This window comes from Rhinolophus sinicus, linkage group LG09 (genome assembly GCF_036562045.2).
Source record: "Rhinolophus sinicus isolate RSC01 linkage group LG09, ASM3656204v1, whole genome shotgun sequence".
NCBI lineage: Eukaryota > Metazoa > Chordata > Mammalia > Chiroptera > Rhinolophidae > Rhinolophus > Rhinolophus sinicus.
This window is the reverse complement of record NC_133758.1, coordinates 84,906,888-85,051,066: the sequence shown is the minus strand read 5'-3', so window position 1 is coordinate 85,051,066 and position 144,179 is coordinate 84,906,888. Positions and strand designations below refer to the sequence as shown.

At 36.6% G+C, this 144,179-nt stretch overlaps 4 protein-coding genes across 6 annotated transcripts; 2 read left to right on the top strand and 2 right to left on the bottom strand.

Moving 5' to 3' along the window:
• Positions 1-22,718: 22,718 nt before the first annotated feature.
• BET1 (Bet1 golgi vesicular membrane trafficking protein) lies at positions 22,719-32,393 on the top strand. The gene is made up of 4 exons (XM_019729716.2): positions 22,719-22,895; positions 27,173-27,288; positions 29,614-29,670; positions 31,208-32,393. The coding sequence occupies exons 1-4, from the start codon at positions 22,877-22,879 to the stop codon at positions 31,361-31,363; spliced, it is 348 nt and encodes a 115-aa protein (XP_019585275.1). The 5' UTR covers positions 22,719-22,876; the 3' UTR covers positions 31,364-32,393.
• A 56,979-nt stretch (positions 32,394-89,372) lies between these two features.
• GNG11 (G protein subunit gamma 11) lies at positions 89,373-94,163 on the bottom strand. Its single transcript, XM_019729715.2, has 2 exons — positions 93,620-94,163; positions 89,373-89,803 (listed from the first exon to the last, which is right to left on the bottom strand). Exons 1-2 carry the CDS (start codon positions 93,713-93,715, stop codon positions 89,678-89,680), a joined length of 222 nt encoding a protein of 73 aa, XP_019585274.1. The 5' UTR covers positions 93,716-94,163; the 3' UTR covers positions 89,373-89,677.
• A 5,426-nt stretch (positions 94,164-99,589) lies between these two features.
• Positions 99,590-121,569, bottom strand: GNGT1 (G protein subunit gamma transducin 1). Of its 3 annotated transcripts, none has more exons than XM_074340735.1 (3): positions 120,218-121,569; positions 103,804-103,909; positions 99,590-99,870 (listed from the first exon to the last, which is right to left on the bottom strand). In XM_074340735.1, exons 1-3 carry the CDS (start codon positions 120,286-120,288, stop codon positions 99,742-99,744), a joined length of 306 nt encoding a protein of 101 aa, XP_074196836.1. In that variant the 5' UTR covers positions 120,289-121,569; the 3' UTR covers positions 99,590-99,741. The 3 variants fall into 3 exon arrangements, with proteins under 3 accessions (XP_074196836.1, XP_074196837.1, XP_074196838.1); XM_074340736.1 differs by lacking the exon at positions 120,218-121,569 and adding an exon at positions 107,262-107,347; XM_074340737.1 differs by lacking the exon at positions 120,218-121,569 and adding an exon at positions 104,013-104,111.
• Positions 116,252-120,495, top strand: TFPI2 (tissue factor pathway inhibitor 2). Its single transcript, XM_074340734.1, has 5 exons — positions 116,252-116,589; positions 116,879-117,061; positions 117,922-118,101; positions 119,335-119,505; positions 119,861-120,495. The coding sequence occupies exons 1-5, from the start codon at positions 116,502-116,504 to the stop codon at positions 119,941-119,943; spliced, it is 705 nt and encodes a 234-aa protein (XP_074196835.1). The 5' UTR covers positions 116,252-116,501; the 3' UTR covers positions 119,944-120,495.
• Positions 121,570-144,179: the final 22,610 nt, after the last annotated feature.

Below are 144,179 nucleotides of genomic sequence, written 5' to 3'. Positions count from 1 at the left end.
TTGAAAGAATGCTCCTTTAGGGATTTACTACAAATGATTTTAAAAGAGGTTTTTTCTGAAAACAGGAAGGTTTAGTTCCAAAAGACTGTCTTCCTTTTTGTAAATATTCTCAGAATTTTTGTATGGAAATAATCCATACCAGTTTAATGTTCTCAGCATTTATTTATGTTTGTGGATTTCCTCCCCACTCCCACACACATTTCCCATACCTTGCTTCTCCTAAAAAGTAGAATATGCTAGGTTTGCTCAGTGTAGAGCATAATGGAATAATTGTTTCACAGTTCCTGTAAACTTGGCTTTCAAGTGGGTCCTCCAGACTCTGCCCTTAAACCATGGTCTTTGTGGTCTCTTGCAGTCCAACCAGACTCAGATTCTTCTCTCACACGGCCAGTTGCCCAGCCCCTGACCCCCACCATGTATGGCTTCTCTTTCTCTTTCCTTGCACTTTCCAATAGTTTCTTATGCTGTGTGTTCTGATCATGTGCCAGCTCACCATGCTCAGTTGAATTCTAATCCTTCCCAGAATGAAACTAATGAGCATGTTCACATCAAATGTCTTAAATCAAGAGCTACTCCAGAACCCAAAAGGATAGAGGTAAAAAACTAAGGCAGAAAAAACTCACAGAAACAGTTAGAAATAGCAGTGCAAAGGCCAAAAGAGTGACCCTCTCTTATTTGAAAAACATCTTGTCTTTCTCTCTGTTTCCCCCATATATTTAAATCTAATTTATTTTCCCTCAAAAGGTGGTGAAGCTTTTAACACTTAGCAGAATTTGCTTCTAAGGCATTAAAGTCAATATTGGCAAACATTGGAAATCCAGCTTTACAGTTTATATACATTATTTTATTTGATATTCATAACTACTTAAGTAGGACCCAGACAAATATTTATTCAACAAAAGATGCAATGAAAATTCCCGATGTGCCAGAGGAAGGGACAGTGATAAAAGGCCAACAATTTGGGACGCTCTATGGAAAGTGGATTATAGGGTGCAAGAGGGGCTGTGGGCAGAAGAAGCAGAAGAAGCTGTTCTGGTGTAAGTGCAACACGATTGTGGTGTGGGCCAGAGTGGTATTTGTAGCGGTGGTGGAGAAAGAAAGGAGAGGCAGCTTTGAAAGATATTTTGGATGTAAAATCAATAGTCTATGTTGAAGAACTGGATTTTGGGTTTGGGTAGGATACCATTTCCAAGTGTAGGCTGTCAAGGTTTCTGGATGCGTTAACTGGGTGGATGAAAGTACTGACCATGAAACTAGGAAACAGAGGAAGAGAGCATTTAGGTGAAGCAGATCATTACTTTGGTTTTACGTAGACAGATTGAGTTTGAGGTATGCCTAAATTATCCCAAAGGAGGTATCGGATAGGCAGTTAGATATACAGGTCTGGAGTTGAGAGGAGTAGTCTGTTCTGGAAATACAAACATGGGAGTTGCCACGTATGGCTGTTATTACTATGAAAATAATTGTGGTCATTGGATTAGAAATTATAGAATGATAAGAGTTCCTAGGAAAGTGCTTCCAGGAGGAGAAACAATCAAAAAAGACTGAGAATATGACCGCAGAGCTAGAAGGCATCCGGGGAGACTGCAATAAAACAGATAATAAAACAGATGCTATAAATATCAAAGAAGCAATGAAAATGTGGCTAATGATACTGAGAATTCACATAAGAGTTTTTTGTATTTATGGGCATGAACTTAAAAACTGCTGCTTTTTGTTTGTTTGTTTTGTTTTTTTGTTTTTTTGTGACGTATAAGTTTCAGGAAACTAGAATGGACAGATGAAGAGTGGAGTGGCTGAAGTAATGATGTTCCAGGCAACTTCCAAGTTCTTTCCAGACATAATCTTATCTAATCGTTAACAATAACTCTTTCAGGTGAGGAAACTAAAGTTCAGAGAAGTTAAGATGACCTGCCCAAGCTCGCTCAACTCTGTGAGGCAGGAGAACTAGAACTCAGCTCCCAATGTTAAAGATCCATATGAGTATCTGATTCGAGTTTTGTTGTTGGTAATTGTTTTTAAATTAGGAAGAAATGCTTCTTTCTAAGAGTGAAAGTAGAATAAATTTGCAAGTTAATTTTGAAATATTTAAAACAAAGAAATAAAGTACTATAGTCTTTATTTTAAGCCGTTGTTTCACCTTATCGGTACATGGACATAGCTTAAAGGCGTTACTATAAAAGCACCTGTACCTTGACCCATCCAACCCTATTTTCACTCACAGAGCAATCATTTTGGATCCTTGCAGCTGTGTGTTTGCTCTTGGTTATGTTGTTGCATTTATTTTCATATTCCTAAATAATATGCTTATGTTATAGTTTCTGAATTAATAATTTTTGGATGCTAACTGTGCACTTCCTGTTAGGGTAGCTGTAGCCCAATTACACATGCCCAATCCCCCGTCTCTTCCTAGCCAATATAATTATATTGTGATCTTAGTTATAGAAAATCATATTACATGTACATTAGTGTAACTTTGTAAAAAGTGTTCATTAGAGACATGTTGTATTATGTTTATTTTTCTCTTGAGTTAATAATTGCATCATTTTAACTTGCATACTTTTTTATAAACCTATTCCTAATTTTCCACCTTACTTCCCTCCATAAGTCAATCCCTACGTAGTTGTTTCAAAATGCTCAAATTTGTCAGCTAAGCCCTCCTGTTTCCCAGCCTTTTCACACCTAGTTATGTTTTTATTCTCCCTCCACTTTACTATCTGTCTTCTGGCTTCCCCTGGAGGTGTACTCTTCTCTTAGGCTCTTAGCCCATCCTCTTTCAAATGGAATCTATTATCAGAGGACAAAACAATCTGATATTTGTCCCAGGTCCTTGACACTTGGAGGGTTGGATCCCTCAACAGTGAAAGGTAAGGATATGTTTCCTGCAGAAGTTAGGTGACTAAAGGACAGAGTGATCCTTTTTCCACCCACCCCGGAAATCAGCCTAAAAGGCCACCATGTGTCACTGTGTGAAGTTGCCTCATTACTCACAAGCACTGGCATGTTGATTTAAGACAATGACCTAACTTTTCATGAAGACCCTCCCTCCACAAGACTGGTGCCATGATCACTCTTAATTACAGAAAAATTCCAGTGAAAGCTGACTTCAAAACAGTCTATAAACTCTACAATCTTAATCTTGCATTAAACAAAATAATTCCTTAAAATGTAATTTATGTTCAGTAAGCTCTTTTTCCTCGTTGTTAAATCACATTATGAAATATTTTATAATCAATTTCTGTCACTATGTCAGAAATATAATAACAACAGGGAATTTTACATTCATCTTAGGAAAATAATTGTGCATTAAGTTGTAGAGCAAAGCAAACCGGTTTACAGTCACTATTCACTTACTTATGCAAGGACTATTGTTGTTTTAGAAAACTTAAACAATCCTAAATATGTACAAATGAAAACTAGATACTCTTTATTTATTTATTTATTTATTTATTTATTTATTTATTTATTTATATTAGTTTCAGGTGCACAAGACAAAGCAATACTTAGACATTTATCATTTATATCCCTCAAACTGTGTGAACTCCCTTCCCCCATCCACTATCCCTCTGATATCGCACAGAGACATTACATTTCCACTGTCTCTATTCCTAATTCTGTACTCTGCTTCTTGTAAGTATATACATACATCTATATACATATATACATATATATAGAGATGTATGTATATATTAATTATATATATATATTTATATAGTTGGCATTCATTATTGTTCAGCTTCAGGTGTATAGTGCAGTGATCAGGTATCTACATCATCCCTGAGGTGGTCTCCCAAATGGGACAAGTGTCCATCAGATACCCTACAAAATCTTTACAACATTATTGATTACATTCCCCAAATTAATTTTCAAAACCCTGTGGCCATCTTGAGGTTACTGACTGTTTTCTAATCCCTTCACCTTCCCCCTTATCCCCATCTCCCGCCCATCTAAGAACCCTCAGGAAAACTAGATACTCTTAAATGTATTAGTTGGGTTGTTCAACCTAATTGCCACTCTTAATACTATAGATCAAAGCTGGATTGTATAAAGGGCCGTATTATCTTGCTCTAAAGACAATGACAGCTCCTGGTTAGGATGACCCTTAGGCCACAAAGCAGTAAGTGATACAGATCGTTTTAGTTGTGAGATTTCTGCTGGTCAAATTTCACTGACAAAAGTTATTAGCCTAGATCTGTTATTCTCAAAGTGAAGTACCAGCAGCAGCAGAATCACTTAAGAATTTGTTAGAAATGCAAATTCTTAGGTCCCACCCTAGATTTACTTAGAAATTCTGTGAATGGGGTCTAAAACAGTAGTTCTCAGACGTTAGTGGACACCCCATATTGAGGTCAACCCGAATTCAGTAGTGTCCAGGTGAGCTGGTGCTGCCACTCAGGGGGTTACACTTGAGAGCTAATGACCTAGGAAAATGAAGCCATGTGAACTAAATGGGTTACTAAATGGAATGTGACAATCTTTGTCCTATGACCTTGTTTGGGGGAGTTTATCTGACTTTCTTTGGATATATATGTATGTAGGGAAGAGAAAGGGAGAGTCATCCCCAAACATACATTTATTGACACCTACTGTGTGGCAGGCATGAGAAAGACAAGGAAACTATCCCTAGAGTTGACACAGCAGGGGACGCAACAATGCACCATAAATAACACGACAATAAATTTTAGTTATGGTTGTTTTACATGCTTTGAAGTGCTAAAAAAATTAATGCTGTGCAAATAAAGTGTCTAAGAGGGGGAGTTGACTGACTACCTGGGGAAATCAGAAAGTAATTTTCAGCTTTAAAATTAAATCTGAAGGGTGATGTAATAGTTTCCTATTGATGCTATAACAAATTACACAAAGGTAGTGGCTTAAACGACCCACGTTTTTACAATTCTGTAGGTCAGAATTCTGGCATGGATCTCACTGGATAAAATCAAGGTATAGTAGGGCTCTATCCTTTCCTGCATGTGCTAAGAGAGAATCTGTTTCTTCACCTTTTCCAGTTTCTAGAGGCTGTTCTCCTCCTTGGCTCACAGTCACCTTCCTCTATAGTCAACACCAGCAACATTGCAGCTCTCTGTTTCATTCTTCAGAGTTACATCCTCCTCTAACTGACTTTCCTCTTTCTCCTCCCTCTTCTACTTTTAAGGACCCTTCAGATTACATGGGCCCACCTGGATGATCCAGGCTAATGAAGGCCACTAATTAGCAACTCTAATTCTATCTGCAAATGAATTACCCCTTAACATGGATGCATTCACAGGTTCTGGATATTAGGACACTGACATTTTTAATAAATAGCATTCTGCTTACTACAGATGATATGAATTTCACAGAATTAAAAGATGGGAAAGAATATTCTCAATACTTGTTGTCCCATAAACAGCATATGTGGCAACCCAGCGAATGACAGAAGCATGACATTTAAAAGGGTTAACATTCATAAGGTATATAAATGCCTAATCACTATGTTGTACACCTGAAACTAATATAATATCGTATGTCAACTATAATTGCAAAATAAATACATTTTTAAAAAAGGTGAACAAATTTCAGTGTGACCTGACGAAGTAAGGGACAATATAGGAAAAGCAGAAGGTAGTGATTAGGACGTAGGGTCTTCACAAGAAATAAATTTGCGAACAAATTAATGAAGATTATAATTTTGGCAGACGAGATGACCAAAAGCAAAAGTAGTCACCAAAAATACGCTGAAATCATATTAAAGCAAATATGCCCCAAAACTTTTATCCAAGCAATCTGCAGACATATTGTCACGCGGGGTGTCAGACAGGGTCTCAGCTCCCACTCCCCACACAAGAACACAGGACATGGTGAGGCCAAAAAAGAACACCCACGGAGCCATAGATATGGGAGTCATGCCACTATATTCTCACAGGCGGCTGGGTTGGAGACACAGGAAGCAAACATCCGCCAGCACCCCAACAAGGGGTCTTCCTGCCTGCGTTCACCAGTTCACCAGTCTCGCTTGAAAGCTGCAATCCGCTCTCTGCAATCCGTAATCCACACTCCACCACGCCATACCACTACACCACCGCTTGCTAGCTCAGCCACCATCTTCTTGCTAGCCCCCATTTTCTGCTAGCTTAGCCACCGCAGTTATATTAGTGGCCAATGGCTCACTGGTTACAGCTGACATCCAACTATCCACAGCTGATGGCCATGCAATCACAGTTGATGGCCATTTACTACCTGAGCCAGCACCTTTCTATGTGAGACCGAGAGCCTGGAAACTGCTCTCTGGGGCTCTGTCTCCATACATATCCAGTCCTCAATTTTAAAGTGAATATTTTGCTGTATAATAATGATTCATGTATTTCTGGGAATGCTTAAAGTTATACTCAGGTTGCCTAGATTTCTGCCAGAAATAGCAAATAAAAGAAAGGTCGCTGTTCTTGAAAGCTACGTAATAGATGGAGAGCTTTTAGCAGGAGAAGAAAATGTTTCCATGTTATCTTTCTTATCCACGCAAACTAACTTTTATCTACTTGACGTGATAATTCTTAAAGGATAATTTATCATTATCAGCCAATGTTACTTGGAAATTGCAATGTAGAAATATTATTTTCCTTCTGGGATATAAAATGTCCTGAGAGATACTTGGAAAGATCATTAGTACATAAGATAATTTTGCCTTTGGAAAGACCCTAGAAGGTAATACTGCTTTGAGTCTAAATTAATTCTCTGTGCTAGAGCAGGTTCTGAAAGTCCTGACATTACCTGCAAAGTTACCCGGTAGGTCCACTTTCTGTGCCCATCTGGGGTGGGAGTGGGGGGAAGATGATTGTGGCTTTAATCAAAGAATTATCTGACTTTAAAAAGTGTAAGATTGTTAAGGCAGTGAAACTCTTCTGTATGATATCATAGTGGTAGATACATGTCATTATACATTTGTCTAAACACAAAGAATGTACAACACCAAGAGTGAACCCTAATGTAAATTATAGACTAAGAGTGATAATATGTCAATGTAGGCTCAAAGAGGTGCAATAAACATGAAAGCAGAAATACCATCATGAGTGATAATCACTGTTCACATTTTGGTAAATATCTTTCCAGAGTCTTTTCTTTCGTTCTCTAAATGTGCACATATGTGCGCGTGCACGCACACACACACACACACACACACACACACAGCATGTATATATGTTAAATGTATGTATTTACACATGAATAAATAACTGTCATAAAAGTAATCATTATGATACTAGCACAATTTATGTATTGGTTAATCTCCCTGTGCTCTTTTTCTTTTGGCATTTTTTAAATAATGATAAAATGAACATTATGGTGCTTACATTTTTTGACACTCATTTTCTCCTGGGAAAAATGTCAGGGTGTTATTTCTGACTCAAAGTATAAAATCACTTAAAATTTTGATACTTATTACTAAAATGTTTGCCATCCAGGTTTTATTGGTTTACATTTCCATCAACAGTATATTTCTCTCTTCAGTCAGCCCCAAACACTTCAATTAAAATTTTTTTTTTTTTACTAATCTCACAGGCTACATATCACACCCTGTTGTTAATACATGATACATCTGTAGCTAGGTTGAATATCAGTAGTTTGAACAGTATACCTTATTTAGAGAATTGCCTTTATCCTACTATTTATTGAAATATTTTTTTTATTTGTTGAGCTTTAAAACTTATTTCAGATTATAATAATTTATTAATGTATTTTGGCAATATACATTCTCAGTTTATAATGTGTATTATCTAGTATAGACTAAATTATTGCAACAACTAGAACCCTAAATTGATAATGGCTTAATTTAATTAAGAGGTTTTTAGGGCGAGATGCCTTTGATCTTATGACTTTCCTGTCTGCTCCTGCCTTATCATCATATACATCTAGCTGGAGATGAGAATACAACATGGAGGAAGCATGCTTACCTTTTCCTTGGTCCAGAAATTACCATGCATTACTTATACTCATATTTCATTGGTTCTACTCCTACTGGCAAATGAGAAGAGGAAATTTAGCCCTTAGCTGGGCTGTTTCCCATATACAACTATATACTGTAGAAAGGATGAACAAAAGTTCGTGGACAGATACAATTTCTGATATAACTTGTTTGAGATGTTTTCGCAAGCAGAGGTTTTTAAGTTTTATAAGGTTAAATCAATCATCTTTTTTTCTTGCAAATTATTTTCTGATCATTGTCTGGGAGCATGGAAACTGAGCAGAAAGTGGTAGCCTAGAACCTGCAACAGTCTTCTTGTTGGGCTGGGAGACAGAAATGGGAGTCCAGAGCTTCCAAGACAACCAGGACTTGTAGGACCAAGGTCCCAGAAAAAAAAGGGACCTGCAGAGAAGTGAGCCCTGTCTTCTGTGTGTGATCTGCCTTCAGTGCATTTGCTGACCCCTTCCCAGTGCAAGTGTGGTGAGGTGCTCTGAGAAACCATGCAGAGAGCAGCTTCTAAAAGGCTAAGCTTTAAGCAGAGAATACAGTGTTTAAATGGTGCCAGGAAGACAGGATTTTGAGTTCACCAAAGAGAAATGGCCCAGGTCCAGGAAGAATGAGGGCCTCAAGGGGCTATGCTCTAGGACTAATGGCAGATCAAAAATAGAATAGTTCAGTTGGATATAACTGCCTACAAGAATAAAATTAAATCTCTTGAAAAAAATCATATCCGGCTATTCCACTGAAAAGCTCTCCATATCTATTTATGACTAGAGTGATAAACTAGTTACAGGAAACCCAGAATGACACAATATTTTTCTCTCTCCTCCCTTTACCTTTCGGGTTTACTTGGAACACTGAAAGAATGCTGGCTAACTGCCGTGGAGTGGTAAGGTTGCTATTAATTAATCATTGTTTTTCTCCCACGTATGCTTGTTCTACCATGAGTTAAGAAGCCTCTGTGGGATATTAGAAAAATGTTTTTCTTTCTTTCTTTTTATCTTTTGTGGGCTTTGGAACTCCTACAATTCTGGAATAGTTGGTGGTTCATGTTTGACTTGGCTTTGGTTACAAATTGGAATTTTTACAAACGAACAAATTATTTGTGCCATTTAAAAACAAATTGTAGAACAAGCAATCGATTTAGGTACTTAACATGAAAATACAGTCCTGTTACTTTATTTTAATGTAGTTGTACAACTGGGGACAAAAATACATTCTGCTTCTCAACTGTACATGCTCTGTACTTGCTCTTTGTCATCAACACTGAGTGTACTAATTTCCTTGTTTTTAAATCACATTTTTTAATTTAAACAAAAACTGACTTTTATTACTTACTGCAAATACCTTCCATTTAATTTTTTTTAGGAAAAATCTAGAGAGGGAAAAGGCCATAGAATCTAAATATTTTTATGCTCCTAACAAATAAAAAGGGAAGAAGCCTGCCTTGTACAAGATGGTTTGTTTGTTTTTGTGTGTGTGTGTGTGTGTGGGGGGGTTAATTTCTAAGTATATTTTAGTAAATATACTTTATTTCTTGAGCAAAATGGGTTTTTAAAAAATATAATTGAGATTCTGGAAATGAAAGGTGCAGCAAAAAGAATATATGCCCCTTTCTATCGTTATGTTGGCATCCTATTTTATTTCAGCTTGTGTGCAGATATTGTAATTAAATTGTGTGTGCATGTGTTATGTGTGTAGAAAGTAAGGATCCAATATAAAATTTAGGCTAATTAGTGGTATCAAAACAAGTTTCCTGGTCTGAAATGGAAACCATTCCCCATACCTTCACACACAGAAATTAGAGTATCCAGGCATGTGAAATACAGCTTAAAATAACTGGGCATTTACATAATCATAAAAATATGTTCTATAAAAGTGGACTAAATCTTCTGGGGCATGAGGGTAGAAAATAACTACTTTTGTTTTATACTTTTGCCTTAAGGATATTCATGAACGTGTTTTTTTTATTGTGAAGGTATTTGAAACATTTCATAATTAGTTTCTAAAAGAACCATTAAAGTCACCATAAAGTAGAGAAAATAAATATATTCTTTAAATTGTGGATTTCTGTTAGATTTAGATTTTAAACGTCTAAGCATAGTTTGACAATTTCACTCCATTCTTTAGGTAACAGAGCCAGTTCAGAAACTTGTGGTGCACCCGTTCCAGAATAGTTTCATTTTATCTGTACTGATTTCAAGTTGATGAGTATTTTACTTTTTAAAATGTATTATAAATATGCTCTGTCTTTATACTAACTTGTTCCATTTTAATTTTAACAGAGATTCTCGTCTGTTTACCTAAATCTTTGGTGCTTCAGGCCCATGATATTTCAAAGTAGAGCTCATTTTGTGTTTTAAAAGCATTCAACAAACCAGAAAATGAAACATAGTATATACTGAGATGGAAAATGCTGAATTTGTGTGCTATTTTTAGATAAAAACATTTCAGATTTTATGGAGTGACATTACATGTACTCTATAATTCAATTAGGAGTTAATAGAGATGTTAAGAAATAAGACCAATGACTGAAAACAAAGAGAAAAAAAAAGACAATATAAATAGACCACAAGTGATTCAGATATTGAATCCATACATAATAACCCACAATGAGTATCTTCAAGAAGATGGATGAAAAATCATCAGAACTTGATGATTTCAACAATAAATGCTTCCAAATATGTAACCTTGATTCTAAAACCTGACAGTTATTACAATAAAGGAAAATTACAGGCAAATTTCTCTCATGAATAAAGATATATAAATCTTTAACAAATATCAAATCAAAGTAAATAGTATATAAAAAAGAATACTATATCATGATCAAGTTGAATTTATTCTGGGACTGCAGAGCTGGTTTAATATTTGAAAATCAATTTAATTCACCACATTAAAAGAAGATTTTAAAAGCTGATCATCTCAATAGATTAAAAAAAGAGAATAAAATGATAAAATCCTACAACCAGTAATGATTTTTAAAAAACCCTCTTGGCAAACTAGAAAACATAAACTTCTTTAATCTGACAAAGTATTTATAAAATGTCATAATACTGAAAGTTTTCACCTTGAATTTGGAAATAAGTTCACCACTGTTCAACATTGTACTGCAGGTTTTAGGCAGTACAATAAAGGAAAGCAAAAAATGGGAAAATAAGTGAGTACTAGGGATTATAAATAAAGAAATAAAACTATCCACTTTTTAGTGAGAACTTACTTGAATTAGTGGATAATCTACAAAAATTTACATTTATTTCATTTTTTATATCAGCAATAATTAGAAAATGAAGTTCTTAAGAAAGACACCATTTATAATAACATCAAAATATCAATACATAGGGATATATCTAGCAAAACTTTTGCAAGATCAGTACACATAAAATTATAGAACATATTGTGAGAAATTGAGGAAACCCAACATAATTAGAAGAATCCATTGTGTTTAGAATTGAAAAACTCCATGTTGTAAACATATCATTGCTTCCTGAATGCAATGCAATCTCAGTCAAAATACCAATAGGAGTTTTTTTCAAGTTAAACTTGACAAATTGCTTTGAAGTTATACGGAAATGCAAAGGGGGCATATTTAAGACATTCCTGAAGAAGATGAACATTGTAGGAGGACTTGTTCTACTGAATATTAAGTCTTATTATAAAGTTAAGATAACATGCTGCTGATGCAAGAATACAAGAATAGAGCAATGGAGTAAGTACAGAGTTTATTAAAAGGCCACAGGTATAGATGTTCTTGGTTTATAAAGAAGAATTGGGGAAAGGATAGTATTTTCAATAGTAATAATAGTAGATAAATTGGATAGTCACACAGAAAAAATGCAACATGATTCCTATCTCATACCATACACAAAACTAATTATAGTTGAAGTATAGATAAACAAATAGCCTTTCTATGCTACCCAGAGAGGGACCCATGTGGCATGGTTCTCAGTTCCCACATAACTTAAATGGAAAATTTCACAATGTCCAGAATGCTTGATGTCCTGCAAATAAAGCAGGAAGATGTTCTTAAATTCCTTGAAGCAGGAACCCACTTGGGTGGCACCAGCCTTGACTTCTAAATGGAACAGTACAAGGACAGCTCCAGCTCCCGAGTTCCTTGCTGCTCAACCTGAGGTCCCAGCCCAGTCTGAAGGGGTGCAGGCGCCCTTGTGTCCATCCAGCAGTTCCCTACTGAAGACTGGCGGGCCCAGCCAGCTCCTGAAGACTGGTCTGCAGCCCCCACTGCTCAGGCCACTGAATGGGGAGGAACAGCCACTGAGTGGCCTTATGCTGTTCTTCCACAAACTCTTAAACAAAATGGAACTAAGATTGATGGAAAATACTTTCTAAAAGTTAAACAAAAAGGATAGCTATAAATGTAAGTAACAAAACACTAACAGTTTAAAGGGCTGCAAGATTCCTATGTCTACTACATTGTTCCTCTAAGTGGGACTAGTGATGGTCCCACACACAGGCCACTTTTGGGGAATCTCCAGATGCCTTCAGGGAAACGAAAACATAATTCTTCACCTCTCCCCACGATAAATCATGGAGAGTTCATTAAATGCCATGAAATCATGATCACATAAGATTCGAGTTCTGGACATTTTAATCTGGTGTGTTTGAGGGGAGTGGACCTAAAAGCAAATTAAGAAGCCCCAGCGATATTTGAGGTGTTTAACACTTATAATAATATTGTTTGTTTGGGGATGGAAAGAAAGGGGCAAATCAAAAAGATATGTCAATGGGGCTTGGCAGCTGGGCTGACGTTGTGGGCAAAGTGGGAAAAAGTCAAAATGACCCCAAGGTTTTCAGCCTTGCTAGTGTCATTATCAAGGATAGAAAAATCAGGAAGACAAGCTGGTTTGGGAGAGAAAATTATTGAGTTTTACATGACCGTGGCATGTTCAAACAGAAATGCCCCCCCCCCCCAAAATGGTAGAAATAACTTATTGGAAGCAAAGAAAGGGGCCAGGACTAGAGTGATGGAATAGAATGTCAGTAGTGTCTGCGGATAAATGACACATGGCTACTCATTGTCTGTCCCAATTCTCTCACATCCGTTTGTTGAATTACAATTGTGGTGTCATCTGGCTGCTTTTGAAATGGAGGGGGAAAGACAAGTGCTGATATTCACAGAGACTAACGACTTCTGCTGAGGGCTGCCTGTGAGTAATTCTTAAGTCACACAGAATATTGAGAAAATTCTGAATTAACTTTGTCTTAAGAATTTCTGGATGAAGAGATGTTTCGATAGACTTGGCAAGCCACTCCATTATTTCACTAGCAGTAGAATTTTTCAGGTACTTCCTTTCATCAGTTAACCCTCATCCTGTAGAATATTAGTGAGGTATGATGTCACACCTTGGAATTAATCTACCTAACTTCTTCAGTTGCGCTAAGGGAGGACCCGGTCATCTCCTGTGGAAGAAAATCCTTTTCATAACTCTTTTTTTGTATTCTTTCTAGTACAGGGATAAGTCACTAGATAAATATTCATGGCCATGTGTGATGGATGTCATTAGCCACCATCCTTCTAATAGATGGCACCTGGATGCCAAAAAAAAAAAAAAAGTTATTCTTTAACGGAATAGATCCAGCATGAATATTTATATAACACATTATCACTTTAAAACATTTTTTTTTCTTTTTCAAAGCTTTCTAATTGAGCTATAGAAGTTCATGCTAGCCTAGAATTTGGCACCCATGCTAAGGGCCCAGGTGCCTCATTAACACTTTAATGAAGTTTAGGGGGTGGGGGGTAGGGGTTGGGACTGTGGTGGCAAATTCTCCTCTGTTCCTATGAAATCAATTTTATAATTCTTTCTATAAGAATTCTTATTCCTACATAACTCCTTGTTAATAGTTACTGATCAAACTACCTTTTTGATCTTGGGACCCTATTTAAGAAAATTTTAGAGGGACCAAAAGGACTTTGACAAAAGAAGAAATCAAATGTGCAATGTCTCCCATTTAGCAATAAACAGTTTTTATAGGTGGGTAAACAATGAAGCAAAGATGACATTTACTTTATAACTGTAGAGTATAAATTATGACTCCATTTTATGCTAGAAATGTGTTCTTATGGAAAACAAAAGCAAAAACTTCCTACAAAAGAATTTAAAATTAATAAAACGCTCTGTTTTCATTAAAATGTGGGGATTTGATTTCAGAGTCCCTGTTGATAACTATTGGGCTACTAAAGAGATATGAGTGAATGTGGACGGTCTCTGTAGACAGTCTGTATGGAAGTCACAACTTGAGAGTCACCCGCCACTACAGGGAGTATCCGAGAACTCAGTGTGCTTTATGCGAGATCAAGTCTTGATCCTTGCCTCCTGAGAGAAGATGGTCTTCTTTCTAACTCCAGTAAAGAAAATTCAAAGAAATGAAATAAACAGGAGTGAAACTCACCTGAGTTAGAAACACAAATCATTGCCCTTACTAACAAACCATAATATCTATGGCCAATTTATCACAGTGATAAAGGCCCCAGTGATGAGAGTGAGCACATAGCTTTTACTTTTCATGAAAGTAAGCTAGTCCATGAAATCTGTTTCTTGCTCAGAACAGAGACCAGAAGCTTTTATGCAAATGCTCAAACTGCACACATGCTTTAAGGTACTAATAAATAATATTTTCCCTACCCCTGCAACACCTTCTTAGAGAATCTGTTCTGCCCAATGTTCTGGAATCCCGGGCACTCAGCATCAACTTCTTGGACCGACCAGGGACAGACACCTTACTCACATTTGACCAATCAGGTTTTCTCTTCTAGGAAACTGGGACTGGGAAACTGCCTGAGATAGATTGTTACAGGGACCAAATTGGAGAGTCAGAGAGACATGGGGCTATGGTTTTCATTGTGGGACAGTTATGGGAACCTAGTCCACACAGAGAAGAGTAAAGTAGACGAGAGATTCAGAAAGGAGACACAACATAGCCCCAGAGAGACAAAATTGGCTGCATTACGGCTTTCCAGAAGTCAGGCTTCATTTTGTGTTGTTGAGTTCCATGATTTCTCACTTGAAAGTCTTTCTTTTTCCTTCCTTTCTTCCTTCCTTCCTTCCTTCCTTCCTTCCTTCCTTCCTTCCTTCCTTCCTTCCTTCCTTCCTTCCTTCCTTCTTTTAACATTTAGTGTTAAAGTAAATTACAAAAACCCTTTAAAACTTTACACATATAAAATATTTATTTAATGCAATTTTTTGCATTTTAATATTGGAATTAATATTGGATTTTTATATTTTTGAGTTGGATGGAGCATCCCAAGATAACAGAGTTTAGGATCCATGATAGTCTCAAAACTTCCCTGAAGGTTTCAAGGACCACTCAGCTGGTATGTGTTACATACAGAGTGCTGTGCCTGAAATGACCTCTGTGTTGCAGTGCCCATTTCTACTATATATTATCCATGGAAGGTGAATAACTCATTTGCCCCTAATCATAGGTTTCCTCATCTTTAACACAAGAGGGTTGGTTGAAGTGACGTGGAAAGTCTCTTCCAGGACTCTGGATACTGGATTCCACATGTTTCCACTAACTCATTCACATATTCAGGAAATTTTGTTGATTTTTTAATTATTTGCCCCAAAACAATAGATTCTAGACTCCACTTACAGACTGATCACTATCTCTGTGAGAACTATCTGCTTCTTCTCAAGAGAAATGATTGAGATAAACAAAATTTAGGCCCGTTTCATTGTATATGACAATGATTAATGAGTTTGACAATTACCATAGATCTCTGTACCCAAATAGGCTCACTTTACTGTCTACACCTCCCAAAATCTACACTTTCATCCTCACACTTAAAAACAAACACATAAAAATCTCCTATTTTACACCTGCTTCCCTTTATAGGTTCTTTTTTATGCTCTTATTTATGTATTTACATCTCTTGAGATCTTATTTTAGTTATGTACTCACATCTCTAGGAGGAAACATTGTAGACCTCCAAATGTGTCCCCATAATAGAACCCTCAGTCTTCCTTTTTCATTAAGACAAACCATTTCTTTGCACAAAGTTTGGAGAACACATCTTTTTAAAAAATATATAAATAAATAATTTTAATGTTTTCGTCAGGGATAATTGTTCCATAGCAGTTCTTCAAGTTGAATTGTACTGTTGGCAGAAACACTCTGTGGCAAAAGCACAGACACTTTAGGGTCGAGAGGCTGGCCTAGCCCACAGAGAAAAGACGGTGATGTCCACCATGCTGCTTCAGGACTGAAGGACTTACTTCCTTCACTGGTGGGAGTGCTGCCCTCTCACATGCTTCTGCTGTCAGCATTCTTGGGGAATTGTCTTCCTCCCTGATCCTACAATAGTTGGTCTTGACAGCACTCTCCAAAGAACTTCCTGCCTGCCAATCTCTATTTTGGAGGGCCCAAATCTTGCTAATTGTTCTCCTCCTCTTTTTCTTAAAACTTTTGCATTGTTTATTATGCATTCCATATGGACATAAGAAGAAGTTTAATTCTGGGGGTTTCTTTTTCGTAAACTTTTTACTGTTGTATAACATATAAACAGAATGCACATAAATTCTAAGTGAACAAATGAATGACTTTTCACAAGGTTAATACTCTATGTAACGTACTAGAAGTAAATATATAGTACATTTCCAGTGTCCTAGTTAGTCTAAAAGTTATTTTGCCTGTTTTGAACTTTATGTCAATGAAATCTTACTTTCCAAATGCACTTGTTTCATCTAATTTCTTTCACTGAATGTTATATTTGTGAGTTCATCTATGTTGTATGTTGTATGAACTTTTCCATTCTCATTCCATAAAATCCTAATGTATACATTTATGACAGTTTTGTTATAAATTTCTTCTGTGGATGAACAACTGCATTGTTTCTGGTTGTAGTGCAACTATGACCTTTTTTTTTGTTTCTATGTATGCATAACTTTCTGTTAGTGTATGCCTAAGAAGTGGTGGTCCATATTTCCCAGGTATATGTGTACATTTCAGCTTTAGTAGATATTGTCAGTGACCAAAATGGCTGTACAGATTTACATATCCATCTGTAGCACTTGAGTGTTCTGGTTGCCCCCCCATCCTCATCTCTATCAGCAGGTGGCAGTATGTATAGTCATTTTGGAAGAGATGTAGTGTTATCTCATTGTGGTTTTTATTTGCATTTTTCTGATGTCTAATGATGTTGAGCAACATTTCAAACAAATAACTATTTGGATGTCCTCTTTTGTGAAGAGTTTTTCAAGTTTTTTGCCCATTTTTGTATTGAATTGACTAACTTTTCCTTTTTAATTTGTAGGGATTCTTTATATATTTTTCATATAAGTCCTTTGTCAGATACATGTATTGCAAATATTATATTCCATTCAGAGGTTTTTTTTTTCCACTTTCTTAATGATGTTGTTTAAGGAACAAGAGTTCTTATTTTTAATGTGGTAAAATTTATCAAGTTTTCCTTTTGGTTACTTCTTTTTGTGTCCTGTTTAGGAAATCATTTCTATCCTAAAGATGTATCTCTTTTTTTCTTAAAATTTCATTTTACCTTTCATTTCAGGTCTATAATACATCTCAAATTAATTTTGTATAAGAAAGAGGTAGGAGTAATTATTCTTTCTATCATGTGAATATATTAATATAATTGAATTAGTGCCATTTATTGAGAAAATTACCTTTGCTCCATTCTACTACCAGTATCATCTTTGCGTAAGTCAAGTGACCATATGTAATGTGCATAACTGAGATCTGTTGATATAGTTGCACCATAAAGTAAATGAAGAAGAGAAAGTCAGTGCAAATCAGTTACAGGAAAAAATTACCGAAAGCACAAATAAATTTTAAAGGAAATACCAATCTTGATACTCCTGAAATGTGGGTGTCAAATAACAATGATTCTTGGTACAAGGATTAAGTCATTTCAGTGCTATCTTATACTTTGGAAACTGTAAAATTCAGTCTATAAGCGTAAAGAAAACCAAAGTACTGAAGATATAAAAATTTGACTATCTCAGGTGACTGTGGGATTATGGTTAATAACAGACAAGGTGACAGACTGGATCTTTTGGGCTCTGGCTACAGAGTACTTCTGAATCAGTAAACTACGGCAAACTGAGATAAGACAATTTGGATACATCTGTGACACAGTCTTGGCCCAATTCTAGAAATCAAGCATTAGTGAGCTCACTGCGTGCAATAAAATAGAAAAATTAGGTGAATGTCTCCTACATAAAAAAAAGGTAGCATATTTCAAACCCTGGATAGCTTAATTGAAATATTTTGTCTCTCATAATTGTATATACATAATTAATCTGCACTGATGGGGAAAAAGAAGTCAGTAAGTGGGGTAATAAAATGTCTGTTGAAGAGTCTAATAGCTATGCAAATAAAACTAAGTTGTGTACTTCATTTTTCCTTTTGTACTTTGTATGTATCAATATGATAATCCAATATATTTCTTGAATAATAAATGCTATTAAAATAAAATGACTATCAACTTGACTAAATTAGTCTTGAAAGATAGGTAATGCAAAACCTTTTAAAACATACAACACCAATATTTCCTAGGCAATGGAAATTAAACCCATCATCTTTAATCTAAAATGGTGTTTTAGAAATGTCAAAGATGTCTCTGAAATTGGAATATTAAAAGGGCAGCCTATGCAAAGTGTTCATTTTGAAATTTAGCTCTACTGTGGGTCCAAATATTCAGGGTGAAAAAAAATCAAAGCTACTGATTAACTGACATTAAGGAGGGAATAGTTTCCCAGAATGAGGTCTTAGTAACACATGAGAATTGCTGAAAGAGAAAACATCTTGGAGAAAAACACAAGAAAAAGTCTCATGCCTGCAATCACACCCTATCACTCAGGTTTGCTGGGATCACAGCTGTCTTGAAGTTTTTTCTACTGGCATGTACATGCCAAGTCAAAAGAATTTCACTCATTTGTGGCTCATTAACCACCTGCTGGTGACAGAAACCAACTTGGTGGGTTGTTTGGGAGAACTGTACAGCTTACAACTGCTTCCCTTCCTTCTTTCCTTTTGCTTGCAGCATAATGCTGCAAGCGAAAGGAAAGAAGGAAGGTATATTCTATTATATATTTGTAATTCTATTCAATATATTCTATTTTCTTGCTTCCCTGTAAATTTCACTGCTCAGTTATTGCACCTCTCTGTGGATATATATGTCCTCTGTATTCACTCACTGTTTTCCTTTTTCTATATCCATGAAGTCCCATTACCTTGGAAAATTTATCTCTGAAGACCAGGGCCAGGTTCATGGGTGTGCAACATTTGCAGTTGCATAGGACGCCTTGCTAGAAGAGCATCATGCTTGCTTTAATGCTCCGTGGTCACTGTCTTGAAATTCTTAATTTTATCTTGAACTTGTGTTTTGTAAATGAAGCCCAATGGAACAATGGAGCATGCATAGGAGCAGAGGAGATATGTGCAATATGCATGTTTATTGTTCCTTGCCTCCTCATTCACGTGTAACATTTGCAATGCCTCATGAGGACAGAATTCCAGTGGACCCATAATGCATAGGAAATCAGCAAAATTCAGAGTAAAACGTAAGTGTGTTAAGCATGTGACTGAGGAAGAGTGGGCACTGACAGCCCCAAAAGGCAACATGTTCCTCTTGAACCCGAACTTCTGCAGAAAGAAGAAAACATCAAAGGAACCCTATCATATCTTCCTTTCTCATCTTACTTCTTTGTATTAGCCAGTTCTATTGAAAATGATGACACAGAAGAAAAAGAAAAAATGGGCAACCCGTAATTCCTTTTCTTTTCAGTTCCTCTTAACTCATCAGTAAGCTGAAGGTAAAGTGTTGGTAGACCAAGATATAGTGCATATGAGTATCAAGATGTGAAATAAAAACAGTCACGTTAGTTTTGTGCATTGTTTCCATAAGATACATATTCATGTATGAGCTATGAAATACAAATTGTGTGATTTGGGTGATTTCACATTAGTTAAATGCTCTTATGTTTGTACTTAAAACTGTGTATGTCATTGCACAGTATAAAGATAAAAGGTAAAATTCATGCTAATAATTTTAAATTTTACTTTACTTAGAAGGGCATTAAATCGCAAGTAAAACACCATGAAAAGTTGGAGAGGTGGAGGTTGTGGCATAAGAAAAAAACTTTATTTTTAGTATCTTTAACTGTACTTTACTCCTGCTTTTGAACGAAAAGTATTGTATTTTCATTTTGCACTGGGTCCCACACATCATGCAGCTGGTTCTGCTGAAGACTTTTCAGTTGGAACTGAGAGCCTTATTTTTACTAATTATGGCTGAGAAGCATTACATCAGTGCTAGTAATATTCTTGAATTTTGAGAAGGGAAGATTAAATTGGTGGCTCTTTGAAAACTCCTTGTAAGTTTTCTTAGCATTTTCAAGAACTTTTAGTAAAACTAATTCTTCCTCAAATAAAAATAACCAAAATATTTTAAATTACATTTCTTCTTTAATGATATTGCTTTACTTTAAGATGAAGGTTACAAAATTATCTTTTTCTACTGGTTTTCACTGAAAATATGAAGTATTTCAGCTGCAATATGGGTTACATAGACTTTGGCCAACATTGGAACCACAAAAACCCTGCCTTTTCTGGGCTGTGTTGGGAGTCTTACTATCATTTCTTTCTTCGCAGAAATGTGTTTTAAGTGCCAAATAACTGACTTACAAACTAATTTTTGTTTCATAGCCTGTTTGTAAGTTAAGAGCTATCTGATTTTATTTTACATTTTCTTACAGTTCAAAGATGATGCTTGATATACTGAATTTGCTTCATGATTGGAAAAGTTGTTAATGTTTATTTAGCCAGTTTTGGGAGCTTTGTGTACTATTTTCCCTTGGATTAGCCCTGAAATTTGGTCAGGAAGATGCAGGACAAATGGGCAGGAAACAAACAAACAGGAAAAAGAAAGTTTTATATCCTGTAGCAAGATTTAGACATTTCCTGCTCATATTCTTGCTGTCGTAATTACTATAAGGGATACTTATTTTAAGTCATATTTAGTTATCCATTTCCTAAAGACCCCCCAAAATTAGATGTTTTCTATGAAATTATCCTATGAGATTAAAGAAAAAGTTATAAATGCTATTAATCTCCAAGAATTTTTTAGGTCTTCAATCAGTAAGGAGAGTTAGGAATTTTAGCTTCAAAAAGCAAAGAAAAATAGAAAATAATAAAAAAAGAATTCCCTCTAGTCTCTATGTTAAATGTAACCACATTTAATAATTATTCTCCTGTGTATTAAATCCATCTTCTCCACCTCATCTTTTGAATGTAAACTCTTCTCAGATGAGGTAATTGGAGACTGGCAACAGCAGCAATATATAATTATTTGAAATTTTAGGTCACAATTTCAACATAAACCAGCTTTGCCATCTTGAGTTATATTCTTGCTACTCTTTATTATTTTTTCCTTTTAACTATGTTTTGTTCTTGTATCTCCCTACCATGTAAAGGAAATCATTTATAAGAGGATGAGTATATATGTAATTTAAATAGTCTGTTTTGGTAAATTTAACATTAGATTTTTAAGCATTGCATTTAAATGAAAAAGACTTTTTAAATAAGATGATTTTTCTGACGTGTTTTGATTATAGAACACGTGTACTTTTTACAAAAGAAGAGACTGTCACCAACTGTAAGGAAAAAATGGAAGCCTTGCTATCATTTCTCTTACTAAACCTTCGGCGTTTATTTGCAATAATTGTCCTTGATGCAATCTTCATTTAATTCTATTTCTTTTTGAGAAGGGTGATTTATTTTATTTTTATGAACACTACTTTTCTCTCAAAAAGCTATTGGATTAAGCTTATTTCCCAGGTTAATAACTTTTATTAAAAATTGTTTTCGTGTGGATTTCACAGAAACAACCTGAAGGCAGAGATTTATCCACCGCGGATATACTCAATATTTGTATTGGAAAGCTATGAGGGAAATGCTCAGAGACTGCATTTTCAGAAATCTCTAGCATGGAGATTATGCCACTGCCCTACAGCAGCAACAAAACCACATACACCCAGTGGTTTTTGAGCATTTACTGTGGATCAGATTTAAAAAAAACAAAAAAACAAAAACCAAAAAACAAAAAAACACACACACGTTGTTTCATTTAATCATGATAATCGTGTGAAATAAAATGAAATTCTTGGAATATCCTTCATTCCAATACCACCCACCTCCACCAACAAGCTTGAACCCTTAAATTGGCACATTACCATGTGTAAATATATTTCAGCATCCTTTGTTTAAGTTAAAAAGGTCTAAGGAATTTAGGGTTCCTCCGGTCCCTCAACAAATAATAGCCAGGGTTCTTTCCAGAAATGCAAGCAATCCATTAACAGGGAACTTGACGGGGTGACCCAGCACAAGTCAGTTATCCTCTTTCTTTCCTTCTGTGGGTTTCGGATTACTTATGTGTGATGACATCAGATACTTGGATAAAGTTTTCTTTGACTTTCCCTGAACTGACTCTGGAGGTGAGAAGTGAAAAGGGAATCAGGAAACATAAGTCAACCATCCTCTCATAGTCTGGGAAAGGCAGAGATCTACAGGTTAAACTCTGGGGCTGACAAGCTGCGACCAAGGTTCTTGGGGAGCGGGACGAGGGTGAGCCCAGCAGCGGAGATTCGGAGCTCGTGACCCGAACCCCGGAGTCGGTCCTCTGCCGAAGCCCAGAGCCGGGTTCACGCCCCGCCCCGCCGCACTCCCTGCGTCCGCGGCGAACTACGTTTCCCAGAATGCCCCTTAACGCGCCTCGCAGAGCGCCAGTCAGAGCCTGGGTGACGCCATCAGCCAGCGCGATGTTTAGACTCCACTGATGTCGTGGCGCTTTAGGGGAGGAAGTTGGTGTTTGGCCGGGCTCTGGTCCTGAAGACGCGGTCCGGGTGACCCTAGCCCCTTCCTACCCACCCCTCCGCCCGCCTTTTCCCTCCTTCCTCTGGCAGGATGAGGCGTGCAGGCCTGGGTAAGAAGAGGACTGAGGCTCGAAGTTCGGGGGCCCTGGAACCGGCCGTGTGGGGCGCGGGGACGGGGGAGGAAATCGGACCGGTCTTATGTCACTGGAATCTGGGCCAGAAAGTAGGATGTATGGAGGGGTCTTTGGAGGCGGTGCCAGGTGGAAGCACATCTTTTGTCCCAGATCCTAGGGTTGGTTCAGTCCCAAGTTTGGACGGTAGGTTTAGAGAGTAGTGGAGGAGTGAGGGTGCCAACTCAGCAGTCGAGTTTTTTAGAGTTATTGACTGAGCGTGATGATGGAAACTGCTAGTTTCCTGACGTCTGGCTTCAGTTTCTCCTTTGTTGTGAGTTTCTTCAGAAGCGAAAATTAAAGAGTGTTACATGCGAAGCACAGTAACTAATAATCATACTAGTCTGGTAACAGTGAGTTACATAGGTAAGCGTACGTGTCATTACTGTCAAAGGCCATGATATGTAACTGGGATCAGAGGCCATTTTACACAGAACATTTCTTATCTGAGCCTTGGTCCACTGTTAGTGCAGTAGAATGTAATACTTGGTGACTTAGCATTTGTTCTTGACCTTTTGGCTTGGGAAGCAGGTTCACCAAGCAGCAGGAATAAGTTAGGCACAAGGAGTTTTAATGGGCCATTATAATGAGCTACTGAAACAGCATTTTCTGGTCCTGATATTCTCTATTAAGAGACGATTAAAAAAAGAAATAGGGCCCTGCTGAATCAGCATACAGTATACCTGAGAAAATATGTGAAATATTTGAAAAAAGATACTCTTTTTCAGTTATGATAAGATGGACAAAAAAAAAAACGTTTTCAAAAGTGTCAGGCATTTAAAGTTAGTAACTCTAGACTTGTATATCGAATGATAAATTGTAGTATGAGAAACAGGTTTTGAAAAATAGTTTTTATGAATACTTGGATCATACAAAGTTGTCCCGGTAAATTGCGGAGAAAAAATAACTAATTTGGAGCAAGTTGCATTTTATATGCCTAAATGTTTTTCCTTTGTATCACTACTAATGACAACAACCACTTATTGTGTCATTGAGTAAGCGCTAGGTATATAGTTGTTTGTGGTCCTGTTTGTGCTCCCCAAAGCGTCCAATCTAGTTGGAGAGTAGGAACATGTGCAAAGAAAAAGTATATTACAGTGTTGTATACATCCAAGCACCAAGTAAGTTCTACAGATAGTGAATATCTAGGGATTTGTGGAGACATAGGAACTTAACTAGAACTCAAATAATGGACAGTGGGAGAGGTGAGTTCCAGTTGGAAGGATGACATACCCTCCCTCCAAAAGTTGCAGGACTAGAATTATGAATGATATGCCAAGGGGTTATGATCAATACAGTTTGATTGAAGTAAGAGGCATGGAACGAGAACCATCACACAGTGGAGATCTTTGAGTGCCAGGCCAAGGAGTTTGGATCTTATCAGTAGGCCCTTTGGCGCCTTTGAATATTTTGTGTAGCAGTGTACCATGATACATTTCAGGAAAGAGACTTGAGAAGTGGGGGTTCTTAGCCCTGATTGTACATTAGAGTCATTTGGAGAGCTTTTAAGGCATTGATACCTGAACCTCAGCTCAGACTAATTAAATTTGAATTTCTAGGTAGAGCCTTTTTCTTTTAAGCTGCCCTGTAGTTGAGAGGAAAGGTGATTACTTAGATGTCTGTTGTAATCATTTACATTGATGTGATGTGATGAGGGCTTTTTTTTTTTTTTTTTTATAAGTATCAATGTATATTAAAATGGAATTTTAAACCTGGGATAGAGAATCTGATAGATTTTCATGTGGAGAAGCTACCACACTTGACATGAATCTCTAAATGATTTGGCTCAGGTATTGATAAAAACTACCCAAAAGAAGTAAACTTTAGCTGGACAAATGGACAAAGGCTGAGAATGGTTAACTTTGGCACTCACTAGCTTTCTTACAACTTTTCATAGCAGTAATTCACACAAAAAGCACTAAGTTTGGAATAGCAACTCTTAGCATTTTATTTTTTTCTTTTTATATTGGGGGTGGGTGTGGGTGATAGTGTGAGGTAAGTGTAAAACTCTAATAGAAGAAATGTGCATTGAAATATTGCTGGGTGATAAAATGAGAATTTTGCTTTGGATAAGTGGAACAGAAGAACTCTAAAATTAAAATTAAAGAAGGCAAAGAGAAAAACAAAGAAAATAAAGCAAATAGCTGTAAATTTAGCAGTGAATTCCTTGGTGGTTTTGAAATGAAGTGATTAAATTTAACCAGTCAGCATTATTTATTGGCAAATGTTATACATTCAGAATCTTCGTCATGAAATAAGAAGACATTTTCCTCTTCTTAAGGATTTTGGTTCTTATTAGAGTTTTCACAGAGTATCATGATTGATGGAGAGAAAATGCATTTTTTTAAATGGTTATTTTAATTGGGGGAAAATATTATGCCTAGTCACTTAAGTTCTTAACTTTTATGATAGCACATTTAGAGAGCTTTATGGATAGTGGTCAGCAGTTGAGGGAAAATTTTGAGAATCCAACTCTTTCTCCTCTGGAACATGTTTAACATTTTGTTGTGGTTTTGTGGTGGTGGAGATTGTTTGAATGTCTGCTGCATATAAAGGACCCATTAGGTACAGGGGATATAGTGTTAATGAGACTGTCTCTGCCCTCAAAGAATCTTTTAATTGTGTTTTTGACAAAGGCTGGCATATTCAAAGTTGAATAACAGTGAATTCAGATTCTATTTTACTAGTGTTATTGACTGTCCTGTGTGTGCGTGCGTGCACACACACACACGCATTTGTGGAAGATATATAGCCATTCCACACACATTTGTGGAAGATATATAGTGAAACAAACTTAGTTTCTGCATTTGGAGTGTAGTTTGGAATGGAATATTAGTGTTATGTAAAGTCAGAGCTGTCAGAATTCAAAAGAGGGAGTTTTGCTTTTTAGAGAAAGAGATTTGTGTTGTGCCTTGAAAGAACTTTCTATCCACACCTTGACCATCCTTCAACTACCTGTGCTGACTGCTGCTTCCTGCCCTTCCATCTCTTACTGTCACTGCCACTCCATCTGCTTTTTGAGCATAAGAGACCTGTAGTATCTGTATCATCCCTTTTCCCCATATTCTCAGGCCTCTGTTGAAATTACTACAATCCCTGTCCAGTCTAGACCCTGCCATCTCTATCTTTAAGCACTCTTCTGGCAAGCAGTCTCAGCCTCCTGGGGTTCTGTCCTTCGGCAGCCCCAATGCTATAAAACTCTAACTCTTGAGCAGTCCAACCATCCAGCTTCTCATGGCCTAACTCAGGCTGATGAGCTCTTCTTTCACATAAAGGAGAGGATTGAAACCACTACTGTATATTGCCTCAGCCAGGATTGTTTCGTCCCCCTAGTAGCCGTCTGTAATCCTAGTCGGTTTCCTCCATTATTCTCTTTACTTTTTTCCCCAAATGATCTCGATTCTTCAGACTGCCTTTTCTTTTACTGAGAAAATTGGTGGTATCGATTGTTTTTTTAAAAATGTGGTTAAAGAACATCTTCAACTGTGCTTTCTTCACTCAGTCCCCCCAACACAGTTATCTGCGTATTCACTGTCCAAGGTTCACTCTACCTGTTTGACTGCCAAGTACTATATAAGGCAGTAGCCAGGAATGTATTCCTGTATTCTCAGTGCTATTCACTAGAAGATACACTCCAAAAAGTAGCACCTAGAAAGAACAATGGATCTGACACATGGTAGTTTCTCAAATATTTGTTGAAGAGTGAATCCCTCTCTTAACTCTCAGCTAATATTCTTCATAAGTTATTCCCACTCTCTTCTATTTAAGAGAAAGAGATACCAGCAAAGGACCCTCCCTCTGCCGTGGGCTCCCTCGTGCTGTATTATCCTGTTTCTCTTTTTCTCTTCATAATCAGGCTTCTTCAATGGGGAGTCGATGTCACTACTTTGAGATCTTTCTCAAAATGTGTAATTCTGTGGAGCAGGACATGTGTCCCGAATATCCTTGTATATCAGTGCCTATTTTAATGTGTTGGGGGCAATCAATAAGCAATCAATAACTGTGTATTGCAGTGAATTGAATATTCTTTGCTTAAGAGAGGGCATTAGAATTGTTCTGATCTCTATTTGGTTATGTTTAAAATTCATTTGAAGTGTGAATATTATAGACATACGTGGTCTGCAACGCCCTCCAGGGGTCTTTTTCGGTTCTTTCCTATCAAGGTTTCAAAAGTGGCTTGTTTTTGCTACAACTATACCTGTGACTGATCCTTGCAGGTGAAGGAGTACCTCCTAGCCACTATGGCTATGCCAATAGTGGGTATAGTGCCTGTGAAGAAGAAAACGAGAGACTCACGGAAAGTCTGAGACACAAAGTAACTGCTATAAAGTCTGTAAGTATGTAATAGATACTATATACTTTTAAATTTGTATATCATATGCATGTGTATTATATTCTTATAAACTGTATACTTTTACTGGCATCGCACTAAGATATTCAGTTACCCAAACAGTGTAGTTCAGTGAGGTTCAAGTACACTCAACATTTAGACATCATTTGAATAGAAGGTTAGAAAACGTGGCCAATCAAAACATATGGTACATTTGTTGATTTTTTTTTTTAACTTAAGCTCTTTTTTTTGTGTGGTTATATCTAAAATTCTGTATGTTGTCTGTAGTAATGCCTCCAAGCACTCTGTCTTCCGCCCCCAAGCAGCTCTTCTCCTCACCTTTTCTTCTTCCAGTCTCCTAAGCTATAAATCTCAGTCTTTGTTGTTTCTACCTTTTACCTCACAGGAGTCACCGAGTCTTATGCTTCTTTTTACTATTTCTCTCTCTCTCTGCTTTTCTACTTCTAATGCTAGCCCCTGGTTTTCTGTTGGGAAAGCCTCCTATCTGCTCCTAAGTGTTTGCATGTTCTGATCTGAGCTACATCCACTCAGCACAGTCATCTTTTTAGGGTATTTACTAAATTGCATCTTCCAATCTGAAAAGTCTTCAGTGTCCTCCCATGATGTAAGAAAGTTCACACCCTGTAGCTTGATCCAAGAGGTTCTTTAAAGATTCCCCACAGCTTTTCAGACCTTACCTCCTGCTCTTCCAGAGTGTGTATATGCTTTCTGCCAGAACAGCTAGAGTGCTGTCTGTGTCCTCTGCACTCTGTCACTTTCCCACTCCCGTATCTTTGATCATGCTGTCCTGCTTTAGGTGTCTTCTCCTTCCGTATATTGGCTGAAGTCCTGCCCATGGAAAAGGCTCCACTTCATTGCACCCCATCCTGCCTCCAGGCTTCACCTGATTTCCATATCAAAAGTAACTTTTTTCCTTACAAACATGAGACCGTTTGTGCCATTGTGCCACTTATTACATAGTGATCTGCATTGGATTTAGTTGTACGTAAAACGTAGGGTTTTCTGTTGTACTCATTTTTATATTCAACACAGCACTGAGTGTAATTCCTTATCAGTTGTATTGAGTTGCTATGTATGAAATAAAGGAATAAAAGAGACGGTTTTAACAGTGCGTGATTGATTCTTCATCACAATCCACATGCTATACACTTAGAGAGTATTAAGTAGAAGCTCATGTTGACAGAATTTAATTGGTATTTCACTAGTCTTGGAAAATAGAATTGTATTCAGCCTAGAGACTATTATATTCGGAAATGAGTATTGTTTTCAAAGCTGTATTAAATCAAAAGGAGTTGATCCATGTACTAAGCAATATTGTATAATGTTATTTATTTAGAAGTTACAACATTTAGAGGAAATTAAGAATTAAATGATTTTTTAAAAACTCCAATGTTGATAAGCTTTTTTTCGTATAGAAATTTCTTTCCTTGGCATGAATGAAAGTTGTAGACAGTAGTTAGGTGATTTGGGTTATCTAGCTTGATAGTTGATTTATTATCTCTGTTAAATTTGGGGGGAAGCTCATACTGTGATCAGTAGACTTCTCGTATGGTTTTGTGTCAATAATACCCCTATATGTTTTCACACAAAAGAAGCTGAGAATAATATTTGCAGTGGTTAGCCAAGATTTTTAGTAGTTGATTGTATTTATTCAAATGTCTTAGAAGTGAAGCCTTTGATGAATTTGTCATATAAAGTATTAGGTAGGCTTTGGTTTGAATAGCAGCCATAATCATGTATATAGTATTTCTTTTGGCTCAGCCTCTTTTCTGCATAGCTTTAGAATGTGGATAACACTAATTTATAGTTTTTTTCCAATTTATTATATTTTAAAGAAAAAAATACCTTAGAATTGAAATAAATAATCAGTTTAGACATATATTCAAAGTAATGTCACATTTTATTAGGAGAATATTAAATACTTTTATCTGTATTTGAATTGATAATACGGATACTTGTATACACCTTTTAAAACATAAAGAAGGAAATATAGAGATAAATTCTGTTGTATGAATAATATAAAGTGAGAAAAAAAGCATGCAAAGATAAGAGAATGTATCCAAATTGAATATTAAGAATTGAATGTTAAGATGAAATCAAAATGAAGAGCAGAGAAACAATATCCTTGTGGAAAGGAGTAGAAATTCTAAATTATATTCCATTAATTTCAGTGGAAATGTATCAGAAGATGAGAGTATATTTTATATTTCTAGAATACAGTTTTCTTTGAGGAAATCTATATGTTTAAAATGGCATTATTTTTGCTTTGTAATATGAGTACTAATGTATTTGCTTTCTTCTTTATAGCTTTCCATTGAGATAGGCCATGAAGTTAAAACTCAAAATAAATTATTAGCTGAAATGGTAAGAAGAATTTTAATTTTGGGAAATTTGATCTAACATTCTCAAATTTAGTCTGTTAATCAGGAATAGTATCGTTTTAAGTTTTATCCATTTTGAAATAGAGCTAGAGATCATAAGTCCTGGATTCCCATCTATTTATATCTAATTGGTCTGGAATAACTACAAGGTTTATTTTTACCATATTTTTACATTTTTCATCTTGCCTAACACATATAAGTAGGAGGAGGAGGTGGAAGCCAAAGCATCTTTAATCCTGTGTTTAGAAATACTGTTAAAGACTCTGGACAACTGTCTATTTTGAATGTTCTCAGAGATTTCAATAGCTATAGATTACCAAAAAGCACTTTACATCCAGTCAGCCAAATGTCTTGCACTTAATGTATGCTGATTTCTTTTGCTTGATGTCCTAAGCATCACTTGTGAACAAATCAATAAGATTTGAACATAGTAACATCCCAGAGTCTTTTATCTCTAGTCCAAACAATCTCAAGCAACATAGACCTTTTCTTGTTAGAGCCTCTCTCTATCCTGTAGTGTTTATTTTAGATTTTAAACTTCTCCAGACCTTCCCCCTGTTTCTCCACATGCTTTTAAAATTATACTCTTCAAAAATGAATGAATACAACATTGAAAGCAGTATCCTATGAAGGCTGTGCGTTAGACTCACCTGGGGAACTTTATGAAAATATTTACGCCTGATTCTCACTCTAAATACACTGATTCAGAATTTCAGGGCAGGGACCTAGGTATATGTGTTTTTTGAAAAAAGCATCCCAGATGATTCTGATGCATAACCTGATGAAGAACTGTAGGTAAGTAAAGTGCCTGAGCTACAGAGAGCCTGAGCTATAGCCGTCATCATGACAGCCTTTCCATCTCAGGGCACCGAGAGTGCTAGGAAAGTGCAGTTTTCTAATCCATACCTAGTCCTCTCATCGTAAGGACTTTTCCAGCTGTGTTTCAATATGGCCATTTTCCCTATCCATATTTTTGTCTCTGCTACATTTTACCATTTCTACTTGATGTTCTCTTAAGTTTTAATAGACTTTACTGTTCTTTAAAGTCAGCTATCTAAATTAAAGGGTCTTAAAATTAAAGGTACATTGGACTGCTAACCATAGAAATTTTGAATTGCTGTATGAGGAAGCAACCAACCATTTGACTTGGGAGAGTATGCCCCAACAAAAAGTGGGGAAAAACCTGTATGGTAGTAGACAACCTACTTACCTTTATTGTTAATGTTTTTTAATCCACATAATTGGAATAGGACCTAAATAGTTTGGGATTTTGAATCACTCTGGGGCTGAAAGAAATGTGTATTGGATAATGAAAGAGCTTTTTATTCACTGAGAGAATTATTCTACTTTGCGTGGAGTAATCAGGCTGATTACCCAAGTTATAAACATGCTCCTAAGTTGATTAAGTATTGAAAATGTCATTTAAAATGTATTCTATTAGCAATATATTCACTTACTTAAATGTGCATATGTAGAGTATTAGAATCTAAGTATTATGGTTTTTTTAATTTTTTTTCTAGGATTCACAGTTTGATTCTACAACTGGATTTCTAGGTAGAACTATGGAAAAACTGAAGATTTTATCTAGAGGGAGCCAAACAAAGCTGCTGTGCTATATGATGCTGTTTTCATTCTTTGTCTTTTTTGTGATTTATTGGATTATTAAACTGAGGTAATGCAAGTTAAGTGTGAGTTTGGAGTTTATCCCAACTTAAATAGCTTGGAGAACCACTTTGATAAAAAATCAGCATCAAAACATTCCTAATTTTCAAACACTATGGCTTTTTCCATTGAAGATTACTGGATTTTACTTGTTTTATAAATCACATTAGATAATACAGTGCTCTTTGAATACTGTTTCTTAATGATTCATTTTTGCCCCTATTTTCAGGGGTATTAAGATGACCTAAAGTCAGTCTGGCCCTAACCATTGTTTTCATGTTGTTTGGTGTCAGATTAAACAGCAGTATAATATTCCGTTGTTAGCATAAATGTAGGTTTATGTTCCATATAAATAAACTTTGTGGGAGAATAACAATGCCTGGAGAGCCTGACGCTGAGCTCTTGAGCTAGTGAACAAGTTTGTGATGGAATGGTAAATGTATTTTTTTGAGTTGCCATCAACCCTAATGATGTATTCCCCTTTCCTCTTTTATTTGGTTAAAACTGTAGGCAGATCTTTTTACGTACAATTTTTCTAATAATTTTTGATGATATGACACCCCTATCCCCTTTGCCCAAGGACCTCATTCTTTACTAAAGCTTGTGATTATATTTTGGCATATTTCTAGGAGAGTGCCAAACAAATGTGTACCAGTCTAATTGTTGTTATATTGATTTTGTACATACCATTGACTTGGCTTATAATAGTTCTATGATTTTAGCTACTTAGATAGGCCATTTGGTTATCATTTGTGACAGAATAATGTGAAGCTAAAGTAATTGCTAAGCTCCAAATGGAAATAAAATATTCAAGAAAATTAATTGCCTCTGCTTTATTATATGCTCAAAATAGATAATTGAAAGCACTCAGCATTGAACTTGGGGTTAAGAGTATTGTTGCTTTTATCCATTATATTTGTTTATAAAAAGCAAAACAAAGGTGGACTTGAGTAGAAATATTGAAATTTTCTTAAATACTCTGTTACCAACATTTTGGAATTTATCCTTTTATGGGTTCGAAAAATAAATTTTTAATGAAATGAATTAATCGACTTTGTTGCATCTTTATTCAGGTCTCTTGTTTTTTTACTTAGAACCTGAGAAATGGTCCTAAAAACTCAGATTCTGAACAAATTTGGAAAAGTTAATATATTATTTCAGAACTTAATTCAAACAAATGAGAAATCATAACTGCAGTTTCAAAAATCTTTAATTTTTAAGATATTTTTAGTTATAAATCTTTTATCTTTGATTTTGCTTAGTTTACAATCCTTTTTGCTTATCCCCAATTACCTATCAATTCAGATCCTATCTTTCTGGCTAGATTTGTCATTTGGGCCTCTACTGACAGGTAAAATCACTAGAACTGAGAGTGACTTAGCATTAAGAGATGGGCCTGAGGTCTGATGAGTAGGACACTGGTTTGAGTTAGATGACCTGGGTTCAAATCTCCATTCCTTCACTTGCTCAGTGTTTTGGGGCCTGTTTCTTCATTTAAATCACCTATTTCATAGAAGTGTTGTGAAACGTAGATAATATATTGGAAAGTACCTGATACATGGTAATCACTCTATGTTAGTTCTCCCTATCCTTAACAGAAACATCAAAAAAGGGAGTTATTTTAAGGGCAAGACAATGAGTTGGTTTCAGGCTTTTAGCTGATGTGACCTCCAAGTGGAAATTTCTGTCAGACAATTAGAGATTGATTCGTTTTTTGAAGAATTATTTACGTACACTGTGCCAATTATGTGACATGAGAGCTCAGGGAAGACTCAGACATCCTTTCAGTAAGAAAATTGCAGTATTAAAACTGCAAAAAGAAAAGAACAGAAGGCCAAAGAAAAAGAACTGGAAGATGGAAACAGAAGAGAATCAACAAGAAATAGATGAGATCAAAGCCTTAGGAAAACCAATGACCGCAAGAGAAGGATGGATTTCAAGATTAAGTTTGGCTACTATATGAAATTACTTGGTAATGTAAACACTATTTAAACGTTGGATGTTATCAAGGAGGTGGGGATTTCATGACAATGGGTTTGGAGTTATGTAAGATACTCATCATTGCATTGTCCAACATTTCTTATTTTACAATTATTTTTATAGAACAGTTCCCTAACCAGCATTTCATATCACCCCCCTCATCACTTCCTTTGCTGAGATTCCTGGCAGGTAGGCAACTGCTCCGGCAGGGCCTGTCCCTGCCCTATCAGTATCCTTCTGTTTGGGGAGCCCCTAGGAAAAAGTACTCCCATAAATAAAATGTTGGGGAAACATCAAATGTGGAAAAGATCTAATCCTTTATAATTCTTTATAAGCTAATTGTTAACTCTGAAAAGGAAACTATTGCTAGGTGTATGGGAAGTTGTTTATAATAATTGAACAGGCAAAATATTTATAGTTTTTATTCAAACAGCATAAGACTTGCAGATGTTTAGATGGTAGGGACACACTATAGATTCTATATTTTAAATAGTAAAGCAGATTTAGAAAGCAATTTTTAAAATTCCTAAATGTCCACATTATTCTGCAAAATAGTCCATTTCAGTAGGAGTTGGTCCTTGGAAGCGTGCCAATGCATTTTCAAATAATAAAAACTAACTTATCTGCACCATCCCCTACAGATAATCAGACATAGGTTTCTACAATGAAGAAAGGGAAAATTATACATGCTATTGTTATCATTTAAATTAGCATGCAAATTAATTCTTTGATACTGCTTGAGCAAGGCAGTTAAATCTAAAACAAATATGCAACATTTTAAGCATCTGAATGCTGGAGCGGAAAATCCTGGCATCTGCACCCATAGAAAGCTTCTGGTTCTGTAAAATAAACTAGTTTTCCTAATTTTTCAGTGCTCTTAAACTTCAAATGATGTGTGTTGAATATGCTTCCTTGTAGAGAAAGTGGAAAAAGTGCTTGATAATTTGGGTTCACTTGGTCAGCAAATAACTTCATCAGGCCATACTGACGAATAAATTGAGTAAATATTTACTAGGAAGCAGACACATGATAGCTAAGACTGAAAACTGAAGTCACACTGCCTGAGCATAAATTTTGGCCCCACCACTCACATTATAGTTTTGGGCTGATGACCCCTCCACCTCAATAACTCTTTTGTACAACAGGAATAAAAATTGTATATAGATAGCAGTAATTCACTCGGAGGATTCTGGTGATCATTACATTATGTTCCTTGTAAAGAACTTAGAATGGGTTGCTGGTACTCAATGTTACTGCCTTCAAGGTAGTTGTTCACAGGTGTCTTCTCAAACTTTGCAAATTTTATTTTTTAAAAATATAAACTACAAAACTCATAAAACAACAGCATTCTAATATTCAAATTTAAAGGCTACTATGATTTTAATATATTTGCTTAAGTTCTTTGTACCTTCATGTGTCTTAGAGTAAATCACCAGGAAGTTCTCATGTAATAAGGTTTAATGTAAGTTAAATATTCGTATGTGAGTGAGAAAGTGAAAAGGAAATATATATATATATATATATATATATATATATATATATACACACACACACACACACACACACACATATGGTGGCAGAGAGTGAGTGTGTGTGTGAGAGAGAGAGAAAGGAAAACTTTAGTCATATATATATATATATATATATATATATATTCTTCACCCTAAATTATATTAAACTTTTTTGAAGGATGTAGGCATTCTAAGGACAGGTAGTATAGAAATTTTATATGTTAAGTAGTTTTCTTTTTAATTGTGTGCAAGTGTTTTATTCAGTATATAGTTTTTTGCTTTTTTGTTCCTAGTCATGAAATGATGTAGGTTTTCAGGAAATTTAATTTCCAATTAAACAATTCCTACTGGTACTCTTCTATGCCAAGTACATTCAAAATGGGTTATCTTTTCATATAACCATGAATATTTACTCATGACTTAAATTTTTGTTCTAGACTTACAAGAGCTGTTTAAATATATTCCCCTTGGAGCTGTACCATCTGGTATTTTTTCCTTACCAATGAGGAAATTTTTAGAAACTTACATTTTCAAAAAATATCAGTATGGTGTCTAATGACCACACATCCTCTATACTCAGTTTTTCTATATTTTAGAGAAATGAATTCCTACTAACAAAAGACCATGAAAATTATTCATAGAAAAGAAAATTTTAATTACCAACAATAAAATACCTTTGTTTAATTCATTTGGGAATGAAATATTTGATGCCTATCAATATAGGACCTTACGTTAAACACCTGTGCTTTCCCCCGGATCACTTGGCACAACAGCAGATCCCAAGAAGTGATTGGTGAATAAATTAATGTTTCCTACTAGAGAACACATTTTTTTTTTTTTTTAATAATCTTTCACTAAAATTTCAGTGCTGAGACCATAGAAGGCCTTTAAAAAATGTGTGGCTTGATTAATAATATACGAAGTTCAGTTGCTAGCTGAGCTTCTTTTAGTATTGGAGGCACAATACTATAGCCATTAGGTTAATCAGGGGCCAAAAATTGTTGCTAATTTAAAATTCTTATTATGGTTTTCCCTTTTATAAAGCTAAGGGAGGGTGGGTTAAAACTGAATGCTCTGCCTACAGGGTTAAGAATGGATGCCACTTAATCAGGCACAAGTGGCAGAAGAGCTGAGGAAATCTGCTTAATATTCCTCTTCTTCCATCACCATTCAGATTTCAAAACATAAGAGGTTTATCAGCATCTCTGACCCAAGGTGATCAGGTAAGGAGGGCATTCCTTTCCAAAAAACCTAGGTTTTTTGAAAGAATTTTTTTTTCCTGTTTCTGTTTCTAAGAAATTAGACTTGACTTCTGTCCTTACCCAAAAAGTCAGCATTTCACTCAAAGCCCTACAACAAAATGTGTAATCCACTTAGCAATGTAAGCTCTTCATTTACCGGGAAGTTTCATTGGCACACAGATGAAGGGCTTATTCAGGTCAGAGAGTGGGGTATTACATCACTGGTGTAGGCAATTAGGAACATCCAGTCAACCTAGGGTTAATGGGTTGTCCACATTCTGCTGCCTCTGACGATATAGAATAGAAGCTGTGTAGGGAAAAAAGTACCTAATTTATCTGTCCATATTCTTGCAAATGTAAACTGTTCCTTGCCTTATTCTCAGAGTTTACAGACCAAGAAAAATGGGGGGGTCGGGGGGAGGTAGCAATGGCTTGTGAAATGAAACTACTCCGACCTGTGGAACTCCATAATGGAGCCCAAAGTAGCACCACATCAAACACACAGAGGTAAGACCTAATAGCAACACAGGTCTGAGAGGAACTGAGCTTAAATGTATGCCCCAAACTCATGTAATTACGTCACACCTATTATTACATGAGGAGATAGTATGACAGTATGACCTCCAGTGCCCTGCCCCGCTTCAAACCTTGTATCCACTAGTACAAGGAATAAAATCCTTAAAAACAGTAATAAACACAGCTGGAAAGTCAAATCTGGGAAAACATATAGGACTATGGTAGGTTAAGACATTTCACTCACTTGTAACTTCAGAAGCTGCACCACCAGTTTCACTGATGCCCGGGCAAGTGAAGTCTCCAGCACAGATGGAACAAGATCCTGCTGTGTAGGTTCCACACTCCCACACCTGAAGTTGAGAGGCCAAAGGAACACAGGATTAAGACGGGACAGAATTATTGGCAAAGTGATTGATCACCCCCATGAAAATCGGGGCTGTTTGTTGTGTGCCCTGGTCTATTCACAGTGCCCATGTGCTCGATAAAGATTTACTGAGTTAATGAATGAAAGTAATCAGAAACAAAGGAAAATATAACTTTAATAGGTAGTTTAAATTACTCTGAAATACATCATACTCTGCCAAGATAAATTAAATAAAAATACCTAAACAGAATCTAGCTACTGATTCTCTGTGCAATCATATTTGAAAGAGGACATAGTTATGGACATTAAGAGATAATGTTAAATCTAAATTCACGAATTTACGACATAATCTTAAGGAAAATTTCCACCATTTTCAGACAATAAAAGCATATTCTTAAATAAAATATTTATAAAGCATCTTTCAATTGGTTGCATGTCCTTGCTATTGCACTGAAAAGTGGCACAGTTAGGCTTGGGTGGTGGACATTGCTTATTTGTATGTACCCGGCACCCAAGCAACTCTACCTATTACAGGCCATTCTCTGATTGTATGAGTGTTTCTTCCCACCCCAGAAGCCTACAGGGCTGGGGACGCTCTCTTCCTGCTGTTGTGGTACCCTGGTTGTCGTCTCAGAATCCAGGCTTGACCAATTGGGTACGTCCAACCAGGACATCAAAAGATGAAGGAAACTGAGAAATCATGAATGGCAGAAGCCACAGAACCAATTGTTCAACAAAGATAAACGTGGAGCCTGTGGCAGCAGCCTTAAGTGTCCCATATGAATAATCTGGCAGAGACAATAAAACCATAGCCTGGATGCCACTAGTGGCAATGCCAGTGGCAACCAACTCAGAGGGCTCATGAGTTATAACTGGCTGTGCCTCTTGCTCCAAGGCTAGCCTTCATTTTCCATACTCATTTTCTGTTCTCAACTTCCTTACTTCCAGAATCATTATGTAGACAACTTTCGAATACATTCATTTTTCCCTTCAAGTGAGCGAAAGCCATTTTCTTAACATAAAACTCTGACTGACAGACCTTGCCACTCGTGGTGCAAGTTCATATATTAAAGTAATTTTAATATTCCTAAGAGAAAACACACAAGATAGGCATATAGTCTCTTACGTTACATATTTGTCACTTTAATCTGGAGCAAAAAAGAAGTTGTGAATTGTGGGGTGAATTGACTAGTGTGTTAAGAAGTATTTCTAACTTGACTTGGTGCTACATAACCCACCATCTATGTAGACAGCGCTGTGTGTGGACCATAACAGCAGCAGATAACTCCATACTCAGCTCAAAATCTGACTGGCTGGATTGTACACTTTGTCTTTCAGGTAATACATCCTTACTACAAAGGCATGTTTCATTTTTAACTAGGTAGCTTACTTCTTGGGAGTGTTATGTTGATGATTTTTTTCAGTCTATACACTGATGTTACTTTCCTGTGAGTCATAAGCAGCAGCTGATTAGGGACATGCTGATGCTAATTCATCATTTGAAGATCCTTCTGAGTCATACATAAACATAAAACAGACTAACTTGTCGATGCTAACGTCATCTAAAAGGCTTCATCCCATCATCATAGTTCTTTCTAGAAGAAGGAAACTGGATGCTATTCCAAATGGTCTCTTGTTGAGGGAGAGGGGGGAAAAAAAGAAACTAGTACATATGGGTATACATTCTATCACATAAAAGTCTTCTGATTCTACATACACTACAATTGCATTTTAATTTCCTTTCACTCACTAATTCAGGGACATCTTCATGTCAAAAGAAATTTAAACTTTAATAATGAAAAAAGAATAAAAGCATTCCCAATCTTAAATGGAAGGAATGAAATAAATGTTTATTTTTCCAAAAGGCCCAAATGTAAAAATATTGATTGTGATTCCTACTGGCAACACAGTGGGATTTTTGTCACACAGAAGACTTTTTGTTCTACAAACTGTTAGGTCCAATTTTTTATTTCTAAGGGGAGGGAACATGGGAAGGTGCTACCCCTTAATAATCTCCTACAAGCCTGGATATTGTAAAATGACTTTACCTCTGTGTTGCTTTTTTTTTTTTTTTTAAGAAAAAGAAATGCCTTATTTTCAGTGGATTCTCAGTCCATCTTTATGAATTTGTGATTCTAGGTACTAACAGAGAAGGGAATATGTTATTTTTTTTAATTAAGGAAGGATAAATTGTTCACTGGCGCCAATACTCAATCCAAACAAAAAATGGGCTCTCTACTTTGACTTAACCCTAACTGCCTTCAGCAGTTATTAACATCTGCACAATTCCTATCCAGTAACTGTCCTTATGTACTTATTTAGAACTATTTTATGTACATATGTGTAATTATTTAACAATCACCACTTAAATAAATAATAATTGGCACACAGAAATAACTGGTAAAGATCTGTTTAGGAGACAGGGGAAATACAAGTTTTATCAAAATGTTATAAATGGCTACATGAATGTTTGCAAGTCCAGTGGTAGTCCAGTGAAGCTCATTATCTGAATAAATTGCTTTTTAAAAGTTGAGAACTATAAAATATATGAGAGATTGATGTAACTTCCTGACTCATATAATATGTCTAGTAAGTACAATATCAACATTTAAAAATTCTTAAGTCTAAAACCACATAGACAGCATAAAAGATGTATGATTAAGAAAAATTAAAGCCACAATAAATTTCTATTCCACAAGAATTAGTTTATTTTAAATTATTATGTCTGACACCGATGTGATTCTAGTATCACAAGAAACAGTAAAATAATTTTTTTTAAAAACTAATGGTCATGAAAGAGATTTTAGGGGAAATGTGATCCAAATCCCCATTTTTAAGAGTGGTAAAACTAAGAGCTCATCATCACATGAATTGAAAGAACACAGAGGTAGGTAGTGCTAAAGTTGAAACTAGGGTTTTTTGTGTGCTTTTTTTTCAGGAAAGCACAGGTTGTTTATTGAAACAAAAGTACACAAGTACACACTTGAGAGAGAAGTACGGGTGAACTCAGAGAGCCAGGAGCTCTAAGGAAGTCCTAAACAGGGGTATTTCTCTCTCTTGGGGTGGGAATTGGTGACTTCCCATTGACATTGCTCCTCAGTTTTTCCCCAGTAGATGGGATCCTCACATTCCTTCTTTTTCTTCCTTATTTGGCTCCTCCATCATACGTCTGTCATGGCATCAGATGTATGATGGGAGTTGTAATAACCACAATGTAAGTAAGATTATCAAGTGCTTTTGTCCACATCATGACCTAGACTCCACCTCAACCATATTTGCTGCTCGATCACGTTTGTCCTGTGAATGTTACTCAAAGGAAATATACTTAACAGCAAGTTTGTTTCTTTTAAAGTATCTGAATATATACATCAGGCAAGAAAGGTTTGGTTATGCTACTGGAACAAACCACAGAAAATTCTCAGTGGTTTAAAATGCAAAAGCGTATTTTTCACGCTGTTGCTGCATGCTCAGTATGGGTTGGTTAGGGCGCCTGGCTCTGTATTATCCTCAGTGCTCGCACTGAAGGAGGTCCCATATCAGGGCTTATGATCACTGAACGAAGAAAAATGAATGCTGCAAACAGCACTTTATGCTTGTGTCCAAAAGGGACATGTGGCGCTCCTTTCATATTTCACTGCCAAAGTCCATTTCATGGCCACCCAAACTCAAGAAGGCAATAAGGAAAATCTACCCATGTGCCTAGATAAAAAGAAATATTTGGTGGACAAGCATTTTTTGTTACATTATTTATATAAAACAGCTATTCCTTTGAGCTTCGCAGGGAAAATATTCACTTCATTATACATTCACTGAATAATGAATATTCATAAATCTGTGAAAATGCTACGAGAAGACAGAGGGCTAATGAAATTTGATATCTGATTATATTTACCTGCTTCATGAAATATATTATATTACTAAACAGATTTTTTTTTTAAGAGACAAAAAAAGTCTAGGATTTAAAACCAGATTTTAAAAGCCCATTGTGATTTAAAGATTTAATTCCTTCAAAAATGTACTGTTTATTTATTAGGCAGTGCTACTTTTCCCCTCAATTCAGTTTTACCCAATTTAATGATGAAATCAGTGCATAAAATTATGCTATAGGTATTTTTTTTTTCTGTTTTATTGAGAAACCATCATGGTTTGCCAGAAGTAATTAGGAAAAATTGACATACCCTGAGTGTAGAGAAGTTCTAAACATCTAATGGGATTATCAAGATTGTCACTTAAAACATCAAATGTTTCTAGGGCAAAGAAAGTTAGAAGCCAAATAAATTGCACCTTTACTGTGTAGAATGTATGTGCTGTATCAGTTCATTTAAACATTTTTTTTCCCAGGTGTTGTGCAGCTGTTTCAAGGTTAATCTATGAGAACAATTTCCCGCACAATGGTTAATGACATTATGACAATTTTAAGAAAGTAGTTTAAGATTTTAAAAAGCCAGCTAAGTGAAGCTTTGATGGAGCAAAAGAAACTCTCAAGTCAGAAATGCATAGGTTTAAATTGTAGCTTTTCCATTTTTAGCTGTATGGCAACTTTTTATAATCTTTCTGGCTCTGTTTCCTTTTCTGTGAACTGGGGATACTTTTGTCTATATCACAGTACTGTTGCGGGGAATCAGTCATTTACTCATTAAACGAAACATTTAATCAGCCTATGCACTTTACTAGGCATCAGGGACACAATGAAACACAGAGCAGGTAAGAGAGAAGCTAATCCACAGATTAATGAAACAAGCCTATTTTGATAAAGAAGTAAATAAGTAGAGTAATCAGAGAGGGAGTTAGTGGGAAGATCACTTTAGACAGAATGGCTAGAGAAGGCCTCTTGGAGGAACTGAGAAGGGGAGACTGGGGACTAGCCAGCCAAGCAAAGAGCTTCGGAGAAAGGCCAGCAGGGCAGAGGAAGTAGCAAGTGCCATGGTCTAGAGGCCGACATCATGAAATGGCACATAAAAAATACCCCCAGAACATCCAGTGCTTCTCCCTTACCACTGTCTGACCTGCTCCCACCTACACACACTCTGGCAGTCATCCTGCTTTGCAGACAAGCACTTCACCAGACAAGCGGTAACAGTTGTGAATTTCAATGGAATAACATGCAGTGAGTAAAAGAGAACCAAAAAGAGCCTTTGGGGAAATGCATTATTAGGGTTAATATAATCATTTAAACCTAATTGCCTGAGACATTTTCAAAGAGGAGAAAAAAAAATCCTGTTGAATTCAGTTACCTAGGAAGGTATAATCTTGGAATTGGTCGTCAATACTAAAACTATAGATATAGATATAGATATAGATGATATAGATATAGATATAGATAGATATAGATATAGATATATATTCAGGGGATACAGAGTACAGCATAGGGAATAGAGTCAATGGAATTATAATAGATATATACGATGTCATGTCAGAGGGGCAATAGATTGGGGGGGTTATCACTTTGTGAGGGGTGAAATTTCTAACTATTACATTGTTTTGTACACCTGAAACCAATAATAAATAAATAAATAAATAAATAAATAAATAAATAAATAAAACATTCAAATAAAAGCAAATACGGTATTTGCCTTTCTAAAATCTAATTAATAGTTAATTGTACTGCATTAACTTTTCACCAAAATAATTAATTTAACAATATATTCCTGGTAGTCAAGACTATATCCAAGTTCAGATACTTGATCTTACAGAGTGGTCACCAAAGTTGTTAAATTACCCAGGCTGAGCTGAACAACTTTTATCTTACTTATAAAAGCTTTCATCTTGATGCCCCTGGAGGTATTTGTACATTTTCCGTGTCTCGTTAACTTTACTGAAAAATTGCTCTGAGGAAAACAGACGATCACAGACTATCCAACTACAATCACCTTTGAAAGACGCAACACCTACACTCCACCACTAAGCTGAATGCAACTTTTTGATCGAGTACTCCTGTCAAGCAGCAGGCAATAGACTTGTTAAAGAGAAAACCACAGGCCCCAAAGGCATCACTTGTGCTAAAGCCCATGATGCCAAACCTAGATTTCATACTGACCTAATTGCTGTTTCAACCTCTCCCAGAAACATAATCAACCAGTCTGGAATTTTCTGGTCCAATGAGGTAATCTGTCACATGGCTCTCTCCACACCCCATAGAAAGAAGAAGCAATCTGTATACATAATAAAAACCCTTTCGTTCCATTTCCCCCTCCCAAAAAAAGTTGTCCTGGTCTAAAAATAATCCTTTATTTCCTTTTCTTGTGCCCCACCCTTCTTCTTATGAGAACCTTTGGTTTTGTACAACCCCTCCCAGCACCCTCCTAATTGCTAAATGAGCTGCTGCTCAATTCATGAATCACTTAATAAGGCCAATTACCATGTTTCCCTGAAAATAAGACCTAGCTGGACAATCAGCTCTAATGCGTCTTTTGGAACAAAAATTAATATAACACCCGGTATTATATTATATTATATTATATTATATTACATTACATTATATTATATTATACCAGGTATTATATTATATTTATTATATTATATTATAAAGACCTGGTATTATATTATTGTATTATATTATATTATTATATTATATAATTTGACATGACATGACAGTGTAAGACCCGGTTTTATATTATAGTAAAATAAAACCGGGTCTTATATTAATTTTTGCTCCAAAAGACACATTGGAGCTGATTGTCTGGCTAGGTCTTATTTTCAAGGAAGCACGGTAGACCTTCAAATGTATTCAGTTGAATTTTACTGTTTAACAGCCTCCTGACTCAACATACATAAAATTCATACTTATGAGGATAAACACGTATTAAAGACAAGAAATATCCCAAGTATGATCCTAGTTTATATGTTACAGCACATTGTAAGTCACTGTGAAGGAGAATTGTTCCAAAACCAGCTCTGTGATCAGTGAACAAATCTGTATCCTGTTATGAACCTTTGACAAATGATCTACAGGAGACCAGACAGACATGTCATCAAATGAGGATACTTTCATTAAGAACACAAATGATCAAGATGAAATAAAACGTTCAACAAAAAATCACTGTAATGCTAAAGGTAATCTCTATTTCTTAAATTGCAATAAAATTAATTTTTTCCTTTTATAGTTACCCAGAAAACTATTGTTCTGAAATCCTGCCTGCATTCAACTTGAGTAGTAGATAAATAAAGCTGATGGCATTAAAGCATTCTTATTTTAAATTGTTTAAATTGTCATTACACAGGTTAATGTGAATGTTATATATATATACACTCTTAAGTAGTAAGTATATACCATAAGTAGATACCTTTCAAATGTACCCTGTTTAGTAAAGCTCTCAAAATAATCTGTCATATTTACTCTACTTTTCAAAGTAAAAACTTAACATCCTTTTTTCAAAAGTGAAAAATTGTTCTGAATATAAGGGTGGGGGGCGTAAGGAAGAGCAAGGATAAAAGAATGATTTGGGTTTTGTATCACGTAAGCCTTCCATTGTATCCACTGATTCTCTCTCTGCTCAGTTTTTCTGCAGCTCTCCTGAAATCATATTTACTTCAACTTTAAACAAAACTTTTGAGTTAGTTAGAAACTAAGACATAGGTTTTTTTCACAGTGGATCCTTCAGACTCCAAGTATGACAGTGTAAGTCTGTTTCTGCTAATTTCAGCTCTTCCTTGGCATTGTCCAGAAGCCTAAAAGGAAATAGGCTTCTTTTCGGTCCCATCTATCACAGCCACAGAATTATATAATAACATGTCAAAATAATGAAACCCTGCAGGGCCTTCCAAAAGTTCCAAGAAAGATGTAAGTTTTTTCTTTAACAAGTATATTTTGTAGACTCATACTACTTTGAAAACTGAAAATCAATATATGGCATTGTGGTTGAGCATAATATTAAAAGACAGTATCATGACGTTCTTCAACTTTTCAGGGGAAAGCAACATTTTTCACATATGCTCATTATATCTGGGACCATTTCAGCTTTCAGAGATGGTAAGCTGTCTGCTTATAATTAGATCATAAAGAATGATTCAATGACAATTGAAGTATCTATACAAAAACAGCATTGGGATGGTATTTCTCCTATCAAAAGCCAAATTTCTTTTGCTGTTAAAGCTTTCAGATACTTTCTAACACAATGATATAACATTCTACATTATCTTATTAAAATAAAACCCAATTTGTTATTTTTTTTCCACAACCGAAGTCACATATAAGGAATTTCCTGACCAAAAGTGAAAATAACATATCTTTTCCTGACTACACTGACTATTATAGAGATTTTAGAAAACTGAAAAGTATGAAGGAGAAAATAAAAATCATTTATATTTTCACTTTCCAAAGATATCTGGTACATTTTGTCCCAGTTTAAAAACTTTTTGTTTTGAAAGAATTTTAGACTTACAGAAAAGTTGCACAACTAGCACCGAGGGTTACCTCAAATCCTCCACATAACTTCCCTTAAGGTTAATACCTGGAATAACCACAGTAAAATTACCAAAACCAAGAACTCAACACTGGCACAATCCTATTAACCAAACCACAGACTTTATTCACATTTCTCCCATTTTTCTATTTATGTCCTTTTACTGTTCCAGAACTCCGTGTTGCATTTAGTTGTCATGTCCGTATGGTCTCCTCTGACCTGTGACGTGTGATGAAGTTGACACTTCTGAAGAGTACTGGTCAGTTATCTTGCAGAATGTTCATCAGTTTGATTTGGTTGGATATTTTCTCATGATTCGATTGAGGCTGTGTATTTTGGGCAAGAATACTACAGAGGTGATGTGTCTCCCCCCTGCCCCCCAGTGTATCTTATCAAGGAGTATATGATGTCAACATTTCATGGGTTATGTTAACCTTGATCACTTTGTAAAGGGGTGCCTGCCAGGTTTCTCCACTCTAAAGTTACTATTTTCTCCTTTGTAATTAATACATGTTTTGGAAGAAGTACTTTCAAATGCAAATATCGTGCTTTTCCTCAAACTTTCACCTAATAATTTTAGTATCCATCAGTAGATTTTGCCTACAATAATTTATTGTGGTATTCTGGTGATGATTTTCTATTTCCCTCACTATTTCTTCATTTACTAATTGCGATTCTTCTCTAAGGAAGAGCTGTCTCTTCTCTATTCATATATTTACTCAAATACTTATTCATATCAGTGTGGCCTCATGGGTGCTTATTTTATTCTATGGGTTATAGCCCAATTCTACTTTTTTCTTTCGTAAATTGTTCTTGCTTTGACCTTTGGAAATCTTTTCAGTTTGGCTGCTGTACCGTTTCAACAAGCTCCTATCTTTTTTAGAGCATTGCCTTACATGCTGCCACTGCAAGAGATGAGAGTCTATCTTATACATTTTCTGTCCCAGCCCTGCAAACAACCATATCCCTGGAAGAGGCCTGGTTCCTTTTATTAATAATGACATTATAGACCAAGGTCTGTGTGGCATTTATGCTCATTGCTATTGGGGTGTCACTACTTTTAGTCCCTCTCAATGGACAGAGCTTCAGAATATATGTATATATGTCTACTAACCCACATACACACACAGATCTAAATTTATTTCTATATTTATTTTTATATATATTAAAAACCATGAGCTCATATTGATGTCTACAATTCCAATCCAAAACTACAGGATTTATTCTAACCTTCTCCCTTGCCTTGTATTTCACTTCTTTTTACTACAGACAGTGAGAAAACTGACTCTCATTGTTTACAATATACTCGTATGTAGGTATTTGTCTAACTCCAGTATACACAGAAGTAGTTTCTAAATTATGAATCCATACCCACATGAGAAACAAATTTACTAAGCTAAGTACATTATTTTTATATGGTTCTTTTTATCTTTAGTTTCACATCATTCAGTCAAAATAATGTTTTGCAAAGTTAATTTGATTAGTTCTTTCCTCTTCTACCTCCCTCAGTGTTATGTTACTCATGTGTAATATAGTTAGAGTCATTTGCTACAGTTTCTATACGATTTGGGGTTCTTTCTTCATCCTGGTCAATTTAGAAAACATTTTACATTATTAGGTTGGTGCAAAAGTAATTGCGGTTTATCGGGTTAAAATAAATGCAAAAACCGCAATAACTTTTGCACCAACCTAATACATACTATACAATTCATTCTTTGTGATGTAAAGTTGTATGAGTTTTGACAAATACAGAACACACAGGTACCCTCAACCTCCAGTCTCTAGAAAGTTGAGAAGCCTGTGTGGCACTCCCCAGATCAGCCTTGCTAAAAAAAAAGAAAGAAAAGAAAAAGCACTTCTTGCTCAGCTTTTGCTTTTCAGTGTCCTCATCACAGGGCTCAGAAGCCAGGTGTTGAGGTGTGCATGGGAAGCCTGAAGACCTGTTTCATCTCTCTCTGTGACCTTACCGCTGAATTCCCACGATCAATAGTCATCAGCCCCTTGCATGTGGTTTTATGTGAATATGAAATCATCCCCACCCCCACCCAAGTTCCCTCATAGGCTAGTTCCAGCAGTCAACCCTGAAAATGTCTTTTGTTAAAATGCCTTAGCCAGCATTTGTCTCCCCAGAGCTAGTTCTGGTGTGATGGGAATTCTGTGCTCCTTTGTAGTTCAAAGAGCTACAGGGAACTAAAGCTCCCAAAATCTCCCTAGAGGCAACTGAAGCTTTGAGCTTTAGTCATCAGGCAGCCCTGCAGGAACCATCAGTGGATATGATCCAAGGAAGACTATTTAAGCCTGTTGACCAACGTGAGAGGCCTTCTGAAGTGGCAGGCTTTCGGACAGCAGTAAGACTGTGGAGTCTTCAAAGGGCCCTGGGTATTCTTGGTCCAAAGTATGAACAATCTTTCATGCCACATGGGAAGAAGTTATGACATCTGTGGCAGCCAGGAGTTCAGGTAGCCCAGGGCTTTTTAAACATCTGTTAACTATACTTCAAATAGCTCTATAACCAAATGATTCATTGATCCTGAAAACTAGATGAAAAGAATCCCCGTTCCTCTTTGGATTCCTGATACTCTTTAATTTTGGAGCCAACTTTTCAGTTTTGAAATTGAAAAGACTGAAGAACTTTGCCAGTTTACAGCTTCAAAAAAATAAATGAAATGTAGACGATAAGCCTGTCTTGAGGCAGTATAATAATAGTCTTCCCACTGAAATGTACAATGGCTTTTACAAAATTGTTAAGGGCAGAACGAAGAAGGAAAAAAGATAAAGATGATGCTGTCTACCTTTTTTTTTTTCTAAAGCAAGTGTTGAAGATTTTTCAAGTAAAATAGGAATACTGAATTTTACCTCCATGTAGGGATTCTTATTTTAGTCTAGAAAGAAATGGTTTTCTACCAATCTGAAAAATTCGCTTCTCAGCCAACTATCAAAGACTAGAGCTGGAGATGTAAGCAAGGTGGGGCAGAAAGAGCACCCATGCTGAATCACTCAGCCTGGATTTGAATCAACCTTCTATCAATTACCAGCTAAGTCACTTCAAGGAAGTCATTTAATCTCTCTGGCTCTCTATTTTCCCATCTGTAAAGTAACACATACCTCACAGGCAATTAGAATCAAATAAAAAATTTGTGTCGACATGCCTAGCGCATAATAGGTTTTCTATAAATGTTAATTGAATCAGAAAATAACTGTGGTTATATGTGGTTCTGCATATTTTCCTTAAAACCAACTTGAGTGATAATATTGTGTGCATATTGGCTTTGTTGCCTAGCTACCTGGGCATGGTCGTGGCTATTGTAACACAGGGGAAACAAACTTTGTCTCTGATGGAGGGCAGCTCACACTCCAGACCTAACGTTGTGCCCTCAATAACACATGAACAGAATGATACATTAATGTCTACTGCAGAATTATGGCCAAATATGTGATGGAGAGTGTCATTCTCTGGGTAGGAAGGAAGTCAACCATTGCCTGATGCCTCAAATAAAGCCATGTTTTAAGACAAACAAAGAGTCTTCCAGAAAGTTTGACTAGCCTGACGGCTGCTATCTAAGAGGACTGATGCGTAAAGGAACTGCTGAAAGAAGTGAAGCTGTTTAGACTTAGAAGAAGCATATCATTCTTTTTCTCCCTGAATTGGAAGATTTTCATGTCATTTTCATTTTAGCATTAAATGATTCTAAGAAAAACTCTGTATACCTGAATTGTCACTGAATTTCAAAGCAGGACTAGACTTCCTATATTGAAGACCTGGACTATGATCTAGTGTTTTCCAATGCATCAGAAACAGTATGCCAATTTTGTGATTATTAGATTTGAACCTCATCATACGGCACCCCTGTCCCCTGTAAAAGGACACATTGTTTTCAACAGGTCTGAGGATATGAGATTAAAAGAGAAATCTGGGTTTTCAGATTACGTGTGAAGGGAGCAGGAGGGCCGATGTATATATTATATTCTATAGATATTTCTGTTTAAATATTACTTACAGTGTCTGCAGTATATATTTTAGGCTATTAGATTTATCAATTAGGTACAGTGGAAGTTGTCTTAATATTGTACAATATTCTTTTTGCGAAACAATTTGCTTAATATAACATAAATATCATCATTAATTGTTATTATAAGTAACTCACAGTTACAATGTTTTTATGACGGCATGTTTTCTTTTTCAGGGATCAGACAAGGCCTATCTGTTTTACGTCCTGTCTTTTTCCAGCTTTCTATATTCACTTTGAAAATTCACTTAGATATATCTTCCAGCTAGTATATTACTGGAGACACTAAAATAGTATTTATTTTTTTAAAGTGAATGATTGAATTAAAAATAAACCCAATTAAAGTTTCTTGCCAAAAGCCAGATACTATATATTTAACATGTTTATTCCCAGTTGCATTTGTAAATTCATTTTTCTCTTCTTCTTTATATGATTCATTTATTTTGTAATTCAAGTAGCATTTTTGAACAATTTTCTCTGCGATGAGCAGAATGATCATTGTGAGCGTGCCAGCCTAAGGCCTGTGCCCTGTCTCAAGGTGCTCACTACCCCCTTTTTGTTATTTAGAATAAGATAACAGGGTAAGGATTATTACTATATATTTGTATTATATGTGCTTGGGGTTCAGGAAAAACATGTGCAAAATATGCAAATTCTAAAATTATTTTGAAGTCTAGCTATTTAAAAAGGTCAAAAAAAGTGTTTTTCTCTTCCCAGCTAATAGAGATGGAGGGAAATCTGCCAAGCAAAGAGGTTCAATTTGGCCATGCATTCATTAGCGTCTTCGTACACCGCCACTCTACCCAGACAAGAGGAGGTACTTACAGAATGACATGGGGACTGTCAAGCATGAGTGCGTTTCCCAAAGGGGAAGCCTTATTTTCCACCAGTATTTCATTATTTCTTTTCGCTCTCTCTCTCTGGTAAACAAAGGTCTTTGCAGAACCCACCTATTTACCTCCTTCGCAAATGTTAGATTGTACAAAATTTCATTGCAGAGTAAAATATCTTTAATGCAAATGCTCTTGTCTAACACCACTTCTGTATGAGATTGATGACGAATTTAGATATTTCATTTACAAAGAACCACTGGCTGAGAATGTTTAGGAAATTTTACTCTGCTTATGAAGACAAAAACAGACTTGTAGAAATTTACCAAATTAATATTTGACTAATAGGATTTATCCAAGGTTGATTTAAAGTAATGTATATTAAATTTCCTGTAGTTCATTGTTGAAATTCATTGCTAAGCTCAGTGAGGCTAAGGCATTTAAAATCATCTTAAACAAAGTAGGAATAGAACAAACTGTCATTTGAGTCAAGGACTGAGAAAAGCAATATTATTAAATATATATATATATATATATATATATATATATATATATATATATAATTAAAATAACCACAGAAATAAAATATAAAGATACATTGTGTGAGATTTTAGTAAGTGTTACAAACTGAAGGAAGTAGGATAATACCCGCATGAAGTCAGCATTCCCTCAGGTGACTGTCCTAACTGTTAAGACTCAGGGTGTCTGCTTTCCAGACAAAAGCAGCTCATAAATGAGTCTTTCCATCCAAGCAAAAAAGTAGTCGAACATCTATGTCTCCTTCCTGGTCACTCATATCCACCAACACTACAATAACAAATTTTTGAACTTACTTGTTATATAGACAGATGGAAAGTGATTACCAAGTTACAATAGTTTTTTTTGGGGGGGCAATTATTGGGAGAGCAAGTTCTTTTTCCAGGAAAGTCAGATCCTTACTGAAGCTGGTCACTGTTGGAGTCCTTTGTTACCAAATAATCACATATTCCTCCCGTCTGAGTTCTGAGCAAATTGAGAAATGGGCTCAAAAGTCACATAGTGATTAAACTATCTACTGAAATTTCATTAAAGCTGGATTAGAATGTTCCTTGGATCCAAGAACAAAAATATGCCTCCAATTCATCCTCCTGTGCATTTCCAGGGGGTCTCATCAGGACAGGACAGTCCTATGGGGCATTGAACTTGGAGGAAAGAGAAACATGTGAGGGTCCTAAAGGAAGCCAAAGGGAAGAACAGAGGGACAGAAAGACAAGTGACACATGAGCCCGGCTTTTACATCTTAATTTGCTATCACATCAGTTAGATAAACCATCCTCTTAGAGAAAAGGAGCTGTTTCTACTGCATGCTTCACAGAAGGCTGAAGTCACTGGTGAATGGGTGGAGAAGAAAGTGAGAAGACAAGATGGTCAACTTTATAGCAGTTTGGAATAAAATACAGGTCCTCTAAACCAAATGAAGGAAGAAACAAAAACCTCTTTAATTACATCTGTCTACACTGTACTTATTTTCCCTGACTATACACCTGCCTATACACACACACACACACACACACACACACACACACACACACACACACAGGACCATTTATTCTGGAGCAAAATCATATTTGGCCTTTTGTTGTTACTTAAATGTCTCACATGTATCTTCCTTCCCTGATTATAGATTATAAATTCCAAGAAGAAGACAGTATAGTGCAGCAAAAGCACATGGGCTCCTGGATAACTTGGTGCAAATTCCAGGCCTGCAATTTACCAGGTGTGTGACCTTGGCCGACTAATTCAACCCTTCTGAGGCTCAATCTCGTCAATAAAGTGGGACTAACTCCTAGGATTATTGTGGGTCATACAAATAACAACGCATACAAAACATCTGTTGAATGTGCTTTAGACATATCACTACTCGTATTCTTCCCCACAGAAGACATCTGTTATCTCTTTTGAATTCTGCACATAGCATGATTTTCTATACATTGTTAAGAATGTCAAATGACTTAATGAATATTAAGCTCCCACTGCCCTGCCTTGGAAGCCACTACTGAACAAATACTACTTTTGTATGTACGGTTTTTGGAATATTTGTATGTTTTCAGTGTTTGAATATTCTATACTTGTACATTAGGAATAATCTGCTTTTCAAGTTAGATGTGTTTTGTAAAACTATGCCAGCACATTTTGCAGTCCATTGTTTCTAAGAATAATCGAAGGCTTATTACAATGGGTACGTAGTTTCAGTTCTGCAACATGAATAAATTCAAGACATCTAATTTATAGTATGGTAATTATAGTTAACAACATTGTATACTTGAAATTTGCTAACAGGGTAGATCTTAAGCATTCTCACCACAGGAATAGGTAGTACCACAAAGGTTGGAGATAGAATTGCACCCAAAGAAAGCTTGTACAATTCAATATTGCTGCAGATTCTTGAATAAAGTGGGTGTCCCTGGGTCTGCAGGTGTCTGGGACAGACTATCTCGGAGTTCTCTGAATTGACTTTTGTGTAAAATACAATGTTATTAAAGAACAAGTAATAAAACTATGCTGATTTGAAGTAAAACATATTATTGAAACTCAACAGTAACCAAAGCAATTTAGAAATTAGATTAACAAAGTTTTCTTTTCTAGTAGGAGTACTTTATCACCCACATTTTTAAAATGGCCGGTGGATGGTAATAATAAAAATAAGACAGATCTTTGCTTGGTTAATTATTGTGTTTAACTTTTTTACAGACAGTGCCTAATCTTTTCAGCATTCCCTTATCCTGGCATGCTCTTTAAGCTTTGGGAACTTCCACTCACAAAATAGTAAATACTATTATGAGAATATTTTGATGAGTCAAAATATTATAAACATAAATACACATATAATACATATATGTATCCATATATAAATTCACTATAAGGTTAAAAATAGTTTTTTGGTGGGGAGGATTATCCTCTTGTATTAATTAGTGTGGTAGCCAGCCTTCGAGTTGGCCCCCAACAACTCCCACCTCTTGATAGTCACACCTTTGTTTAAGTATCACCTTTGTGAGCTGGCTCCCATTTGCAGGGTTCCATTCAATATGAGAATAAAGCTGTCCCTAGTTCAAAAGCAGAAAACAAAAATTGCCATGAAAGGTACTCAATTACAAAGTTTTTCCTTTCTTCCGTGGTAACTTCCTTTCTTACCTTGTCACGGTATTTTTTATTTGTAATTTGGTGTCAACCATATTATTTATGCATGTGTATAAAACTATTTATAAATTGTCTGATCAGACATCACCTACAAAACATAAATTCCACTATAAAATTATTAAGATTTGCAAGATCAGAGAGCATTAAATCAATTGTGGTGCCTTTCTGAACACAGGGTTCTCTACAGCTATATACATTGCAAGCCCGGGAAACTAATCCATCCCCTTCTACATTGTACCAGGGATAATCTGTGTGATGATTAGTATTTAACAGAAGTGATGTTAAGTCACTTCCATGATTAGGTTATACAAGACACTGGTGCCTCTCTCTCTGCACTTACTGTAATAGAAGCCAGCTTCCATATATGAGGACATTGTGGAGAGGTTTACATGGTGAAAAGAGAGGTTTCCAGCAAGCAAGAAACTGAAGACTCTAGCCAATAACTATATAACTGAGTCTTCTTAGAAACGGTTCTGTCAATGCAATCATGGCTTCAGATGATGCAACCCTTGCAGAAATTGTGATTGTAACCTCACGCAAGACGCTGAGTCAATGCTCTTGAATGCCTGATCCTCAGAAACTGTGACAATAATTATCTTAAGCTGCTACATTTTAGAGTGCTTTGTTATGCAATGATATAACTAATACAGGGCGAATTTCTAAAAATGAATAGACTGCCCCTAAATGTGTGACTTACCAAACACAATAAAAGTGTACCTTTTCCTTATATAACAGTTCTGAGCACGTGAATGGGTTATTGAAGCAGCTCTCTTCCACGAAGTCATTCACGGACCCATTCTGACAGGGTTTGCTGGCTTCAACATGTGGCTTCCAGGTCACACTCAATTAAAAGGATTCCTTTTTCCAACAGAAAAATGCGGTATCATCCGGATTTTCACATTTATTTATATCGAGTTGAGAAAAGCAGTTTCTTATTATTCTTTATATTTTCTCTGATGCTGTAGTTATTCTCCCCTTATCATTAGATATTTCTAGCATCTACTCTTTTTATTTTTTTATTTTATTTTATTTTATTGGGGAACAGTGTGTTTCTCCAGGGCCCATCAGCTCCAAGTCACTGTCCTCCAATCTAGTTGTGGAAGGTGAAGCTCAGCTCCAAGTCCACTCACCGTTTTCAATCTTTAGTTGCAGGGGGCACAGGCCACCATCCCACGAGGGAATTGAACTGGCAACCTTGCTGTTAAGAGCTCAGCAGCAGCTCGTTGTCTTCAATCTAGTTGTGGAGGGTGCAGCTCACTGACCCATGTGGGAATCAAACCAACAACCCTGTTGTTCAGAGCTCGCCCTCTAACCACTGAACCATCCGGTTGCCCCTCCTTTTTTTTTTTCTTGCTTGTTTGTTCTTTATTTTTCAATAGTATTTGAAAAAGAACAGTTTTTGAATTTTTCTTGCCAACTCAATTCCACTTTTATTTTGTTAATGCCTTATTTCTGCTTATTTTGTTTCCATTTCAACTCCTTTATTTGAATGTATAAATTATTATTTTATTTTTATATTAAGTGGTTATAAGTATTTAATGTATTTAACTCTGAGCAATGTTTTACTAGTATGCCACTAATTCTGACATATAATGGCTTCACTATTGTTATAGATATTGTGTTATTTTTATTTGTATTTCCTCTTTGATCCAAAGTCATTTTAGAAATACTATGAATAAATGAAGTGACATTTCATATTCTATAATACAGTGACGTGTTTTTATTCTTGATTAGTGACACAAAACCCAAATCTTGAAACACATGAACAAGAAAAACTTTTCATTTGTTTTCACTATGGCTACTACTACTATTCCTAATACTTTTGCACATACATGTGTTTTAAATATAAATGAAGCTACATGGTATCAAATTTAATATACATGGAATGGAAAGAAACAGTATTAAGTGTAAATGCACACTGCAGCCCTGAAACCCATTATTGTCCCGTAAATAGCTCTCCTTTTCACTTTTCTGTGAGTTAAAGGGTACAACACACTTCTGGAGGCCCTACCCCATCTTCCTTCAAAGAGCATATATGAAATTAGGTACCTGTTTAAATTTACTACATTTGTAGTTTTTCAGATAGGGTTTTCTTTATATTTGAGGACACTTAACAGCATTTTTCTCGGGTGAAACTTGAATTGATTTATGGAATACATTATTTATTCTGTTTCAAAATAGAGAAATTATGTATCTAACTACCAATGGGATATTAAGACATATTTATTCTTAATTATCTATCTAGTCTCTCAAGCATCCATCTTTTTGTGGCTCAGATTCTTCACATTCTTCCCCCTTAATTTAGAGAAGTGCAAACCTGGCAGCCATGTTGATACTGAAAAGCTGAATGTCTTAGCTGTAGATGCCCAGGACTAAATAAAGGCAATTGAATTATTTCTCCAGTATGTTAAAATTAGGACAATCCTCTCTCTCTCTCTCTCTCTCTCTCTCTCTCTCTCTCTCTCTCTCTCTCTCTCTGGATGAAACTATTATCTGTGCAACAATTTCCACCACGTAGATGGAAAAGCAGCACAGAACACTGGCATGCAAGAAGAAGTGGAAAAAAACAAAACAAAACAAAACCCCTCAGCAGAATGGTCTGGGGTGAGAGTATCGGAGAGACAGTCTGGAGGACGTTGTAGTTCGTTTTAGTCTTTATCTATCTTTGGCATCCTTGGGGCATTTCTGTTTAATGATTTTCTTTTTAGCTCAAGTTCCTTTCTCTCACTTATAATTAAAGCAGTCCCAACTAATATGATCTCCCAGTCATTCCCACTGGCACAAGACAGCATGGATTGATTGCCGGTATTTTGCTCATACGCTGAGACTGGTGTGCATAACTGCAGTTTCCCTAGAGAATCTCAGATTATACCTCTGTGGGGAAATGATCAAAATGGGGGCTCTGCCCTTTGCCTTCTCCTGCTTCCACTTTATTAGCAGTGGCAGTAGCCGTACTAGATCTTCCAGGCCTGTTTTAGTTTGCAGCCGTCTCGAACTTGGCTCATTTATCACAACTGTCTGGTTTTCTGTTCCCTGCCTGTCCAAAGTTATTTTTGCTACTTTGGCTAGAGGAAGGTGGAAAGGAACTAATGGGCAGCAAATTAGGAAAAGTTGAAAAGTGTGGCGAACAAGAAATACCAGGAAAGCAAATGAGAAAAGGAAGTAATGCCATAGCAACCAGAAAGGGTGGGGTTGGTCAGAAGTAAAGGCACACAGGTGGAAGTTACAAGAAAGGGAAGTGAAATAAGTAAGGGGAGAGAATAATGTAAAAGACTGCATCTGTCAGATAGATATTAAATGACATTTTCATTTCTCCTCATTTTTTTCACTCGAAAGATATTCCTCAATGTCTCTTTATTCTCAGTAGGTGTCATGCAGGGTCTCTGCTCCCGCTCCCCACATAAGAACGCAGGACATGGTGAGGCTAAAAAGGAACACCCACGGAGCCATAGATAGGGGAGTCATACCACTATAGTCTGGCTGGCGGCTGGGTTGGAGACACAGGAAGCAGGAGCCACACTATCTGCAACCTGCCGTCCACTTCTCTGCAATCCGCAATCCACACTCCACCGCTTGCTAGCTCAGCCACCATCTTCTTGCTAGCCCCCATTTGCTGCTAGTGTAGCCACCACAGTTATATTAATGGCCAATGGCTCACTGGTTACAGCTAACAGCCAACTATCCACAGCTGATGGCCATGCAATCACAGTTGATGGCCATTTACTACCCGAGCCAGCATCTTTTCACGTGAGGCAGAGAGCCTAGAAACTGCACTCCTGGCTCTGTCCCCACAGTAGGTTTTGAAACCTTCTCTGCCTCCTTTACATATGGACACCCCAGCCTTTCTCTCTAGCCCATGGTTCTCAACCCTGGTTGAACATTAGAATCACTTGGGAAATATTTTAAAATACTGATACCTGGGCTCCACATCAGACCACACACATCAGAATCTCTGGAAGCATAAGCCATCATTAGTGTTTTAAAAAGCTGCCCAGCTGCATTGAAAACTGCTCACTTTCCACTTCCTGTGAGCAGAACCACGTGATAAAAAACTCTTGCAATATTGCATTCCTTTAGCCTCAAATTTCTTCAGCAATGGTCATTCATATTTCTTTTCTTCCTTGTGATCTTGGAGGAAAATTGTCCTATGTGCTTTCCAAGATAATGCCGCTATGTGTATTCCTCATTCCACTACCTACTCTTCACTATGTCCATTTGCTTCATTGTCACTTCTTTTTCTTGATTCAACCTCTCCCTTTCCTGAAGCTAAAAACTGCCCCAAACAGCTTCTCATTAAGGAAACCTCCTATTTACCCTACTTTCTCTCTTGGTATCAGTCCTTCTTCATTATCTTCACCATCGAATTTCTTTTTCCACTTTCTTAGATACTGTTTTCATGGTTCAAGTTAGGTTTCACATTCAACTCCAGTAGCACTGTTTACCCAAAGGCCACTGATGGCCCCCTGGTACCCAGATCCCGTGACTTACCTTAGTCCTCATTCAGCCTAATGCTACGACACTATTTGACCGAGCTGGTCCGTCTGGTACTCCTGATGCTCTGACCTGTCTCTCTTGCCTGTGGTGACAACAATCCATCTGCCTCCCTATCATCAGTCCCCAAAGTCTCACCCATCTTGTAAACCTCATTTCAAACTTTCCCTCATCCGTGAAGCTTTTATATCATAGAATTCTTATGCCATAGAGTTTACCTCTATCACTATTAACAATCGTCTTTCCCTTTATAATTAATCATTTTGTGTGTTTTACAATGCTGCCTTAGAAAAACATATATCTATTTTTCATACTAAAATTTTCACAAAGAAATAACAATATGTTTGGGAGGACTAGTTGGATGTGAGGAGTAAAGGACGTATAAGGGTCAAGGTTGGTTCGCAGGCATATGGCTTGAGCAAATGACCTTGGACAAGGAACATGTTAAAGGAGTGAGAGCCGAAAAATCATTACATTTTAGAGCACGCTGTGTGCAAGATGGTGGTGGGCCATTGGCTCAGATTGATAAGGGAGAGAAAGACAGAAGATTTTGTTGGAGTTGTGGCCAGGGAAGGTGGTCTCTTTCTCTACTAAAAGCATTCAAAGTAAAAGGGGTCTAGGACAGAGCCTATAGACACCAGTATTTGAGAATTAGACAAATGAAGAGATTCCAGCTTCCTATTTAGATAAAACTCATATAATGGGTAAAATCAAATACTTTGTAATATTTGATGGCATGTTGATAGATTACAGGTTTGCTAGAGAATTTTTGCCATCTAACAACAACAACTTACAGAAAAAAATTTTAAGAAAAGATGATGTGGGGAATACAATCACCTATCTGCTCAAGTATGACTGTATCTCCTTAGTTTTGAAGACTTGTCTGATATTCCATGATCGTCACCATCGTCATCATCATCCCTAACATTTTTGGAGAACACAGTGGGTGCCAGGCATTGTGCTAAGTGCTTTACTCCTTTAAAAAACTCAATTATGATAATTTTAAAAAGCAGAAACTGAGGTTTAGAACTAGATGCCTGAGTCAGTCATCTTAAGTGCCAAGACAGTCATCTTATGTTGATGTAAGCCAAGAGCTCCTAACCATTGCAACTATAATATCCCTTCTTTTGTACGACCACAAAAACTTGTGGTTCACTAAAAGCTCTCCTAACCAACCTCCACTTGGCAGGTGGACTGATGCTCTCCATTCCCTCCATCGCACGAGCTAACTAGCACCCAATGCCTGCTGCACACCGTTACTATGTCTCTGCACTTCAACTCCGATAAGGTGAAGCTGTACACTTATGGAGAGTCAGTTTGTCTTTGTTTTCAAAACTCTTTATACTGTTTGTAGATAGCAATCATGTGACTTAATTAAACATTATTTAAATCAATGATATAGAAGGGTCAGAGAAAGGAGGTTGTTGTTCAATGAAAACAATGTTGAATACATGTACAAATAACTTTGTATAGATGAATTGCCTACCATTGCTGTTGAATTAGGTGTCGGCAAGATATTAATAACATTTCTAAGACTTGATTCAGCATTCAAATTGCTTTCCAGGTCTATAAATTCTTGTTTCACTTTTTTAAAAGCTAGAATTGGGCACTGTACTTTGCATGATGGTTGTGGTTTATGAGAAAAAGAAGTATGCATTCTAATCAGCAGATACACACTCAAAGGAAATATCTTGGCAATACAGCAAGTGAACGTGCCTGGCAAGTTTTAAATTTAAATAAGTACAGTATATAGGAATCACCTGTTTCGATTAGCTGACCAACTACTGGTCCCAACTATAGGGTTTCTACCAAACATTTTATACTGCACTTTTCACAACGTGAACACAGATGCTAAATATCTTTCTTTTTTCTAGCTTGTAAACTCCTTGATTACAGCATCAGTGATCTCCCAATCATTATATACGACTTTGAAATATACATTTGCATTTACTATTTTAATAAATATAAGTCTAGTAATCTGTTAATTTACCATATCCCAAAGATAAAATCAAGCCCTTTACAATCTTGATCCCAGGGAAGCTTAGGCCCTTAATGCCCATATTTCCCACCTCCATGCCAAGAACTCTTACAAATATCACCTGAAACACAGCTGCCATTTCCTTTTCTAAGTAATATTCTTCATATATGCTGAAACAGTAAATATGTGGCTTAATCTAATCTCCCCCACCATTTAAAATTCTCCATAGGTGATATACGGAAGGGATCTAGTATTTGTTATGCACCTACTACGTGGTAAAGTGGGCTATGTATTTCACATGATATTTACTTGTCATAGCAACCCATTATTACACTCATTTTATGGATGAGAAAATGAAAACTCCAAGGAGGGAAGTATTCCTGAAGTGTTACACAGGAAATAAGGATTCAAACACAAGTTTGTCTAATTGTACATTCTACAATTGTTCTGATGTACCTTGGTATGTATGTCACCAAAGAATAATTACATAAGATAAGTAAATAGCAATAAGAATGTGAAGGGAATAGATTTTTGCACAACCTGCTTGTTTTATTTATTTATTTATTTATTTATTTATTTATTTATTTATTTATTTAGTGTCATTTAAAGAATCTCATGCTGTTTTAAAACAGGCCTCTAAAGGCTAAAGCTTTAAGACGATTTACTTATTCTAACAACAGAAGATTCTCCATCCATAAATGCTACAATTGTATAAACCTTATCTAAACAAAGAAATAGGTGAGATAGATACATTAGATAGATAGATAGATAGATAGATAGATAGATAGATAGATAGATAGATAGAAAAGGAAGGGAGGAAGGAAGGAAGGAAGGAAGGAAGGAAGGAAGGAAGGAAGGAAGGAAGGAAGGAAGGAAGGAAAAAAGGCAGGGAGGGAGGGATGGAGGGAGGAAGGAAAAGAAATTTAATTTTCAGACGATTTATAATGGATATACAATATACATACACATATATATACACACATACATACATAAATGTATACATTTCTACTTATGTTGCCATTTTTCTAGGCCAACTGATTTGATCAGAAAATTTTTATCATACTTAGATATTAGCACATGTAGCTCTCTGTAAATTTTCTACCTGCAACTTATTTTCAGTATTTGCTATGTGTTACATAAAATACATAGAAATTCCTGAAAAAAAACATATATATATATATGATTCCCCCACTATGTCTCATATCATGCCAGGAACTCCACCTACTCCGCTGTTTTTCGTTGGGTACACTCAATTTTGTTTACAACAAAAGTTGTGTCATGTACTCATCATGCCATACTGACAGTTCATAAAATAACTTATTCTGATGAGCAGCCCATCTTTTCACATCTTGCCAATTCTCTTTATCCTTTCTGTGACTCTGATGAACCATTGTGAAAACAACAAATAGCAGCTTCCTGGTTACACATTTGTATGTTGTGGAAGAGGAAAAGAACATCCAGGCATAGAATAAGCTCTGCCCTTTTCCATGTTTTTCAAACCAACAACAGGTATGGCCCACTAACTCTCCATCAATGTTTCTTTAACAAGGAGGGGGAGAATTTCTCCTTTTTTATTCTAAAAGTTGTAATCAAAGAAGCACTCCATTGAGAGTAGGTCTACATATTAGGGCTACCTGGTTTTGCGCCTCTTCAATATGCATATTCTATTAGTAACGGAAAACAAAAATATATTTTAGAAGGGTAAAATTACAAACCCCCTAGGGAAGAAAATTACTTGTATAATGAAAATGCTACCAGGCACTTAACTAAAGCAGCTCTGGCGGGGACAACAATAATATAATTTATCACCAGAAAGCACACTAAGATGCAGAATACATAATCATCTTATCAGTACGCTGAGCGCAGTGGCAAAACTCATTTGAATTAAGAACCAAACATGTATATCTCAAGGAAATTATAAGGTGTCAAGCAATCAGTAAAACTGAGATGAATGCTAACAGTCTTTCAAGAGGTAGAATTTGGCGGGGGGGGGGGGGGGGGGACTGAAGTCTGTGACTATACAAAGGGTTAAAAATGTACTGCAAGGTGAGGAGTAAGAATGGCTTGTTAGGGAAGTGCACGTACTTGAAACAGAATAGAATTTTTTTCCTTTTATTTTTTTCTTCTATAGAACTATCTATCAAGGTACCACAACAATAAAATTAAAATTATTTCCATTTGCTGAGAGCCTGAAAGTATAATATATCATCTGGAGCAGATACTTCATTAAATGCACAGTGTTTAAGTTTTTGCTGCTATCGTTCCAATTTCATTTTGTTGTTAAGGGACTCTGTGTTGTATATAAACCACCATTATGCTCTTTTAGACTGAAGCCATCCACAGTCAACTGCACTGAAAATGTAATATCCGGCACACTAAAATAGTACTTTTTTTGCAAGAGAATTGCCCTGGGTAGGGGAGGAAAGAGCAGCCTTTCTGTCTCATCCATTCCCAGAGAAAATGTAATAAATGCCCCAGCCCCAGAGGGTTTGTGCATCTCTCCCTTGATGTATCCTGGGACGCTGTGGGGCCCCATGGGCACAGGTGCCCCCTTCCTTTTGCTCCTTAGTGCAGACAAGCCCCCTCAGATATATATAGATGATAGATAGATAGATAGATAGATAGATAGATAGATAGATAGATAGATTGATTGATAGATAGATAGATATATAGATATAGATAGATATAGATGATATAGATATAGATATAGATATAGATATAGATATAGATATAGATATAGATATAGATATATTTCCAGATGGAACTATTCTAAGAAAAACAGAAAAATAAGCAAAGGAAATGCAAAAACCTAAAAATAAAATATAAAGTGGAAGCTTCCAGTCTAGGATGCCTAAAGACTGCAAAGAAGCATTGGAGGCAAAGGAGAAAAACAATGAGACTGAAGCAAATTCATCTTAATTTCATCTTTGTTTTGCCTTATACTGGAGATGTGTGTTTGGATATGGTGGGTCCACAATTTCTGCTGTAATTTGTTTGTTTTAATGTATAAAATGTGATTAGTAACTCCTACTTTACAGGGCTGTTATAAGGATTCACGTTACACTGGATGCTAACTTTTCTGTAAACTCCTAAGTGTGATCAAATGTAGGCATTTTTTAACCTTGTGAGGCAGTTGTGTTCAGGAACAGTTCATCATACACTGTTTCAGTTGGCACTGCCCTTCAGGGATGCAGAGATCGCTTGTTAGTTCAAAGCTCACAAGTAGATTCAGCCACGGTATTATGTGTGACCTCTCCAGTAAGAGTTCTGCTTTTTGTCTGAGACCCTCATCCCGACCTACATGTAATAAATCTGAAAAACTAAAGTTTGCCTGGTCTAATAGCCCTGTGCCTTTTAAAGGTATACTCTCTCCCAAGAGCCTGCCCCTCCCCCATCCATTTTTCAATTTCTCTCCCAGGTGAGACTCATATTTACTTCATTTGAATAACAACGGACATCAGTGCTATATAGCCCCCTGAAGCCAGTCCCTCCCTGGTTTATACATAACTGGAAAACTCTTTTTTTCCCCTCTCCCATTCTTGCTGTAAGGGGAGGGGGAATGTTCTGGTCAAATGAGTTTAGCTTTCCGAATATCACAATATCTTAAGCATCTATAAATAACCCTACGCATATATTCACTTCTTCTTCTGCCTTAGATCCTTCCTATGAACAAAGCTAGGCACGTGAGTCCCCACACAAATCACCACCATGAGCAATGCAAGGCCTCATTAAGGGCATAAGGACTGGGGAGAGAGAGACAGCCCCCACCCTCACCACTGGGATGCAGGAGGGTTTGAGAGAACCAAGAAAAATTTCCTGCCGTTGGGCTTTGCACCAAGTTTGAGGTAGTGATGGTTTGCCACAAAGGGAGGGGCACGAGTGCCGAGAGGGACCCACCATGAAAGTGCAGGAAAATGAAGTCCTTTGTGTCTGAGGGTGAAAGAAAATTGACCAAAATTCTCCTGCACGCCATACCCTACATTAAGTGTAGTGGTCCCCACATATCCACGGTGTCACTTCCCATGGTTTTAGTTGCCCATAGTCAACTCAGTGCAAAAATATTAAATGGGAAATTTCAGAAATAAACAACTCATAAATTTTAAATTTCGTGCTGTCCTAAGTAGTGTGATGAAATTTCACACTGTCCTGCTCCCTCCCACCTGGGACGTGAATCCTCCCTTTGTCCAACGTCTCCATGCTCTAGACACTACCTGTCTGTGAGTCACTTCTGGGTTACCAGATTGACTGTGGTATCACAGTGCTTGTGTTCAACTGACCTTTATTTTACTTAATAGTGGCCTCAAACCACAAGAATAATGATGCTGGCAATTAGAATGTGCGAAAGAACAGCCATAAAGTACTTCCTTTAAGTGAAAAGGTAAGTACTGTACAATAGGATATTGAGAGAGAGAGAGAGAGAGAGAGACCACAGTCACATAACTTTTATTACAATACATTGTTATAATTGCTTTATTTTACTATTAACTATTGTTGTTAATCTCTTACTGTGCCCAATTTATAAGTTAAACTTTATCATAGGTATGTATAGAGGGTGCCAAAAAATATTAAGAAAAGAAAAAACTGTATTAAAATTATACTGACAGTAACCACTTTGAGCACCTCTTGTAATTGCAGAAGTCCAATGTGACTTGTATTCATCTTTTGTTATCGGTATACATTGAGTATTACATTTTTCCTTTCTTAAAATGTGTATACATTTTTTTGGCGCCCTCTGTATATACAGGGAAAAAACATAGTATACACAGGGTTCAGCACTATCCAGGATTTCAGGCATCCACTGCAGGCCTCGGGACATATCCCCTGTAGATGAGAGGGGGCTTACTGTACTTGTATGTTTTCTTACACACAATGACCAGCATTCAATAAAAAAATATATAATATACATGAAAACACATCATCAAGAATAAACAGTCAATAGATGAAAATCCCGGCATGGAATAGATGTAAAAATGATCAGACCGGGACTTTAAAGTAACTATTACTATAGACCAGCAACAGCAGCATAACATCAATAACCCCCTATCTATTCAAGCAGTGGTTTTGCAAGTTTGTTTGGAAGACCACCAATGGCAGCATCTCCTGGGAACTTATTGGAAATGCAAGTTTGGGGGCCTCGCCGTATACCCACAGAATTTTGGAAGGGCGTCCAGCAATTTGTTTTTAAAACCTGCCAAGTGATTGTGATGCATGCTAAAATGTTAGAATTGCTATACTAAAGAAATTGAATTCACTACCATAAATAAAGACAACAGAAGAACCAGATATCTCCACTCATAAATTCTATTAAAATTTTAGGATGAAATAATAGCAATGCAACTCAAATATGTTTGGAGAATAAAGTGGAATAGTTTTGAACTCATTTCAGGGGGTCAATATAACCCAGATACCAACCTGATAATGATATTACAATAAAAGGAAAGTATAGACCAATGTCCCTCATAAACTATTAAAAATTTTAACAAAAATTAGATAATTTAATCCAACAACATATAAAAAGGATAATACGTCATGACCAATGAGATTTATCCCAGGAATGCCAAGTTGGATTGGCAATAGAAATTTAACCATGAAATTCATGACATTAACAAAATAAGAAAGAAATATTGTAAGATCCTTTTAATAGATGCACATAAATCATTAGACAAAAGTTAACACCCATTAATGTTAAGAATTTCTATCCAAGTAGGAGTAGAAGACAAAATCCTAAATTTGATCAAAGGAATCTACAAAAGACCGCCAGCTAACTTCCCACTTAATTGCTAAATGTTATGCATGAAGCCCTTAGAACAATGCCTGGGACAAAGAACTGCAAAAGGTTCTGCAAAATAAAAAATAGTAATACATGAGTTTTTAATTTGTCTTGGCACAAATGCTACAAGTAACTACATGTTGTGAAATTTCATATCATATTAACTTTTATCCTGGCAAAAATTAATATTAAATTTTATTAAAATTTTAATTTAAAAAATTAAAGAAATCAATAGACGTTCTTTTACTTTTTTTATTACTACTATTTTGGGGGGAAACTATCTTTATATTTGGTTTCGAAAGTTAATGATGTCCTGAATACGTCAGCATAGAAAAGAGATTTTGAGTCATAAAATTATTTTTAAACGCTTACTATTTTCTTCCTTCCTAAAGAATGGATAATGTCTTTTTTATTTCATAGACTGAAAATCTTTGCAGCAAAAATGCAAGTTTCTGATGGTGTGACTGTGTGTTTCTGAGAGCGAGAATGTATGTGTATGTATTTGATCTGTTCTGCAGGCTGAGGTCCCTTTTTAGCTTTTCCTATTTTATGTGTCTGAACAGAGCTTGGAGTTTACTTGCAGCATCAGCTATCACTAAAGCACATACATTTAGGTGGCGGTTCAGTGGTTCCAATCGGATCTAGTGTCCCAGTAATTTTCCCAATACAGATCTTAAAAATCAAAAGCCTATTCAGAGAAGTGCAGTATTTCCCTATTTCTCTTTAGTTTTCTGAAAGATAGAGGCTTTCTGCCTTTAAAAGCTGCTTTAAGAGCTTCAAACTGCCCTAACTCTTTATTTCAACTCTCTAAACTTTAGTCCTCTCTCATTAGGACAAAACAAACAAACAAACAAAAAAACTTTATTTATGACAATTCATATCTTCACTATAGCCTTGTGATATGATACTAATATTATCTCCATTTTATAGATGAGACTGAGTCAAAGTGAGATTAGGCAATTTAAAGTGCTGTACACCTAGTTAGTGGTAGAGCTAAATTGTGAATCCAGGTAGATGGACTCCAGACTCCAGCCCTTAAACAATACATATACTGCCATTCAATTTAAAATTATTGACTTGATGTCTTCATTAAAAGGTAGGTTTTACAAAGACACCAACTATTTACCTTGCTTCCAGGGCCTAGCATATAGTAGATATCTAAGAAATAGACATTGAATGAATGAACCATGCCAGGTAGCTATTTTTGTCTCTGATTTACTGAGGAGGAAGCCAAAACAGTCTTCTAGGATTAAAGAAGCCAAAGTAATCTACTCAGAATCAAGCAAATAGACAATATATCCAGGATTTGAACCTGGACCATTCTGACTCCAAATCTTTTCCAAAGTCCTCTTATAGCACACCGTCCTAACTCTTCTTTAGAAATCTGGAAATATTCAGAAAATTAACAGACAGCAAAAATGCACTAGGGAGAATTTATCCCTTTGAGGAATTTGTATTAAATCACTGTTGTCATGAAGCTTTTATAAAAGGAAGTACTCAGCCATCACCTGCTTGTGATGGCAGTGGCCTTCGGGTACCTGACGACAATGATTCCTACGACAAAAATCAGTCTTAGTACCAAAAACAAAAAAAGGAGACCAGAGTTGTACAACTAGGACATAATATTGTTTACCTCAATTAGTCCATTAGGCATCAGGTATGCAAACTTCTATATGTTTTGTAAAAATGATCTATTTTAATGGTTAAACATTATCCGGGCAAATGAAAAATTCACGCAGTGTTGTAATAAAACATCAGATATTGATTCAGTGCTGTAATTAAAATAACACTACACAACCTAGTTGATTATTTGAAAAATTGTTTTTAACTCTACGTTTTAATGGTATCTTTCACACTGTATGAAATATCCTTCAACAGGAAAAGGCTAAAATAAATTTAAGGTAGGCAGACTGAACTAAAAGATACCAATACAATCATAATAAAAAACATAAAGGAAATAAATCAAATTTACTTGTTTTCTTTACAGATACAGAGGTGAAAATGGAAATTTTACAACTAAGTTCATGAACTAATCCTAGAAAAAGGGCTACAGGCCTCATTGCTGAATATCACTACAGTCACCTTTGAAGTACTCCCCTTGGGAAGCTATGCACCAATGCCAGTACCTAGTCCACCCTTTAAAGCAATTTTGGAACGCTTTTTCTAGAATGGCCATCAGAGCTGTCGTCGTATTACCCTTGATATCATGAATGTCATCAAAATGTCTTCCTTTCAATATTTCCTTTATCTTCAGGTAAAGAAACAAGTCATTGGGGGCCAGGTCAGATGAGTAGGGAGGGTGTTCCAGTACAGTTATTTGTTTACTGACTAAAAACTCCCTTACAGAGAGTGCCGTGTGAGCTGGTACACTGCTGTGATGCAAGAGCCATGAATTGGTGGTGAAAAGTTCAGGTCATTTTCATCTAACTTTTTCACTCAGCATTTTCAGCACTTCCAAATAGTAAAGTCGGTTAACTGTTTGTCCAGTTGGTACATATTCATAATGAATAATCTCTCTGATATCAAAAAAGGTTAGTGACATCTTTGCAACAAGTTCATGAACTCACTTGTTACACCTTGTCTATTTTAGCAGATGGCTAATGATTAGTCTACTAGGAACAGCATTCAAGTCACCAACATCAAAGTCAGAAGGCCTTTATCTTAACAGTGATGTTCAGTAAAGTTCTATCCTTACAGCCAATTGTTTTCTTCTTAAAGGAGGAAACTAAAAGAGCATTGGAAAAGCAGCCCTTGTCACCACTCAGGGCCAGCTGCAGGCATAGCCACAGTGTCTACCCACATAAATCATGGTCTGCTACTGTCCAGACAAGCTGGTGACTCATTCCCAGACTTGCCCTCTGGATAAAATTGTAATTACTGGAAAATTTCACAATTTCTGTCTCATGTTGTAAGTAATAAGAAAGCACAAATGTATGTTTAATGAACAAATAAAACATTTGTTTTGATGGTTTGAGTGACCTAATCTAGTGCTTGCATCTTTTGATCAATACAAGACTAAAATACCTTCCACTAACTCTTTAAAGTAGCAAGAAAAAGAAATGGTATCAATAAAATATATGTTGACAACAACCTGTGAATAAAGGCCACACTAAAGTGTATTGTCCTTACTTTTTTTCCTTCTTTCCTACCGCACTTCTCTGATGCTTTCATGCACCAAACATTTTTCGAGCATCTATCATGAGCAGGCTAAGTCTGTGGCTATATATGCTGTGCCACTAGCACACTTCTGGAAGCTAGGACACTGTATTGATATATGGAAGTATATAATGGATAACATTAGAAAGAGTGATAAGCAGTTCAAACCATGTGATAAGTGAAGCTAGATGAAGAGAATTTCTGGCTGGGGTAATCAGATAAGACATCTGAGACCCTACTCGACTTTCATTAGGATTACCAATCCATTTACAACTCCTCTTTAAAAATACACTAGTCTTCTGTTTTTCCTTAGTTTCCTGTTAATTGGAATGGATATATGCCATTATCCAACATTTCAATGACACTCTTAGGCGCCTCTAAATGTATTTGTGTTTTGATTTTTTTTTAATCACATTGGTCTTAAAAAATACCAGTTCTGGATAAACTTTTTTTTTTTTCATACTACTTAGCAGTGACTGCTTTAAACCTTGTCTATTTTCCTGAAACTTCCATCTCTGCTACTTTCCATTTCTTCCTTGGTGTCAGCTGTTGACATTACCTATACTGCCTCAGAGGGAAAATAGACATCGTCAGTTAGACATTTCCTCATTCTCTAAATCACCAAACATATTCCTTCTTTTTTCATCCATCTCCACCCTCTTTCTTTTTTTGCAAAAGAGCAGGTGGTCCTCCTCCTTGTAAAAGACAAAATCCCCCAGCTGTGATTTGCAGCTCATCTTCTCCCACCTTATCAGGCACTTTACACAACCAAGTATTTTTTTCTCCCTGCAATAGTTTCTAATTTTCCCTTTAAACCTAATTATTTTCAACTGTTTTTAAGCTCTCTCAAGCCTGTTTGAATGAAAAAACTAAAACCTTGACCTGATGATCCTTCATTCTTCTTCAGCTACAACAAACTTGTCAAAAACATGGTGCATGTTTGGCTCTTTCCAGTTTCTCATCTACTCATTACTAGTCAATACTCTAATCTGACTTGAACTCCCACCATTCCACCAAAATATCTTTCATCAAGGTCCCTCGTGACCTCCATGTCACTAAACACAATTATCTTTTTGAAGTTTTTGTCTTATTTGATTTCTGAGTAGCATTTGACAATGTTTAATATTATCTTCTTCTTGAGACACATTCTTCTTTTGATATGTTATATCCCGTATTTGGGCATAATTGCCTAGTGTTCTCTGCATGCTTTTTCTCTTCTGCCCAGGAGGTAATTATTGGCCTTCTTCCAGGCCAGACCTAGGCTCTCTTCTGCTTTTACGTCCCTCTCTAAGCAATTCCATGGTTTCAGTTACCATTGAACATAAATCTTATGCATCTCCTAAGATTTCTCTCAACTGCTTCTCTTATTCTTTCGTGATCAGCACCCTACTTAAACCTGGCCGTACCTTGACCTCAAGGTGAATACTGGGGCTGTTTGATTTGGGTGTGAAAGATTGAATAGACTTTTACAAGGTGGAGTATAGAAATAGAGGAAATTATTCCAGATATCGACAAAGGCAAATGAAGGCACAAATTCATAAGAAAAAAAAGATCAAGGCCAATTTTGGAATCAGGAAGTAATCAGCTTGTTATAAACAAAAGCTTTAAAATAGGTTGAGCCTGGGTCGGGGAGGCATTTGGCTGTCAGATAAGGAGCCCAGTCCCCACCCAATCAATAACAGTAATCCCATGATGGTTTGCAAGAGGGGACATATGATATTAAAACAGTGGTTTAAGATGACAAACCTCAGGGCTTTATGAAAGATAGTTTTATGGAAAGAAAACTATAGAAGCTGGAACATGAAGTTGGAATATAACTATTTTAGGCTTGCTGATTTGGGATGAGAAAGGCCTTAATCCAGATGACAATGAGAACTAGAAGAATGAGCCCAGAAAACATACTGAAAGATGGCAACTAAATTTGGTGTGCAGGATATGCTGCACATGGAAATTCAAGCTAGAAAGTTTCTTGAAGGTTCAAAACAATTGGAAAAAGAGAGTTACTGTTTAGTGTTCATGAGGGGATTTGAAAAATCTGAAACTAGCATCTAGGACAAAAACCTGGGCTGTCCATATCAATTGAAAAGTCATACTCAAAGAAATGATAGCTGAAATTTTCAAAACTGAGTTTTCCAAAGAGAAGAATGTGGAGAAAGAAAAGAGAAGTTCATGGATAAGCCCTTAGGAAGTATGTACACTGTTAAGGAAGAAAAAAAAGAAAGCACAAGCATAGACTTAATTTTTTATTTTAATTTGGCCAGAGAAGCCAAGGAAAGGAATTATGTCAAGAATGTTTCTGAGAAGTGGAGGAGAAAGGAAAGCATTTGGCAAATTCTGAGAGTTTTTAAATCTTTGCAAGGGGTTTAGAAGAGATAGGTGAAAACAGCTCAGTCTTTGAAGAAATGTGGTGGTTATAGGAAAACAAAGTTATAAAATGCTAGTTTAAGGAGGAGGTAGAACTGGTAAAAAGTTTGTATCTTTGCTTGCTTATTTTAGGCAAAGAAAACCAGACAGTGTATTTATATAGTGTGGAGAGGCAATTTTTGGAAAGAGGAGACATAATATATACTAAAGAAGTAATTAAGTGATAAACATTTGGGAGGATGGAACAAACTAAAGGAATGTAGGGAACGGGAAAAGATAAATTAGAGAAAAAAAGAAAGGACTCTTTGTCCTTCCAACCACTGTCGAAAATAGATTAGTTGTGAGAGTAATGTGTTCAGCAGTCTATTCAACATGAATGAGATAAAGTTTTAGGGCACTGTTGGAAAAGAAAGATAAGGGAGGAATCAGATCATCTGCAGTTATTCATCCCCTAAAATGGCCATGAACCAAACAGAAAAGAGGGGCTGCCAAGATACTTCTGCAGCATTCCTTTAGAAAAGTGATTAAGGATAAGTTTTGCCCAAACGATTGTTGTATCTGTTATATTTAGAAAAATCGAAACCTGGGAAAGCAAATAGGTTTAGTCTGGCATGTCAACTCCGGTTAGTAAACCTGTAGCACTCCTGGAAAAGGTTCCGAGGCCTGTTCTAGCTCAGCAGGAGAGCACCCTGGCATTGGCTGGCAGTGTCCACTGTGAGCCACACATACAGGATCGATAGCTTTGCTAAATCTGGAATCTCAACTATAACTTGTTTAGTCCAATTTTCTGATACGTAGATGACAAGTAAGACATCATTTGGATATTTATCACAGATTTATATGAAAGTAGAAATGTCAGGCCAAGCCAACCCACTTGAAGATTCCTTACCTGAAAGATTTGGAATTTGAAAGCCGGGTTTCGAAACCTACAGGGTGCAAGCACAAATACCAGACTCCACTCATTTCTCTAAACTGTTTTCAGATTTCATGTTTGCTCCTTCCTTCCAAGTTCATCTGGGACTGACGTGGAAATACATTTGAACTTCACGTTCAAAAGATAGGACAAAATTTGCACCACTATCCAAGATTGGTTGTCTGATATTCTTTTCAGTGAGTGAGGATGGTAGGGAGGAAGGACAGCCGAGGTAGCTCTATTTGCAGAGAGGTTTCTGCAGGTCAGGGAAGTGAGGTCTCAAAACACCTTCTACAGTGTCAGCCCCTATCAATGATGCAAATACTGGTCAGTGGACCTGGGAGGAAGGCGCGTAGTTGGGGGCAACCGTCCTCTTCATTTGCTTCAACATATCAACTTAAACTGGAGATAAAAATTAGCTACAAGAAAGAAAGTCAGAAGGTCCATCGTTTTATTAAAGATATTTAATGAAGAATAGAAATATTGATATATTTCTTGAGTATATATTAATTTTTTGACTAACGTTGTTGAAGCTAATTTCTGTATTTCATAGTTGCATTCTTGTTTTCTAACTTGTGCTATAAAATTCCTCTGTTATTATGTAGTGCATTGTTCATGTGAAGCTGTTTTTAAAGGAAACACAGTTCTGTCTTGATAACTATCAGGAAACTACCAGATGTTTCCTACTGTCTCAGCCAAACCAGTCAACAGTTTGATCGTGCTTTCACGGACACAGTCATGAAATGCATATCACCATGGCCTCCCCTATAATACAGCATCCAATGCTTTAGCACACAGCAAAAGGTGCTACTTAAATAGTTACCAAAAAAAAAAAAAAAAAAAAAGCAAAATATGGGAACATCATTCTAAAATGTTACATTTCTTACTAAAAAACAAACAACAAAAACAACCACAGTAGTCATATTCAAACTTTTAATCCAAAAAAAGTAACAGACTTGCTTTCTAATACCATGTGACATTACCATAAATAAAACAAAAGTTATATTTTTTTCTCTTCTGAAAGTGGAGAAATATTTGAGATTAGTGAGAGAGTAAGGTTACTTGCTGTTTAAGAATAATATAGTAGTGCCGGCCCAGTGGCTCAGGCGGTTGGAGCTCCATGCTACTGATTCCGAAGGCTGCCAGTTCGATTCCCACATAGGCCAGTGGGCTCTCAACCACAAGGTTGCCAGTTCAACGCCTCGAGTCCTGCAAGAGACTGTGGGCTGCGCCCCCTGCAACTAGCAAGGGCAACTGGACCTGGAGTTGAACTGCGCCCTCCACAACTAAGACTGAAAGGACAACAACTTGGCTGGGAAAAAAAGTCCTGGAAGTACACACTGTTCCCCAATAAAGTCCTGTTCCCCTTCCCCAATAAAATCTTTAAATAAATTTAAAAAAGAATAATATAGTAATGTTTATGGTATTTCTTGTGCACAAAAGGTTATCTTCTTTATCTGGTTAATTTATCTTTCTCTTATCAATCTTTGCCTTTGGTGTTCACACTTAGAAGCATCTTTAGGGGCGGCCGGTTAGCTCAGTTGGTTAGAGCACGGTGCTCTTAACAACCAGGTTGCTGGTTCGATTCCCCACATGGGCCACTTTGAGTTGTGCCCTCCTCAACTAGATTGAAACAACTACTTGACTTTGAGCTGATGATGGGTCCTGGAAAAACACAGTTAAAATAAATAAAAGTTAAAAAAATAAAAAAGAAGTATCTTTGCCACCCGAAGATTATTTTTTAAAAAGGATATTATATTGAGAAAGGCTAGTTGCTAAGCAAGTTTTTTATCTGAATAATCCAGAAGTGGTTGCAGTACCCTTTGCTCAGTGTACATTCTAGCCTCAGGGCTACCTGGATGCAGGTGAGGTGGGGAAGGAAAGAGGGTTTCAGACCAAGTGATTGGCATATGCGATCCAATGGGAGGCAGCAAACTGTAAGACGTATTTAGCTACTATCAGCCAGCAGTCCCCTAGATGGGCATACGTACAGACAGACTGGGGGCAAAATCTAACAATGTAGATTCAAAATATGTGGCATGGAGCTTTGAAGCCCATCTGAGTAGTTTATATCTGTTAAGCAGGCAACATAAGGCCAGTGAAGTTTTCTGAAAGGGAAAGTGAATTATTGATCAATAGTGAGATTCCTCATGCAAGGGGTAAAGAGAGAAATGTGAAGGGCAGGGGGTCATGGAATGTCTGTGCATGACAGCCTGGAAAGAGTTGCTACCAAACAAGTCGGAAAAGCTCCAAGAAACAGAGGCCAGCAGGGGAGGCATGGTGGGCAAGCTTTCAGACCGAAGGAGAAAAGGGCTTTGAGTGGAAAGCAGCTTCCAATGATACAGAAGGTCACAAGTGAATGAGAATTTAAATGCACTAGATTTGGCAGCTGGAAAGTCATGCAGAAGTAGTTGGTGGTGAGAATGGATGTGAGATGGCAATATTTCAAAGAATGAGTAATTAGTAGCAATGGAGTCAGGCAAATGATGCAGACAGTGCTCTAAAATGTAGGAACAAAATTGAATAAAAGCTGGGAGGGGTACCGCTCTCACAGGAAACAGGAAAAAGGGAAAGTTTCTCCTTTTGTTTCATTGTTATAATTGTTCTTATTTCCATTTGGGTGGAGAGTTCAAGTCACATTTTTTAGGCAGAAAAGAGAAAACCAATCAAGGGCAAGTATTAGAAAATCTAAGTGTTATAGCATAACTTGTAGACATACTATGTCCCAGGAGATTCAAGGATACAAGAGCTCAAGAAGACAGGCTTAGCGAAAACAGGAAAATCCTTGCTTCTCCATCAGAAAAGAGAGGCACCAAGAAAGAAATATGAACATTTGACATATTCTCATGTAGAAAGGAGAAAAAGTAGGGAAGCATACATCTGATGTTTTAAACTTTTATGCTGAGTAAAAGGGTAGGAAATTTGCAAGCGAGATGGCAGGCTGACACAAGGCGGGACTCTTAAAGCGAAGAGAGAAAGTTGGTAACTAATGCAGTGGAGGATTCAAGAAAGAAGTAAAAGATAGGTAAAAGTGAAAGAAAAACAACCCCAACACTGCAACTGGCTTAGACAAGGTTAGTTAGGATTTCTCCATACTTAGTCAACATCCTGGGAGCAGATGAAACCCTGAGATCACAATGATGGAAAACCACTTTTCATTAGAAATTAACTAGAATTTGGAGGTGAGATAGGACAGAAAATAGAGGATGGGGAGGAGAAATGTAGAAGGAGAACTGGTTAGCAAGGTTTGGAGAGAAGGATGGCAGAAAGACAGTACCAGAGATATCTGAAACTCAACTTGAGGTTGTTTCCACTTAAATTCCTCTTTACTCACATCATGAATAACATTTGCTACATACAGAAATGCCTGTGAGAGCAGTTTGGGGGAAGTGAAGAAAAGACTCCGAGAAAAGAATAGTGGCAGGAAGAGAAACATGAGTGGGCTAGAGGGATGGGCTGTGCAGAATTCAGAACCAGAGGCGACCTTGAGAAAATCTCAGGAATTCATGCACATGGGCCTTGACTTTCCACAGGACATAGAACAGGAAAGCTGAGTGAGTTTTGTCTCACTTTTCAAGAAGGGTGTGAAATTATCTGACAGCGAACTGATACAGGTATGATAATAAAATGCCGAACTACCTGGTCCAAGCGGGGTAGAGGCAAAGAAACTCGGAGTGTGGGGGGAAATTGGAGAAAGTAGAGAGAATATAAAGGTAAATGTGGACAAACATCAGAATGTACAGAAAAGGAAGGGAGAGAGGAAGGCCTAGAAAATTCATGAGTTTGGGATTGAAGATGAAAGAGTTTTAAGATTAACCAGTGCTGACAGAAGTAAAGAGGAAAAGAAGATGATGAAACAAAGTAGCAACTGCAATACTGAAGCAAAAGGACAATACTGATATTTTGATATCTGAGTTGCTAATTTATTATAAAGCAGGACGTGGTTGGCATTATATTCCACATTCTGCCTAAGGCGCTGCTCTCCCTGAAAGAGGGTCAGGGTCCAAGCCTGGAGTGCCTTGACCTTCTGGCTCAGATGATTGAGGAAAAAAGCTCTGGTTTAAATAAATCATCTAAGAGCACCAGGGGTCAGGCCCCTGACAATTTGTCAGGCTTAGAATAAAGAAGCAAAGGAGACTGAAGTGCATCAGTAATCAGCCTGCAGAGACAGCCTGGGAATTGGACAAGTAATGACCTCGGACCTTTCCTTACTGTCATCTACTCCCACAGTCAAATTAAAACAAGAACAATGTCATTAGATAGTTTCAAAGGGGATAAAGGAAGTCAGAATATTTTCTGTGATAGCAAAAAGGGCACCTATCATACTAATACACAGTACAAAGAATTTCCACAAAGTGAACACAATTGTGTAATTAGGGACCTCACCCAACACCAAAATATGACCAGCGTCCCAGAAGCCACCTTCCTGCCCCCCTTTGTCACACCACACACCTAATAACAACCACAATCTTGATGTCTAACATCGTGGATTTGTTTTGCATTAATTTAAAAATTTACTGTCATTTTGTTCACATTTTTAATACGCTCTGGTTATAGCTCAAGATAGAAATTATTCATAACTCAAATTGGTAATATACCAACAAAAATACTAATATTTCAACACTTTAAATAGCACAGCATAAAGTAGCACCAAATAATGGGACAGCAGAATGTACAACACTAGTATTGTAATCACTTGGGTGAAGGAGATTGAGAAATTCTAAGGCTGAAGTGTTAAAAGAGTCATCCCATCGTCTTAGAACTTGGCAGGAGGTCAGGAGGAAGGGTGGAGACCAGGCCTCTGATGTCATCAAGGAAGAAGCATGGTTAGCAGGTGACTGCATCCAAGGAGACGGGATGGCAAAAGCAAGCAGTATGAACTTCAAGTGTTAATAACCGATGGCCGTAAAGCGGTGGGCAGCGTATGTCAGTGGGGAACCCTCCAGTCCATGAAGGACAATTGGTAAAAGAAGGAGCCGCCCCTTTAATTGATGGTGATAATAGGAAAAGCTAATGGAAGTAAACACGTGGGAAGATGGGTCAGTTTGATTACCGTGGAATGGAAGGTAGACAGGGCACAGTGTAGGGTGCAGAAGGCTCTGTGCTCCAAGTCTTCTGGAAGTCCTGACTACAATGAAACAGTAACGGTCTAAATGAAAGGCCCAAAGCAACCCGTTTTATCTGGGTTATACAGGCAAACTCCCTCTTAAGGTAAAGGGTCCTCACCATATTTGCCTTATTGACACTTCGGAGATGAAAACAGTAGATTGTCTTACCAATGGGGGCAGGCAGGGAGGCATAGGCACACATTTTAAATTAAATTTCCGAAGGTTAACTGACTCCTGAAATTCAGTCCTATATACTCATGTATATTACTGGTTAAGAGCTCTTGGTTTATGGAAAACGTGTATGTGAAAAAGTAGCATGCTAACTGAGGATGTTTATTTAAAGAGAGTAAAGACACTGTGTAGTGGGAAAAGTCAGAAGTCACACTAGATGGAAGACCTTGGGAAATTGCTGAAGCCCTGAGGCTTAATTTTCTCATCTCTATGATAAAAATCAGTCATGAGGTCCTTAGGTGTTCTGGGACCAATTTCAACTTGGAGTGGGCCAGTTCCCATACAACACTAAGCAATTCTTAGACATCACCCAGATATCTAGGAATTCAACTCAATTCTGACACTATCGGCTTGGAGACAGCATCAGATGCTACAGGTTAAGGGTTCAGTCCTACAAGACTACCCCCACCTCAGATGCCAGTTCCAAGCCCAGCTTGTTGTTACCTGTGCTTCTGCCCTACAGGCTATCAATAAGAGGTTCCCACAGCCTCCTCCTTGTGTTTGATTAATTTGCTAGAACAATTCACAGAACTCAAGCATTTTACTTACTAGATTACTGGCTTATTATAAAAGGATATAATTCAGGAATAGCCAGGTGGAAGAGATGCACAGGGCAAGGCAGGGGGAAAGGGCGTGAAGATGCCATGCTCCCTCTGAGGGCACCTCACTCCCCAATTTTGCTTTAACCAACCTGGAAGTTCTCCAAACCCAGTCCTTTTGGGGTTTCATGGAGGCTTCATGACATGGGCATGCTTGATTACATCATTGGCCATTGGCAACTGATTCAACCTCCAGCCCCTCTCTCTTCCCTGGATGAAAGTTCCAACCCTCTATTCACAGGGTTGGTTCCCCTGGCCACCAGCCCCCATACTTCGGTGCCTTCTAAGAGTCACCTCATTAACAACAAAAGACACCCTTATGGCTCTCCTCACTCAGGAAATTCCAGAGGTTTTAGGAGCTCTGTGCCAGAAATGGGGACAAAGGCCAAATATATATTTCTTAATATAAATCACAATATCACATAGGATTTAATCAATATGTATACAGCTGACCTCTCAGGATCAAATGAAATAATGTGATTGGGTACAGAAAACATCAAAAGACTCTACAAACAGAAGTCATTATTAGTGTTATGCTTATCCATTGTTGCTTCATTCACCCACAAGAATCCAGCTTTCCCTAGTATTGAATGTATGAAGGGTAGGAAAACATCTTTCTTATTCCCACTGGTAAGTAAATGAGTGAATCTCCTCATGTATAGACGGTAATCAGGACTGGAAAAAGGAAATACATTAAATACATTTCAAAAGGTGGAAACCAAATTTCAAAAGGGAGATTTTTCTTTTGAAACTTTTAGTGGCCTAAATTATGAGTTAGATAGAATAGTCTTTTAATTTTAGATTTAGGTGCATTATAAATGATACTAACAGGCATTATACAGTGCTATTTTTCCATTGCTGCTTAATCTCAGATTTCATTTTCTGGATGTCTTTATCCTAAGTGTCTGAAGGGAAAAAAAAGAAAGAAAGAAAGAAAACTTTGTGTTCCATTGTGTAGTCAATTAAACAGCAGTGAAACAGGCTGTTAGAGAAAGTATTATAGCAAAAATCTGTTGAAGCAAAGTCTGACCAAATACCCCATTCAGATGCAATTTTGGCTTAACTCAGTTTTTTAAGAAATATAGAAGGTTAAGATTAGTCTAATCAGGTTTGGGTAATAATAATAATAATAATAATAAAGATAGAGAAAAAGATGGAGAATAAGAGGAAATGAGATAAATGAGAAAGAGGGAAGGAGATGGCAGGGGAGAGTACGGGAGAGAAAAAGGGAGAGGAAGAGGAAGGGGAAGAGGAAGAGGAAGAAGAGAAAAAGACGCAGAAGAAAACCAATACTGTGTCAACAATGTGGAAAACCAAGAAGATACATAGGATTCTAACCCAATACTCTTTATCTTTTACCCTCATTCATTATCAACCTCTATTTATTAAGGGTTAACTACACCATGTACTAAGGGGAATACAAAATATGGACGCGATGCAATTCTTTGTTATAGACATACATACCAGGTTTCACATGACAGAAATTAAAATCAGCTTCTCTAGAGAATGGAAAGTGCAATATCCAAGAAAACAACGTTAAACAATGAGAAAATGAGATTCCAGTGGAATCAGACACTCTGGCCTCAAATCCTGTATGACCCTGGGAAATTTACCTAAGCTATCCAAACCTCAGTTTTGTTTCTGTAAAATGAGGATAATCCTAGTCCAAATTTTCTAGGGTCCTTGTGAAGATAAAATAAGTCAAACCATCCAAAACCCCAGGCACAAAGTCAGGTAAACTCAACAAAAGTTAGCAAGCAGCAGGAACGGGCACAGGAGTAGGAAGAAGCCTCTAAACAAGGAGACCACAGAAATGATACCCTCCCGTGGCATTGCCACTAATTTGCTACACAACCTTTATAAATGCCACTGGCCCATGGTTTCCTCATTTTATGAGTTAGAAGGACACAGTCGACAAAATTTCCCTCACTTCTGATGCCCATTGCAAGTTCAGGGATCCCTAAGACTAACCTTAAATAATTTGCTAGAATGACTTCCCAAACTCACCGAAAGCTGTTATACTCACTGTTCATCACAGGGAAGAGAAACAGATTAAACTCAGCCAAGGGAAGTGATGCATGGGGCAAAGTCCAGGAAAGTTTCAAGGATGGAGCTTTCAATTGCCCTCTCCCAATGGCACCATGGACACCACTCCTTTCTCGGGAACAATGTGTGACAGTAGGCATGGGTACTGCCCAGCAGGGAAACTCACTGAAGTCTTGGTATTCAGGGTCTTTACTGGGGCTCCATGGTCAATGGGCCACACAGCTGGCCTGTCTCTAGCCTCTGCGGAGATCAAGCTGATGCCACATGACTCAAAGACTCACTATAAATCACAGTGTTATACTTTCTGCCATGGCCTGAAGTCCCCAGGTAAATAGACATTCTTATTAGGCAGGACATTTAAAGGGCTTAGAGGTTGCCTCCCAGAGGCCGATAGACAAAGGCCAGACCTCTCTTTGGACAACGTTAAATTCTTTACCACATACTATCAAAAGTTGGACTTTGAGCTCTAATACTCTAGACCAATAGCCTTCCAACTTTTATTGGCTGGAACTTACAAAAAATGAATTTTAGTAGTTGACTTGAACACATATATGTTTTGTAAGATAAATACCCTTTTGTTATATGGACTATATGCTGATATTTTAATTTGATTTGGTTTTATTAAAAATATTGGTATCAGTCCACTGTATTGACCACTAATGGATCCTAACATGCAGTTTGAGAAACAGGGGTGTAGAGCAGCGCCCTGTGGGCCAAATTCAGCCTTGTGCTTGTTTTTATAAAAATGGTTTTATTGGACCACAGCTACACTCATTCATTTATGTATTTTATGTCTGTGGCTGCTTTCATATTAGAGTAGTTGCCACAGACATAGTATAGCCTGCAAAGGCTAAAATATTTATTATCTGGCTCTTTACAGAAAACATTCAACAACCTCTGATCTAGTGTATCATTATGATTTATGACCTCAGGAAAATACATTTATAATATTGCCTATATCTCTTCCAATTTATTACAAATGCATAACCTTATACCCACTTTTTATCCCACTTTTTACAAATGCATGATAATAGCACCGATTTTAGATTGCAGGCTCCCAAGTAAATTTTGTGAAGGAGACTCTCTAATATTGTGTTGGGAAATGCCCTTCTAAAAAGAATAAAAAGATCACACATTTCTGAGGTCAACTACCAAGTCAATGGATTCACCAAGGCAGTAATACTTTAAGCTCACGATGTGCGTGTTTTCAAATTTGTGATTGTGTTACTCACTAATCAAAAAGTATTTGCAAACTCCTTCTCTTCCAGATAATCTGCCTCCTTTCAACTACAACAAAGTATGAGGAATTATGTGAGAAACTTTTGACATACGCGCAGTAAAAGAAATCAGAAGCCTGAGTAATACTGATCAAGATTAAGGAGAGAAACAGAAACATAGTACATCAAGAAAAAAAAAATGCCAACACAGACATACACGCAAAGAAATAGCAATAGGAATCCTGCTAATAGTCCAAATTTAAACAGAATGTTCAGAGGAATTAAAACAAGAGCAAATTTGGGAGGTAAGGAGTAAATTAAAGAGCAAACCCGTATTCTCTGGACATCTTCCTCATCCCACCCATCAAGACTGAATATTAGAAAAGATAAGAAATGTAGGCTGCCCCATAGGGTGAGCTAGGAGCTGCATAATATTATCAGCTTCTGAAATACTGGCAGGATTGACTTATCATAGACTTTATCCTCACCAGATTGACTGACAAGTGTTGGGAACAGAAAAGCTTGTGATTTCACAGAGCTTGGCTCTAATGAAAATGAGTTCTCTGTGTGAAGAGGTCATCCAGTTTCAGGAATCCATTCTGTTCTATAAGATGTGATAAGGACACAATCAGAGCCTGCAGTCTTCTGTTTTCCAGAAACTGAGGTATCCATAAACTGTGTTAGAAAGTTAATTTTCAAGAGGCTGCTCCTTTTTTCCTAGGTGCAGTTTGGCTCTACCATGCTAGCTGTGGGTGTTTGTCAAGTTACCAAAACTCTCAGATTCATTTTGTTGCTTCTCTTCTCACAGCAGATTTCTAATCCTAGCCCTCCCACCTTTTTGAATTACTGTCTGAAAGGTACCCTGACCAATCCCCATGGTTAGCCTTTAGCATCAAAATCTTCTGGTTTATCCTAACAGATCTTCTTTTCTCACATATCCCCAGGTTATTCCTTTTGGCTTCCACTGCCCAAGGTTGAGACCAACATGCTCATCCAATGAGATGGATAGATTATAAAATGTCCCCAACTTTTTACCCTTCTTTGTATCTATGCCTTTTGCCATGTGACTTTGCAGCTCTCTCACTCAAGAGGGGGTATCTATTTTATTTCCTTTGAATCTTGTGTATTGCTTTGCACAATTGAATGTGGTGAAAGTGATGGTGTGCTAGTTATTTCTCTAGGCCTGAAGATACCTTTTATGCTTCCACTTTCTTCTTAGAACCCTGCCAGGTTATGAGAACAAGTCTAGGCAAGTCTGTTAAAGGATGAAAAAATATAACCTAGTCACCAGCTTTGCCCCAGCCAACTCCTCAGTTGATCCATCAGAGGACTGCAGACGAATCAGTGAAACCAGCCAAGATCAATATAGAACCAGGCCCAGATACACTGACTGGCAAACTCATAAGCAATACTAAGCCCATTATGCTAAGTCATTGACTATTCTAAGTATGTTACCCACAATAGTTGAAAAAACATTTCAAAGACTTTTTATCAAAGACAGTATACCCCATTAACTATAGGTTCCTTCTGCTATTGTTATATACATTTAATAAATGCTTTCTTGGCCTGTCAAGCTGCTCTGAATAAGTGAAATTGCTCCCTCTTAGTTTAATATTGCACAAATCTTTTCCTTCTTTTAAGCTACTCTCTCTCCTTTCATGAATTTTTCCCAGAAAAAAAGATGGAAAATGTCCTAGTCTTACTTGAATCCTTCACTTATTACCCCTCCTTTTCTCAAATACCTAATCCACTTACCTCTGTACATAAAATTGGTTTAATTAATGGACTTGATAAATGTCATTACCATTTGTGTTGACCAGTTCCTAGAATGCAGGGAAAATATTGGCGGAACTTGTCCATAGACGGTCATGTTTATAGGCTGTTAGCCCATTTGTCGAATCAAATTAAAACAAATGGTTTTTAAATGTCTCAATTACTCGCTGCATCAACTGAAAACCCCAAATATTAATATATATTAATTCTACCTAACATCTGTTTTTATATTAAAATAAGATATATATATATATATATATATATATATATATATATATATATGAATCAGCTGAAAACCTAATTGCATAAATCTTTCAAAGACTAATTAAAACAACAAAAAAAAGACGTCTGGATATTGGTGATTAAAGAGAATGCACATCTGTGTTGCGATGTTCCTTATTAACCCATAACTTTAGTTATAAAAAGGAAACCCTTAGCAACAGTGCACTTTGAACTGTTTTAAATAATGAGTGAACTATATCAATACGTATCAGGGTTTTCAGATTGTGTTTTCAAATTATTTAATATAGGTTTAAATGTTTCTCTCCTCTCCTCTTCATTCTTTTTCTCTTAGATTGAGACACATACAGGTTTGAATATTTCAAAACATTCAGTAAGTCAAGACCAACTCCTTTTCCTTCCTCCCTACACAGTACCAAACAGCTGTGGAAGTTTGAGTGAATACACCCATTCTGTAGAATAGATACATGTTTTTATGTATTTACATTTAATCTGATTACTTCCAAAAGAGATTTGAAGGTGTTTACTTATAAATATTGATCAGTGTCAATACATGATGATTTTTATGGATTTAAGGAGCTCTATTCTTAGGCTAATCAGGCCCATGAATTCCCAAACCAACTCTGTGAAGTAGGTTATTACCACCATCTGTCTCAGGTTGGCTATAAGAAAAGGCTGAGATGACACAAGCAAAAGCTCATGGCAGCCTTTATTAAAGAAAACATACAAGGTTTAATAGAAACTGAGTTTGATCACCTCTTTGAAAAGATTGCTCGGTACTTAGAGGCAATTCTCTAGGGCTGACTCACTGTCACTTATTAATTTTGGTATTTTCAGGAAAGTTCTTACAGGGTCTGATTTATTTCTTTTAGGCACTCTACCATCATTCATGTAGCTTCTATCAGATAAATTCTGGTACTAAACTGAGTGATTATGTTATTCAGCAAATGAGCAAAAGCTATTTGACATGTAATTAGAGTTCATCACTGTTATAATAATTTAGAGGCGTGATATGATTTTTATTAACAAAGCAAAATTCACCCACTTCAAGTAGGTTAAAATTGTTATATTAGGCTGTGATTACAGAAAATCAACCAACCAACCAACAAATAAAAACAACTAAATACGCTGTTATAAAACTCTATGTCATGTACCAGGGCTAAAAATTTCTGAGGCTATAGTGGCTGGTTATCCCTATGCCAAAAACCTCTTCAGAAAATTGTTGAGCTAATAGTTCTTTTCACTCTGCATATGTGTTGGCTTCTATAAGAGAGGCAGTATTGTATAATGTTTAAGGCACAGTCTCTGTGTTGCTAGTTACACTATCTACATGACTTTGTATAAATTATTTAGCTGATACATAGGGTACTTGTAAGACTTAAAAAACAGAATCTGTGTAAAAAGCTTACTCCAGTGCCAAACAAACATTAAGCACTTCATATGTATAAGCTATCATCATCATCATCAATTATCATCACCATTATTATCATGCCATCATCACATCATTATTAAAAAATACAAAAAACACTTCCCCATTTATCCTAACTTATACATCATAGTATACTCTATAATTTCCACTGATATCTGATTAATTATAATTTCTGTAAATTCCATGAGAGTAAGGACTTTTTCTAATTCAACACTATATCCTTTAGGCCTAAACCAGTGCATACTACAGAGAAGGAGCTCCAAATATTTTTGTTGTGGAATAAACAAATGCATACATATATTTATATATGTGTCAACATGAATTATTTTTCATGACTGTTGAATTTTCCAAGGATCTTTCTCCTTCATTGGAAGTGTAACTTTGGCACGATAACTTTGGGGCCAATTTTCATGTTTAATGAAATTATGCACTCTTTATTAACAGGGTTTTTTTGTTTGTTTGCTTGTTTTGGTTTTTTTTTTAGAACAGGAGGTCATTATTTAATGTGTGTATGACACAAAAGGAAAAGGAAGAATAGCATCAATGAGTCTCTACATTTTCCCAACACCAGTGAATCCTTTCTCATAGTCTATGGATTCATCCCCTCAAATAGAATGCAGCTCAGGTGGAAAAGGTGCTGATGACATCCTGGTCTTCCCTGGTTAGTTCAGCTTAGTGCACAGAACAGGGTATCAAGGTTAATCGTAACAGGAGGGCTCCCGCATCACTTTCCTTCTGTGACCATCCCTCCCCTCGCTATTACATCAAAGATATCTTCTCATTAGTCCCTGCTCTCCTAGTCTGTTATATTAGAAATAGGGGCTTACTTCTCCTTGATTATCATCTTTCTAAGACTCAGAGGGGAAAAGGTGGACTACACCTATTATTGACTCAATATCCTTGTCTTACTTGGTAGGATAAGCTTAATAGATCAAAATATACTACCAGTCAAATCACATTAACTACAGAAATTTATTTCTTATACAAAGAACATCAATATTAATACTAAAATATACTTACTCTCTAAAGCCTAAACATAGCAATATGAATTTTGATTCTATTATTTTGTTTTTAAGTTAATTTTTAAACCAAATAATATATTCATAGGGTCCAAAATCAAAACTTTATACAAAAATATACAATGAGAAGTCTCAATCACATTCTTTCCCTCCTGGCTCCAATAGGTAGCAATTTTTATTAGTTTCCTATATAACCTTCCAATGTTTCTTTAAGCAAATAAAAGCAGATGAAAATAGATAACATAAAATGTGCTCAAAATCACTAATCATTAGGGAAATGCAAATCAAAACCACAATGAGAATCACCTCATACCTGGCAGGATAGCTATTATTAAAAAGACAAGAAATAACAAGTATTGGTGAGGATTTGGAGAAAAGGGAACCATTGTGCACTGTTGGGAACATAAGTTGGGACAGCTACTATGAGAAACAGTATGGAGTTTCCTCAAAAAATTAAGATTAGAACTTCCACATGACCCAGAAATTCCATTACTGACTATTTAGCAGAAGAAAATGAAAACTCAAATTTGAAAAGATATATGCACCCCCATGTTCAATGTAGCATTATTTATAATAGCCAAGATAACAGGAACAACCTAAGTGTCCCTTGATGGATAAAGAAAATGTGACACACACACACACACACACACACACACACACACACACACAGCAATATTATTCAGCTATAAACAAAAGAAGGAAATCTTACCATCAGCAACAACATGTATGAACCTTGAGGGCATTATGTTAAGTCAAGTCAGACAGAGATAAACATATACTGTGTGTGATGTCACTTATATGTGGAATCCAAAAAAAAAAAGAAAAGAAAACTCATAGGTACACAGTGGTGGTTGCCAGGGTGGGGAGTTGGGATGGGTCCAATTGATGAAGGTGGTCAAAATATACATGAAAATCTGACTGTAAAAAACACAGGAAATTAAGGAAATGCAAATTTAGACAATAATAAGATATCAGTTTGCATCCAACATACAAAATAAACTTTCTTAAAATACCAAGTATAGTGAGCTTGCAATGTAAATTCTGCCTAGAAGTAGAAAAGCCATTTTGCTTATTTAATATGAGTTCATAGAATCTAAGTCTCAGTACACAAAGGATAGTGGCTAATCAGATACAAAACGTTTGCACAACTACTACATATAATTGGAAGAAATTGAACACATGATTTAAATTCTACTTACCAAATTCCCACTAAAGGTTACTTTAATCATATGTCCAAATATATAGTTGCCCTATTTTTCATTTCTTCATAATGCAAGCTAATAAGTTTGTAGCAGAAAATCAAGAGGCTTTTATTACATTTCTAAAGGTTTGCTGAGTTACTATGATGAAACTTAACAAGTAACAAAGAGCAGAATTACATTGAGTAGAACATCTACAAGGTTGGATATTTACTAAGGAATAACCAAAAGTGGGCTGACTAACTTGGTATATGGTTGAAAGTACATGAAAAGAAAAAGCTAGGACTTACTTGGAGGTGCACTTTAATGGAGAGCTGAAAGTGGCTAATAGAAACTAAGGGTACAGCCTTGTCATCTTCAACTCTCAAGAAGTTAGGGGATAAATGTGTTGACTTGGCTCTCCATGAAGGAAGCACAGAATTTAATCTGCTTCCACAAGAACCAGAAGTGATGTTTGCTTTCTTGTGCAACAGAAGAAAACGTTATGACTTGGAAGAAATGGAATAGCTCATTAGAGTAAAACTTAAAAAGTACCAAGGTACTAAATAATCCCATGCCACCTGAAATGTTAAATGACTAATAGTAGCAACATATTCCAAACACAAATTGTTTCATGGTTGTTGGAAAAAATATGCGTACCTTTACTGTCCTTAAACCTTACCTTGGAGTAGAACGTGCTTTGGGCTAAAATTATCCTTGTACTCTCAGTAATTCCAGTTGACGTCAGCCCATAGAACAAGGCAGGAAACTGAAGGAAATAGTCCCTGCTCTTGGTTTGTTGTAACCGGCTCTTTCAAAAACCAGGGTATCCAGTTCTTTTGCAGAGACGGGAAGGAAAGGAATTTCGAAGTGAGGATGCTGATATACTTTGGGAAGCTGCTAGAGGTTACAGCATCCTCCCTGGCTTGATAATATACACCTGCACATCCAAGCAGGAGAAAAGAGCTAATCTAGGAGACACCTGGGCTTCTGGTGCCACACTCTGCAGGGCGAGTTAGTAACTAAGCCCATTTGAGCTGAAGCTAACTTGTAATGGCTTTGCCTGTCTTTCTTCTGGCTTAAAACTGGAGCAATTTGCATCCAAAAATGACAGAGAAAGAGGGGGTAGGAAATGCTCAAAGAAGGGAAGTAAGGTTCCTTTCTTGGAGGTCCAAGATGCAGGTGCCTGCATAAAGGATTCCAGCAGGCCACTTACTCTGGCGTGTTGTGCCTGAGGGCTAAGATGGCTGCAGCTGTGATCCTGCTATGAAAAGTTACCCCAGGGAGGAAGAGAACGTACTTGCAACACCTATCCCCGACAAAGGATGAATGGCCAGAATATATTAAAAATTCCTACAAATTAATGAGCAGAAAAAACAGCTAATTTTAGAAATGGGCAAAAGATTAACTGGTCCCTTTGGAGAGAAGGAAGAGTCATGCTTGCATTTATGACAACATGGATGAAACTAGAGCATTGTGCTAAGTGAAATAAATCAGAGAAAGACAAATACCATAAGATTTCACTTATACGTGGAATCTAAAAAACAAAATAAATGAACATACAAAACAGACACAAACTCATAGATAAAGATAACATGTTGATAGTCCCCAGATGGGAGCGGGGTTAAAGGGATGGATGAAAAAGTTGAAAGGGATTAAGATGTACGAATTGCCAATTATGAAAATAGTCATGGAGATGTAAAGCACAGCATAGGGAATACAGTCAATAATATTGTCATTACTGTGTATGGTGTCAGGGGGGTACTAGACCCATCAGGGTGATTATTTCATAAGGTATATAAATGTCTAATCACTGTTATACACCTGAATCTAATATATATATTGTATGTCAACTGTAATTGAAAGACAGATAAAACAATAACCATCTAAAAAAAATTTTTTGGAAAAGAAAAAGAGGCATGTTTGGCTAAGGCCTGATGGAAAAGGGCTGGCAGAAGTGAGCGCAGAGCCACGTGTCTGTGCCAATGCCACTGAACTAGAGTGTCACCATGCCGAAGACCTGGAGATTCTGTGGGAGGTGCAAGTCCCTGATGGCTAACATACCTAGCTGGCCCAAGGGTTCTCCTCCTGGCCTCCAACCCCCTCTTTCCCAAAGTACTATGGCAGCAACACTTTGAACAAGATCTGTGTGATGATAAACCGGAGAAGTGTTAATGTAGACACAGCTTGGCCTGGTTCCTGGACTCAGATAATCTTGCTCTTGTCAACATTAGGGATTCTACTCACTTAGTTTCCTAATAACATTAGATCGAAAACATTCCAGGAGTCAGAACTCAGTTCAGCACCGTAAACCCTGAGAGGTTTGAAGCAGAGAGCTGGATTGGAGACCTGATCTATCAAACCACCTCATCTTTTGATATGTGTCCCAAACACCCAAAAGGTTATGGGGGAGAAATGTAAAAGTGAATGCAAGAAAAAAAAAAGAAGAAGAAGAAGAAGAAGCATTCTTAAATCGCCAACACTCATTTTCCAGAGATACAACTTTATTTGAGGCATCAAGCAATATACTGAAAGAGGTGAGTCATGCACAAGTAATGTCCTTATTTCCATAACTGTACATTTGATATTCTCTGGCCTCTTAAAAGGGTGGGTAGTGAGTGAAGATGAGAAGCACATAGCTTTTATACAAAACTGTATCTATATAAGTGCTTAAGAAAGTCCCCTTTAAATTTAGTTTTTCTTTCTTTAAAAGGCCTGTTGGTTTTATTTTCGAAAACTAAAACAAGCTAGTTCTTCCACTGAGGACGAAGTTTCTCCCCAGAGTTATTTATGAAATAATGCAGCTGCCTTTTTCTTTAAAGGGATTCTTGTCTTCTGGAATTCCTTTCACCAGAGGATCCTCTCCAGAACGTTCTTCAATGTAGTTCTTTATTTCTTCAGAACATTTAGACACCTTACGGAAAAAAAGAAAGAATTGGGTCAGAACTGTTCAAACTTTGGCACTACCTTTCAGTGACATTAATATAATTGGGTACAACCAGCATTTTAGAAAATGAAATAAAAGAGAATAAAAATTTTAGCGTGCAGCACGGAGCATGTATAATATAGTGAATGATACAATCTGTGTAAAATATATTTCTTACTATGGTCGAGGTCAAAAAGTTTGAAAGTCACTGTATTAAACAGGTCATCCCCAGTAATTTCTTTCCACTCTGCTTCATAGGATTTCCTTCCTCTGCTGACACAGTTATGACGTGTCCACAATAGTTGAAGAACTAAAACATACCCTGCTTTCAATTTTCCATGCTAATGAACAGGTGCAATAATAAATTCCCAAATGTTTTTGGGGTGCGCCCTGCCAAAATTCTCACTTACTATGGGTGTGTGCCATGTTCTGCAGTTTCACAAATCGACGGAAGCATTGAAGAAAGTCTGACTCTGAAAGGCTGAAGTTGCCCAATCGTGACACAGACTCATTCTGTGTCTCTGCTCAGAATTCCTTCCTGTTAGTTGCTTGAGGGCAATGATCCTAATAAAAGACTTATCTGAGGTTTGTTATGGCAAACTGAGTGAGACTCTAGTGTGTGTATACAGTCCTTTTAAACTTTGTGTGCAGTGGAGAAAGAATTAAATAGCTTCTTCAAAAAGTCTATTCTTAAGAGATAGTTTGCAAGAGTGTGTAGAAGAAACAGGACTAACAAGGGAAGAAAAAATAAAAAACAATTTGTGTATTAATTAAGGCCTGCATATTACTACCGTGTTTTCCTGAAAATAAGACCTAGCTGGACAATCAGCTGCGCCTTTTGGAGCAAAAATTAATATAAGACCCAGTCTTATTTTAATATAAGACTGGGTATAATATAATATAATATAATACTGGGCCGTATATAATACAAGACCAGGTAATATTATATTATATTATATTATATTATATTATATTATATTATATTATATTATATTATATAATAAATACCAGGTCTTTTATTAATTTTTGCTCCGAAAGATGCATTAGAGCTGATGGTCTGGCTAGGTCTTATTTTCGGGGAAACACAGTAGTAAGAAATTAGAAGTAAAACTTATAGAAGCTCCAGAAAATTCCAATAGAGACCTCTTAAAATGAGGCAAACGTTACCACTGAATTTATAATCTCGATTAAGAATCTTCAAACTGTTATTAAATGGGTGACCACTAAAACATGTTTGCATGTGTATCCCAAAATGTATATAATTATTTACTTATAAATAAGTACAGATGTATAAATAAGTACTACTGTGTTAACACATCATGCATAATTATAAAACAGAACCTGGAAATTATTTTTTAAATGAGATTTAAAACCGACCCAAAATAGAACTTTTAGTGTTTTACTCCCACACCCCAAAGACTGCACACCAGTGTGGAGGCCACTGATCTAAAATTTCAAATGAGGTCCTGTAGTTAGCTGGCTTCAAATGTGGCAAAATAAAATCTTTTCAAGTACCAATCTCTCCATTCTTGTTGACATTCATAGTGTGTGCACTTTAAGTGAATTTTCAGAAGTGACGATGCAAGTATCCATAAGTTGGGGTCTGTGGCCCCAGAGAAACTTATGGATAAGATTCAAGTTCCCCTAAATTGTATCTGTTCTTAAAGAGGCTTCCTTGTTGGGTTTCCAAAAAGATCTGCAACCTCCAAAGAGAATCAGCACTTCTCTGATGCGTTTCCTTCCAGGATGAAGAGGGGATGTTTGAACAATAATTAGCTGGAGCCAGAGTTCAGCCTGTGAATTTTGTGTTCTCGGCCTGAGCATAGCACACACAGCTCAGACAAGAACAGTTGATTGACCAAATAACAGACTGGGTATCAGAAGACATGTGTTTTAGTAACTGCCCTATCATTATCTCTGGGGTCTTAAATGAGGAGCTAGTTAGATGCTTGGAATTCAGGTTTTTTTAATCATTAAATGTAAGAGAGTTAAATGATCTCTAAGAGCCATAGTGTTTGTCTAGCACTAATACTGTATAATTCAAACATAATAACATATGCTTGAATATTATTATTAGGACTTTGATGCCCCTCTCTCTATCCCCTAAGGCTATCCCTAAAAATTTCCCTCCCTCTGGCATGTACACTTGGAGTTTCTGAAGTTGGAAAGCCAATCTAGCAGGATGTGCCCTAGATGTAGAGGTTGGGAGCTGGCAAGGAGGACCCGCTATGATACTTTAATTTTCACAGTCAGCTGCATCTAGGTCCTGTCCAATTTCTAATTTGAAGTCCTAAGTAACTAGAAGACACTTTTCTCTTTTTCCCCCCTATAACTTCTGCATAATGATACCAGATATTAAGATTCTCTAACTTTGCACACAAATGCTTCACTTCTATATATGCAACTATTTAACATGTAACCTCTAAGGTTAATTGTGTGAAAAACTAAGTGGCCAGTACATGCTGTACTGTGGCCTTTGACATCCACAAGATGGGTCCCTTAAAGTTTCAAGAAACAAGCCTATCCCTGGGTCCTTAACTTTTTTTTTTCCTTTAAACACAGCAGAATTTTTAAAGCTACAAAAATTCTCAACATGGGTAGAAAGGACTTTGTACTACAAAATCTAGGAAGAGTAGGGATATTTGGAAATGAAAGGTTAAATTTGAGAAATGTGTAAAGAGGAAAACTCAGAAAAGCTGGCATCTTCCAAACATCACTCAAAATGTACATCCTGAATAACAAGACTCTTGGTCATGAATGGATTTATTATCACTAGAGTAGGACGGTAAGTGAGCATATTTACCATACCTGCTTCATTGCTGTTGTTTTTCTTAATTTTTTTTTTTTTTTTTTTTAGCATTAAATCAGAGAAATAAAGTCAGTTTAAATTTTTCTTAGTGGGGAGAAAGGACTAGATCTTTCCCTTAAAAAAAGATATCTATCCAAAACCCTTTTCCTGGACTACAGGTTACCTGATTGAGGGGGAAAAAAGGAAGAACTAAAGGCCCCCATTAACAGTAAGAAATTGAAGTAAAAAATTATAAAATCTCCAACAAATTTCAGTGGAGACTTCCAAACACAGGCATATATTTTCACTGAATTTGTAATCCAGTTTGGAGGTCTATATAATTTTTCATCAGGATCACTAAAAAGAATTTTCATATGCACCTCAGTATATGTATAATTATTTATAAGTAAATACAGATACTGCTGTATTAGTTCATTAAGTATACTTATAAAACATAAACTGGAAATTATAACGGGATGAACTTTACAAATAAAGATAGAAATTGTAATGTTTGCTTCTGAGCCACGGACTGTTCACACCTTTGGAGAGCCCTGGTGGAACTGAAAACTAGGTACTTCAAGACTTTAAATTGTGATTTTAGAAAAATCTTTCAAATACCATTCTTTCCCATAATGAAAAAGATCAAAGAACTAAGTAACCATCTGTCCTTTTTCTACAGCTTGAGTTTTTTTTTTGTTTGTTTTGTTTTTTGGTGTTTTTTTTTAAACCAACTAACAGTAGGCAAAATTCCTTGTCTGTTTTCCCCACTCTAGGTTCCTCACGTGTTCGGACTTCTGGCTTTACATTACTCATCGGATCCCTGCTTTCTCCTGTACCCCCCCCCCCCCCCCCCGTGATTCCCCCACATCAACTGGCAGTTCCCAGGAACCACTTCAGGAAGAACCCTATTTCAAGAGAAGCTGCAAAAACAAAACAAAAACAAAAAACTATTTTACCAGGAAAAGCCGACCCTGGGTCATTTCAGAGTAGGAAATATTCTGAGACAGCCAACTTACCTGTTGTCTCTGCAACTTCACTTCTTTGCGAAGTTGCTCAACTTCCATCTTCAGTTTCTCCTTTTCTGGCAAATCTTCGATGTGAAGGGCCGGCATCCTCGCCCCAGAACTGGGCCCGGGGACAGCGCTGTAAGTGGAGCGGCTGGAAGTGCTTGCAAACCAGGGCGCGTCCCAAAATAACTGCGGTGCCTGCGCACCGCGCCCACCCGCTCAGGACGGGACCGCCTCCCCGCGCGCTGGTCCCCAGAGCCCAGAGGGCTCAGCTGCCTCCGGGCGGTGCCCTCACGCCAGCCCTGCCCAGCGACCCGGGATCTTAAAAGCCCTGGTCTGTCTCTCAGGTCTCCACAACCCCAGGAGGCCTGTCCTAGGGAGGGTTCAGTTTAAACGGCAGCCTAAGGATCTTGAAAAGCTTCGCGCTGCGGGATCTCCTGCGGGGATGCTGGCCCGGGTCCTGGCCCCCGTCCCAGCCACGCCCGCGGGGCACCAGCCTGGGCTGGGGCCCAAGGTTTGGGGTTGTGCTAGCCCACTTTCCTGGTGAAACAACAAAAGCTTTACTTTTTGTTCCTTTTTTTTTTTTCGTTCCCAAGTCATATCCGGGTTTTGTTTGTGAAGCAAGAAAAGGAGGACACTACACGGCAGGAAATAACGGCCCTTCACCTCTCCAAGAGTTTCAAAAATATACAGCACGCAACTTTCCCCCAGTTACATACATGTTTATTGTGGGAACTGTGGACGCTTAAGACAAGTCCCAAGAGGAAAATGAAACTGAGCTGTGATCTCAGAAACACCCACCACATCTGTTGATGTCTATCCATCCAGTGTGTTCAACGCCTCGGAAGGACTTACACGTTTTGGAAAAAAGGGGGATGGGGATATGAGTAGCATTTACAACGTGCAGGGCCATTTTCTGACATTTAACAATTTTCTGCATCGTCACCAGCAGAGTGTGTATTCTTTCTTCAGGGGGTATTTTGTAATGATTGGAGGATAAGCAGATGATACTAGAGAAGACAGAAAAAGGAATCCTGTTTGCACCAAAGATTTTCTCCCCTCCCTATCTGCCAAGGTTTGGGTGACACTTGACACCAAGGGTTTTCAATTCCTGGGTGGAGCACCTTCCTGGATGAAGGCAGAGAATTCACATAGTATTGGTTTCTCCACTTTCTGGAAAGCAATATTCTTCTAACTGCTACTATGTAAAATCAGGAAAAGTGTCTAATGTGAAAAATGTTTACGTGCAGTGTAAACTTTCCCTTGAACTATAAACCAAAACCCTGTTAATGGTGTTTAAAAGACTGGAAGAAAAATAAAGCATGAGTGTAAGAAACCTTCCCAAGCAGTAGGATATTTCTCTTTCTCTCTGGGGATTACCTACAGCCTATAGAGTCAAATTCAAATAAGAGTGGAGACATTGACTGAATATTTTGGGGTGCTTCACCTTACTCACTCATAGCCGCTCCCTGTTTTGTGAGCAGAGGTTTTGTTTGTCAAGAAACACAAAGAGCTACTTAATGAGTACTCCTGGGTTCTAGTCCCAGCTCTGACACTGGCCATCACTGGAAAAGTCACTTATTTTTTTTTTTTTTTTGGCTTTTGGTTTTCTAATTTGTAAAATATGTGATGGGTCGGGAGAGGGGTGAATTAGCTAAGTTATGTTTGTTTCTTATTATATTTATGTATCTACATCTGATAAGTCACTTTCAGGAAGAAAAATGTAGAGGAGTTTTTTTCTGTATTAGAAATACCACACATTCCAAATCTCCCAGACTCAAAGAAGTTAGATCAGCTGCTGGAGTTTTCCCTGTTAGTAAGCAGTGAACCAAGACAGAAACCCACATCTGTCTCTAGAACCCATGCATTTTTTCAGATTCTCCATTGCTTAAGTTTAAAAGGTTGGTTAAAAATAGATTAAATATGTTAGGGAAAGTAGTTAATGTGGCCTAAATTAAATAAGTTCAACATCCAAATTAAATAAGTTGGTTAAGTAAATTAATGTATATTCCAAGTCATAAACATAGAATTACTTTTGGTTTGTAAATTTTTTTCCCTGTGTAGTCATCTAGTTGCATGCAGTGAAAAATATTTATAAATCTAGAGTGATTCTAACTTCTTCCACAGTATAATGAGACTTAGGGATGAAATACGTATTAGTCTACTTCTTTTAAGGTTTTATTCTTATCAAATAATTCACATGCTAATATTATATTAAATAAATTGGTTAAACTAAAATGAATTGGGAAACGCTGAAATCCCTTGATCACACAGGGATGATCATTTTGTAAGTTACATAAATGTTATATAAATGTCTAACCACTATCTTGTACACCTGAAACTAATATTATATGTCAACTGTAGTTGAACATTTTTAAAAAAATCATTGGTTACATAAAAAAAGTAAAAAAAAAAAAAAAAAAAAAAGAGGGCATCTGCGTAATAAGAATAAAATTAACCATGTGGTTATTTTCACTTTCAAGCATAAATGAGCAAAGACCATGACATATTTACCTTGGCATGAAAAACAAAGAAATACAATTATTTGACTATTTTTCTCATGTATTAAGTATGTTGTTAAAAATCCATATAAAGAAAACTCTTTAAGAAAATGTTAAGGGCCGTTATATTGGAATGAATTCAGTACTAACTTGAACTCAGAAAAGACCAGGGTTCTGGTCTTATTTTATCTTATGACTTTTGAAAGACAATGCCTCTGTTTTACAGGTGTAAATACACTAGGTTACCACCCAAATTCTGCTTCTCTGAAATTTATAAAGTAAATGATGACTGTTTAGGCCATCAAAATGATGGTTTCTTTAAGGAAAATCTTTAACAGACATTTCATATACTCTTGGTTCACTTGATATTTGGTTCTATTTATTACAACAATCACATGGAAATTTTCATGAACTCATCCATTCCATGTAACTATGTGTAGAAGATTCCTTTTTTAGATGGAGATAATGTGAAGTCATAGGATGACCTGTGTCTGATGCTCTGGTTACCTAAACAACTAATAAGTCATGATGTCAAAATGACTTATTTTTTCAGTTTTGTTCTTTCAAGACTGTAACTTCCTTCACATATAATTGGCCATTCTCATTACTCAGCTTATTGTTTTCCTCATGTTAATACATTCTTTTAGGAATTTTGTAAGTTTGACATTAGCCTTGTTTTAAAATGTGGCTACAATCAAATCAATCCAAATTAAAATAACACTGAGGTTTTTGTTATTTTCTTGCTAAAGCTTAAACTCACCTATGTATACAAAGTGCAAGTATCTCAAATGATATAGTAAGTACACATATGTATACTTGACCCATTCTTACTAAAGGTATCAAGAAGTTTTGTTGAAGGGCAAAATGCTAACACTGTGCCTGGTGTATTTTTTGCTTCCCCATAGTTTTACTTCATTTTATTTAACCTAGTAATCCGTGGCACTGAAATAACTTCTGTGGAAAAAAAATAAAACAGTTACTCACTGCCGCTTGTAGCTGTATAGCCTGTGGGACAGTCATGATTTCATTTCCTTCTTCCTGGATCATCTTTCTTTATACTTCCTTCCTATGATTTTTATCTTGTTCAAAATTCTGCTGACAATCTATATTTGTAAGCAATGGGAATTTTACCCTACTGCTGATCTAATTAATATGTCAATAAGAATTCTGAATTATCCAATATAAAAAGTGCCTGCTTTTAATTAAATTAAACATTTATTAAGTCAATTAAATTGTAGAGACAATTTATTGGTAAGGGGTACGGTCGTTTCAAAGATGAACAAGACTCCAGCTTGGGAGATTTACAATATACCATTAAGACAACCATACTTATTATAATAAGAGAAAGCGAAGTAATGTTAAATGACTTAAGAGACATACAAAATACTCTTGGGATGGAGTGAGGGACAGATGAAAGAGTTTTTTGTGAGCCTCAGAAGAGAAGTAGGATTTCAAGAGGCTGAAATGAGATGGAGCGGAGGGACATTTCAGGTGGAGAGATCAGTATGACTATACTCTAAAAGGTGGGAAGACCAGGTGCCACGTCAGGGATAATTTAATATTTAAGTTTGTTGACTATAGGAAGTCTATAGGGCTTATAATAATAAAGGACATTTATTAGGTTTTCTTCTATATGCTCGTCTTTGGTCTAAGTGATTTTAAATATTCATATAATTATTCATTCTAATCCCCCATTTATACATTTAAAAAAAAACACTGAGGTTCAAAGAGCTGAAGTTACTTATGTGAAGTCCTCAACTAGACAGTGGATGAACAAAGATTTTAATTTAGAATTGACTGACTCCAAAGTCTATTTCCAGCTGTTAGATGAAAGCTAGAGAGGTTGGTTTGGACTGTACATGTTACTAAATTTCATAGCCAAGACTGTATTTTTTAATCAGAAAAAAAGATATATAGAACACGTTAATAAACACTAAATTGCCCATGGAAAACCCCTGAAGACAGACCTCAATTAAACAAACAAACAAACAAAAAAATCTATATTAGGCTAGATGGTGATAAGTGCTACGGAGGAAAGTAGAGTGGGAAAGGGAGATAGAAGTGCTGGGGTGGTTTGAGAGGGTTTTTGTAATTTTAAACAGGGGGAAAAGAGCTTCGCCTGAGGAAAAAAAGCTAAGAGACTCTAGTATGATATCCTGAAATGCCTTAATACCCAAAACATGTTTGATATGTGGTAGAGTGTGTTGCTAACCATTCAGCCAGAGAGCCAGAGTCTCGACCTGAGTCTGGGCCTTGATTTTTCTCCACTCCAAAATGAAGGTGTTGGACAGGAGTCAATAGATCTTTGTTGAGCATTTGCTATGGCCAGAGTGGGAGGACGCAGTGCACTTCCAAACTTGGGACGAACATTAGATTCCCTTCCAGACCAAATAATAGCTAATTCTTATCTCGTTGTTAAGAGGATTATGATGAATTAGCATTTCTGATGACTGATGCATCTAAAAATATCACTGTAAATGTGAGAGAGCAACAAGGAAACACTAACAACAAAAATAGTTTCCTAGCGGGGTCATTAACACATCTTTTGTTACAGAAGCAGAGGCGAGATTATCTCTTAGTCATTAGCACAAAAGAAGTGAAATTTGGCTTATGCAAACTTAATAAAATGCCAGGAGGAAAGGGATTAGAAAGAGGATGCAAATGATAGCTATTCTTGTATCTTGACTTTACACTGTCACAGAAGAAAGGACTGAACTGGTGAGAGTCATCATGGAGATGGAATAGCATGTATCTTATTAAAGGATTCTGGATAGTTGGTCTAGTTCCCTTCCCAGTAATAATACTAATTAACACTTATTGGGCCTTACTATGTGCCAGGCAATATGCTAAGTGCTATAGTCACCCTAGTATAATATTTAATCCCCATGAAAAAGGGGATAGAATTATTATTATCCTTATCCTACAGTAAAAGAAGCTGAGATTTAGAAAGATGAAGTAGTTTTTCCAATCAGTTAGGCAGTAAAGTGCCAGAGCCAGAACTCTTTGGATTCTCATAACCTTCATTCTGGTGCTGGTTAAATCCACTGTGACCACACACTGAACCCTTAATCCAGTTGGCATACTGGGAAAAAGTCACTTTATTGGTGACAAGTAGAACCACTGACTGGGGATTGAAGGAAAAAGGGAAACAGAAAATAAAACATCAACAACAAAAATCTTTACAGCACATATTCTGCCAGGATAGGTCTTCTGTGAATCAAAAGTATAGACTTCCTAATTCTGTAGGCAAGAGAAAGGTTGGGAAAAATGTAAGTCTAACCATAGAATTTCCAAGTGGAATACTATAAGTGTTGAAAGGGGAAGTAAAGAAATACAAAACATTAACTATAGGCCACTAAAATAATATAGACTCATTCATAAAACATAATAATTATTACTAAAGAAAGGGGTGAATCAAAATTTCTTGTCAATTGTGTATTAAACCCTGTGCTAAATACTTGAACAAAAACAGGCATGATCACATCCCAATTTTTATTAAAAGTTTATGTTTAGAAATTTAAAATTTCATGTACATGCTTAATATTGTTATATATGATCAAAAAATAATATTGTCATTAAAGCTCAAGGTATTCCAAGGATTTTTAAATTTATTATTATTATTTTTATTATTTATGAAATCACACAGCCTCCTTTGAGCTCCTTGAAGGGATTTTTGTCCTCTGGGATACCCTTTACTAGTGGATCTTCCCCAGATCTTTCTTCAACATAATCCCTTACTTCTTCACAACACTTGGATACCTTAAAGAAAAGGAGAAAGAGACGGCTCATTTGGTTTCATACAGAAACTGCAGAATCCAAAAGTGGATTTATTATAATTTTTGTGTTCTATCTTTTACGTGTGATTCTGCTTTCTGCCAATGTGTATGTACTTTCTAGGAGAGAAGAAGATAGCTGCACCCTCCCCTGTCCTGGATATCTCCAGGCAAAGGATAAACAGCTGGCCACACTCCAGCTAAGGGTTCCCAGCAGATACTGCCTCCAGCCTCTTAAAAGGAGACAGGATCCAGCGATCAGAACACAGCTGGCAACGTAAATCAAGAATGTCACCAGAGAGAACATTAATTAAACCTTTTTCCTCATTCCAAAAATGTGACCTGTAAAGGTGGATGAGAATGAATAATCGCTAAATTCCAGGCTTATAGCCACTGCTGGAGTCTCAGAAGTATGCGTGTGTGATTTTATTTTAAACTCATCTACAATGATTGATCATGACAGTACTCTAGAAGGTGAGTGTCAAAGGGTCGCGGACCTTTGGCTGATTTGTTCACATATATGCCAGGCAGACAAAACAGAGCCTGCGTTTGGTTGGTGTTCAGTAAAAAAATATTTATTGCAATGCATCATTTGTTTTGTTTATGCGCTTGCGCTACACTCATCTGCACCATTGTAGTAATAACTTAGTGAAAACTTAGGCTTTAGTATTTTAATGGACTCAGCTGGAATCTGTTCATATATCATTTAACACACCTTTTAAAGGCAATGTCCTATACATGTGTAAATATAAGTGTGTGTGTTGCGTGTGTGTGTGTACACATTTATAGACACACATGGGATCAAATTATTCATGTTTTAAACTTTCAACTTGTTTTATTTTCCCTTAATATATCATTCATGAGATTAACACAGAACAACTTCATTTTTGGCAGTCCATTAAGTGGCCATTCCCTCAGTTACCTAACCAATTTATTGCTTTATTTTTTTAATAAAATCTTTATACTCTTTTTGTATGTAAATTCCAAGCAACATTAGTCATACGATTTAAGATTACAACTCTGCAGATTCATTATTTACATTTTAGGACATATCATTTCTCACTGGGGCCAGGCACTGGTCAGGTAGCTCCTTCGTATGATGATACTTGGGGGTTATACAGTTTTGAAATAAGTTGTCATTTAGATTCACATTTCTTCTTCCTCAAAATGCAAAATTGAGATTTAGATTCACTTCCCCTCCCCCCTCCGCTCGCTCCTCCCAACACCAGTTCTTTTGGATCCAATCAGATGTCAGGAACAGAGGTTTAAATTGCTGTCCTAATTCAGGAGTCAGTGAGGAGTTGGTTTTGACAGGGTCGGGGCAGGGCCACAGGATATAAGAAGCAATAAATTACCTAAAATCCTATGTGAGTGTATATGTTTAAAATTATTTTAGTGATACTTATTATAAGAACGCATATATATATAGTATAATTCAAGATTACATGGCATGGTGGAAAGCTTTGACACTGAATTCAGGACACGCCAGGCTTGAATTTTGGCTCTGCCCACTGACCAGCTAAGTATCTTAGTTAATTAAGATTGCTCATCTAGGGTTTAGTTACTTCATGTGTAAACTAGCAAGAGCAGCACTGGTTGCAGTAAGTGCCTGACACATAAAGATGCTCAATCAAACGATAGCTCTTGTTATCTATTACTCCGAAGATTATTTTTAGTCTTTCCCTATTACATTTACTTTAGTTATTGCAAATCTGTCTGCCAGCTTTAGAAACTGGATGCAAAGAGTTGTCTTACTCTGATAATAATAATTCCTTGACAGCAAAATAGGTTGAGGCATATTATGAACTAGTCTGGTTCATCGATATCAATAATAATTTAAAACATAAAGGTAGGAAGCACTTGCTATGTGCTAGGCATTATTCTCAGAGCTTTGTATATATTACTCCATTTATTCTATCTAATTGCCATCTGCATTAGATGTTGTTACTATGCCCATTTACAGAAGAAGAAAGAGAGGCACAGATAGGTCAGATAACTTAGATGAATGTTATACAGGGAGAAAGCTGTGGAGCCAGAACCTGAATCCAGAGTCTATCCACTTAACAATACTGTAATGACACTGTGCCATCTGGTGTCAGAGTTGTGGGTTCAGGACCTGGAAGGTGTGTGTGTGTGTGTGTGTGTGTGTGTGTGTGTGGTTTTGGCAGTCTGAGATTCAATTAGTTTGACTTCCAAAGTAAAAATTCCCAGGTGAACTGGCCACAAGAGAATAATAAAAATATGAAGACAACCAAATTGCCTGCAAAACAACAATCTTGAGTATATAAATAATAAAACAGCTTTTAGATGTTTCAAGTAAAGAAGAAAAAAATAACTCGCCTTTTACCTGAAAATTATATTTTATCTTCCCCAAATTCTAAAGATTTGAACTTTTTGGGGTATGTGTTCCAAGCTTTTATGCTGTTTATAGATTGAATTTTATCTTGACAACAAGACATGTTTTGCTTATACAGAAAGGGCCAAAGGGAAGTTAGAGACAATTATAAACATAAAATAAGCCAAAATTCCTGTTTTTATAGGGAGTAAGAGTCTTGAGCAAAGTCTGAAGATAACACAAACTCCTTTTTTTGCTTTGGCCTGATAAAATGAATTTTTAAAAAAGTCTAAAATATACTCTTATCATGTGTGGAGGAGTTTTTGTTTCTACAAACTTTTCTAAAATGAAGAAATCTAAAATACCTATCTACATTTTCTAAGCTTCAGTCACTGTTTGCTTGGTGGAAACTTTTATTCCTCTGCCATTTCTGCTCCTTCTGATGACAAAGAACATTCATTTCTAAGAAATGTCAGGTGTTTTTGAGAGCAACCAGTGAGTTCTTCTACTTGAACTCATTTTTATATGCAAAGAAGGGATGGAATGTACTTATTCATTGCAGGCCATGACAGTACTGGAGGTCTTGGCTAAAAGTACTTGAACAATATCAAAGCATTGTATTAAATAAAATAAAGCTTATCAATTTAGAAAGGTAAAAACAAAATGCCTATATGCATTGCTTCATTTTATTGCTTTGCTAAAATATGGTCTCTGTCTCATAGTCTTCATTTTTTTCTTCCTTTCCTTTTAAACAACTCTAAAAATGTAAAAACATTTCTAATTTAGTGGTCATACACAAAACAGGCTAAGGGCTAGATCTGGCCCATGGGAAATAGTTTGCCCAACCTTCCTTCCTCTTCCTAGAGTCTAAATCAAGAGATAATTGTGATTATTAATTTTCTTAATCGCCAATGAATTTTTACCTGAAAATTTTATTTTTAACTACATTGAGCCTCTCCAGTGAATGGTGTGGGGCACGATAAATAATTTCCCCTCTACATTTCTAGGTTCTTGGCTGAGAACCCCCTGTAATAGAAAAGCAGATTAACAGGAGAAAAACAAACAGAAGTTGAATAACATGTAAACCCTCTGTATACATGGGAGATATACCCAGAAAACTGAATAAGTCCCTGAAACCGCCCAGGGCATCTGCTTAAATACATCTCCAGCTAAAGACAAAAGAAAGATGGGGTGATGGTGAGGGCCATTTATGAAAGGATCCCAGGCAAAGCATAATACACGAGGGTAAGGTGTTATACAGATTTAGTCTTTGCCTCTCCACTGATAAGAGTTTCTAGAGATTTATTCATCCTTCTTTTCCTGGTACAGAGACACCCTTCAAAATAGAAATTTCCCTTATAAACGTAAATGTCTCTTACAGACAGGTAACTCCTGCTTGGGTTTCAGAGCTTCTCCTGTATGTGCTGTATCTTAAAAATAACCAGCCTACAATAATCCCAATCCTTATGCCAAAGAGGCGTACTTTGGGGGAGCAAATTCTGCACCCTTTCAATGGTTTCTAATCTGGTAAGTCCTACAGTATCTCTAGTTTAAAATAAAATTCAAAAGAAAACAGCAGTTTACCAGCATTCTTTCCAGTGTCACTTCTTTCTTGAGCTGGTCCACTTCCATCTTCAACTTGTCCTTTTCTGTCAGATCTTCAATATTGATCACAGGCATCTTTTGCCAGCTGGAGAAAAAAAAAAAAGGTAGAACATTAGTTTATACAGCAGAATTTCTGGACTTGCTTCAAGTCCAGTGTTAGCCAACCCTTCCCTCAGCTCTTAACTTACTAAGTGAATGGGTTCTTTCTTTGTGTGTTAACCAATTTCTCACAAATGTTCTCTGAACAACTCTAGCACTGAACATTAGCCTTGGGATTTTAAAGCTTCTTTGTAATCTTCACTAATATGATTAAACCAAGTGCTTGACTCTAAACATCTGCTAGTCGGTTTGTGGGGGGAGGTCAGTTCAGTGAGTAGGTAATTTTAGATACTCCAAATTCCTCCTTTCCTCCAATTTTTGCTCAGTGTAAAGCTTTGGATTTCCAACCCTTTTCTCCAACTCCAAAGCCCTCCACCACATGATTTATGCCATTTAAGTTAGTTTAAGGTCATTTTGAGGACTGCCCATTAATGCCCTAAATCAGAGTATTTAATCTGGTATTAACAGAGAAACATGCAAAAGGTGTCATTATAAGTTCTGTATAAATAATGGATTGAAATATGCACCAATAGAATGGAAATATAGCAAACAAACACCTTTGTTCATCAGAAATAACCCATGTTACTTCAAAGTGTTCCTCTAAACAATACCTGGCATTTGTATGTAACTGTCACAGTGAATTGGACATCAATGATGAGCAAATGTAACAGGTTAAAGGGGACATAGTAAGTCTGATCATGAAAGAATGGACTCTTCTGCACTCTTAGCAATCTCTACTCTTCAATTAGATAGGTGGGCACTAGGAAAGATCCATGGGCACAGTAGCTGGTGGTACCCGTGTGAAATTGCTTGGAAAATATTTCATTATAGCCAAGTGGTGTCATGCTTGTAATCTCTATTTCTCTTTTGCCTCTCTGGTCCAATTTTTATAATGACATATTTTATGAAAGCAATCATATTCAGGTCACATGCTATTTCAGAGAACAACTTATCAGACATCTTCATAAAAATACTCTGCTAATCATGAATCAGCAATTAACTTATTTCCTAGTATTTAGATAGTGTTTTCATTTCCAAAATCTTTGAGGAAATATTATTTCACCTCCCAATTTTATAATATCCTGTTCTTCCCTGGGAAAGAGGTAGGTTAGCATATTTTTAGGAGTACCTGCCTACACAGGCAAGCACAGAGGTAGAAAAGAACACCCCATGTGTACCCAAAGCCAATGTTTTCTATACTTTTTATTTTTGTTATTGTGTTCTTATTTTAAGAAACAATGTGACAACAAAAAGGTTATTTGTTCCTGTGTAATTATCGTTTGATATTCGAGAGCCCATTTTCAATTTTATTCTCACCTTCCTTCTCACTCTCTTCTGACTAGAAAAATTCACAAGCGCATCTATTTCACTGGTCATTTTTACCTGTTGACATGGTCCTTTGCACAACTTTTCTCCATCTTTGGAAACTTCTTCCACTTGGCAATGGCTCTGACACTTCAGTATGTGTAAGAATCACTTTGGGAACTTGTTAAAATATGAGCCCAACCTAAGAGGTTTTGATGTGGGGTAGGGCCTAGAATTTCATTTTCTCTGTTCCAGAGAAGCCATACCAAGTTAACTTCTCTGTGCCTTAATTTACTGAGAAATAGAAGCAATATTACTTACACTGCAGATTTCTTAAGAGGAATAAAGATTGCATAACAATGTGTAGCACAGAGCAAGCACTCAGTACATGTTAGCTGAATGTACCCCTAGACATTCAGACTATGCTGTCTTACATGTCACTTGCTCATAGGGGACTTTATAAGTGCTCTTAAAGGCTATCATGTAGACATCATTTAGCTCCTTTAATATTACGTGCAGTAGATACTCTTGGTGCCCTGCCCAAATCCTCCTTTCCGGGGGCGGGGGGGTATTTACCCTACCAGCAGCTGCAGGTGTTGACTGCCAAGGGCAAATCTTCTGCATAGGTTTGTCCTTAGCTAATAGGAACCACTTCAACTGGTGATATCTTGGTGGTGATGTCTCCAATTGGCTCCTGTAGATGACCTGGACAAATGACTGGTGGAAGTGGGGTTCTAATAACTCAGACCATTTACCTCTGGGCTGAAAAACCTTCGAATAATTGAGAACCTTCCTGAGCTCCCCATGGGTTCAAGGATGAAGCAAGGCTTCTGAAACCATACATTTGCTTAACTTCTGTTTTATCCTGCTTTCCTCCTTCCTTCAGATGTTTCTCCTGAGAGCTCACCCTCAGTAAATCATTTGGACAAGGATCCCTGCCTTGGCTCTGCTTTTAAGAATCTAAAACACTATGGATTGTAAGGACTTTTACAAGAGCATCTGTATCTTTCATAACTTTTATGTTCTTATTACTTACTGTCTGTTCTGTATATTGTTCGGTATACAGAAGAGAAGCATGAAGTGTTGATAAACCACGTGCAACTTATGTCATAAATATTCACCTAGACATAGAGAAATACTGCAACCCCTCTAACATCACTTTATTAACAAATGATTTAACTTTAAAATGCTGCGATTCACCACGTTTAAGAATATTTTAAGTAAAACACATTTCATTTCACGAAAGTGAATATTAGAAGATTCAAGAATGCTTGCCAGATTTGATATCATAGGTCTTGTGTAAAATAAATTTAAAGAGTGAAGATCAAAACTCTCACCCCCCTCAAGGACACCCAGACACACAGAGAAGGGAAGCGTATATTGTCTGCATGAAACGTCTAAATGCTCAGAGTTGTATTGAGGTCAAGGGTTTAAAGGGATTCAAACACCATCTAATTTACTCTCTATCCCATTTTGCAGATGAAGTAAAGGTGGTCTGGAGAATTAAAATGCCCCAAATCGCACAATGTGTGGCCACAAAGCTGGGGTTATAACACAGGTGTTGGTTTTCTGCCCTGGGCTGTTTTCCATTCCAGCACACTTTTCTCAGTTACCCTTCTTCAAACCAGTGTAAATTAGTAGATTTGCTTTTTCATACTCCAGAATTAAATTAAATTGCATATATATATATATATATATATATATATATATATATATATATATATATATATATATATATATATATATATATATATATATATACATAAAGCAAAAATATATATATAAAGCAAACAAGACTTTATTTACCCCCTCACACGCACCACCCATTCCTACCCGCCTACCTGGGCTGCTCGTATTCTAAGCTTTCAAGACTGGCCACCTCTCCATGAAGTTCTAAGTCGGGCTAGATCAGTTTACTGGCCCTATTCCCAAGTATCCCACCCCAAACATCACCAGAGTAGAAGAGGAGGACTGAAGACTATAGACCAACCAGCTAAGGTAGCTGTTACTGCTAACCCAGGGGAGAAACATACCCCCGTTACGTAGAAGACATTTGCCGTTACCTCTTCCTGCATCCTGTGCTACCATCAGTGGAGCTGAGATCAGAAGCAAAAGAGGAGGGGAAGGATACATATCCCAGTAGTACCCTATGTATGGAACAGTGGGTCTCGAGGGGGGCAATACTGCCCCCTAGGGGGATTTTTGAAAATACGTCAGGTTGTTTTTTGTTTGTTTTCACTGTTTTTTGTGGGTGTGGGTGAGGGGAATTGGGAGGCTACAACTATGTAGAGTAGCTTAAGTGTCTCACCGACGTCTTTCAGAGTTTTCATCAGGTTTCTTGCTAATTTATTTCAGAACTAAAACGGGCTAGTGTAAAATTCAAAGGTTATCTGTTTCTGCTTTATACATTATAGATAAGCACATTTTAAAGTATGAAAACTTGACAAAACATCTAACACGTAAGGGCTATATTAGAGGAAATTCATTCAAATTATTTTAAAAAGTCCTTTGTTTTCTACAGAGGATCAATCACAGATTATTTGAAATAAAAATCTTGCTAGCACACTTTAAATATTTTGAGTTAAACAATTCAGTTTGACACATTTGTAAACAAACAAATTCACTGTATCATGTACAATAAACTTGCGATCATATGGGTATACATTTTCTTATCTTCTATTCTTTTTTATCCTGACATTATACTTGGGAGTATAAAAAATAAGAGCAAATATTTCATTCATTCATTCAACAAATATTTACTGAGCACTATTATGTGTGAAACACTATTCTAGATAAATGCTTAAGGGTAGAGCAAAGAAAAAAAATTAGAAAACTTTGCCCACAAGCAACTTACAGTCTATTGAGGGAGACAAGACAACAAACACAATCAAAAATAAAAGGTACCATATATCAGATTGTGATAAGTGATAAGAAGAAAAATAAAACAGGGACGCAATAGGAATAGGAGGGGTCAAGAAAAGTAGTTCAATTATTGAGAGAGTGATCAGAGAAGGCTTCTCTGAGACAATGCTAACCGAGTGAAGACCCGAAGGAAATGAAGGAGTGGGCCATGTCTGTAACTAAGAGAAGATTGTCCCAGGAAGTAATAAGTGCAAGGGGAGCAGTGAGCCAGTATGAATATGAGGAAGCAAAGGAACATGAGGGAAGAATAATATATGGTATCGGTGAACAGGTAGGTGTTGCATTGTAGAGACTGGCTTTATTCTGAGTGACTTAGGGAACATTGGAGAGTTTGAGTAATAGGGAGACATTATCTCTATAAATAGACTCATATACTTTAGTGGCATTATTATGGCAACTATTTTGAGTAGATCTTAGAAGGCAAGGGTGGAAGCAGGGAAGAGGCAATTTCTGTAATTAAGGTGAGACGTGATGGTGGCTAAAACCAGGGTAACAGGAGTGGAGGTTGGGAGAGTTGGTGAGGTTCTAAGTATATTTTAAAAGCAGAGATGATAGGATGTGCTGAGAGATCAGAATGAAAAAGAAAGGGAGAAGTCAAGATAACTCCAATGATTGGGGCCTGAACAACAGGAAGAAGGGATTCGCTGTTTTCTGAGATCACGGAGATTGTGATAAGAGGAATCCAAAGTTTGAGATGCCTGTCAAACATTCATTTCAATGGGCAGGCCGGGAATTTAGGAGAGAGGACAGAGATTAGGAGAGAGCCACCAGAACAGATGAGAAAAACCAGGGCAAATAGGAAAGATAAAAGAATGAAGGACTAAACGCGGGAACATTCTAAACAGAGGAAGATAAGATGAAATTTACAAAGGACATTGAGTTGGCTGTGATGAGGATTAAATGAGACGATATTAGCTAACAACTTTGGAATGTGTATTGTGTGCCAACACTGTGCTGAACGCATGTATGCAATGCCTCCATCTATGTATCTACTCTTTCCTTCTGTATCTGCTCTTTCCTTCTGCCTTTCTACATGGGCCAATAAAATGATAGCAGGTAACAAATATTTATTTATTCATTCAGAAAATATTTATTGAGTAACTACCACAGACCAGGCACTTCTTTGATTGCTAGGGGTTGCAGCAAGAAACAAAATCAGCTGTCTTATTTCTTACTGTGTTTATACTTCATCACTATATAAATCATTCTGTCCAGTTGAGTTTTTTTTCCCTGTTACATAACAGGTAGTTTGGATTTTTGTTTTTTTCATTTAATCAGGTTGGTCATGCATTTTACAGCATTTGGTTTTTGAAAGCCAGTTGCTTTTGTGTCTGTTGATATTTTATTACATGACTACCATTCTCTCTCAGCCTTTTAGCTTATTCTTAAAGTACAGGTGACTTACAGACATTCAAATATATTCTATGATGACTCACTTTCTTACCCAGAGCAACTCTGTTTCTCTGTTTCTACTGAACCAGTTGGGTCTTCAAGACACTTAAAAAGAGGAGAGATAATGGTGATAAGTAACTTTTCCTTTCCATAGACATTTATGAGATCCTACTTTCTAGGTCTTTTTATTGGCACTATAATACAATGGTGAATACGGCAGGAAGTTCTCTGCTGCCACAGAGCTTATGTAATACTGAGAGGATCAGACAAGTAAAATATAACTAATAAACATTGCGATTTCAAATGATAAATGCTATAAAGATGTTTTGTGATACCATAAAGTCATCAGGAGTGACCGGGATATGGAACAACATCTCATAGACTGATGAGAGATAGTGCCAGGAAACCAAGACTCAATGGCCAAGGAGACAGTGAAGATCAGGAGGTGAGCATTTCATGCAGCGTGAAGGGCTAAGCAGAGGAAACAGCCCATGCAAAGAAACAAAGTTTTTGTACTAAGAGAATAGAAGACAGAGTGTAACTTGAGTATAGTCAAGGGAGAGTGATAGGATAAAGTTAGTAAGGGATACAGTGGTCAGATCACATAGAGTCAGAATGAGTGACCTTGCATGGTAGGTAAGAAATAAAATGAGGAGCTAATGGAGGGTTTTAATTTTTGTTGAAGGAGTGAGGTGTGTGATATGGTCTGATATTTTAAAAAATACTCTGCTATGTGGGCTTGAGTGGGGAACAAAAATGGAAACTGGGAGTTTCGGTAAGAATCTGATGTAATGGTCCTTTAAGAAAGTTGGATCTGATCTATATTGGTGGCCGTGGTTATAAAGAGATAAAGAAAGATTTAAAATGTGATTTGGAGGTAGAATTGACAGGACTATTGATGGATTAGGCAATGAAGAAATGGGAGGTGTTAAGAATGATTCCAAAGTTTTTGGCTTGAGAATCTAAGTGTCATTTACAGAAAGGAGGAGGATTGGGGGTATATGACCAAGACTTCAGTTTAGAATGTATAATTTTTGAGATGTCGTTAGACACCCAAGTGGAGATGTTAAGTAGATATAAGTGTTTGGAATTCAGAGGTAAGATCAAGACTATACATAAATATATGTATATGTGAATAGATGTGTGTGTGTGATTTATATGTATAAATACTTGAAATTACATAAAAAGAGAGTGCAGTTACAGAAGAAATCTCAAGGCTGAGCCTTGATTCACCCCAACCTTTAATGGGCAGGCAGAGGAGAAAGACAGATTGATTGAGAAGTAGTAGTAAGTAGGGGAAAACCAGAAGAATGTGGTATAAAGATTAAAAAAAAAGCATTTCAAGAATGAGGAAGTATTTGAAATTGTTAAATACTTCTGGGAGGTTAGACAAAATCTAAATGGGAAAATGTGGTCTTTGGTGACCTTATGGAAAACTGCTTTGGGTGTCATGATGAGTTCCCTTGTTAAGAGCACTTTCTATTCTTTCTTTTCCCAATATGAACGTTTAATTGGTGTGGCATGTGCAAAAAAAGGGAAATGAGAAAACGGAGGCAGATAGTGAAGATAACGTTTCTGTTAAGTTTTACTGGAAAAGGGAGCAGTGAAATGGAGCCCTAACAGGAAAGGGATATGCAGTCAATTGTGAACTTTAAGTTTGGGATGAAAGAAAGGCAGATATAGGTGACTCCAAATAGAAACTATTAAACCCTGAATGCTGAAGAATAAGATGTCGCGAAGGGATGAGAGGAGCGAAGTCCTTGAGAAGGCAAGAGGGGAAAGGAGCCAGGAGAGTAGCCAAAGGGTTCATTTCTGCCTAGAACAGGGCGTGATTTCCATTGTCAGAGAAAGGAAGATAGAGAATACAGGAGATTCAGTTGGCCAGTAAGAACACGTTTCTCTGCTCTGCGGGGTTCAGTATATCTAGTCCAGGCTAGCGGACTCAACTCTCTTCTAATACAGACTTTTCAGTTCAATTCTGTTTTTCCCTCAGCTAATAATCAACAAGAGAAAAAAAAAAGTGAGAGTCGTAGGAGATGTGTGCCCCTTTCAATCTGTAGCTACTGCCTCTTCCTGCCCCTAAATGGCAGGCTGTCCCTCTGATGTGACTTGACACAAAATAATTTCCACATAAAGCTAGAACAAATGAACATTTGGAAGGCTGATGACGCTTTAGTACGTAATGTATAACTAACATGAGATTTGGGCTAGAGTATAAATATGACAACAGTTTTGCAAGAAAGAGTGTCTTTATACCTGTAGAGGTCAAGGTCCATTACTTTCTGCTAAATATAACTCTGAAAATAAGGACTTTAGGGATTAACTCTCTCAATCCTCTAGTCTGATTATCAACTTTGGCAGATGTTTCTTTTAGAGCATTGTAGCAATGTATTGAAATTGCACTTATCTTTTTCTTTTGTTTTTTTGTTTTGTTTTGTTTTGTTTTGTTTTCAATGATACACTTTATGTTTGAGTAAAAAGAAAATCTGAAATAGAGCTGCCCAGGAACTGAATGAGGGTCATGAGCACATGTTATATATAATAAGCCTGACTTTGGTTCCCACTAACGTGGAAGAAATGGATGTGTGCGTGAGACCAAGGCATTACGATCAGATTGCCTCTTCTGGCTCCATAGGAAGAATGAGAATAAAACGAGGCATAAGGAATGTCTCATCCTTTCACGTGGCGCCACCTTATTACATAACACTCACAAGTGCACTCTGTGTCCGACAGAGGGCGCATTAGAGCAAACATTTCCTACATGGCCCAACTTGCTAGAAAAATGCCTACTTGGTGAAGCAGTTACCTAAACTTGAACAAAACCCTCGTGATCCCTAATCTCTCAGAAGAGATTAACTGACTTTCTTAGTAGATGTGTAAACTCCTCGTTGGTGCCAGCTGGACTCATTTCAGACTTTATTTTGACAGGGCTTAAACTAACAGGCAGCAAGAACTTTTTTTTTAAGGTGTTTATCCATGTAACTCTTTTCGTGACTATGTTTTCTAGAATATGTATGCTCAAATCACTGGGCTCACTTAATTGTCCTCATTCACTCATGAGCTAGACATGCCACTTCTCTCTAAGGTGTCTGACAGAGAGGAAGACCATCTGCTTCAATCCTTTCCTTAAATTCATGGTTACCTTCCCAGCCTGTGGGGCTCTCAGAGGACAGAACAACAAGCTAAAAGTTTAGGAACTCTAGGAGCCAATGTGTTCCAATTCAACTTTATATCCATTTGTTATGGGGCCCAGGGGTGCGTGAGAAAGAACAGAGGCAGGGATCTGACACATGCACAAATACTGCTGAACTCACTGTAACTTTTGTGTTTTAATTCTGTATTTATTGTTCTACTGTAAGGTTTTGGTAGAGTAGAGCCCAGGTCTGGATATATTCAAATGAATACAGGTCTGAGTATCAAGAACTTGGGTTGTAGTCTCAGCTCTGCCAATAACTAAGGTTAAGTAAACGTGACCAGCCATTTTATCTTGCTACGTCTCAATCTGTAACTTTATAAAATGAAAATACTGGAACAGATGGTATTTATAGTTCCTTTCAGCATTCTCATTGTAAGAACTCCATGCCTTATTTTACAGAACGCAAAACCATTTTGAGCCTCTGTCTTTTGCTGCAACCACTCAAGCGATCTATCACTTGGTATTGCAATGACAAATCAATCTGGGTGACTGTTCTTCCCAGTTCCCTCCAGCCTTGCACTTCCTGTTGACTTTGGATAAAGGAATTATTTTCCTTAGCTATGTTGTAACCTTTTGGCTTAGACACTGGTTTAAAGGGATAGAAGTACAATGACATCCCTGTGGAAGCCAATAGTGGTGATCACATAGCTCCTTCCACATGGTCCTAAGGATAAATTCGGTAATTTAAAGTAGTCTGAGAATATTTAGAGTCCCTGTATATTGGAAGATTTGGGTTTTTTCATGGATATAACAATGCTCAAGTGTTTTACAATTAATTTCCTCCCTGATAACCTAGCTTGACGATCTCAAAATGCTAACTACTCCGTTTGTTCAATTCTCCTTCTTCCCTATTCCTGCTGCATACTCACGGAGGTGTTAAAGATGTCCCCTGCTTGGCATGGAACAAGGGAAGGAAACTAACATTTCTAGACTACTTCTGGACATGGATTTCAACCTGTGTCTACCTAGCGACTCTACTCCACAGAGGGGTGAAAAGCCTGGTTTTGGTCCCTTCCCACTCCTTGTGTTACACAGCAGGCCTAAGTGGACTCAGTACTCTGCTCTGTCTGAGACAACCCCAAACTCATTTTCTCAGAAGACACCATCACAAAGTAATGTCTGATTGTGTGCCTCCTTCCTGGGCAGAGAGGTGGCCTCTGACTCAGCCAAAGAGAAGAGCTGACGGGAACCAAGTCGCAGGTTTCAGTCCTACAAGGACAGTTCAGGTGACTGTTTCCTGATTGTGGTTGATGCTTCGTCTGAAAATTTTGTGTCGAGGCACAGTGGGAACGGGGCCATGGGGTGATGTGAGTGGATTCTGAGCCTGTGTGTGAGGAGTTGAAGCACATCTCTCTGAGTGCCTAGGCATTTTCCCATTAATTCTCATAACACACTTGTAAGATACAGTTATTATATCCATTGACAGATACGGAAACAGAGGCTGAGAGTTTTTATAACTTGTCCAAAGGAACAAGGAATATAATACAGGTCTCCTCTGACTCCTACATCTATTGTCCTATTACATCATGCAATTTCCCAAAATAAGCTGCCGTAATTAAAAAGATTCCTCTTTTTATATGAAGCAAAACATGTCCAAAAAATGCCAAACAAAAAACAGAAGTGACAACAGTCAAGAAGAATGACAAGTTTGACTCAGTATCCATTTTTGAATGTATTTAATCATATTCAGAAGAACGGAAACAAGTTTGAAGTTGAATTAACTTTTTTCCTGAACATGATCCTGGCTAAATGTTTGATAAAAATTTCCTTCCTCTAATAATACGTGGTGGGTACTGGGAGGGTCTAATCTGATTCTCCTATGAATGTGTCTTTCTAAAACCAGCTGGCTGTCTCACTGGTTGGTGTGCTGCAGCCAGCTCACACTGGCTCTGGCATACTATACCCATCTATTTCCAATTCTGGTATTTGACATTAGTCACAGTGGGAGCATTTACATCATGGAAATCAGTAATCTATACAAACCAGCCTCTCCACCCCTGTTTTTCCTCCTGGAGAGTTGGCTGTTAAACATTTATCCTTGTATCTCTGTCATTCTTAATCATAGATATCTGGTCATCTGACAGCATAAGTGATACTGAGTATTTCCAGACTGGGCTAGTTTTCCTAGGGATATGATTCTATGCCACTACATCAGAATAATGAAAAATGACACATGACACAAGGGGGTATAGTGTGCAAAATGTCCCAGACTATTGACCCACTGTGAGCATAGGGGGTCGCAGAAACTTGAACTCCTATAAACTCCCTCCACTATCCTCAGGAGGAGCCAGGAATAATGATTCTCTTGAGAATATTGACTAGAACAAGAGGAAAAGGGGGCAGAAGGGAAGATACATTCATCGAGAGAACTCATTAAAATCTCCAAAAAATCTTTAATATCTCATGTAAAATCCCAGTGTAGAAACTGTTTTTTTCTCTTTTCTTTTTGGTATAAATACAATGTTAGACTCAGGCTAATATGACAGAGGAGTGATGAACTTTAATAGATTCACTGATATTAGGATATGTGTGGAGCAGGGCTGATCTGGTCAAACACTCAGGGTCCCCCAAGCCCACCTCTCTTTGGACATTTATGCTTCTGCTCAAAAAACATAGCTACAACTGTCATATATGGCTGATGGGTGTAAAATGATATAATAATTTTGGAAAACGGTTTGTCAGTCTCTAATATTTCTAAATATTTTACCCAAGAGTAATAAAAGTTGTATGTACACACAAAGCACCTTTATTCATAATAATCCCAAATGAGAAACAACACAAATGTCCAGTAACAAGACATTTATGGTATAGTCATATTGGAAGATTCCTCAGCACTTAAAAGGAACAAACTTTACAACAGCGTGGGTGTGTCTCAAAAACATCAGTGGAGCCAAAGAAGTACAAAACAGTACTTGCTTTATGATTCTATTTGCGTGAGATTCAAGAACAGGCAATACTAAACTCATCAATGGTGATCAGAAGAGTGGTTGCCTTTGGTCTGGGGATGGAAGCATTGACTGGAAAAAGGTACGAGAGAACGTAATGGGGTGATGGAAATGTGCTAATTCTTGACTGGAGTGGTGATTACAAGGGTATAGCTGTGAAAAATTCATGAAACTATACACTTACGGGAAATTAAGAGCTTTTTATTAAATGTAAAGTAGATGTCGATTGAAATATGTATAGATGTATATATGTATAAATGCAAATAAATACACGAATGCTTAAATTTCTAATCTAATTAAAGGGTCTATTACAATGAGCCTCAGCTCTACGAATTTGACACTTTCTCTCTGCCCTTCAAACACATGGGCTTAGGTGCTTTCAAAAATGCAGATTCAGGCTTCAGAGTGATGCTGTACCTTGGAAACTTGTACAATCATTTCCCTCTAGTTTGCCGATTTCCCATCACTGACACAAAAGGCCCCATTTGGTCATTGCCGCCGGGCCGCAGGAGAAAGTTAGGGCAACAGGTTCAACTTGGAGGGGAATTCCTCTCCTCCTCCGCACGCACGCACGCACGGTCCAGTGCCGGGACAGCAGCGGGGAGTCACAGCCTGCGGGGCATGAATCAGCGTCCCCCAGGCTCCGCAAAGACACGCCCCGCCCCGTCCGGGGTCGGAAGGACTCTCACCCTACAAAAAGCGAGCACCCACCACCGACACCCAGGTCAGGCCGCCCTGAGTCTGGACTCTGCGCACCTTTCTCCTGCCGGTGCATTCCGGAGACCCCTCGCCTCGCGGGCCACTGAAACCTGGACACCATGGACCCTACCGGTACCCTCGGACTGTTGTTTCTGCCTTGGCTCGTGATGGGGACTGCGATGGGCGATGTTACTCAGGACCGGCCAGGTATCGCCCGCCCCATCCAGGACCCCCTCTTCCGTCTGGGCTTCCTCCCGGCCAGGCAGGGAGGGCGCCCTGCACCCGCCCCTCTCTCTGCCCGCTTTCCCCAGGCCCCTGCCGGGGACCGGGCACTCGTGCCCCAGTATGCACTTTTTATCTCTATAGGGGCCCCTCTGTTCCGAAGCAGCGGGGACGGAACTCCCCGGGGACCGAACTCCCCGGGAGACCTCTCCCTCCCCGGAGATGTGGCTGACCTCCTGCCGTCTCTTTGACTTTCCTTCTGCTCCTCCTGTAGGAAACAACGCGGAGGTCTGCCTCCTGCCCCCAGAGGTAGGGCCCTGCCGGGCCCGGATCCCCAGTTTTTACTACGACAGGTACACGCAGAGCTGCCGCCAGTTCATGTACGGGGGCTGCGAGGGCAACGCCAACAACTTCGAATCTCCGGAGGCCTGTGAGGACGCTTGCTGGAAAATAGAGAGTAAGTCGCGGCGCGCACGCACGGAACCCTGGCGCCGCGGAAGGGCCGGCAGCAACTTAGCAAACTTTCTAGGTCCTACTTCCTACAGGAAATTTTAGTCTCAAATATTAGGCGAGCCTCACTGGTTTTCAGTTTCCCGAAAGTCATCACAAATTTGCAACCACTCACGTATTTTCCCTCTCCTAACTGGCATTTATCATAACTCTGAGCCTGTGCAGACTGGGAAAGATTTCATCTTAAGGCAAAATAATGCAAGGGTATAAGGTAAGTTTTCTCTACTTACCATTAGTTCCAAACCTATGCTTTTTATGCCTCCCTGAGAACACCATTTCCTCGTGTCAATTAGCCATCCATCTGAAATACTTTGAGTGGATTTTATTATTTAACTGATTTAGCTCATTATAACCTTACTTTTGTCCCCTGATAGTCAAATATGTCTTTGTTAGTATAGGGATATAGTAGAGATACAGTATACTGTTTTCTATTCTATTTTAAGTATGTTTATTGTATATGTGAAGGCCTGTAACAGAACATGGGGCTTCACCACTCAAGGAATTGAACCAAGGGGGAATGTGTATTCTTCTGAATAGTTATTTAAACTTCTTATGTAGGAACAATCAGAACACCCCAAGAGAACAGTGTCTCTACTGAATCACAGTTCAGTCAGGTCTGGAGACACTTTATAAAAAAAAAAAAGCTAAATAAGTGGATTAATGGGCAATCTTTGGGGATTTACTATCCCAGTACTAAATATGATGCCAGTTCCCCCCAGATGTTTCTGAAAATACAGTAAAGTTTTGAAAGTAATACTAAGAAGGCTAATTTTTGACTAACATTGCTTTTTGCCCTCCTTTTCCTAGAAGTTCCCAAAATTTGCCGGTTGGAAGTCAGTGAGGGGCAGTGTGGTGAGACCAGAGAAGACTATTTCTTCAATCTAAGTTCCATGGCATGTGAAAAATACATGTCTGGTGGGTGTCACCGCAGTGGGAACCAGTTCCCGGATGAAGCTACTTGCAGGGGCTTCTGTACACCAAAGAAACGTAAGTACTATTTTTATGGTGTTTCTATTTCATTTCTTAACTAAGACTTGAGGGTGAAAAAATCCCATTCGATGTGGAATTAACATGGTTTGTGTTTAGGTAATTTCATATATAATATAATATCAATATTCACACTATTGCTTTGTAAGGGAGCATAATTCCTATTTTTACATATGAGAAGACAAGCTAGGAGAAGCTAATGACTTGCCAAGTTCTCAGGGCTGGAAAGCAATAAAGCCATGATTCAAATTTTTGCTTCCTCTTCTGCATTGTTTCTTTACAACTATTTTTCATCTGTTCCATTTACACATTAAAAAATACAGTATATATTTATTAATGAGTGCCATGACCTCAGGTTTGTATAGAATCAGTTGTATATATGAAATAGTGGATTATATACAGACTTAAGATGGTGAGACTTGAAAATTTCTTCCTAAAGTTTTTGGTTAGATTTGTGTATCCTTTAGTAATTGCAAATTGCAGCACAAAAAGATCGCTATTCCATGTTTCTCTTCTCCCCACTTCTTATATAGCCCCCACCACAGTCCCTGAATTGATGAGATACTTGGGTAGTATTTAATATTTGTAGAAAGAGATAATACAGGCATTTTCCCTAGGCACAGCAGAGACACATACACACAGATAAATAAATTCAACAAACAAGGAAAATTTGCCTTGACAGAGACTTTGATAAAGCTCTACAGCTATACTGTATTGAATATGCAAAATGTTGAATCAATGAGGAGATGGTGATTGCTGGTGTTTTTTTAAATTGTTTGTGTTAATGTTCCAGGGGCCACCTGGGAATTAGATACAGGGATACTTGATTAATAATGGAAGGAGAGCTGATAAACATTTAAAATAAAACTACCAACATAAGAAAGTTTACAAAGCATGTCATATATTATCACTTGCAACATGATTATCTGTTTGTTTGTTTTTTTACCTGACCATATCTGTTTTTTGGGTTTAATTTGTTTACATATTCAAACGATACAAGGACATAGCTTCCGAAGAAGTTCTGTCCTGTTTCTAAACATTTAGAATTAACAAAATATAGCACGTAAGCTTTCTTGAAATTTGAGGCACACTTTTTCAATGGTTTACTTTGATATTTTGGATTCAGCATGAAGCTTCTATGGGATTAGACTGTCTTCAGTTCCTTCAGTAATCATCACAGTGTAGTGATTCTGGTATCATTGCAGTTCTAATTTTATTTCCTTTTTCATAAAGGTCCATCATATTGCTACAGTCCAAAAGATGAGGGCCTGTGTTCCGCCAATGTGACTCGTTACCATTTTAATCCAAGACACAAAACCTGTGAGGCCTTCACCTACACTGGCTGTGGGGGAAACCACAATAACTTTGTTAGCATGAAGGATTGCAAACGTGTTTGCGTAAAAGGTAAAGAATTTTTCATGCTCAGTTTTTAAACTAACTTTGTAAATAATTCCTAAGCAAAACTGTATGTTGTGTACCCATTTTACTAACAGCATACTGCCATTACCAGACAACGTCTACATAAACAGCACCGTGGTACTGATCAGCTTTGTAACGATGCTTATGCTGGTTCGCTACAGTAGACAATAGCTGTACCCTTGTGTTTTGAAGATAAATTATTATTAACTGAGTGGACAGTAAAACTGATTTTATAATTATTAAAACTCAGGTGAGGTAATTTTGTAAGCATGTTGGAAATGTTGATTTACAGTGAACCTACAGATTGATGTGATGTTTATTTTTATTTTGTTGACTGTAGGCTTAAAGAAGAAAAAGAGTAAGAAAATGCCAACGTTTCTGTTTACTAACAGAAACCTGGAAATTCAGAAGAAGCGATTTTAACCTTTTTTTTTTTTTTTTTTTATATTACCTTGTGAATGCTATTGCCTTTATGGTTACATCTGAAGAATAATATGAGAACCTGAGTAAATGAATCACTAGTGATTTATTCACCAGTTTTTATTGATCAAAGTTACTTTTTAAAAATTTTGTCCATTTTTATACACCATTAGCTGCTACTTAAATGTGAATCTATTATTTTTCATTTACTGTTCAATGGTGTTTTATGGGTTTGAATTCTTGCTGTGTATAAGATATAAAAGTAAATATGACTCACCCAGTTGTTGGGGTTGCGCTTCTGACTTCAGACGATGATAGTAACTGAAAAACATAAGACAATATAGTCATGTTCTTTTAACCCATATGATGATAAAAAGAGTCAGCAAATACATTTAATTTTGCATTTAAATGTTAGATGACATTTTAGGCCGAAGGTGACAAACTGGTAGATTTACCAACGGTTTCAAAAATATTACAACTGTAATGTAGACACTAACTTACTTCCATTACTGTTGTGTAATTTAAAAAATAATAAATTTTTGACTGAAATAAAAAGCTTGTAAATTTATTAAAATCAGAAATGTTCTTAGAGGGAAAACATTCTCTCTCTTTGTCTCTCTCTATCTATTTACACATTCATCCATCCATCGCCACAGGCATGTATATGGTTTACTATACGTATAGATAGATGGCTTTTAATAGTTTTCCTGTTGTTACATTATTTGCTAAGACTAATGGATTGGAGACCACAAAAGTTGATAAAAATCTTTCGACTATTCAAGATGTTTATTTGCATCACACCAGAGACTTAAATTTAATAATTTAAATTCTACCAATAAGTTATTCTTGATAAATATGATCATTTTAAACAGTTTTCTCTTTCTCTGTAATAAAAAGATATTTAGAATTCTTACTTTTTTGCCAAAATTAATATGTTTATAACTATGCCCCTGGGATCTAGCAAAATTATAAATGCATTTGCCCTTTGCTTAAGGAATCCCTCTTTTAAAAATCTATCCCAAAGGTATTGTGACAAAAATGGTATATGCCTGAGGTCATTCACTGATGTAGTATTTGGAATAACTGGAAACAAACCAGATGCTCATCAATGGGGGATTGGTTAAAGAAATTATGGGTGAGAAATGAGCAAAATATCTATATATAGATACCATTTGATCCCCAGAATACATTAAGGAAAGCAGGTTTTAGAGGAGTATGTATACACACACACACACACACACACACACACACACACACACACAAATCACAGAAGGTATAAAGATATTAAAAACGGTTGCCTACGGGGGAAGGAAGAAACAGAGGATTAGATGGGTATGGAGATAAAAATCATGTGAATGTACCTTGCAACATAGTATTGATCTTAGACCATGTAAACATTTTACATACTTAAAAACCAAAATTAAATAAAGAATTAAAAGCATTCCCTTCAAAATTGGAAACAAACCAAAATAATTGAACCCAAATGAATATCAAATAGTGGCATAACTATACAAAAGATATATGATTATTTTCAGTGGCTTTCAAAACAAGTATTTTGACTACATATCTTTCGGAGGATATACTCTAAGGGTCAACTAAAATCTGAAAATGCATTTAGTAGACTTACTGCCAGTAATATTGATATTGTTATTTTGAAACTATCATATAGAAAATACTATCTTACACTATATATTCTGTAAGAAAATGTAAGGACTTACATTTCTTTAGAAGTCAAGATTTTCAGTGTTAAGAGTAAGAGAGATATAAGTACAAAATTAAGAAATTACCTCTAACTTTTAAATTGGAATTACAAATATTAGTATGAACTCAAAATCTATTTTCTCTTTCTAAAAAAAAAAAAAAAATGTGTTTTCCACTCCTCCGTTGAAAGTCCTTGAATCAATGACAACCCAGTAGCAGTAAATGCACCTACCATCCAAATCGTGGTCTCTAATTATTATTTCTCACTAAAAAGAACTGGAGCCAGGGCTCTTAGGAGTAATTGCTGAGTCCAGGTCTAGAACTGGGCATATGTAAGATGAACCCGGGCAATCTTATTCCAGAAATCAAGGAACCTATCAAAGACTAATAAATCATGTCACAAAAACAGGAGAGTAACATTAAGGGGCTCCCACTGACCTAAAATGAGATAATCTGAGCATCAAAACAAATAATGACCGCAATATATATAAGTATATAAATATGAATATAAAATGAGTTCATAATTACACATACACACAAACACATGCCTCTTTGGTCACTTTTTGAGGTTGCTAGGGCACTCTCATTGCTTTGAAAAACTGGTGAATTAACAGAAAGAATAAAGCTTTTTATTCTTTCTTTTTCTTTATCCTTAAAAAACTTTACACAAGGAAACTAGTGTATGAGAGAAAGTTACTCATAGAGGAATCCCACCTAATACATGCATTAAAATGTTAGAAGATAGCCTTAATGAAAGTAGGCATCTAAGTAATGATCATCTGTGGATGCAGAAACCATGGCATGAAAAGTTTATGGTGAACAGTATCACAGAGGAATCAGGCAAACGTCTCTGAACTCATGGATACTTTATTATCATTAAAAGTGTGCCAGCAGACATTGTTTGCTGTCTAATCTGATATAATAAGGAGTGTACACTCCCTTCCCATGAAATAATCTTTCAGAAAGAAATAAAGAAAACACTTGAAACTGAAATTAGTTGAGCCTCTAGATCTTACTATCATATTGCCAGATTCTAAGGCAGTATTGGGGATAAAGGAAAAAGAAGAAACCCGCGAAAGTCAATCAGTCAAATCCATAATGTTGGCCACTCTACAGGACAAATAGTTTTTCCAACAAACCAATGAAAATTTTAAAGAAGGGGGCAGGGGAGGCAGTGATTTTACAGACAAAAAGCCGCATGTCATTAAAAGGTTTTTGGTTGAATAAGGCCTGTATTTGTAGCTATTTTTGGTGGGTTTTGCAAATGATTACAGCAGAAAGATCTTGTGTGCACTCTGGGGTTGTCGGGTAAGTGCTACAGAGCCTTTGGGAATTTGGGGGATTCCTAGTGAAACAAGGAAATTTTATTTGGTATTTGCTGCCTATAACCTCGCTGTAGCCAAAGACCTTAGGGCTTCGTGGACCCCACTCAGCCTACAGCTGCCACTCTGTTCAGCATGGGTAGGAAGTCTATCTTTTTGATACAACTGTTCTAATACCCCAAACCTCTGCCATTTTATTTTAACGAAGAAACAAATGAAGCTGCCATAGGATATTCTGCTGTCAAAGGGAAATTCCTTTTTGCCACAATCTGCTTCAACATAAGTCACTACTGTGGTTTCACCAGACAGCCTGACTGAAAGGAATGTCTCATTCTGTGACACAAAAAGATAAAAAAGAATTGGCTGGCTTTAAATAACAGTCTTTGACTGAAAAAAAAAAATTACTCTGGACCCACTCATGCCTCCTTTATGCATCCACATTGTCTTGTCACATGTTCAACCATAGGAACTGCCGCGGAACCTTCAAGATTAACTGGATCACAGTACCTCCAAGTACACATGCTATCTCCCCCAACAGTCCTGTGGACATTTAGCTAACAATATATATTATCCAGTGACGGGATGTTTGTCCCTGTATTGTAGTAGTGGCTGTATAAATTCCAGCTGTGGCACATCCAGAGATAAATCTCTGAGGTGTCCCCAGGTCGTGCAGCTGAAAAACCAACATCAGAAGGATGCCTGTTGGTTTTTCTTTAGCCTCTTAATGACCTTTTGGACTCCATTATAAGAGAAGAAACTTGTCTTTATGAGCTTCACGTTTCTCGTAAAATATAGGTCTTGTGATAAAAATAAGGAAAAGTGGAGTAATGCCGAGTTGTAACTTTAACATATTCTTTTTCTATGTATTCTGTTATAAACCTAGAGATGGACACAAGCAAATGTGGAATTCATCCAAAATTATTTCTTCTCCACCCACTTGTTCTATTAGTCACCAAGCGTATCTATTGAAGTCTATTCTAATCCTCCTTATCTGAGTCTAGGAAAATTAAAACACTCTCCCAAGTTTTCTTCCTGCCTATGTCTGCTCCATATCCAGTCATCCACAATGATGCCAGGGTACTCTTTCTGGAAAAAAAAATTTATCATTCCTCTGCTTGAAACTCTCCAGTGGTTTCTACTGAATCCTCACATGACTTTCCAAGTCCCTAATGTGTCATTGAATCAAGACTTCTTACATGTATACCATGATATTCCTTTCCAGATTCATGCCCCATTTCATCATCACCTATAATCTCCAATTCAGTTATACTAAATTATGTTCAGTTTCTAAAGCATGCCATACTGCTTGATTTTTCTATAATGTGGTTATTAAATTTTGTACATAAGAACCATCTGGGGAGCCAGGCACACTGCAGCTCCTATGCCCCATGCCCAGGGATTTGATTTAGAAGGTTGAGTTGGTGTACATCATAAACAAAGGTGTACATTGTAAGCAATGGTTCTGGATGGTTAGGCTGTACATTTCATCACACTTTGAGGACCACTATTTTATGCCTCAGCATAAGGAATTTTTGTTTTTGTCTCACTGCCACTCCAAGGTTGCCACCTCTGTTTTTTGCAACTTCCACATCTCTTGTCCCTCCCAATTCCCCAATAGACTTCCATCTACCAGGCCTCAGACTCCAGCTGGGTTAAAACCCTCTTTTTCTTAGGGTGGCATTACCTGTATTTCACCAACTGTAGGACACCACTACACTCTCCTGTTTTTTGGATAATCTTCACATTATTTCCTCAGTTACATGTAAATTGAAGTTTTGCTTCAGAGGTAGGCGTAGGTGGTTTTATTAGGTCTCCTTATGGTTCTGTACATTCTTTGGAGGGTATGTGGAGTGATTGTTTAAGTACCCAAATTATCCTAGGGAAATCTAAACATTATGTTAAAACTAAAATAATATTTTGTTTTAAAAACCATAGGTTAATGTTTCTTTTCTGTTTTTTATCCTACTTTGATTTTTATATTTCATACCTCTTAATGTGCATAGAATATAAATTACATGTTGATACTACCTTCAGAGCCTAAACTCCTTAACCCATGAATGCATTTGTAAACTTCTGTTTCCTAGTATTTGATGCAAATATATTCTTTAGCAAAGACACAAATTGATATAGTCCTAGACTAGCTGAGGCCAGCTGTTCCCCTTTCAGACGGAAATGGGGGTTAATCTTATATTAATCTTATATCTTTTGCTTAGACTTTTCTTTTGATATTTGATACTGACGAGGTCTGCCATCCTCTCCTGGAAAATTTTCATCTGAACCACAGCTATAACTCACATGACAAATGGATATTCCGTCTTGTGTTTTAAAGTTAATCCTTTTGGATAACTTTTACTTGTAAAATACATTTTTTTACATAGAGGAGTTGTTCAGCTATAATTTTAAAGGATATATTCTCAGTCCTTTTTTATTTCTTGAATTTGTTAGGGCCAGATGAATGATGGTATACCATCAGTTTAATTATTACCTGATGTAAACAAACTTTTGTTTCAAATTTAGACTACAATTTTAAGTGAACAAAGCTGTTTACAACTTTTTATCAAATATTGCTATCTATAATAAAATGTGGCAAAATGTTATTTTCTAAATTAAACTTTTGTATATAAATGTCATTTCTCATAGCTAATAATCAAGGCTAGATTAATCTCAAATTAAGTGTTAGCATATGCTTCAAGGAAACAATTATCTTTAAAATCAGGATATTTCTACATTATTAAGTCAATAGTCCTAACATGTGTTAAAACATTTAACTACTAAAGGCCAGGAAATTGTCTCTCTTAAATAATAGACAAATGAGATGAAATAGTACATGAATGGATCTTGAGATTATAATGCAAAGTGAAATAAGTCAGACAGAAAAAATAGAGAACCATATTATTTTAACTGATATGTGGTATATAAAACTGAAAACAACAAAAGAACAAGACAAACAAATGAAGAAACAAAACCTCATAGACATAGACACTAGTTTAGTGGTTACCTGACGGTAAGGGGCGAGGGGAGTGATAGATGAGGGTAAAGGGGATCAAATATATGGTGATGGAAAGATAACTGACTCTGGGTGGTGAACACACAATGTAATATACAGATGATGTATTACAGAATCGTACACCTGAAATCTATGTAACTTTATTAACAATTGTCACCCCAATAAACTTTAATTTAAAAAAATACAAAAAAAAATAGACAAGTAGTTATTTCTGACCTTTCTTTGCTAAGGAATTGTATTGACTTTTATAATGGTATCACAGAGTTTTACTTCTCTTTAAAAGTAATTTCTTCACTATTTGGATACATTCATTCTTCAAAGTAATTTTAAAATCTGTTTTTCAAGTTAAAAAATAATCCCAATCCATTAATCGATTTACATATACAATTGCATTGGCTGAAATTTCCAGAAAAAAATGATGCCTAATAATGAAGAAAGTGCATTTTTTATTTCTGAATTTTATCAACATACCTTTTTCATCTGATAGCTAACAATGCCATTGACTACAGGTTTGAAATTAATATAATTTATCAAATTAATAAAGTATAATCATCTTCCTAATTACTAGGAGGCTTTTCCTTATATCAAGAATATATCATGGATCTAGTTAGATTTTCAACACATAAATGTGATCATATGTTTCTCCTTTGATGTTTTGATATGATAAATTATCTAACAGATATATCAACATGGGCTTATCGATACATTCCAAAAAATAAACATTATATGAACATTAAAACAATACAATGTTGAGTTAAATTTGATAATTTTTAAAGAAATTGACCTAAAATCTGTAGTCTTTTTCTTTCTAATGCTCTCTCAAACTTTAGCATTAGTGTTATGCTTATATACAAATATTCTAAAATATTCTCTTTTTTATGTTCTGGGATTTTATAAGATTTACTTATTTCTTTTTTTTAGAGGGTTTAGTAACTTACACATTTAACAATCTGAGCCTAGCACTCTTTTAGAGGAAGTTCTTTGTTAACTTTTTCTATTTTATTTATGATTTTTAATTTATTTAGGCTTTCTTTACCTTTTGGGGTTAAATTTAATAATCAGTCTTTTCCTTTGATGGAGGCTTTGAATTGAATTTTACATCATATCTTTTAAAGAATTTTTTATGCTTGATTATACCTTTACCTACTTGATTAGACTTTTTAATTAACAAATATTCAATTAAGCGTGATTCCAGTGTATGTATCATAATAAATTAATTTTTGCTTTTATCTTTATTAATTCCACCACCTATTTTTGTAAGTACATAAGTTTTGGATTTTTTTCTTAATTGATTTAAATATAGAAGATTTGAAGTGTAATATAGCTTTGAAATGTAGTAAGTGAATTTAAAAAGTAGAAATCTGTGGTTAAATCTTTAAAAATTTATGCAAAAAATCAATAATACTAATTTTAGGGGGTTAAAATATGATAGAGTTAAATTGAAAAATTAAGCTTCAGTGGAAGGGAGACTGGCTGCAATTAAAGTATTCAAGGAAAGTAAAAAGGTATTTACTGATACTTGATTTTATTAGGTTAGATATGATCACTAAAAAAAAATGAAGATACAGTATGTGGTTTACAAATTATTAAAGAAAAAACTGAAATTAGAAACATAATCAATTCAAATGAGGGTGAAAAAGGAGTAAAGAAGAGTCCAACGACACAAAAGCTAGGACAAATAGAAAGCACAATATAAGCCAATAAAAATAAATTTAACAGTAATTACATTAAATGCACTTCTAAAGACAAAGAATTTCTAAAGACAAAGATTATCTTCCTGGAATAAATAATAAATTCCAGCTCTTTGCTGTTCAACAGAAACAAATCTAAAACATAAATAAACAGAAATATTGACCATAAAATGATTGAAATACATACCAGGCAAATACCAACCAAAAACGTTAGTATATTTCTATTAATATAATGCCAAAATTCTATCCAATATTCAAATTTCAAAAACTGATTCACCAAGAAAATGTAACTATTCTAAACTTATGTGCACCGAAGAACAGATTATGTATGTATCTATTTACAGAAAAATGTAAAACTTAACAGAACTATAAGGATAAATGAACAAATATACTACCAGAGCTGGAAATCTTGATACAGTTCTCTCAGTAATTGAAAGTTCAAGAGAGAAAAAACATCACTAAGGATATGTATCCTATTTAAGTTAGTGTAATATCACTGTAGTATACAACAGCCAAAGACCGTACATAAATAAATGGGTTCAGTTGTGTTCCAACAAAACTTCACTGACAGAAACAAGTGACTGGCTACATTTAGCTTGTAGGCTATAGTTTGCTGATCCCTGTTCCTAAGTATACACTGAATGTTAATGAAAATTACCACCTAACAAGAAAACAAGACTCAACCATTTTCCATTTTCAAGGTATTGATATATCAGTTATGAAAACAACACAGTTAAGTTAGTTACTATCAATAAAAAGTTAACTAGAAAATTACTTTTGAAATTGAGAAAAACCCTCATGGGTCAGAAAGAAATAGTTGGAAATTAGAAAATATTATGAACTGAATAATAATGAAAATATTGGCTGTCAAAACTTGTAGAAGACAGCTAAGCAGGTACTTAGAGGGAAATTGTTAGCATTTAATGCATATATTTAATGCACCTTATCCTAGAAAATATGAAATACTTAAGCTAATGAGTTGAGCATCCAAGTTAAGAACTGAGATTTTTTTTTAAAAGAAGGTTGAATTATCAAATCAGACTCATATGAATAAGAGATCAAGCTTTATTAATCATATCAAAGATGCAAGTAATCAAAAAGCATAATCAAATCACAGAGAGGTCCAGCAACTTCCGGCAGGGCATTTTTTTTTTTAATGGTATTGGAAATTCTCTGGCCCAGAACACTCATACTGAAAGAACCATTTATGTCATAAACAATCTCTCTTTTATATTTTGATGGTTATAGCTTATATGATCTTTTCCAGGCAATCATGTCCTATAAATCTATAGATTTCAGATTCTTAACTTCAAACAATTCTAAATAACCAGGCATCTCATACAAAAATACTCTCCTAGATAAGACCGCTCCTTCTACAAATCCACTTGGTTTGTTTGTTATGAAGTCTGTCATGAGTTTATTTACACAGAGATTAGACTGAGGCATTTGCCTTCTTTTCCAGGGGCATCTGTACCTGCAGCCAGAAATGCATTGCAAAACTGCTGCTTTAATCATTTATTTCCCAAGAAAGAGTCAGAACAATGGAATAAAGCTAAAAACAAAACAAAACAAATCCCACCAAACCCAAAGCAGAAAACCATAGAAGGATGAACTAAGTAGAAACAACGATTAGTGGACAAAATAAATGATGCCAAAGAAACAAACAAGCAAACCTGGATTCATTGGTAACATTAGTAAAATGGATAAACTTCTGGCAAGATTAACAAAACAAAAACAAAGAAAGGGGACAAAAAATAATAAATATCAATAAGTACATCTGCGAATAGGGATGACAAGGATAATAAGAGCATATTTATCACAGTTTTTATGACAACAAAACAGAAATCTTAAATTGAATGGACACAATCCTAGAAGAGAACCTGTAGCCAAGCAAACAATGACAGCGAAACTTGAGGGAAAGGATTGTTGGGAGCTACAAACGTTATTAACAGTAGAACTGAGACTAAACAAAAGGTGAGAGTAAGAGTAAGAATGGAATGACTTAGTTGTATGCTCAGTCATAGTGGAAATGAAACAACAAAAATCAGGAGGCAAAGGAGAGAAAGTGGAAAACAGAATCAGCTCTGATAGCTGGGAGTCAAAGGATATCACTTGAAAGCTGAGAAATCAAGTAGTTGGGATATTAACATTTTCACAAATACAAACACTAAGATCATACTGTTGACTAAAATTATGCAATTTCACTACCAGTGAAGGGTAGACAACATGAGTTAATTTAATTGTAGCTCATAGTAAGGAACAGATAGAGGGCAAAGAAAGAGGGAACAGAGAGCATTTTATAAAAGTAAAACTACAAAGTTGCCAGTAGAAAAGAAATACAAAACTTCTGAAATATGTGAGAGCTGATATAAAAGGCAAAGATAATAGAACACCTAGTGAAATACACATATTTATAAAAACGGAAGAGACTTCCCATTTCCAGGCTGGCTTATAAAGAGCTTGGGGGCTGTCATTCTGTCCTCACAAGAAAAACGCGGAACAAACTGAAAATCAACAACTCTTCATAGATATATCAGATTTGAGGTCACAGGATAAACAGCTACCCCCAAAACTGGAAAAAAGGTGAGTTAGAATCACAGCTTACCAGGAGCGGAGGCTGACAGCAGGAGCACGCAGCTGAAGCCAGCAACTAAGTACTAGGAGTACTTAAATGGAAATTGATTAATTGCTGGAGCCTGAGCCTGGGCTACTTTGAGAGATGAAAAATTCCTGGGGGCCCAGCCTCATAAAGTTGAACATAGTCTTACCATACGATCCGGTATTCATGCTCCTGGGTATTCGAGTTGATAATTTATGTCCATACAAAAACCTGCACACAAATCATTATAGCAACTTTATTTATATTTACTAAAAGTTGCAACCTATCAAGACGTCATTCAACAGGTGAGTGGATAAAGAAATGGAATATTATTAGCAGTAAAAAGAAACAAGCTGTCAAGCCACTGAAAGACATGGAGGAAACTTAAATGCATATTGCTAAGTAAAAAAGCTAGTCTGGAAAGCCTACATCCTGTATGATTCTAACTATATGACATTCTGGAAAAGACAAAACTATAAAGACATAAAAGGATCAGTGGTTGTCAGGCATTGAAGGAAAGAAAGGAAGGAAAAGTAGGTAGAGCACAGTGAATTTTTAGGGCAATGAAACTACTCGTTATGATACTCTAATGGTGGATACATGACATTATGTATTTGTCAAAACCATATGACTGTACAACACAAAGGGTAATACTAATGCAAACTACGGAACTTAGTTAATAATAATGCACCAATATTAGTTCATCAATTGTAACAAATATAGCACATTAATGCAAGATATTAATAACAGGGGAAATTGTGTGCAGGAGAAGAGGGGATAAATGGCAACTCTCTGTACTGTTTGCTCAATTTTCTGTAAATCTAAAGCTGTTCTAAAAAGTGTATTAGTTAAAAACACAGAGTAAATAATATAACACACCATGAAAGGATTCAAATATGCCTACCAGATCAGTGAAGGCGTATCAGTTTTACATGATATGTAATATGAAAGATTGCATCACAAAGAAAAAATCTACCTCCCTACTATATACAAGAGACACATCTAAAAGTAATCTGATTAAATCTAAAAATAAAAAGAGGAGTAAAGGCAAGCAGAAAATAGATTGTTTTTAGTGTGAAATGGTAGAATAAAAGGTTAAAACCTACATTTAAATAAGACAAAAAGGACATAATATAATGTTAAGGATATGACTCATAATGAAGATGTAGCAGTTATGAATATCTATACACCTATAACACAGAATCAGTTTTCATACAGCTGAAGTGCCCATATAGACAATGGATATTACTCGGCCATGGAAAAGAATGAAATCTTACCATTTGTGACAATATGGATGGACCTGGAAGGTATTATGCTAAGTGAAATAAGTCAGACAGAAAAAGACAAATACTATACGATCTCATTTATATGTGGAATCTAAAGAACAAAATAAATGAGCAACCCAAACAGAAACAGACTCATAGATGCAAGGAATAAGCTGATGGTTGCCAGGGAGTTTGGGAGCAGGGTGAAAAAGGTGATTAAGAAGTACAAATTGATAGTTGCAAAATAGTCATGGGGATGTAAAGAATAGGGAATATAGTCAATAATATGGTAATAACTATGCATAGTGCCAGGTGAGTACTAGACTAGTCAGGGGATCATTTCTTAAATTATACAAATGTCTAACCACTATGCTGTACACCTGAAACTAATATAAAATAACATTGAATGTCAACTGAAATTGGAAAAATAAAAAATGGGGGAAAATGTGAAGGGGAATAAGAGGTTCAAATTTCCAGGTATAAAACAAATAAGTCACGGGGATGTAATGTACAACATAGGGAATATAGTCAATATTGTGATAGCATCTTACAGTGTCAGATGGTTGCTGACTGACCATGGTGATCACTGCTTTAGGTATATAAATGTTGAATTACTATGGTGTATCCCTGAAACTAATATAATATTGTATATGTTAGCTGTATTTTAATAAAAATGTTTTTTATAAAGACAGTATGTGTAGACTTCCCTTGGTCCTATTTACTGCCACTCTGTTTAGTACATAGATCACCACCTCAGAGATGCAACTAGAGATGGATTTACGTGCATAGAAAAATTATCAGAGTTTAGCAGATAATAAACTGACACAGATTTTCTAACCTGATGTGAGGTATTCTTATATTCCCACTTTAAGATGCATTGTCATTCTAACTTGGAAAAAAGTAGACAAAGCAGAAAAACCTCATGCTATGTGGTTCTTCCACTCTCTGGCTTGCCAATAGCATTTATTTGGAAAACCATAACTCCCAAGATGCCAGGTTCTATGGTCATCCCTCTTCTCTCCCTCCTCTATTTCCTTCTGCATTGTTTGCTGGGAGTCACAAGCGCTCATTGGCTACATATAGAAAAAGTGCTACTGATGAGGGATTGTGATATTGTTCTTCCAAGGTAGCTCCCATACTCCCTGCTTCCTGGTACTCATCACCTTGTCCCTTCTTACATTGGATCAGGAGTTGTCTGTGAGACCAAGCGCATACAAAAGAAATGATGGGACATGATGGGATGTAACTTCTGGGATTCCAAAAGTTTCCATCTTGCAAGTTCTCTCACTCTCTTTCTTCTTTTCTTTTCTGAGTTACTCATTCTGGGTGAGTCTAGTTTCTACATCTTGCAGACACTCAGGTAGCCCATGGAGAGAACCATTTGGTGAGGAATAGAAGCCTGTCAACAACCACAAGAATGAATCCACTTAGAAGTGGATTCTCCAGCACCAGTCAATCTTTGAGATGACCGATGCCCTGGCCGCCACCTTAGTGTAGCTTTATGAGAGATGCTGAGACAAAAACACCCAAAAGAGCTGCTCTCGGATTCCCTGACACTCAGAAACTGCATGAGATACGAAATGATTGTTGTTTTAAGCTGCTCAATTTTGAGATAATTTGTTATGGAGCAATAGATAAGTAATATAGGAATGAAGGTAAATATTTTGGCTTATCTCAAAAATTAGTACTTACAAAGTATATGGATGGTTGACAAGTTTTGTGGTGGTTTAGCCAAAAAATATATGTACATATATTTTTTTCTAAACTAGCAAACAGAGTAAGGGAAGAATGAAGGATATTTTATTCAGAAAAGGGAGTTTTCTTTTTTTCTATCATGGCTGCATGAGTGGGCAGGAGTTTGTTTTTTAATCTAGTTCCTTTAGTGCAAATGTCTTTCAGACCCTGATAACAGGTTTCCTAGCAATTTTAGTTTTCGGCATCATTATGTGTTTATTTTTCTATATCTTCATGGATATGCTTGTGAGCATTTAGGAAAACTCTATAACAGAATTTAGTAAGCCAATTCAATTTAGAAGCAAACTTTATTTCTATAATAAAATTAAATGCATATGATTTCAATTATTTTAAGTTTATTGATGTTCATTTCATGGGTCAGGATATGGTGTCTTGGTGACTGTTCTGCAACTATGCTTGTTACTTTTTCTATTTCTTTTTTCAGTTCTACCAGTTCTGCTTCATTTGTTTTGAGACTTTTTTGTTTGGTTTTCACACTATTGGCATCATTATGTGTTTCTGGTAAATTGATCCTTTTATCATTGTGTAATATCCCCTTTTCTTTCTAGCAATTTTCTCTGAAGTCTATTTCATCAGACACCTCCTTCTGGTCCCGGTGGTTTTTTCCCCCCTGTAAATTTCAATGCTTAGCATCCTGCCTTGTAAATGATTGGCAATTAATAACTATCCTTGGAATGAATGAATAAATGAATTTCTAGGAAGCAGTCACATTTCAAAGCTTCATCATATTTCAGGTTGTATTCATTGGTTTGTAAAAAGGACTTGAAAAATCACTTTTTTTTTTGGCAACTACTTAATATAAATGGTTGATTTTCCCATCCGTGGGAATAAAAAGCAGAAGTTAATTCATGTCAGACTGTGTTGATTTTTGTTTAATCACCATAGTTATCTATTGTGAGCAAGAAATAACTTGTGTGGCTTCCTCTACCTCCTATGTTTCCGCTCTTACCTGGAAATTAATCACTACTTACACCACAAAGGCTTGTACAAACAGCACTTGTTCAACGTGAAACTGACAAATCAAGTACTGTTAACATTCTTTATTTCTTAGAGAAGTAAAGAGCAGGAAATGCTAAGTTCATGGAAAAGAGACATGTCCTTCAACCACATGCAGAGAGAGTAGAAGATCAGTTTAAATTCTATGGGGTTTCAGGTCTATTACTTTTAGAATGAAGGTGCATAGGAAGAAGGAAGTTAAGAAACACAAGTTAGCGTGCAATAGTGGTTACCTTTTGCCATTTCTTATTAAGCTTTTCCTAGACTATGAATAGTAGATGATTACAAATAGATACTTTGATTTTCTATAGAAATTGAAAAACTACATTTGTTAAGGAAAAAAATGAACTTTGTTTCTTCAGAATAATTTCACATTTCTTCTTATGTTAAAAGAGGGTGGGGGAGAAAGTAATTTTCCCTTCCTTGTAATGCCAAGCCTAATTAGAGAGAGAAATTTGGATTGCTCAATGCTGAGACATTCTCCCTAGTATATTAATCATATCATGCAGAGGATTGTGTTGTACACTATTTAATGGTGAGGTAGCATTATCTGTTCAGATCAGTTTGCTCAGCTTGCAGGGCCAAGGGTTCATAAGTCATGAATCAGTTTCAGTCAGTTGCAAAATAGACCTGAAGCCTGAGATGGATAGGGCCGAAGGGAAATGGATGACCTATCTACCCTCCCAGGGAGAAGGGCAGAGCGAGGGCACGGCAAGGGGCATTTTAAGACAGAGTGAGGGGTTCTGTTTCAAGAAGTCCTAGGGATAAGACTTTCCTGTGTTTGAGGGTAGAAATTTGAGCACTTTTCCAGGAATGGGTAGATACCCTCCTGCTAAAGGCTGTACTTTAGAAATAAATGTAGGAGTGACTTTCCCTTCCTTGTAATGCCAAGCATAATTAAAGAGACAGATTTGGATCTCGGAGATGTGCTGGCTTAGTCAGGGAGAACTAAAACTGAAGACATTAATCATGTGACTAAATAAATTTCTCTCAACCAATTCCTGGTAAAGAGTTGACAGTATCCTCATATAAGGGGAGGGGAAAAGCCTTTACTCCTTTTGCTCCACTACTTGGGTGGGAGTCCACCATAGACAGCACAGCTATCATCAAATGCTTCCTAAGCAAGGGAGTCTGGAAGCATCTTATCTGGGGCATCCTCTTACCTCTGCCAGGGGAGAGACACCTCCAACAGGCGCAAGTCCCATGTTTGGTTAGACATAGCAACTTTGTGGTGGGACAGTGACTAGAGCAGGTACCAGTGGCAACAGAGAGTTTTAGGTAGTTATGCATGAAGCAGACTAATGCCAAATAGGAAATTGCTCTAGGAGGGGTAATGAGTGTGTAAAACATATGTTTAGCAGGAGAGATCCCTTGAAAGCCTCAAATGAGAGCAACAAGACGTGCTTTCCTCAGTTCAGATTGACCACTGGGGTGATGTACCCCTCTTGCTCTAGAGCTTTCTCTGAGTTGTCTGTAACCCATAGGAACTTAAATGTGAAACAGGCTGGAGTGGCTTACAGCAAGAGAGACTAGACCAGAAACAGGGAAGGGACAAGCCTATAAAGAATAACTTGGGATAATCTATGGATCCCTTTTCCACTGTGGATCTACTACAGGTAGAAGTTCTGTAGGGCCACTATGGCTGCAGAAGACAGGGAGGGACTGAACACTCGAGGGAAAAACTTCCCACTCTTCCAATGTTTCACTGGGGAACATGCCCCTAAATAAAGATTGTTAGGAAAATGGATACTGAAGTTTAACTTATAATAATTGGATAATTCCAGCACTTAGCCCTACTCCTAGAAAGGTCTGAATTGTTTTCTTATTTAAGAAGGCACAGGGGAATGAGTGTATTTGAGTACTTGCCAAGATTTTTTTCTACTCATATTTCATGAAACAGTTTTATTCAAACTCTTCACATCTACAAAATCAATTCAGAGTGTTTTGAATCAATTACATGGGTTAGATTACATCATATCACTTCTGTCTACATTGGGAAGTAGCACTCTTTGAATCCAGGATCAGTCGTGTGGTCACTGGATATTTTATCCTAAGCTGCCATTTGTACAGTATCATGGCAGATTCCCCCCCACCCCCATTCATCCTATAGGTATATATTTATTATCTTCACAATATAAGACATACTCTTCTATTTGTTTTTTTTGTTTCTCTAATTTCTGTTTACAGGTTTTTCAAAGCAAAATGTATGTACAATAAAACACACATATCTTTAGAGTAAATAATATAAATAATTTTGATGAATCTACTCAACCATATATTTCATACCCCCATCAAGATAAAGAAAAATATCCCCATCATCCTAAAGTATTCCTTCATAGACCGTTCCACACAATTACATCCTCCCCATAGATACCAATTTTCTGATACTTTTCCCTCTAGTTTACTTTGCCTGTTCTAGAATTTCATGAAATGAAACACTCCAATATGTACTCTTTTGTGTTCATCTTCTTTCACTTAACATAACATGTGAGACAGTGTGTATCCAGTAGCCCGTTCTTTTTTATTGCTGAGTAATATTCCATCATATAAATATTCTGCAATTTATTAATCCACTTCCCTATTGATTAACATTTAGGCTTTTTCCCCAGTGTTTGGCTATCAGGAATAATGCAAATGTTATAAAGGTGTGTTTTTATTTCTCTTGGGAAAATATTAGTAGAACTGCTGGATCACTGGGGAATGTTTAACCCTTAAAAAACTGACAAACAGTTCTCCAAAGTGGTTTTAGTATTTTACACACCCACTAGCAGCATTTAGAAGTTCTTGTTTTTTCACATTCCTAGAATTGTCACACTTTTAATTCACACACTCTAATTTTTCACACTGAGGATTGTTAGCCTTTTAAATTTTAGTCTTTCTAGTAATGGTATCTCCTTTGCTTTTAATTGGCATTTCCTTAATGATTACTCTCAATGAGCAAATTTTCATGTACTTTTAGCACTTTTAGCAAATTTTCATGTACTTTAATTCAAAGTCATCTTTCTTTGTGAAATGTTTGTTCTTTTGCCTGTTTTTCAATTGTTGTTAGTCTTCTTATTGTTAAGTTGCAAGAATTCTTCACACGCTCTAGATATAACTCCATTGCCAGATATAAGCTGTATAAGTACTTTCCCCCAGTCTGGCTTACTGTTCAGTTTCTTAATAGTGCTGTCAGGAAAAGGGAGAATTTCCCCCTTCTACCCTTCTTTACTTATTACGACTGGACTAATACTAACACAGTAAAATTGACACAAGACTAGATTAACAGGAGAAAAACCAATTTAATGTGTATGCGTGGGAGAACCAGAATATGATGCTCATATCATAAAAATGAGTCTAAAAGAAATGATCAAACCAGTAGCCCCTTTTAGACTTTTAGACAAAGAAATAATAAATTTGTGAGAAATTGACAGGACAAAGAAGGTTAGTGCTCATTAGAAAAGAATCTAAGCAAGACTTGAGTATTTGTTAGTGAGGAATCTATACGTAGTAAATTGGAAAAGAGGCAACAAGATTTGATTATACAGAATTTTGGGTTCTGAGTTGTTTAACTCTTGTGATCAGGAATGTCTTTGGGGTGCAGGGAGGACAGCTTTCAGGTGGACTATTTATTTTCTGTATCCAACGTGACAAGGGAGAATCAAAGTGCCCTTCTGACACTGGCTGCTTGTCAAGTAACTTTAATTCAAAGTCATCAATTCACCATTGTGAGATATTTTGGGGCAGCCCCTCTCAGGCCCCAACAGTGTCTTCTGATGAATAAAAGTTTTAATGTTAATTAAGTCCAATTTATCAGTTTTTTTTTCTTTTATATTTTTTGCTTTCTATTTTTGGACTAAGGCATCTTTGCATGCCCTAGATGTCAATGACCATCTCCCATATTTTGCTGAGAATATTTATGGCTATTCCTTCTTGAGTGAGTTTAGGTAAGTGGTGCTTTTCAAGAAATTTGTCCATTTTATACAAATTGTCAAATGTATCTGTATGAAGTGGTTTATTATAATTTCTTACTATCTGTATAGTATCTGCAGGATCTCCTCTTTCATTTTTTGATATTGTCCAACTGTGCTTGTTTTCTCTCTTCTAAAATCAGTCTACCTATGGATTTATCAATTTCACAAATATTTTCAAAGAATTCATTTTTAGTTTTGTTAATTTTTTTCCATTGTTTCTCTGCTTTTTACTTAATTGATTTCTGTCCTTATATTTATTATTTCCTTTTTTTACTTATTTGGGTTTACTTTGCTCACTTTTTTTCTAGCTTCTCATCATGTAAATTTAAATAATTGACCTTAAACCTTTCTGCTTTCCTACTATAAGTATTTAAAACTGTAAATTTCTAAGTCTTGTGTTAGATGTATTTCATCAATTTGATGTGTTGTTTTTATTTTCATTCAGTTTAAAATATTTTCCAGTTTCCCTTGAGATTATTTCTTTGCCTCATGGATTACTTACAAGTGCATTGTTTAATTTCCAAATACTTAGACTTTCTGGATATCTTATTGCTATTGATTCCCAATTTAATTGTTGTATCTGAGAATATACTCTGTGATAATTTAATGTTTTATATGTAATAAGAGTTTTTTTGTGACACATCATATCGTAAATGTTCCAAACGCACTTGAAAATAAGTGTTATTTCACAGTGTTTAGGTGTAGTGTCCTATAAATGTCTGTTATATATTTGGTCATTGGTAATCTTGTTCACATCTATATCCTTTCTAATTTTTTGTGTACTTCTCTGTCAATTACTGTGAAAGGGCCAGGAAACTCTCGAACTATGATTGTCGATTTGTCTATTTCCCTCTTCAATTTGTCAGTTATTGCTTCATGCATTTTGAAACTCTTTTATTTGGCATATATATATATATATATATATATATATATATATATATATATATAAAATTGTTTTGCCTTAATGATCAATTAATCCTTTCTCATTGCAAAATGTATCTCTTAACTTGAAAATTCTTTCCTGATATTAATATAACCACTCCAGTTTTCTTATATATATACTACTTGCCTTGATGATATTTTTTCCATCCATTTATTTCTATCTGTGACATTTTATTTGAAGTATATCTCTTGCATACTCCATATAATGGGTTCTTGCTATTTTATCCCATCTGAAAGAATCTTTGCCTTTGATGTAATTATTGACATGGTTGGATTGAGGCCTACCATTTGCTGTTTGTTTTCTGTCTCCTATCTTTATTATTCCTCTTTTCCTGCCTTATTTTTGAATTAACTAAATATATATTAGAATTTCATTTTATTCTTCTCTTAGCTTGAATAGCTATCATCCTTAGGTTATTCTTCTAATGGTTGCCTTAGGGGTTACATTATATATTCTTAATTTATCACTGCCTACTCAGGGTTAATTTTGCACTACTTCATATACAATATATGAATCTTGCAAAAATGTATTTTCGTTTCTGCAACCCATATTCTTTAAGCTACTGTTGTCATATATTGTATCTACATATATTATGAACTGCACAGTAATTTATGTGTTATTTTTAAATAAGAGAAGGAAACATCTCTTTCATATTAACCATGTAGTTATAATTATTGGAGCTCTTCAATCCTTTCTGTAGAATGTGTTTTCCATTGATGACAGAGCAAATCCTTTCTGCCTAAACAACTCCCCATAGATTGAAGTGTCCATTGGTCACAGGCAAGGAACCGATGCAGTGTCTCTTAGGAATGTATCATCACAGGCAAAGGAAACAGTTTTAAATTATGTCACCTTTTTATAGAAAGTAAATGAAGAGTTGGAGCCAAGGTGAAAGACTAAATGATATGGAAAAAAGGGTTAGAAAATGGATGATATTAAAAAGTGGAACTGCAGCAGTCCACATGCATTTCTGATCTGCTAAATTTTCTTCATTTGTATTCAAATTTGATTTACACCTTCTTATATCACTCCAGTGGCGACTGACCTAACTTGCAGACTATATTAAAGGCAGAAAAGAACAAACCAAATTCAGCTTCTACAAAGTTATTTAAGTATAGCAAACTCCCACTCTTGATTACAGGGTGGAATACAAATGATTGAGGTATGCACTCTTGGATCTAACAAATCTTCAGTGTCTTTGATGTATAACCAGAGTCATTTTTGTCAAAGGACAGATATTATAAGCTACCTGCACTTATAATGGTTAGAATGTATTCCTAGATCTTTATACTTGTATGGTTTTGCCCTGCTTGATATTGAAAGGAGAACAAGGAATAACAATGAACAATTTGAGACATGTATACTTTGGGTGATGAAATCTATGACCTTTTCAAAGTATTTCAACCTAGCTTCATTTTGTTTCTAGGTGAGGATTCAGGAAAAGACACTGTTTGAATCTTGAGTCAGTGCATTTTCCCCCATTAAATATAATCTTTCATTTGATTTTAAGGAATTTTAATTGCTATAATTCCCTATTTCTTGGAAACATGAATATACGGCCATAGTTTAGTTAAGATTCTCTTTCCTTACCCTGTTTTTCAATCTGGAAAAGGAATTTCATTGACCTTTATTGCGAACACAGATGCTAAATTGCCAAATGTCTTAAATCTAGATAGATGTAACTTAAATCACCTCTCCTGATGATTTGAACTTTGGGTCCGTCAAGGTATTGATTTGTCTTTGTCAGTATGAATTTGAAATAGCACCTAATGCTGTTTCCCCAAACTTTCCACCTTTTCCCCATTGTTTTCTCTTCCCATAAACGCGTGTTTAAAGATATATTTTTAATTCAACAAACCACATTTGTTAGACAGTAGCTTGTGTTCCCTCATAACAGATCAATGTATAAATTTTGTTGGAACTTTCAAATCATGGAAAATTACTTGTAAACACATATTGATTTCTTTTGGGTAAGTCAAATAATACAGGGGCTGCAATGGGGATGTAGTAAGTACAAGAGCTAGAATACAATAGTTTCCTTGATAACAACATCTATCTTATTAGAAACATTTTCAAGAGTGACTTTAGTAAAGAGATGTCACTAACAGGGTCAGTAATTGCTGCTGAAATCTAGAAAAGAAAATTGGCTGCATGACATAGTCACAAATAATATTATCGGGTGACATTTTATTGAATATGTTTAATTATTTTATTTTATTTTTAAGGCAATCCGTAAGGTAAAAGTAAATCGCATGGAATATTAAATATGTAAATGTATCTAAATATCCTCAACATTCTTGTCTCCTCAAATTTTCCACTTCCTGTCATATCAGTTGTTTCAGATTTCATGGATCTGCCTTCGTCAAAAAAAGAAACACAACTCTGTTTAGAGGTGACAGGATGTCATTCTAAATAGGTCATCTCTAAGTGCTTTCAGTTACAAAGATTGTATTTATACTCTACGATATTAATAGTTTGATGAAATTTTAACGTTCATATCTTTACCCTTCATACAATTCCCATAATACCCCTGTGGGGTTCCAGATACCACTTCTCCTGGCCTTGTGGTTCCTTATCTGTAGAAAGACCCATGCTTGATTTTTTTTCTTTATTCCTCTTCTAGCCTCCATCAAAACTCATCGTCTGCATAAATGCCAACACATAGTGCGAAATTAAAGGGGCACAGGGCTAATTCACATGATAAATGCATTTACATTTTATGTTCCTCAGTAGAATGGGAACTTTCTGATGGAGAAAGCTTTATCTTTATCTTCAGTTTTCCTCAAGCACAGGAAATGTAGTTAGCATTTCTTCCCTTCTTCACACTCATGAAACTACCCTTGGATAAAGCAGTACTGATCTCCTAATTGCCATATACAATTTTTAAGCTTTTATCTTATTTGCCTTTTCCTCACCATGGATAGATTGCCTATTTCTTTCTAACTTGTTTTTCTTTTGTTGGATTTGGAAACACAGCGCTATCTAAGTTTGCTTTTTCTCTCTGACTTCTCTTTCTCCATCTACTTTAATTGGGTTTTCTTTCCTGAAATAGTGGTGTTTCCCAGGATTATATCCTCACCACTGTTTTCTTCTTAGTTTTACCCTTCTCTCCCTGAATAAAATTATTTATTTCCATGTTTCTGAGTATTTTTGAGTACTAGGCGTTCTTTCTTTTTTGTCTGTCTGGCTCTTACAGGTCCTTCGAGATCCAGCTGGCCATCAGTTTCTCTTAAGGACACTAAAGAGCGCAGCTCCGGTATTGCCTCCTCTGTGAATTATTTCCTGGTCTTTCTCTATAGAGCAAATCAATCCCATTCTATAAGACTGTTGATTTACATACAACTCCGTAATTGCTCTTATTATGCTTCAACATGTCACTTTTTTTTCTGTGACTCTCTGAGCTACTAGAGGGCAAGTTTTGTGTCTTACTTTTCTGTCTCACCAGTGTCTAGTACAGTGCACAGTATATGGCATATGCTCAATACGTGTATGTTGAATGAATAAGGGAGCACATGAATAGATAAGCAAATGAAAAAGTAAATGCTATTTAACTTTATTGCTTCAAACTGTTTTAGCCACCACAGACAGTTTACACAAGTACAGAAGCATGGAGGAATCAAAACGTTTCAGTCCCAGACTTACATAACTAAATTGTAACTTTGACCTTAAAATTATTCTGTCATGTCTGCTCCCACAGTTTATAAACTCATGTAAAGTTAGCAAAGAAAGTTCTCCCTTTGATGAAATCAATTTTAAAATATGCATTTTCTAATCTTTTATAAAGGTTCCACCGACAAACCCACCATGTCCCCAATACATATACTACTCTTTGCTCGTGTTTTGTTTGTATGACATTTAAGTATTGTCAAATATTTGAATTCACTTGGCTGCAAAATTTAATCTGACTAGAAAGTAAGAAAGAAATATAAAAGGAATGGCTAGACTACTTCCTTTTCAGAAGTAAAATATGGTATGTTTTTTACCTGTTTATGCAATCAAGCTTTCAACATTCAGGGGGAAAAGTGCACTAATAGCCCATGGTTAGAGACTCGATGATAGATAATTATTGTGTTTAAAAATACATTTGAGATAATTTCTTACTAACTCCATTGGAAGTCTCTGGTGAAATTCAGAATCCTTATAATAATATTTAATGAAATTAACTGGCCTGTTAATATTGAGCCAGTCATTTTTTAAGAAATACAACTGACACCTTCATTTGAACCACCCTAAAAATAGCAATGCTGACAAAAATGATTAATCATTAGAATACACCATCTTGTATATTCTCCGATCAACAGTTACCAGTTAATTTTGGGAAAATAACTAATTTGAATTAATGGAATTTTCTCTCTTGACACCATGGATTTTAAACAACGATGAAAAAAAAAAGTCTTACCCTCAGACTCTACGGTTGTATAAAATCTTGTGGTTGATTATGTTCACATGGCTAACTAAGAGAAAATAAAATGGTTTGCTTGTTATGTCAGTGTTCCAGAGTAAATTATGTGGATGCCAATAAACTCTCTAAGCTCATCAAAAGCAAGAAGAATTAGATTGCATCAGGCAAACAAATAATTTGCCATGATTGCTGCTTATTTTCAAGCACATCTTTATATATAATTGGTTCCTTTTCCTTAAAAGTTGTCATTTTTGTCTAACTTCATGTCTAAGATGAAAATATAATTTTCTAGTGTTGGTTTACACAGCCTATCAAGAAGACAGCATTATTTAATTTATTGGATGAGAAAGACTTACTGGACAGGAGGAATTTTTCCTCTATTTCCTTCTCTGAAACTGCTTTAAAGCCAAACTTATAATGAAATAATGGAAAGATGGCACCCACCTGCTGCCTGCATGGGAGAAGGATTTTACACAGGGAGAATGGCGACTGTCCCGCCAGTCCTCACTCTGAAGCCACACAACTCAGTCTCTCCCTATTCATCTCTGACTCCTCCCAAGTCACCATTGGAGCCCAGGATATTTGAATGGTATTTTCCTAAGTAT

What these genes read in the sequence shown, in the direction of transcription:
- BET1 (XM_019729716.2), top strand. An exon ending in AAGTAACTGCTATAAAGTCT is followed by an intron (nt 27,289 to 29,613) that starts GTAAGTATGTAA and finishes TCTTCTTTATAG; the next exon opens with CTTTCCATTGAGATAGGCCA. An exon ending in ATAAATTATTAGCTGAAATG is followed by an intron (nt 29,671 to 31,207) that starts GTAAGAAGAATT and finishes TTTTTTTTCTAG; the next exon opens with GATTCACAGTTTGATTCTAC.
- GNG11 (XM_019729715.2), bottom strand. Translation starts at nt 93,715, where the DNA reads ATGCCGGCCCTTCACATCGAAGATTTGCCAGAAAAGGAGAAACTGAAG. An exon ending in TGAAGTTGCAGAGACAACAG is followed by an intron (nt 89,804 to 93,619) that starts GTAAGTTGGCTG and finishes TTTTTCCGTAAG; the next exon opens with GTGTCTAAATGTTCTGAAGA.
- TFPI2 (XM_074340734.1), top strand. Translation starts at nt 116,502, where the DNA reads ATGGACCCTACCGGTACCCTCGGACTGTTGTTTCTGCCTTGGCTCGTG. An exon ending in TGTTACTCAGGACCGGCCAG is followed by an intron (nt 116,590 to 116,878) that starts GTATCGCCCGCC and finishes CTCCTCCTGTAG; the next exon opens with GAAACAACGCGGAGGTCTGC. An exon ending in CAAACGTGTTTGCGTAAAAG is followed by an intron (nt 119,506 to 119,860) that starts GTAAAGAATTTT and finishes TGTTGACTGTAG; the next exon opens with GCTTAAAGAAGAAAAAGAGT.
- GNGT1 (XM_074340735.1), bottom strand. Translation starts at nt 120,288, where the DNA reads ATGACTATATTGTCTTATGTTTTTCAGTTACTATCATCGTCTGAAGTC. An exon ending in AGCGCAACCCCAACAACTGG is followed by an intron (nt 103,910 to 120,217) that starts GTGAGTCATATT and finishes TTTTTTCTCCAG; the next exon opens with CTGGCAAAAGATGCCTGTGA. An exon ending in TGACACTGGAAAGAATGCTG is followed by an intron (nt 99,871 to 103,803) that starts GTAAACTGCTGT and finishes CTTTTCTTTAAG; the next exon opens with GTATCCAAGTGTTGTGAAGA.